The sequence below is a fragment of the Nelumbo nucifera genome, chromosome 2 (genome assembly GCF_055504915.1).
Source record: "Nelumbo nucifera cultivar China Antique chromosome 2, China Antique-T2T, whole genome shotgun sequence".
NCBI classification, from domain to species: Eukaryota; Viridiplantae; Streptophyta; class Magnoliopsida; order Proteales; family Nelumbonaceae; genus Nelumbo; species Nelumbo nucifera.
The window spans coordinates 3,392,540-3,513,942 of record NC_142650.1 but is presented as its reverse complement, the minus strand read 5'-3'; the positions used below and the strand labels follow the sequence as shown (position 1 = coordinate 3,513,942).

The 121,403-nt window shown below is 37.3% G+C and overlaps 3 protein-coding genes across 9 annotated transcripts; all 3 read right to left on the bottom strand.

The window, feature by feature from the left end:
• Positions 1-7,550: 7,550 nt before the first annotated feature.
• LOC104594586 (uncharacterized) lies at positions 7,551-69,767 on the bottom strand. Its single transcript, XM_010254939.2, has 18 exons — positions 69,365-69,767; positions 68,091-68,170; positions 65,856-65,906; positions 60,488-61,012; positions 60,072-60,329; positions 51,417-51,482; positions 38,551-38,730; positions 36,131-36,182; positions 35,274-35,555; positions 29,410-29,520; positions 16,312-16,503; positions 13,591-13,866; positions 11,915-12,541; positions 10,074-10,579; positions 9,609-9,669; positions 9,464-9,532; positions 8,098-8,738; positions 7,551-7,965 (listed from the first exon to the last, which is right to left on the bottom strand). The coding sequence occupies exons 1-17, from the start codon at positions 69,581-69,583 to the stop codon at positions 8,652-8,654; spliced, it is 3,642 nt and encodes a 1,213-aa protein (XP_010253241.1). The 5' UTR covers positions 69,584-69,767; the 3' UTR covers positions 7,551-7,965; positions 8,098-8,651.
• A 19,350-nt stretch (positions 69,768-89,117) lies between these two features.
• LOC104594585 (ACT domain-containing protein ACR9-like) lies at positions 89,118-95,091 on the bottom strand. 2 transcript variants are annotated; one of them, XM_010254937.3, is made up of 6 exons: positions 94,426-95,091; positions 93,424-93,639; positions 93,233-93,338; positions 90,612-90,963; positions 89,504-89,788; positions 89,118-89,412 (listed from the first exon to the last, which is right to left on the bottom strand). In XM_010254937.3, exons 1-6 carry the CDS (start codon positions 94,577-94,579, stop codon positions 89,266-89,268), a joined length of 1,260 nt encoding a protein of 419 aa, XP_010253239.1. In that variant the 5' UTR covers positions 94,580-95,091; the 3' UTR covers positions 89,118-89,265. The 2 variants fall into 2 exon arrangements, with proteins under 2 accessions (XP_010253239.1, XP_010253240.1); XM_010254938.3 differs by having other exon boundaries at positions 89,639-89,788; positions 94,426-95,090.
• A 7,388-nt stretch (positions 95,092-102,479) lies between these two features.
• Positions 102,480-110,050, bottom strand: LOC104594584 (UDP-glucuronic acid decarboxylase 6). 6 transcript variants are annotated; one of them, XM_010254933.2, is made up of 16 exons: positions 109,863-110,050; positions 109,624-109,782; positions 109,328-109,441; positions 108,980-109,055; positions 108,512-108,616; positions 106,886-106,972; positions 106,374-106,461; positions 105,974-106,065; positions 104,884-104,948; positions 104,710-104,798; positions 104,410-104,487; positions 104,197-104,290; positions 103,953-104,019; positions 103,763-103,826; positions 103,619-103,659; positions 102,480-102,963 (listed from the first exon to the last, which is right to left on the bottom strand). In XM_010254933.2, the coding sequence occupies exons 5-16, from the start codon at positions 108,593-108,595 to the stop codon at positions 102,778-102,780; spliced, it is 1,035 nt and encodes a 344-aa protein (XP_010253235.1). In that variant the 5' UTR covers positions 108,596-108,616; positions 108,980-109,055; positions 109,328-109,441; positions 109,624-109,782; positions 109,863-110,050; the 3' UTR covers positions 102,480-102,777. The 6 variants fall into 6 exon arrangements, with proteins under 6 accessions (XP_010253235.1, XP_088753137.1, XP_088753136.1 ...); XM_088897011.1 differs by lacking the exon at positions 109,863-110,050 and having other exon boundaries at positions 108,980-109,047; positions 109,134-109,441; positions 109,624-109,800; XM_088897010.1 differs by lacking the exon at positions 109,863-110,050 and having other exon boundaries at positions 108,980-109,047; positions 109,624-109,800.
• Positions 110,051-121,403: the final 11,353 nt, after the last annotated feature.

Sequence of the window (121,403 nt, the reverse complement as noted above, 5' to 3'; positions counted from 1 at the left end):
CTTTATTATTCAATGTTCAAAATTTTTCTTAATTTGAAGGAAAAGGGCTATTATAAAGAGAGGCTACTTGCGTCAAATTTTCATTTACAGTGGTGTAGTTGTAGTGGCTAGTCTTTTCTTATAATCCAATAAACTTAAATATATCATTAATTAATGTAATACGTGTAAATTTGACATTATAAAATCAAATTTAATTTTTATGATTTGTACCAGAATTAAAATAAATATTCAATTTATAATAATATAGATATGCTGCTCAGTGGTGAAAAAAACTTAGGTCCCGTTTGATTTATAGGAATAGGGGTTTGGAATCGGAATTGAAATGGGATATTCCAATTTCAACTGTTTGATTGGATAAAATCAGAATCTCATTCTCATTCCTCATGGAATAGCATTCTCCTATTTGAGGGAATGGCCGGTCATTCCCTCCCCTTCCCTTGGGAATGAAATCCCATTCCAGTCGAACCTAATTCCCATTCCAATAACTATCTAAATCAAATATGAAAATAGACCATTTAGATTCCAATTCCAAAATATTTCGATTCCGATTCTACTTTCCAATTTGATTTCGACCCAAAGCAAAAAGACCCTTAAAAGTCACAATTCACAAAGCATATGTGAGCGCAAGAAATAAAAAGAGCAAATTTAACAATCCTATAAACTGCCTTGGTACCCAGTTGTAGAGGGCCCGGAGGCCATAACATTGAGCAAAGGAAACTCCTGAAAAGAAGTCTAAATCCACCATCATGTTTCTGATGCGCCAAGGATTAGGAGGCATAGAGGCCGGAATCCCCCAAACAGAGCCAAGGAGAAACTCACAAAAGCCATTAACATCTTGGGCTAATATATATATATTATTTTCATTGCTTGATTGATAACTGTTGCGTGTGGACTTAATATGTTGACATCCTTTTGAATTCCCCAGATAGATATTCTATTGACAGTAGCGGAATCAACTATTATATGGATTTTCTTAGCCTTGCTTCCTTGCCCAATTGCCCATTCTATTCCTTTGTACAGCGCCCAAGCTTCAGCCCGAACCACCGAGCAATTCCGTAGCCACTACTTGCGCTAAACCTCCCGGAAACTGACCTCGATGATCTCTCAGCGTTACCCAATTGCCACACTGACTCCCATTGTCTGTGAGACTGTGACTGACCCAGTAGTCGTTAAAAGTTAAAACTTAAAAAAATTACATCTGTTAAATATAATCGGTTCATAGCATGCCAGACCCGGTAGTCGTAATTAATATTTGGACAGGTTTTGGGTCTGTTATTACAAGTTAGAACTGATTCTACACGTTTATCAGTTGAATACCGAGTCTATTCTGACCTGGAGTAGTGAAGTGATAGGATCCGAATATGATGTGAGGCCCTCAAAATCGGATGCCATTTCATATCATAGTTGGATCTAGCTTTCAATAGTCAGATTGTAGCTAGATGCTGCTGGATCTCGTCCAAATCCAACCTTATTACAACCAATGTTTTAAAAATAATCAACCTATAACTGCTTTTCCCCTCTTATTTACAAGTCAACAGTTCAATTGTTTGGGCCATGGATTTGAAAACTGGATTTGATCGTACAATTGAACCAGTTGACTTAGGAATTGGTCAGGCAATCGGTTCTGTTTTATCCTAAAACCGTTTATGGGGCCAAAAAAATGTTAATTTGGTCAGTAACCCATTGACATGGGACGGTTGGCTGTCAACCCGTCAACTTGCATAATGATTTTTGATCATTTTATTTTAATTATCTTTTATTTTTTAAATCAAAATGGGTCATCCGTTCAAACCAGATGGTTGGACTGTTTGACCCGGGAACCAGTTCCCAAAATGGTTCTGTGTCCAATCCGGTTTTTTAAAACCTTGGTTCGGGCTGAGTGGATCAAAATGGTTCTGTTAAATATATTAGATTGGATGGTTTGGTTATTGAGTTCTCTATAGGATCCTGTTGTTTTGAAGAGTATTAAACAGTCTGAGTGCTTTTAACAACATTAAAAAAATGAGAAAAATTTTAAATTAGTACCATATACTTTAGGGTTAGCTTATTTTAATACCCAAACTTCAAAACGTGGGGTACCTAAAGTCTCAAAAGTTATCAATTTAGTTCCTATCGTTAGTATTCTATCAGTTATTTATATCATTTGCTGACATTTGCAACTTCAAAAGAAGATACTATTCATAATCTTCTACTTTAAGATTGAACCAGAATGAATGGTTAAAAAAGCCAATTCATCCCATAACCAAAATGCCAAACTGAATCAAAATGTCATCACCATCCCATAACCAGAACTGGTTGAGCGTCTTCAGACAATATTTGGCGATTACAAACTGAACTAGATGCCATCACCATCCCATAACCAAAAATGGTTGGCCGTCTTCAGACACTGTTCGGCGATTCCAAACTGAACCAGATGTCATCATTCGATCTTTCTTTACCATTAACTATAATCCGAAGAAAGAATGTTTCAATCAGCTAGAATTATAGAGAGAGAAGGAACAGTTCAGAAATATAAAAAAGATCAACCAATCATAATTTCAATGAATGGCCTCATCTTGTTTCTTCTCAATACCGTTAAAAGATATGCAATGCGGTTGAGAGAAAAACAAGTATTTTCATGATAGGAAGGAAAACCACTAAAAGCTGCTAAAAAAACTTGTAACTCGATGAAAGTTGAGAATGAGTGAAGGTTCTAAAGCGAATGGATTATATTTGTTAGCACCACAAGCCCAATGCAATTTGGGAGGAATCTCTTTCCATCCTCATATAAATGATACATTTTGTTTCTATCCTCGTAAGATTTTTTTAGTTGGATGAGTTTTGTTTAAGTTGGTTTATGTAGAAGTGGTAGATAAAGAAAATTAGATGACACTTAAAGGGCATTTTTGTCATTTCACATGCCACTTTTTTGGACTAGACTGAGTTTTTGGGGAGTTCAGATACCACAGTGGTACATTTTGAAGTTCGGGTACTAAACTAAAACTACCCCTAAAGGAGTGGGAACGTTTGTAACTTTGTTTCTTCACTTTCATTCTATTTTTCATTTCCTCCATCAAATAGAATATCCTTGCTATTTCCAACCTTAGAAGAAAGCATTAACAATAAAAAATATACTTAGCAATTGGGTTGGGTCAAGACATTTTCAGGTTGGGTTGATAATGGCTAAATCCTGACCCTAAATATTCAGGTTCGGATTGCCCATGGGTCAATGGTTCAACTGCCAATCTTTGACCAATTCAATGGTTTTTAACAACAAAAATACAGGTTTAAACGTCCAAGTAAAATGGTTTGAATAGTTTAACCGTTTGGGTCAAACACCAATTTGGAAACATTTGAAAATAGGTGACCCATGGCCCAACCCCATCCGAATTCTTTTTGGGTCAGTAAGGTCGCATTCCGGTACAGACCACTAGATAGGAGCCCCTGGCCCACTTTTTTGGGTTGCAGGTTGGGTCAACTTTGTGCCAGGTCTACTTAAAAAATCTTTCTCAGGTCTGGGGATCTGGGTTGATACACCAAAGATATGGTGGTCCCTTGACTCCATTTTGGCTTATAATTTTTTTTCCAAAAAAGATATATTATATTCTTAAAAATATTTACATCCAAACCGTTGAGAGGCCGTTGAAACATCAACTGTGATCCTCTCTTACATACTTGCTGAGCTATATCATGAGCCAACATGTTTTGTTTTCTGTTTACATAATAGATATTACAGGTATCATAACACCTCCTAATAGAGTAGATACTATCCTTGTACATTTTTTCCAACCAGCTACAGTTTACAGAGTTGTCATTTATAATATCAATTACTGCCTTTGCATCACAGAATATATTAATATCCTTAATATTCCTGCTTGTGCTTCTTGTAATCCCCTAAGAATTGCCTTCCATTCAGAATCAGATGGTTGATTTGCTTGGATCCTAACTCATGCTGCTGCCAATATCTTGCAACCATTGTGAATTAATACATAAGCTGCTGAATGTGATTTCATGTTTTTTACAACATTCCAAACCTCCTCTTTTGATGATATGAGCTTGTGTTAGTGTGGGTAGAGGAACAGCCTGTATCTCAAGATTTGTGATGTCTTGTATCCTTGATTGAGTAAAATGAGATCTTTGGCCTCCAATAGCTTCAGCCATTTTTCTAAAAGCCATTTGCACTTCCTCTAGAGATAATAAATTTCCCTCCATATCTCTAATCCCCTCATAATAGTTTGATCTCCTATGAAAATTTGTCATTTGGTGGAAATACTTGGTGTTTGGTCACCTTCCTTCAACCAAATTTCTCTTGATTTGAGCCTCCATATTTGTTCCTTCCTTTTCAACCATTTGTCATATTCTTTTTGCATCTCAATGAACTCAGTAGCACTCATTGGATCAGGATTCTTCTCTTCATATTGAGCTATTTTCTCCTCCAACTCTTTAAGACTAGTTTTACAATTTTTCAATTTACATAACAATCTCCTGGCTGTTGAACCTCTAAAATTATTCCCCATTCTCTTGTAATTACAGATTCACATTCTTGTTCCTCCACCCGCATAGGCTGGAAATGGAATTGAGTGGCACCCCTAAGTTTCTTAAACTGAGTATCCAGAACCAGCAAAGCATGATCTGAAAGAGTGGAGTGTTTGTTTAAAACATTTGCTTCCGGATACAACTAAAACCATTTTGGTGATGCCAATACCCTATCCAATCTTTCCCTTACTCTACGGTTTCCTCGCTGATGACTTGACCGCGTATAATAAGGGCCCCGAGTTTGAACTTCTATAATACTGTTCAACCATTTGAGAAAGATGTTTGGAGGGTAACTGAGCTTGAGGTCTACGACAAAGAAGACCCCCTGCCTTTCCATGTGCCCCATGTGACATGAAGTTTTGGTATCTCAAACGCTTCGCAAGAGCTGCACTTCTATCTTCATCTAGTTTAGTTTCCGAGAGAAACAATATATCTGGATTCTGGGTTTTGTAAATTCATTTGAGAAAACGCACAGTGTCTGGGTTATTGCAGCCCTAGCATTCCAGGCTATGATCTTCATTTTGCAACAGAGAGCCAAAGGATTAACCACTCAGTTATATAGCACAAAGAAAAAGGTACCTGTGCAGGAGATTTTCAACATGCGTTGTCCCTATAGGAAGAATTTCTTCACTTAAAGCTGGATTTCTGGTTGCAGACTTTCAACGAACATTTTGTAGGCCCTTCTGGTGCTTCTATTTGGTATGAGAACATGGACCTCAAATTAACCCAGTTTCAGAGTACGGACTGGTTGCTTTGGAGTACAGGCTGCTTACCGTTTGACAACCTTACCCTTTTCATAATTGAAACTAGAGAAATGCAAACAAACTGAATGCTGGTGTACAAGTTGGTCGCCAGAGAAAAAAAACTCATTCAGGAAGCTGGTCACCGGAGAAAAAAACTCGTTCAGGCTGGTCGCCGGAAAAAAAAAACCCTCATTTGGTCGAAAGAATATCAGCATTATTATGTAGAGCCATCTGATTTTAAATGTTTAGTGAGACAGCGGATAAACAGGATTCATTTAGCCGCAACCCTAAGTTTGGACAAGGATTAGATGATGACGACAATGAGTTAGGTAGTATACGATAAATCTCTTAAACCTGAAATATCCTTTAAAGAAGTGCAAAATCAGATGGCCGAATCATCATAAATAAAACTTAGGGTGCAACTTTTGAGCGGATTAGGATTGGGGTTTTGTCCAAATTTCAATAGGCTCAATCCGAACCACAAGCCTGAGCAGTGTAAACTGTTAATTCAGGCCAATCCGAGTTGTACAATTAAAACTGAAAATGATATCCATTTATCCAAATTTGAATCGATCCAACTAATTAAAGGGTATTCAAATTTGAATTCTATCTAATTAAAGGATAATTCAAATTCAATATATTCATTTTATGATATACAATATCAGTCATTTTTAGTTTATTTTATTAATTAGCGTAAGAGTATATGTAAGTGTGCAAAATAATAAGTACTAACCATATATGAAATATGCTCTTTAGATATAATTGTTATTACCTGCATAGAAACCAAGGCAAATAACCCGTTATATAGCATATATATAATATTTTGGTCATTTTTAGTTTTATTTATCAATGCCATTCAACATCTAATTGCAATATGAATTCGTTTCAAATCCAAATACAAAGGAACTGATTTGATCTCATTCATTTGCAGCCCTAAATACCAAATCATCTGATTATACTGCTTTTTTTTTTTCATTGAAAATACTTTTATTTGGACCCATTCAGTAGCAGGCCCTTGATCTTTGAAATATGGAGGGATTGATAAGTTATGATGCCAAACTCAAATATCTTATACAATTTTAGATTAATTTTTAAATTTTCAGCAATTTATCTTTTTTAGGGAAAAGTATAGTAAAATTTCAGTTTATAGATCTATTATTTAAGTTATCATATAATACCCATATAATACACAATAAGGAAAGGTGTGTTTTCATTCTATAGCATATCCCCCCCCCCCCCCCTTCTCAAATTGTGTTTGAAAGGGCTCTAAATTCCTTTCTAGAAAACCAAGAAGCTATAAATTACTCTTTCAGAAATTGTTTAGACTTTAGACTTGGAAGCCAATCTTGTGGCAACCCCGGCACATGGAACAATAAAACTGAATTTTGATGCTTCCTGTTTGTGCCTTCGTGGTAGTATTTGCTCAATGGCCCTTGGCCGCTATCGTGAAAATCATTTTGGTAAAATTGTTAATGCTAAAGGTTACAACATTGGTAATACAACCATCAACGTTGCTGAAACGTGGGCTGCATGAGAAACTCACAACTTGGCGACGAACTTCAAGGACCACTCCATTATCATCAAGGGCGATTCAAAGCTTGTTATCTCTTACCTTCAAGTCTTCAACAAATGTTCAATCCGCCATGAAGACTGAGTAACGTCTGGATTGCCTGGAGTAGAAATAGCATTTTGAGAAAGGTGAGACGTACTGCAGATTAGCTTGCCCATGAAACTCAGAAAAGGTTCAGATTTTCTCTTGTGATTTGTGGAGACATGCTACCACCCATCTTGTGTAGCCCCTCTTGGTTTTATCAGGAAAAAAAATAAGGAATTCCTTTATTTTACCATTCAAAAATTCTTGTCTCCCACACACATGTTACATGCGACTAAATACTTTAAAATAGCATTTTCCAGTAAACCATTTGATTTATTTGAAGCCAAAGGAGCCAATATGCCTTTGTTTCTGGCCTTTCAAAATGTGGAAAAGAACCAAGGCTTTGACATCAGTATACAGGTTCCAATATACTAATGTGTGCCGAGTGCTGAGCTTATCCATTTGATAAAACATGGTGATAATCAATTATCAGCTTGATAAAACCATGATTGTAATTTTGTAACAAAGGCTCAGTTTGGAAGGAGTACAAATAACAATTTGTAGAGTACAAAACCTTCTATTTTATATGTATTTATACTGTACATATTTGTATTTGTACTCCTTCCAAACTGAGCCAAAATATCAGTGTCTGCTTCTATATTCTCAAAGATACCAAGAAAAACTAGAACTCAAACAAGTTTATTTGAAAAATCAAGCACTTGTAATTACCATTATCGTGATGCAAATTTCTCAACAGCTATTTTACAACGACCGCAATTTCATTAGAATAAAGAAAGAAGAAAGTTTGGTTATGAGAAGAGGAAACAGAAGAACTAAACACAAAAATCACACATTTACACCGTCGAAGGAAATACCAAACAAAGGACAAAAATAGAAGGGAAAAAAAAGAGTACACCTCGTTGATTCCCCTGGCAATGGACTCGGATACCCTTGTGGTGATCAACTGTTGGCACCCTCTTATCTAGTAAAAATACAAGATCTATACTCTCTTCTCCCTGCTTCCAAGGTGAGAGCTGCAAATCAACATGCTTCATGCTCAAGAGATTTTATTACCCGAGGATGCCTTCAAAAACTCTGCATTAACCTCGGTCTCTAGACACAATAAACAAAGAGGAATAAAGGCCAAGTCCACAGGTTTTGCAAGAAACATCTTCAAGTTTGTTCTTAAGTAGCCATTTGTATACATGATTAGAAGAGAAACAAGAGAGAGTTATAGAAGATTACCTGTAGAAAAAAAAGCTCAACGCCCCAACCACAGACCACATTTGGCCGCAGAATAAATATTAAACCAATCAATGAACAAGTTACTCCGAGGGGTTTCCTGTACATCTTGTGCTTTGGTAGTCACATTTCTACTGATAAGACTCTACCTTAAACCTTAAATTTTACTGCTCCCATGGATTCCATAGACATAAGCCCACATGATCAGTTATGCCCATGTACAATTTTTAAGGGACTTTTGATAGATATGACAAAATCTGGCTCACAATCCACAGGTATCAGAGGCTGATTACAGAATCGAAATGACAGTAAATACTGCCAAAAGAATTAGAACCAGCATCCCAAACTTCAAATATGAATCCTTGCATGATGCATCAGATTCCAAACCATTCTATAGAGCCACCCTTCTGCATGCCTTTTCCATTGGGATACTGAGGTCTGAAACATCATAGGCATCACATTTGCATGTCATGTCAAGTAACTTTGTAATGCAGGTATTTTTCTGTTTCTTTCCCAGTCAAACAGATCCTATTTCAACATAACCTGTTCCATCAGATTTATAATCCAGTTCCAAGGTCATTTGACAACTGAAGTATGCCACGCATCTGGAGGTACGGATTTTCCAGCAGCTTTTCATTGTTGCTCTGGATAGCATAAGCAAATTATGTTAGTTACATTTAATAGCGGCCTATTTACTGTATCTATTAAATCACATTAGTAAGCTGATACTACAAAACAATGATTAGCAGAACCAAATGTCCATTTCATGTACTAGTAGTCTGTTGATAACCTTAAATCACACAAGGTACACAAGATTGGAGAAAAGTATTCTTAGATTTGTTGGTCCTGGTTTCTTGTGTTTTCCCTGTGGTGATCCATATTGGATGTAGGGTTTCTCATTTACCTTTAATTATGACCACTAAAATCTTCTTGATTGTTAATGATAAAAAAGAAGGTATATCTAATTGGAGTTTTCTGAAGCAGTACCCATGCAAGGGTATAGAACAGGCTATCCACTCTTTTGTAGTAAGAAAAAGAAACATCAGGAAAATGGTCAACATGAAATGCCAGGCAGAAAGGTAATGATGAGTGAGGATTTTGACCAGGGAAACCAGTTTTGAAGCTTTTCTTTTCAACAGGTTTAAGGGTTCATGAAATGGTAGCTCCTGCTCTGGTTTATGCGCATGTAGTGACAAAAGGAACTTTTTTTTGACAAGTCAAAAGAAACTGGGTTTTGTTTGCTCAAAAAGCAAAATAAAACAGAAATTATGCAAATACTCCCACCACTAACTGGAGTAGAGATGACAAATTGAAACTTTATCTCCTAATAGCTTCTTGTTTCAATAAAAGTGAGTGAGCCAGATCCCACCTGCTGTGCTTTAAGAACAAGACTCTGAAGCATACGCTGGTAGTTTTCAGGTTCTTCTGTCATCATTCTCTGCAACATTACCATCATAAGTAAGTTCACAAAATGAAGACAACTAAATAAACAACTAGGGGTTAGAAGAGCATACCTTCAAAAGAAAGGCTGAAGAATAATATGCCACTCTTGAATCTGTGTCATCTAAAAGTTCCCTGCCAAACAAAAGAATGCTGATGTTGGAAATATCCTAAGAGAGAGGCAAATTTACTTATGGGAATCAAGGAAATCCTCTGGCAGTGGATGAAATGTCTTTGGGGTGGTAACCTGGAGCCAGTGGAAGATTTTGTCAATTACTGGAATCTCAGTGGGCTAAGTAGGGAAGGAAAGATTGTGGAGGATTGCACATTTTGCTGTTTTTTTTGGACTTCATGGACATACACTATAACAACAAATGATACAAAATAGGACCTTTTAAGGAAACCTTATGATGCTTTTTTTTTGACAAAAGTTTGCTTTTTGTAAAGTCTGTCAATTAAGACTGAAAGGTTGTGAGAAATCCCCAAGAGGTATTGCAAGAACTGCTCCAAAAAAAAAAAAAAAGGAAATCCAGGTCTACCTGAAGAACTGCTCCCCTCCAACTTCTTGAAAAGCAGCAGGATCTGCAGTGCATTTCCCAATCAGGAGTAAGAGAAGGGCTGCCCTGATGTCTGATGTGGCACCAGGCACATTTCCTCTTCCTTTGCTACCAACTGCAATACCAAGGGCAATATCATCTGTGGCTGCACCAGCAAGTTGAATCAGCGGCCAGTAGAACAATGCCGTAGGAACACGAGCTACTAGTTGCATAGGAACAATAGCCTGCCCTCGCAGAAGCAGTGCTGCCATAGATGCAGTATCATAACTTATAGGACAACTGTCATTGAGGCCGGTTCTGCTATGAACTTCTGGAAACTCCTCTCTCAAGCGATTCTTTTCAGGGTGAAGGACATGTGGATCTGTATCCCGCTTCCCATTTTCATCTGAATGTCCAAAATCTTTACTAAGTTGTGAGAGATCCCCGAGAGGTATTGCAGTTGCAGGGAGAAGTCTCAGGCATAATTGGGAAAATAGCATGTCACACATCTGTTTGAAGCAAATTACCAACAAAGATGGTCAGAAGCAGAAATAGAAACCAGTGTTGCATGGACTCTACTAAATGGATGAAATGTTTGTGTTGGACATACATCGGAATCTGACACTTCATGGATTCTTAAGGACACTTCTATGTAACATTTCCTATTTCCACCTAGTTTGTTTGACATAATAAACAGCTAATGTACAAGATGAGTGCCATTTTTCATCTAAAACGCCACTTGGTAAGAAGCAACATCTTAGACCCCTTTTGCAGGTATATAATGTTAAAATTCAAAAAAATATCAATAATATTTCATTTTTCATAGACATGTCTGTTAGTCCATGTTTTCTCATCTTGCAGAGTCACTCTTGGACATGTGTTGGCTCCAACTTCTGTGACCATGTCCATGCAACACCAGGAAATAGTAAACATGATAATAATGACAGGGAAAAGTTCATAACTCATGCAGCTTGAAGTAAAAGTTCTAGGGCAAATAAAAGGAAATAGGCTACAATCTACCAACAGCAAACACAAACTTACTATCTTCTTTGACAAAAAATTACTAATCAAATGACTTTCACCATCCAACTAATGGCTTCTCTTCTGAATCATTTTTCATAAATAAGAAAATATCATAGGACATTCTGCTCACTCTACTTTCTGATGTGAAAGATCTCCCAGATCCATTAGTACAACCTAGAACTTGAAGCATTGGAGAAATTGTGGTCTCATGAGATGATGCAATTATGTCCATCCATCTCTCTGAAAATTCAGTGACACATCTTGTGGAAGATTTATCCTGTCCTATTGTGAGGGTACACAAGAAAAGTTAACTCATCTATTATGGACAGGACAATGGCCTTAAAGTTCAGGGGCCCCCCACACATTGTCCTGTCTAGTTACCCCACTTCTTGCATGACAGTCAAGGTATTAGCTGAATGTGGAAAACAAATCAGTGGAGACTATCCTATATCAACAAATAGAACTGCCAATTCTATTCCTTTTATCCCACGAGGAAAATGTAACTATAACTTCTCAAAAATGTCATGTAATCACATTCTTGAGAAGGGGGAAAATCTGTAATTAAAAGCACAAAACAACACCTCTCTTTTTTTTTTTTTGGGGGGGGGTCCCCATAAAAAACTCTAGTCTAGTTTTCAAAAATGGGATGTGCCCAAACTACCACCCCTTTTCTTGATAACAGTAACAATATACATGAAATTATTTTCAGATTTTTTAATGGTCTTACTGTTTTCAAATGGTACATAATAATCAAAATAGAGAAAGGTCACCAAGCCAATAGCAAATTGGAATAATGCAGTCATCGGAAATTGGAAGGATACCTTCAGAATATTGATTCGATCTGTTTCATTCATTTGAGCTACCAAGGACAAACCACTGCTCATTATATCTATCACTGCGTTTGCTTTTTCCAGACGACTGTCACTCTGATCAAACCTCAGAATTTCACCACTGCCTGAATGTTGAAGCTCTTTCTCATCTAACAAAAGTTTGCACCGCATAAGAAGCTTTTCAAGGACAAAAAGGAAGCCCCATCTGATGAAGTTGTGCTTTGATTTCAGAAGTCTACACATAACCCACGTTGATAAAGGAACTTCAGAACCAACTGAAGAATCGTGACTACCGGCAAGCCCAATTTGTTGTTGCAAATTCTTGATATTTGACCATATGCTTGTATTCCTTTCCTCACTAATTTCTGCAAGAAGCAATTCGACTAACCAAATATATCCATTCTGTCGATAAGTAGATCTTTCCGAGTGAAGAAGAGAATGTAGCGTTGCCCATGAGAGTTTAATTTTCATGGTAACATCACTTTCTAAAACTCCATTGCCCATACTTTCCAAAGATTTGTAAGATTTTGTTATCCGCACCATATGTGAGAATTCTTCATCTAAACGGGAAAATGAACTTATAATAGTATCCAATTTGCTTGTAATCTTCTCCAAGAGCTACAAATACAAAATGCACTTCAGAGGCCAGAAAATTTTAAGAGAGACAAGTAAAAGAAAAAGAAAGAGAATTTCCTCAAAAGAATATCTAGCTAGTTTAAAGCATGGAACTGCATGCCTAATAAAAATTGACATCACGGATACTGCAACTAAACAACTTGATCAACAGATAATAGAACACAACTTTCAGATGACAAGATGAACACAACAAAAAACTTGTAAGAAGACCAATTAAAGTGGAGGGTTTCTGTAAACAAGGATCTAAGACAACTGTTCAATAAAACAATATTGAGCATGTCTCCCATCTCTTGGGAAACAAATCGGTATTTCCTTTGCCAATTTGGGTTTAAGTAGATAAAATAAACTTGTAAACTAAAGGGCCCTCCAGATGGCAAGACACATCAAGAAAAAAGCTAAAAGTAGATAATACTAGTGGAGAAAATCTCTCTCGCCCCCTCCCGAGCAGCTGGCCCAAAGTCACATGCAGACAGACAGTTCAAGTTCATAACCTCTTTGTTATTATCAAAATAAAACATGGTAAAAGGATAGGTGACAAAGTATGATAGGAACATATTTTAGGAAAGCAGCAAGTTTTATGCTTCCACAGATCTTGGCTACGGGATTTTTCTAGGCACCACCTAATCCACTAATGGTGAACTAAGGAGCTCTTCATCATGTGCCAATTTGCTCATCAGCTCTCTTGCTCCTGTAGCATGGCATTGCCAAATTGGGAAATCCAAGGCACATCAGGTCAGTGTGTGGGTGTGGATTGGTGAGGGGCTAGACTATTAATATTGCACATATCCTATGATTGGTGATGCCATACATTACAAGACTTTTGCATCCATAGAAAATGAATTAGAAACTGTAGATGTGCTGACTTGGATTGGCAAGGACTTTGTCCACAGCTCAGGTGAATAGTGAATTCCGTTGTAAATTTAAGGTCATGGTGGTTATTATTAGAACATCAATGTCATATTTCCCATGCCTTGAAACTCCCTATTGTTTATATTTCACCCAGAAAAAATTACATCTATGTGATACATTACCATATTTAGTCGTTCATTGTTCGGATATCTAGACAAAGCTGCAACAACTGATCTTCTCAATATCTCTCCAATTCCTTCTACCCCATGTTTAACAGCAATATAAAAGGCTTCAGGTGCATCTGCAAGAGTGAGCATTGTAGCAAGGGGTTGAATCTCATCAAAGGAGTACTCAGAAACTCCAGAAGATAAGCACGCCTCATTTATTTGGTATAGAACATAGTCAACCAGAACAAGAAATAGATTTCTCTTTTCTTCTCTTGAATTTGCCCGGGAATACTGCACAAGAAAGAAAAATAAATGGTATAATATAAACACTTGGTTCTAGATGAACCACAATAAAAATCACAACTTAAAAGTAGAACCAGACGAATGACAGTAGGAGTTTCAGGTCCAATTCCCACATTTTCCATCAGTACTTGCATGATAAAAGGCTTTAATAAATGAAACTCCAGAAAGAAAATTAGAATATCTCCAAGACTACATAAAGGAGAATTTTCTTTATGGTTCACCATTTTCTTTTTCATAACATGCATTGCTTGTATTAATGTACATAAGACAACAGGAGAGTGATGTAAGATACAAAACAGGACATATTCAAGTTCATACAAATATTATAAAACACGCAACATGCAACAATGATACTTATTTCCACATTTGGGTTCCAAAATCCAAGCATCATTTGCTTTGGAATATTTCTATTGGTAGGAAACAGTCAAAAATAATTTTCTGCTGGAAATTCATGCAAATAATGTACAAGGTTCAGAACTCCATAATCCATACACAGGAAGTTGCTTAAGTGCATTACTGCACTGTAAGTTGAAGTCTATGTATAATTATGAGATTAAAGCTATTTAGGAGTTTTTAGACCAAGCAAATTGAAGGTGTGAGATAACCTTATTTTCTCCCCAACTCCAAAACCTTTGAAAGGGCTTCAATCATCTGCTCTCCTCCAGAAAGGCAAAAACTACTTAGGATCTCCATGACTAGAATGAGAGGTATCCTTGTCTCAAGCCCCTCTCTGGCAAAGAGTCACCCACTGACTTTGCTGACCTGTGAATCTAGCTAATGAGGTATTTAGCCTAGATTTCTGTAATTTTGCCTCTCCAATGGCATTGAAAGGAGCCAAAGAGTAGAGAGCTCCTCATCATCCACCCTTATCATTACTTGGAGTTCTCTTCAACTTCCAGGTTTGCAAATTCCTTAGTAATTGCGAGGTTTAGTCTATGAAGCTGAAACCCTAGTTCAATCAATTCATTAATCTTTACTTGTAATAAATAAACATAATTTCACATGAACCTAATAGTGACATGGATCAGGGTGTTTGACTCAAAACAATATGCAAAACATGGATCAGGAAGATTTTTCAGGCTTGGACCTAGCAGGAAGGTAAAGAAGACAGGAGGACTGAAGACCTAGCAAGAGGAGCAAAGATATTCTGATTCAATCCACTGGGGAAGCTGGCATTTAGGCTTAGAATGGTGTCCAGGTGTCTAGGCTGGGGAGGGTCCAAAGCTGTACTTGGGAGGGCTTAAAAAGTTTTTGTGTGATCACTGGAGTTTTTTCCTTTTGATTTGGGATGCTATGGGTAATTGCTTTGGGGGGTTTATTTTTCAATGCTGAAGTTGGGGGCCTTTATTTGCTCTGCTGGGAATGTAAGGGATTTTGTAATTGGGTCCTCATTGTACTCTTTGATATTTGTAGGTGGCCTTGTTTATAATTTGTTCTTTTCTTTCTTCGATAAAAAGGTTAGGTCCATATCCAGTACACCCCCTCCCAAGAACACCCCCCCCCCCCCCGACCCCTATAGCTGAGATCAATATTGGGTAATGGCCTTTATTAGTAGCCATATGGCCTGACCACCTACAAGAAAAAAACAAACATTTTAACATCATTCCATTAGAAATAACCAAATTCTGATTACATTTCTTTTCATATAATGAGGTTTCCTAAACACTAGTGATTAGCTATCTTGAAGCAACTGAATAATATCCTAATCTGTACATAATCAAAAAATTTGGCCAGCTACCTAGCTTTACAAACATGTAAAGGCATTTCCCATGAAAATAATTCCAACATTATCCTATCATCTTATGTGTCCACTTAATAAGAGTTAAAAGCAAAACTTGAGACTAGAATAAAATAAAATCAAGACAAGTCCTAACTAAATCTAGTTGGAACTGGTATGTTTGCTGAATTGTACAACCAGCCCATGTAATAAATCTTTTCCAATTCTCTATGGCTCTTCAAAAAGTAAAATAAATTAGCCCTGCTGGGCCAAAGGCAGAAAAATATGGAGTAGGCTGTGGACCCTTACAAATGTCTCATGGAATTTTGTGGAGGTATGTGGAAACTGGAAAAGGGTTGGTAGCTTCTGCACCTCTGAGCCCCTAAAGAAAAGATTATCCTTATTTTGATTGTTAATTTATTTATTCAAGATGATGAACAAGAGGTTGTAGACACCCTAAAAAAGCCAGTAGCTCAACAAGAGTTGTCATTGAATAACTTATAGCATTTCAGCAGAGATAGTATGCAAGTATAAACATAAGTAAACTTTATTACCATAAACTTGTAATAAAATTTTTTGCTATATCCAAATCTCCTAATCTAACTACCAAATACAAATTTTAACTTTGAGTGAAACAAAGGTGACTCCTTGCAGATTTCCTGTGCAGTAGATGGGTTCAGATAATTCTGCATACAAACACAATAAATGGTACATACCTCAAGGCAAATAAACTCAATTCCTCCAAGTAGATCAACCTGTTCAACAAGAAATATAGGAGGATTTGAAATAGATTTTGCAGAGCCATCAGGAATTTGATAGAACATGTTTGTTAACATGCAAATAAGTTTGCAATGAACTACTTCTGCCCAAGAGTGCTCTCTGCTAATCTCCAAAAGCATCTTAACAACCTGCAAATAATGCAAAAAGAAAAAGGCATCAAACTTCAAAGGATAGATAATACAGAAAAGTGAGATAAGTAGAACAGGAAGATCTAGAAAGATAATAGGATCATAATCTGTTGAAAGGAGGATAGATGAAGATTAGAAGATCTATAGACAGAGCCTGGATCTTTTGTAACAACTCACAAAGTCACAAATAATAGACAAGCCATGCAAAAGCTGATACTTTGCACCAGATAGTACATTACATGGAGAAAAACTAAGCACTAAGTTGTACAATATTGGCAATGGCATTATTATATAGGACCTATCACACCTATTTGCCTATTACTTATGTTGATTCCGGTGTTATTAGTCTTGACCAGACCGGACCAGACAGTCTGACCATCAGACTCAGGAGGTGGTATGCAATCTGGTTTTTAAATTTTGGTTTTTAATCTTTTCCAAAAACATTCAACCTATTATCAACCCAAATTAGCCATTGAAAACAGTCTGGATTTTAGCAAGGTTGCATACTTGACCAATATGCCAAAAGCCTTAAGACTGTTGGAACACGTCAAGCCAAGCCTATTAACATTTAGGACCATAACATACCACCACGCTCCCATAGATGACATCTTGGAAGCTCTCACTCTAGCAGCTAGGTGAGATTTTAAAATTTCAGTTTACAGTTTCAGTCCAGTTTTCTGAATTTCAGAAATCAGACCAGATTATAACATTTAAATATATTACACGACTCTTTTTTAAGTAAATCTAATAAGATTTGAGACTCAATTAACAGTTCAATTTAGTGGCACTTGTTAACATTTCAATATAATATTTGAATTATATTTGTTATTTATGCAGGTATGAATGTTATTTGGGATTTCTAATTGGGTCAATCCCAATAGAATGCCCCAAGCCATATTAGAAACCAGATTAGACCATAATAAAACGGTCTGGTCTCTATGCTACAACAGTTTGGTCTGGTCTGAGAATTTCTCAGACTATAATTTTCTGGTTTGGTCTGAGATTTTCTCCAAACAAGACCAAACTAGACCATGAACACTCCTAGAGGCAGGTAGCCCTTTCCCTTTGCTGGCTTTCACTCTGCTCCAGGTAGCCCTTTCCATGACAGTTTCTTTTTGATGAATGAATTAGTAATTTTATTAAAGAGAAACAAAAGAGAGTACAATCATCCTTGGAGGAGGCACGAGATGGTACCTCCCCTTTACGGTGAGTACAGACGAAAAACAGGACAGAACTATAGATTAGCCCAAGAAACCCCTTGTTTTTCCAGAGAGTCTGCCAAAACATTTGCTGATCTGCTAATCCACTGGAAGTTGACTGACATATTCCTTGTGAACCATTTTACTTTTTTCAGGAGATCTCTGTAGCCCCAAAAAACACTGATCGGATTCAGCAGCCAACCCACTACCACCTTGAAGTCTTCAGCACCCCAAGTTGGTTAGCAATTTGTAGGCCTTGTACAACTGCAAGCATTTCATCCCTTGTTGAGTCTCCAACTCCCACTGGACCTGAGAATAAAGAGATAATGTTGCTGTCCTTGTCCCTCAAAACCCCTACAATGCGCGAGGGCCCTGGGTTGCCTTGGCTGCTACCATCAAAGTTCAGTTTTACAACCCCTTCTGGAGGAACTGTCCACCTTACTTGTGTCCTAATCCTCTTAGAGACTACAGATGCCACCATTACCCAACCCCTCGGAATATCACCACAGGAATAAACCACAAACAAATCAGAAGTCTTTAGCCAAAAGATGGTCCTTGTTAATATACTCTCCTTAACTTCCTTAGGGCCCCTTTCCTTTCCTTAGAATATCCTGGCATTCCATTCTTCCCAAATAGTCCATACCGCAGCTGCTCTTATACATTTCAACATCAGTTTTCCTCAATTCGTTGGCCACCAAAAAGTTGACAGATCAAAGAGCATTTTTACTTGCACCTGTGCCCAAATAAAGAAAAAGCCCAAGTCCAAATACTTGCAGCAAAGGAGCAAGATAGTAGCAAATGGTAACAATCCTCATTCTGCACTTTACACATTGTGCACCAGTTTGGGGAAAAACACATATAAGGTCTCTCTTTTGCAGGTTATCCAAAGTATTAATCTTACCATTATAAATCTCCCAACCAAAGGCAGGGGGGGACTTCAAAAGGAAGCACAAGTAAAAGAGCCATTTGACACCAAGGTCCAAATTCTTTTATTTGGGTTGAGGGTGTCCAAGCAAGCAGAATCCAACAATAATAAAAGCTCAGAGACACAAGCAGATCCCTCATCACTTAGGCCTCTACAAAACCTAAGATCCCAGGCAGGGGGGTGAAAAAACCTTGAAACAAGCTCCTTCTTAAAGAGGGAGATAGAATAAAGGGAGGGAAAAAGATTTTTTAAAGGTTGATTAGCCACCCAAACATCTTCCCAAAAAATAACATACTTGAGCAAGCATCATACCTTACAAACTTGAAGAATTTAGGGAGAATGCTAGAAATTGCCTTCCAAGGAATAGTGAGTCGAGCCCGTTGAGATACTCCAACATCCCATCCAGTTTCAAAACAGCCATGGATACTAGCCACCACTTCATGCCAAAGCCTCTCTCTTTTCACAGGCCACCTCCAGAGACACTTGCCTAAAAGAGCTTCATTTTTGTTAACTATGTTCCCTAGTCCTAATCCCCCTTCTTCCTTACAACGGCTAACTACCTCCCATCTGGTCAAGTGATCCTTTTTCTCTTCTCCTGGCTCCCATAAGAAGTCCCTCATCAGATTTTCTAACCTCTTGTATACCCTAGAGGGTATCCTCAAAACGGATAGAAAGTAAATAGGGAGATTAGCGAGAGTAGCTTTGATTAAGGTGACTCTTTCCCTCCTAACGAGATGTAATTCTTTTTCTAAGCCAGTAACCTTGTTTCAAACTTTTCCACCATAGGGTCCTAGAAACGACTCTCCTTTGGGTTAGCACCTAGGAGAAGTCCTAACTCCTAAGTAGGTCAAGGGCCACTCAGAAATGGAACACTCTAAGCACGCAGCAATAAACTCCAGCTCCCTTTGAGTTGGAAGGACTCTCAAAGAATGATATTAGGTTCTTCAAATTCTGCACTCTCACCACTTCAAATCCTTCAAGAAAAAAAATTATAATGCCATCTACAAACTAAAAGTGAGTAACGGAGATTTGGTTTCTTCCTATTCTCCAACCTCTTATTGATCCAGCCCTATCCCCTTCTGATAACAGCCTATTAAACACATCGGCGGTCAGTGTGAATAAGAAAGGGGAAAGCGGATCTCCTTGTCTTAAGCCCCTATAGGCTAGGAAGAAATCATTTACTCCCCCATTGACTAAAACTGAATAATGGCAAGAAGAGAGGCATCTATTTATCCATTTGTGCCATTTGTCTCCAAAACCACACTTCCGAAGCACCTCTAATAAAAAGCTCCAATCTACCAAATCATAGGCCTTTTTAAGATCCAATTAGCATACAAAACCTTGAGTTCTCAATCTTCTCATCAGTCATCTCCTCAACACACGCATTTGCTATTAAGATCTGATCAATTATTTGTCTTCCATGAATGAACGCACCTTGAGCTTGACTAATGAGAGAGGGAAACACATTTTTGATCCTCAAGAACAAAGACCTTAGCCAAGATCTTGTAGATACTTGTGAGTAGATTGATTGGTCTAAAATCTTTAGGATGTATGGCCTCTTTCATCTTTGGAACCAATGCTATGAAAGTTGCATTGATTCCGCGACTAATGACAAAATTTTCTTCAAACTCTCTAAAGACCTCAAACAAATCATCTTTGATTTTCCAACAATCCTAAAAGAAAGCCATAAGTAAACACATCCGGCCCCGATGCTTTAGATCTATCCATAGTAAACACTAATTGCCGGATTTCCTCCTCAAAATTCCTTTCAACCAAACTTTGTCCTCTTCAGAGATGTTCAGCCACTCCAAACCAGCCAACTCCAATCTACTTCCTAGTGGCTTCCTTAGAATAGATTTGAAATGATTTACAAAGCAGTTCGCTATCTCCTCTCAAGGAGTCCAATTCCAATCCATCCACTTCAAGTTTGATCACCAAAATTTTCCTCCTCCCATTGACTAATTCATGGAAGAATTCAGTATTTCCATCACCTTCCTTAATCCATTTGTGTCTAGATTTTTGACACCAAGAAATTTCTTCACGCAAGAGGATCTCTTCTAACTCCTCTAGCCTCCATCTGAAGTCTCTTTCTTGTCCACTCATTGTTCTAAGGGATTCCTTCACATCTTAAATCGCTTCTAGCTCCTTCTTCAGCCCTTCCCATGGCAGTTTTCACTCTGCTAAAGTAGCCCTCTACATGATTCTAACTTGAGACATAGTGGTAGGCTCTGATACCATTTGTTACATGCTTAACCAATGCGTGAAAAGCCATAAGACTGTTGGAATGCATCTAGCCAAGCCCTTTAACACTTAGGACTGTAACATAGCCTCTGTAGATGTTACGTGCCCCAACCCTCCTGCATTTAAGCTTAAGTGGATACAATGACTGTAAATACTTGGTTTTAGCCCCACCCACTGCCATCAGAGCTCCTTGAGAAAGGTCACTTGAAGGGAACATCATCCTTGTCCAACACAATACAATCTGAAATTACCTACTTGGGTATTAACCTTGATGTAGCAATTATTTGAGTGGATTCACACAAGGATGCCATGACAAGACCATTCACTGAATGGGTATACGTATCATTGTATGCATTAAATTTATCACCTAAAATGATTTGGCCAAGGATGACATAGTGTTAAGGAGACAATTGAAAAAGGATTTGGGAGAGGTGTTATTGAGGGAAGAAATCAGTTGGAGACAAAGTCTAGACACAAGTGGATTAAGGAAGGCAATGGGTACACTAGATTTTTCCATGACTTGGCCAATGGGAGATGAAGAAAGAATTTTGTGACCAAGCTACAGATAGAAGAGGGGGTGACTACCAACCAGGATGACATAGCCAGAAAATTTGTGGACCACTTTAAATCGATCTATAGAAGACCTTTGAGTGAGAGAGCAGTCGTGGGAGGGCTGGAATGGCCAAGAATTAAGGATGAAATGGCAAGGTGGTTGGAAAGAAATTTCGAGGAAGAAGAGATTAAGCAAGTTGTCTTTCTAATGGATAGATCCAAGGCTCCAGGTCCAGATGGCTTTACAATGGATTTTTAACAAGATTGTTGGGAGGTGCTAAAAGAGGATTTAGTTGAAGTCTTTAAGGAATTTGCAGACAATCATGTAATAAGCCCTGGAATCAATGCCACTTTTTTGGCCTTGATCCCTAAGAAGATTGATGCCAACCACCCCAAAGATTATAGGCCTATTAGTCTGGTGACAAGCATCTATAAAATTCTGGCTCAAGTGCTTTCTTTGAGGATCAAAACAGTTCTCCCTTTTATCACTAGTGAAACTCAGGGGGCTTTCATTCAAGGGCGACAAATAACAGATCGGATCCTAATTACGAACGAGTGTGTGGAGGAAATGAAAAGGTCTAGGCAAAGAGGTTTTGTTTGTAAATTGGATCTTGAAAAGGCCTATGACTTGGTGGACTAGGAGTTTTTATTAGATGTGATGAGAAATTGTGGATTTGGGGACAAGTGGTGTAGCTGGATATTTGGGTGTATCAATACCTGTCACTACTCTATTCTGGTAAATGGTGTGGTGAGGGATTTTTTTCCAGCTTGCAGGGGTGTTAGGCAAGGGGATCCACTCTCACCCTTCCTTTTTACCTTAGTAGCTGATGTGATTAGTAGGATCATTACTAAGGCCGATAGAGAAGATGCCATTAGGGGTTGGAGAATAGGGAGACACCAAATCCCAGTCACCCACCTTTAGTTTGTAGATGACCTAATGATCTTTTGTGAAGGAGGTTTGAGCGAGAAGGTAGCAAGCCTAAAGGAACTAATCAAAGGATTTGAAAGGGTTTCTAATCTGAAAATAAATTTGGAGAAGAGTTGCATAGCGGGTATAAACTTGGAGGTTGGGGAGATTGAGGTTATTGCGGAGTGTCTTGAGTGTTCCATCTCTTCTTGGCCTATAACCTACTTGGGGCTTCAATTAGGAGCAAATCCTAGGGAGAGTAGATTTTGGACCCCAATGCTAGAAAAGTTTGAAAACAGATTAGCTTCGTGGAAGAAGAATTATATCTCTTTAGGAGGGAGAATCACCTTAATAAAAGCTACTTTGGCTTGGCTAACTTACCTACTTACTTTCTGTCTGTTTTTAGGATACCAGCTAGGGAAGCTAGGAAGCTGGAGAAGTTGATGAGAGACTTCCTATGGAAGCCGGGACAAGAAAAAAAGGACCATTTGGTTAAATGGGAAATTGTTTGTAGAAGTAAAGAAGAGGGGGGTTTGGGACTTGGGAGGGTGATTGAAAAAAATCAAGCTCTGTTAGAGAAATGGTTGTGGCGATGGCCATTGGAAAGTGAGAGGTTGTGGCATGAGGTGGTGGGAAGCATTCATGGGAGTTTAGAGAATGGATGGGATGCTGGTGTATCAAGGCAAGCTAACCTAGCAGCACCTTGGGAGGCCATTCACAACACCCTTCCTCAATTTCTCAATTTTATTAGGTATGAAGTTTGTTCTAGCAAGGTTGTTCGCTTTTGGGAGAATATCTAGGTAGGAAACACCCCTTTAAAGGACCTTTTCCCTTCGTTATTTTCTGTTTTCTTTGTATAAAAAAGAGGTGGTCTCAAAATTTGTCTCACCATTGGGAACACCCTTGGCTTCTAATTGGGATTTTGGGTTTCGTAGGGGACTAAGGGATGATGAAATTGAATCTCTCTCTGACTTGCTATGTTGCCTTAATCAGGTTTGCTTGGATCCCTCCAAGTCAGATAAAAGGGTGTGTGCTCCTAGACCCAAAGGAACCTTTACTTGTGCTTCTTATTTCAAGTCCATCTCTCAGCTTTCTGCTCAACAACGCTTTCCGTCAAAGGAAATTTGGTGTAGGCCAGTTCCCCCAAAGATTATGGCATTTTGTTGGGAAGTATTCTATGGGAAAGTAAACACTCTAGATAACCTACAAAAGAGAAGATCTTTCCTCTGTATTTCTCCCAATTGGTGTATCCTCTACAGAGCTCACGGGGAGGATTGTTACCATCTATTAATATCTTGTCCTTTTTATGAAGACCTTTGGGCTTGGCTACTTTCGTTGTTTGGGAATAGTTGGAGCCTACCAATAGAAGTTTGCATGATCTTTAACCATTCTACTTTCTCCTGGCCTACAAAAAGAGGGAGACTTATGTGGAGATGTGCTCGTGCTGCCCTGATTTGGACTCTTTGGGAAGAGAGGAATATTAGAATTTTTCAAGAAAAGGAAAGGAACAGTCAGGAATTGAAAGACTGTGTGTTGCATAGGGCAATACTTTGGCTGAAGACTTTGGAAATCTTTCATCAATTCTCTTTTAATGACCTATGGAGAAATTGGTCAGCAGTAGCGAGATGTTCACCCTTAAAGGACAAGTTAATTACAAGCTGGTCTCTTCCATTTGAAGGCTCATTGAAGTTGAACTTTGATGGAAGTAGCATGGGTAATCCAGGATTATCCGGAATATGGGGTGTTTTGAGAAATGAGAATGGAGAGACTGTGTTGCTCTACTCGGGTCCCTTAGGAGTTGGAGACTTTATCAGGGCAGAGCTATTAGCTGTTGTACAAGGGGTGCAATTTGCAAACCAGCTGGGGGTACAACATCTAATAATTGAAGGGGATTCCAAGGTGGTGGTGGGCTGGTTGAAAAATCCTGAAGATGCTATATGGTGCTACAAGAACGAAGTGAAGAAAATCAGTTGGTTGACAAGGAATATGTTGGTCTCTTTACAGTGGGTGGGGAGATCAGCAAATACTTTGTCCGATGTGTTAGCCAAGCAAGGGGTAAATAGGGAAGAATTGTTTTGGGCTCAGCTGTGATTCTTGTATTTCTTTCCTAGTTTACTTGTAAGATTCAAGGAGGGGCTGCAGCCCGTGCCTCTCCCTGGGATGTTGTATGAATTCACAACTCTAAATCAGTTCTTGAATTAATAAAATTTACTATTACTCATCAAAAAAAAAATTATCACCTAAAATGTTTCTATTGCTTCTTGTGTGAATAATGAGTAGGTTTTGCCGATTTCCTCTTCTAGCCTTTGTTGATGATTCTCCACACTCATTTTTATCTCCTTTGTCCCCCAACCCTCCTACATTTGAGCTTAAGTGGATATATTGATTGGATAGACCTAGTTTTGAGGTTGCAACTGGGCATTATTTCAACACTTGAAGGCATTTAGTACCTCAACTCCACAACCCAACAGATTGGCTCCTTGGTTAGCCCCATTCAACTCCTTGAGGCCAGTTCAATCCATTGCCTCCCCTGTACCTGCCAGACATTCCCTAGCACTTTCCCGAGTACAAAAGGCTTCTCTAGAAACTTCCTTGGAAGTATTCAAGTATTCCTGCTGGTTTGAACTTGAAACTTTTCTTCAAGAGACGGTTACCTTGCTGCCACACCATTTCCTGAAGTGGACAGATCCAACTATCCTTGTTAGATATTGCCCCTCCACATGATCAGCTGAGCTCTGATCGGGTTGATTAGCCATAGACTGGTGGTCACCAATATGGCTCTTGCATTGTTCTAGATTCTTCCCCCACCATCCTCTAGGCCAGACTCATAGCTTCATCAAAGATGTAACTTAATCCTATTTCCTTCCTATAAACCCTATTATCTTTTTTTTTTTTGAGTGAAGGTAAAGTATAGTTGTATTAATGTAAAGGTCCTTTGTACAATGAGAAGCTGTACAAAATAAGCCAGAATAACCTCAAACAAAAGGTCACCCTCAAAAAATTACAATCAGAAGTAACCTCTTTAAAGTCAGTAAGAATAGACAATCAATTTCTAACAAAACCTAAAGCCATATTGATGGCATCTGCTTGAGTAGAGGATTTGAGATAAAAAACCCTGCTATTCCTTTCTGTCCATACTGCCCACATAATTGCTAAGGGAAATAGAAGACCAGCAAATCTTTCCTTTTTTAGTCATCCCTTGGATCTTCCAAGCCTCCAGGCAAGCTTTTACTGAGGCAGGCATACACCAACTTAACCTCAGACTACTTAAGAAGTGGTTCCAGATTTTCGAGACAACATTGCAATGTAAAAACAGATGGTTGATTGATTCTGTATTCACACCGCAGAAGCTGCACCTCAGATCACTACAGTTAAAACCTTTCTTCACCAACATCTCTTTGGAGAAACACTCCTCTAAAGCTACCACCCATATAAAAACTTGACTTTTGAGGGTGCCACTGTCCCCCAAATAGCCCTATTATCCTTTTTCTAAGTTCACGATCATGACCTCATTGAGAATTCAGGTTGATCTCTACTTCTGCCAGAGTTGCCCTAAACTTATTCCAATTTGGTATACACAACAAACTGTCATCTCCAACACCTACAGGATTGGTGCCAAAGATTTGATGTTCTCAGACATGAGCAAGACACTTGGGAGAAATTGAATCTAGACAATTATACATAGAGGATCTCCTCTGAGATAATGCTTGCCTATACCAGTATGCCACCTCTCCATCATACCACAATTCTCACCAATTCATAGTTCTATTCAAAGGTCAAGTCACCAATTTTGAGGAATCTGCCATACAGATCATTGATGGTTGAGTGTTGTCTCCCCCCACAGATGCACAGGGAGACCAAAAAGCCTAATCCTAATGGTTTTCGAAAACACATGGTTCTCCATGACACATCTGATCCCTTGATGCCATGTCACAATCCATAGTTTGCAACCCTTCACCATAATCCCTTGATAAAATTCTCTCAAGACTACCCACCTCCTATTCCAACTGTAAATAGAACAAGATGAAACTGCTGGGTGGTATTTGAGCTTCCAAAGTGACCACAAACCCCCTAGCTTCTATAGCTTTTGCTTGATCTCCATGAAAGAAAAAGGATGATACCAGTTGAATTTTCCAATTAGACATTTTAAAAAATGATGCTTCCTCATTGAGTTACCCTCTAAGGCTGTTTCTATGTAGGTTGTTAGGTTCCTGCTCTTCACACTGAACTCCCCTCCTTTCAGCCATTGGTCCAAGCCACCAACCTCCTTATAATTCCAACCAAGTTTCTCTCTAGCATATAGCATCCACAATAAGGATGGACCCTTTGATTGGCTAGTCCAAGGAGCTTAAGACAAGGGGACCTTCGATCCCCATCTTATTTATTTGTGTGAATGAAGCCCTTTTCAGACTTGTAGAGAGAGCTCATCTGCAAGGGCTGATGGAAGTTTTCAAAGTAGACAGTGGGGAAGTAGAGATAGCTCTTCTGCAATTTGCAGATGATACTTTTTTTCTGCGATGGTACTTAGGAGCAATTTTGGAACGTTAAGGCTATATTGAGATGGTTCAAGGTGGTAACTGGTTTGCATATTATCATTCTTAAGAGTAAAATAATGGCTGTTGGAGAAGTTGCAAATCTGAGCAGGCCTGGGCAAATGATTGGGGATGCAGAGTTGGTAAACTCCCAACCAAATACTCAGGTATGCCACTGGGGGATAATTGTACATCCAAAACCATTTGGGAGTCTATCATTGAAAAAGTTGATAAAAAGTTGGCCTCTTGGAAGACCAAATACTTATCGAAGGGGGTGAAATCCCTCTAATCAAAAGTGTTTGTCTTCTCTTCCTGTTTACTACATGTTTTGTTCCCAATCCTGGCAAGAATGGCTGCTGTGTTAGAAAAGAAGATGCGAGATTTTTTGTGGAGGGGGTGGAAGGGGGAAGCAAAATGTCATTTGGTGAATTGAAAGACAATTTGCAAATCCAGAACAAAAGGGGGCCTAGGGATCAGACCATTAAAGGAAGTTAATACTGCCCTGTTAGAGAGGTAGATGTGGAGGTTTAATGAGCTACCGGAGAGTCTGTGGAGAAGATTAATTGTTTCCGAGTATGGATCCAGTAGCAGAGATCAGGAGACACAAGATGGAAGGTCCTTTATGGATGTTCAATATGGAAGGCAGTTCAAAGAATCAATCCTCAGTTTATGAAGGGTATCAAATATGAAGTGGGTAATGGACAAAGGGTTCTTTGTTTGGAAGGATCACTGGTGCAGTGATTGCCCCTAAAGGTCTTGTATCCTGATCTTTTTTGAGATTGTTGTGACTAAGAAAGCAATAGCAGCTGATTGTATGGAGAAGCAGAATGGGAGTTGTGTATGAAACGTTCAACTAAGGAGGAACCTAAATGACTGGGAGGTGACTTCCTTGATCAATTTGTTACAGATTTTGTATGACTCAAGGACGATTGGTGTTGAGGAAGACAAAAGAAAGTGGCTATTTGAGATATCAGGCAAATTGTGTGTTAAATCCTTTTTTTAACAGTTTGACAAGGGAGGGCATCTTTTTCTTCCCAAGTAATAGGATTTGGATAAGAAATGTACCATCCAAACTGGCTTTCTTAGTTTGGAGTTAAAATGTGTTTCACAGCTGATGTGATGGGATTCATAGGTGCTTGGTCTTTAAGATGGTTAAGCAAGGTACTTCAAAAAATTAATTAGCCTAAGTTAAAATCTGAACCATTGGCTTTATTGCCCATGATATTACAAATCCTTGACAATTAATAGAAGTCCGTAAATATTATCAAGTTTTTACCCTGTTCTTTTGGCTTGGACTACCATCATTTTTACTCAGACGTGGTTATTGAGATATTGACTTCATAAGACTAGAATAGATGATTGTTAAGCTGAATCAGAAGGTATTAAATTGTTTGTTAATGTATTATTATAAAGAAATGCATTTTACTTTAAGAAACTATCTTTTATAAAAGAAAGAAAACTGTTTTTATTGTCAATAGAAATGGTTGGTCCATATCACAAATAGTTTTTTTCTGATCATAAACACCTAATAAAGTGCACATGGCTTTGCCACATAACATCAAATTAATGAGAACTTATTCTTGATGGATATATAACTGAAAAATGTATTCATCAAAATGATATATATAACTGAGAAACTTTTCCTAATACACCAAATCAACCCAAATGGCTAAGTTTAGACTGTTTTGAAATGGCCTACAAAAGGTTACAAGTACTGACTTAAGGTCCATAACAACCTTGTTGAACCTGCACATGATCTCTTGCTAAAGAAATTGACACCTACTAGTAACACTAAAAAAAAATCAACTAAAAATTGAGAATTAGCAGTATTTACATTACTATCATAACCTGGACATAGACATTTTTTTATTTCCCTCAAACTAATAAGTGAACGTGGGATACGAAGCAGATGGCCTACTCATCATGGCCTCATACAGAGGGTAGCTCCGGTATAGACCCCAACAGAGCCTCTGGGACCCACATAAGAAATGCCTAAGTTCCTTAGAAACTGTCCAGATTGCAGGAAATTCACTAGAAAACACTTCTTTTTCTTCACCTGTATTATTATGATATAATAAAGTCCCAGCTAACTCCCATGTCACATCAGCAGAGTTTAATTATCTTCATTTTTATCAACAATGTTATTATTTCCTAATAAGAATACTAATAATTTATTACAATGTTATTAAGTTTGATAATTCTTCCAAGCCAATACCATATGGCCTACTAAGAAGTCAAACTCACTTCAGAAATATTAAATTCAATAAAACCAATCAAGGTTCCCAGAAGACAGTGTAAGTCATGGAAAATCACATGAATACCATCATTTGTTACATATCTTCCAATTGAACATAACTGGGCTGCAGTGTACATCAACGATAAAGGAAGAACTGTTAATTTCCATATATGGTGCTTATCCAGACAAACAATCCTCTAAGAGAAACTTATTAAATCAAAGTAGAAGATATAAATTATTAATATGGAATGAGGATATTTTCTATAGTTTAATAAGAACAAGTTACTAATAAACAAAAAATGGGTATCACTCACCCTTATATCAAGACCTTCCAATCTGTTCCTCCAAATTTTGCCTCTATCACATACAAAGTAAAGCAAACAACTAAGAGCAGATGCCCAGACAGTCTCTTCCTTTTCTTCTATCTGTTAAAGTTAAAAGGCAAACTTCTAAGATGGTAAAAGAGGACCAGAAAACAATGAATACTCTTCTTTTATTGACTTGGATAAAAAATCAAAAGAATTATTAGTATAAATACGAGCAAACAAAATGTAGTGATATATTTTCTATGAATAACTGAACTTCTATTGAAAGAATGAATCAATAGAGTATGCACAAAAACAGAGACCCTTCAATTTAGGCTGGCATAGCCACCTAGCCCCACCCTTTTGATTCCTTTGAAGAACACCTGATCTCTATTTATGCCCTGTCTTGCCAACACATCAGCCATGCTGTTGGCTGATCAGTGTACCCATACACATTCTATAATTCTGCTCCTCCCGAAGTCTTGTATTTCCTTCATCATGTTCCAGTTTTGCCAAAAGAGATCTGATTACTGCTATTTATCCAGCCTACAACTACTCTTGAGTCACCCTCCACTATCAGATTGTTGAGGTTTAAAGATCTTGCCACTTTTAGACTCTGTACTAAAGTTATCAGTTCTTCTGTTGTCGAATCATCATGGCCACTTATGTACTTCCAATGGTCTCCATTATGATCAGATGTTTTGTCTAAGCATTGCTGAATTAGATATCCAATACCATTCTCTAGTAAAATCTTCCGCTGAAAATTATTAAATAATTTGTGTTTTAACCCAAGGGACCACCTTAATGCTTGTTCTGTCAACAATGATACTTCTAGTTCTAGATATTTTCTTTTCCTAGGAAATCCTGCTATTTTATTTCTCCCAAATAGTCCATAATACAGCTACCTGTGTATCTCCATAATATTCTCCCTCTTCTCTTTGAACAAAATGTAGTGATATACCAACAACACTCGCAGGTTTTTTTTTGAAAAACATAAGATTTTATTAATTATGAACAGAATATGCACATGAATATTCATACAACCCTTGGAGCAGTCTGTAGGTACACACTGGTCATCAGCCATCCTATCACCACTTTGAGGTCACCTTCAATGATTAGTTTGTTCAGATTCATATCTCTTGTCTGTAGATTCCTTGGCTAATAGCAAAAAATTCTGACCTTGTGTAATCCTCAATTCCAATTGGACCTGAAATCATTGCTTTAATATGACCATCATCCCTGAAAACTCCTCCCACTCCAGAGTCCAGATTCCATGAGATAGTTATAAGACCAGCCAATATGGAATGAAGTGTGGAAGTAGAAGGATCTGAAAGAGCAAGGGAGCAAGAGAAGACCAAAGGAAACACAGTCTGAAGTGGTAAAAAGTGATTTAGGCCAAGTTTGGGAGTGCTTGTGTTAAAAATAAGTGCTTAAAAACAGGTGCTTATTCAAATAAGCACTTATTTGCATTTGGCACCCAGCTTTTTTAAGTACTTATTTTAAAAAATAAGCATTTATTTCATATAGAGCGTTTGGTGGTCAATTCTCCGATAAGTACTTAAATAAGCACTTGTGACTCTTTTGTCCTTCATTTTCTTTCAAAATTTCAAAATATACCACAAGTTTTTCAAACTTATGTGAGTGGTGGGCAGATAAGCTGTCGATCCATTATCAGAAACTGCCTGACCAAAACCAACCAAACGACCATTGGATTCCGTCACTGGAGTTGCTCTCTCCAACAGTTGTCTGATCACAAATCTCGATTTCTTGATACTGTCGGAGGATCCCCATAAGAAAACTCTGGTTCGCAGAATACAGAGACTACAATGGAGCTGTGAGAGAGAGCAATTCTGAGCTTGCTGATATCGAGTATCAACAGCTTCAACCCAGCCATCGGGGTTGAGGTTCGGGAATCTGTGGCACAAGATATTGCAGGAGCTGAATAACTCCCTAAGGTGAATGAGATTAATGTGAGATGGATTGGTGGAGATGAAAATGGGAGGTCAAACTCTCTCCCTCTTCTGGATTTCCCCTGTCGATGCACATATTTGCAGAGTTGAACCAGTGCAAACGCCGCATAAAGATATTCCCATGAAATTGAAGCAAAGTAGCAAATCCCACAGCCGAGAGGCCAGGAGAAGCAGGGAATTGAATTTTTTATTTGGATAATGTACAATAGGAGATTACAACTCCTGAGATTTCTGCCATTGTTGTAATATAGGAGATTATAACTCCTGAGGCAATAATCGGCCACCACCCACCTTGATGGAGAAGAGCAGTAATCAGCCAAGCTATCCTAGTTCTGCCACTGGTTGCAGAAGGCAAAGGAGAAGAAAGCCTCAATGTGTCAAACCCTATGTTTTTACCTTCAAAGGGCATAATTGGAAATTTCAAACATAAACGGGGACAGTTTTGGTAGAGAAAATTCGAATAAGTGCTTAATGGTGTGGTCCCAGCCCAAAATAAGTGCTTATTCGATAGAAATCATGGCTCTTTCGAATAAGCACTTATTTTTAAGCACTCCCAAACTTGGCCTTAAAGACATATAATTTGATAGAAATCATGGCTCATGATTGATCCATGTAGACCTGAATAGTTTGATACAAGGCTGAGTTGAACAGTGTTGAATTGAGTTGAAATAATGACACAGAGACTGAGACACGTGAAACAAGTTGATATTCATTCATAAAGAAAGAAATGAAACCTAGCAAGAATTGACCTTGGGATGTTACCCTTTAGCTTGTTCTAGTAAGGATACTAGAGCCATGCCTTGATAAAGTCTGTTTGGACCCTTCTGAACTAGATAAACAAATTTGGACACCCCGGCCAAAAGGGTCTTTTTTCTTGTGCTTATTTTTTCAAGTCCCTTGCTCAGTCCCCTTCAAACCAGTTCTTCCCCATTATGCCTATTCCGCCTAAGGTTATGGCCTTCTGCTGGGAAGTGTATTATGGGAAAATAAACACCTTGGATTTTCTACAAAAGAGAAGACCTTTCCTTTTATCTCACCTCACCTAATTGGTGTTTTCTTTGCAAGTCTCATGGTGAGGACTGTTACCATTTATTAATATCTTGTTCCTTTACTGCATAGTTATGAGAGTGGCTCTTTTTGTTGTTTAGGTGCAGGTGGCATAGGCCAGCAGAAGTAAGCTAACTCTTTGATCCTTCTATTCCCTTGGCATCAAAAAAGAGGAAGAATTATGTGGAGGTGTGCATAAGCAACGCTGATTTGGACAGTGTGGAAAGAAAGGAATGCCAAAATCTTCCAAGAGGAGAGAAACCTACAAGAGGTGAATAAGTACATACTAAATAGGGTGATTTTAGATAGGGTGATTTTGTGGCTAAAATCCCTGGATTTATTCCACCAATTCTCCTTTAATGATATTTGGAGGAATTGGTCAGCAGTGGCGAGCTGCACCTCTCTAAAGGTTAGAGTGTGTATGAGATAGGAACCCCCTCTTGAAGGTTTTTTGAAGCTGAAGTTTGATGGCAGAAGTCAAGGTAATCCAAGCCCCTTTGGGATGGGAGGGGTGCTGAGGAATGAGATCGGTAATGTGGTTCTCCTTTACTCGGGTCCTCTAGGAGTTGGGACCTCTGCTAGGGCAGAATTGCTAGATGTCATCCAGGGTGTACATCTTGCAGTTCATCTAGGTGTGGAACAATTGCTAATTGAAGGGGATTCCAAGGTGTCAGTGGATTGGCTACAGAACCCAGAGTCTATGGTCTGGTGCTTTAAGAATGAAATTAAGAAATTCAAATGGCTAACAAGGAGCTTGATTGTAAGAACACAATGGGTGGGGAGATCAACAAATGCTTTGGCTGATTATCTAGCAAAGCAAGGGGCAAACAAGGAACAATTGTTTTGGGCTCAATTGTAATTTGATTTTGTTTCCTGTTTTCTAACTTCTTTTATTGGGAGAGGGCACAGCTCGTGCCTCTTCATGGGAAGCTTGTATCTGAACTGGTCTTTCTCTTAATGAAATTTTAATTTAATTATCAAAAAAAAAAAACATACACAATTAAGAAAAAAATCATGCACAATTAAGATAATCAAAACAAAGTACCAATACCATTCCAATAATGTTGAATTACTTGAATAGTAAGTATAGAAAAGGGGTCATTGCTTGGTGTGATGGTAAAATCTTGTGTTGACTAGTGTGAAACATGGGTTCAAGTATGACAACCACTTATTGCAATAAATAAAGAACCCAGAAGGTTGGGACCAGCTAGAATGGGGCCCCTAATGTTTTAGGAAATCAACCTTTATTAGTCAAAAAAAAAAAAAAAACAGCCTGTAAGAAGTTTAAGTTAGCCAACTATGCCCACACAATTTAATGAGGCCTCTTCACCACACAATTTGGATTAACTTCCAAGCAAGGTTCAAAATATTGCAACATATCGGTTTTCAAGGTCACCAAATGCTCAATATAGAGAGTTAGGGAGTGTATATGGGTTTAAACATTAGAAACCCTCCTCACATGATTATTCCTGAAACTTCAAACTGAGAAACATATCAAAAGGCAGAGTATTGTACATTTGAAACACTCAATACTGAAAATTTCAGTATCAATCCTTACTTCATATCATTTACTTACCTAAACGAAGCAACTTAACCTTGTTCCAAGAATCTCATTTAAATGCATTGTTCAATGAGTGTAAAATCCGACCTTATCAAAAGAAAAAGAAAAAAAAAAAAGAAAGAAAGAAAGAAAGAACCTTCCCATTGTATAGGCTTACTACTAGAATATAGAGGGGGGACTTTTTAAACTCAAAAAGACCCACTATTCTCTCTCTTTCAACTTAGGATCACTACTTGCCATAAAAAAAAACAAAAAAAGGGAAAAAAACACTTAGGATCACCACTGGGAAGACCCATAGTTTGATCTAACATACAGAAACCTAACTACCCCTTTCTCTTTTCAATGATGCAATTAAGGCTTAAGTATGTTGTTGTCACTGAGACTTTCTTGAGGAAAAAAAAGGTGGGAAAACCCTTCTTTGGACTGACTAAAATACTCTCACCAATTTCCCTCCCCCTTAAAATTAAAACAAAAAGGAAGAAAGAGAAGAAATAATTAATCTAGCCACTTGTTTTGTCCCACTAAGAGAGATATGTGGAATGTTACCATTGCCTTAATGATTTAAGTTAGGAATTTATTACACATTTCATTTTTTGTTATACAGATAACAATATTATGATTTGCAAAAATTCTACAAATAGTGTTCTTTAACTTTATAACAATATTAGCATTATCCAGTCTCACTTTTTTATGGAAAAGCTTCTTAAATTTTGAATTATGCCTGAATAAAAAATGAAGAGAAAGAATATTAGAATAAGATAGCCAGACACTCTCGTAAAGAGCATAGACCTAGCACAAACTCTATCATTGAGTTATAATCCTTAGATTTTTGTATACAAGATTTTTAACAAACTCCTTTGGTTTTTATTAATCGGAATTTATCTGCTCAAGAAATCTAGTGATTGAGTCATAATAAGATTTTTGTTTTATGCCCAGAGAGAGAGAGAGGGAGATTAAACTCGTGTTTCTGGACCTATATGTATCCATTTCCAGTTTAAATTCACTTAAGATTTAGTATAAGCGTTTTAAAAACCAAATTAAAAAAAAAAAAAGTGAGATCTCTCTCCAGTTGAATGGACAACAACCTCTGGGTATTATCAAATGTACATGGTTTTCTTGATGGTAACAGAAACTCTTTGAGTAAAGCAGCTCAGCTTTCACTGAGAATACAAGAACACTGTTTAGCTGAACAAGTAGAAGAAGAATCTCATATGTGCATGTTTTTCATGATGATAACAGAAACTCTTTAAGTAAAGCAGCCCAGCTTTCACTGAGAATACAAGAACATTGTTTACCTGAACAAGTAGAAGAAGAATCTCATACAAAATCTTCAAAAGCCAAGACTCGAAACTATCAATGGCAGAGGAGTTTCCATTTTGCTTGGAAGAATCCATTCTCTTGACTTGTGTTGCAAATTTCTCTTCATTGTTCAAATACATTGCTTGAGAACACTCTTCATCAATTGTGGGAGGATCATCAGGAAGCATAGGCTCCAGTAAATGAGCATGAACTCCAAGGTTCAGAACTAAATCGAATGCACGGACCCTAGAGGTCAACCTTGGAGAACTAAGCATTTCCTGTGAAGCAATCACACAAAAATGAGAATATAATCACATCTGTCATCATAAGAAGCCAACTGCATTTCATAGCAGATAGCTTGCCAAGAAGCAGGATGGACAGGCCTGAAATGTATTTTGGGGTACAGCTACAGCAGTTGCAAGACAGTTTATTAGAGTAATAAGAAATATGAACCCCTTCACATAAAAAAATAAAAAAATAAAAAAAGAACGCAAGTAAAGGAGGAAAGGAACATGGCATGACTGACACACCATATCGGGTTATATTATATACAGAATTAAAGATGCATAATAAACTTACTGCTGCGCACCCCAGGGCATGGAGCCCCCTTAACCCACCATAGAAAGTGTGGTAAGGTCATTGGCAGATCTAGGCACCATCTGAATGGTTCATTGATTAATTATTGCTTAGGGGTATTTTATAATTCTTTCCTGAAGTGTTTTCTGGTATATATTGTATACTCTGTATTATTATGATCTTTTTAAATGAGTTTCTTTTTTTCATTTTTTAAGCCCATAAATCACTACCCATCAGAAAACCAAAAAAGAGAAGGAAACACAAATTGGTACAGCACCTGTAGCATAGAAAGAGTGAGAGGAGCAGCAGCCTGAGAATCCAATACATACCTACAAAAGAAACTCAGCTTAATAATTCCTTCAACAGTGAGAACACTATAAACCAATGAAACAATTCAACTTGGAAAGAACTGTTAGCCATTGCCTTATTAAACCTCAAATGGGGAAAATGCTATTAATAATGGGAAAGCATTTTACGAAAACAAAATTCTAGCCTATGTAACTTGGACTTGTCAAAAACCCTGAATGCTGCATCTAAACACACATCACAGCACAACTCAACTCTCTGGGGGACTCTTGTCTTTGCAAGTCCATGATATGTAGCAATAAGATATTGGATTCCTAAGCTAAACTTTCGAAATTACAACCAAAAGTTTTAATATGATCCTTTAATTTTATTAGTATTTCATTTATCAATCATCCAAGCCTTATCCTATCTATATGGCGTCAGCTACATGAATCCTGTTTCGCCATTCCATTCTGTTTAATGAACATGAAATATAGAAAGTGGCATGTAAGAATAAAGAAGCTAATGCAGTTTCTTGAACAAAAAAAGAAAACAAGGAAAAGGAAAAAAGGACAACACAATGATACATTAATTTCTTAAGACGCCCTCCCAAAATTAATTCTGTTAAGCTCATTGAAGCTCTTTAGCACTTACTGAATCTTTGAAAAGTGAACCAACATGAATATGGCTCCCGAGAACTGATATAAAGGCTTCATCAGAATTTCCAGTCAAATTCCTAGAAGCACATGAGGCTCCATAGGAATTACCATTCCACCCTCAACGGTTAAGAAGTTGTATATGATCCTAGATACATGGCAATGAAAAAAGAGATGGAACTTTCTGAATTCACATAAAACTATGACCCAACAACTATAGCCCCCTCACCAATAATTTATCCACATTAGGTACTTACTCAAGTGTCAAGCCATATGAAAGCCTCAACCTTAGAGAAGAATCACCCCAATCTGTAGTACTGTTTGCATCATTTATGCTTCTTCATTTCATTTGTTATCTTATCAATTAATGCATCATTTATATAAAATCAAGTATATTATAAACAATAAAGATTAAAGCATAGCCACAGTGACCCCTGAATCCAATATTCCCAGGTTCCTGAACCCAAAGTTGGTCCAAGCAATCTAGGGACTTTGGGTCTTGGGAGGGGTGGACTGGGATACAAACCTAACCTTTGGCATTTTTTACAAGTGTTTGCTCTAGATCCGAAGCAACAATCTGGTGCTTTTCAACACAGGATTGTGCCCTTGCACCAAGCAATGGTCCCGGTACTTCATGATTGATCCTATGTTCTAGATTTCATGATTGATCCAATAATGCATGTTGATTTTGTTAGCTTTTGCATGAATTCATAGACTTCCAACCAATACAATTGATTTAAACCATGTACTTCCAATCAATGCAATTGAAATAAGGATGATTTGTAATTCAATATGAAAGTAGCATACTGGTCATCCTTTTCTAATTGAGGGTAAAAATGTAAATAAACCAAGAGTAAAAAGGGCACTAACAAATTTGAAAATATAAGATGCAGAAGTGCAAATGAAGGATTTACAAAAACAAAAAACTTGGGGATTTATCCAGAGACAATTGAAGGGAATTGTGATTATTGCCAGGTTCATGTCACCATGAAGGCACGCTTCTTCCCAATAGCAAAGCCTTGTCCCGAATCATTGTTAATTTATAGAATCACGATTGTAACAAACCAAATTTTGATGGAAGTAGCCAAGGCAAACCCAGGCCCTTCTGAAATTGGAAGGGTCATAAGAGATAAGGAAGGGAATGTAGTGGCACACTACTCAGGACCAGTGGGAAGTGGGGACTCTTTAAGGACTGAACTGTATGCAGTTTTACAAGGTGTTCAGATTGCAAAAGAGATGAACTTGGAGAATTTGGTGGTTGAAGGGGACTCTAAGGTGGTAGCGGGCTAGCTGAAAGATCCAGAAACAGTGATATGGTGTTATAGGGATGAAATGAAGCTCACTTGGTTAACAAGAAATATGAATTTGGTTATACATTGGGTGGGGAGGGAAGCCAATGCATTGGCTTCTTTAGCAAAGCAGGGGATACTTAGGAATCAGGTTTACTTAGCTCAACTGTAATTTTTTTTTTTTTTGATAGATCTCAACTGTAATTTTTTTTCTGTACTTTCTTTTAGAGTGAGGCTGCACCTCGTGCCTCTCCCTGGGATGCTTGTAATGTTGCTTATCTATGTTGATTTCAATTAATATCAGAGAATTTTTACTTATCAAAAAACAATGATTTTACATGACCAAGCAATAACCAAGGGTTTCCTAAAGTTTGCATGCAAAAAACTAATAAAATATAAAAAGAGACGTACTGAAATCATATTCAAAAGGATATAAACTTTAACAGGAAAAAGTATGGAGAGCATACATGTCAATAACAAGTTTGATAAGGACACTGACTGCAACATCCATAGAGGGTTTTCCACTATTGTTACTTAAATTAGATGAAACTGTCATAAGGTTTGCATTTGGTGAAGATGTCTCCGAGCAAACCGCAGCTATAACCTCATATACTTCAGCAGCATTCAACCGCAAAGGCTGCTGTTCACTGATTGACAATAAACATTTGTTAGACATGAAGAAAAGAGAGGAGAGGCGGTAAAGTCCCAAACTTCATTAGTTGAAATACTCCTTCCAATATCTTGAAATGCATTAACAAATAACAACTAGTTCACCTTTAAAGAAAAAAATGAATAAGTGGTTTCATTATTTTATCTACTTATATAGCTTACAAATAGATTTTTTTAGTTTTAGAGAAAAGGTAAAGTATTGTATTCATTTCATTACTATAAAGCAAAAAAAGTATGTACAACTAGTGGATGTACGCTGGAAATATACAAACACTGCCTTGCAGCCCTGTATACAAAAAGGAATTATGGTTTCTCCCTTTGAACATTCTGTTAACCAACCAAGAGTGTAACTTTCCTATAATATTCTGAAAAAAAAAAAAAAAAACATAATCTTCAAATATGCTTTTGCTCTGGAACACCCTTGCATTCCTCTCCTGCCATAGTATCCAAAAGACAGCTGCAGAAATGATATTCCATGCAATTTTCCCCCTTTTACTCAGACCTTCCAACCTAAAACTTTTTTGGGAAATCCATCAAAGTGGCTGGTCAGCACCCTTTGATGGCAAACAAGCTGAATACTCTAACCCAAATGGAGTATGAAAAGGAACAATTAAGCAGCAGATGATCTACTGATTCCATGCAACCATCTCATAGGACAGAATCTGTGCTATCCACCATCCCACTTCTGTGCTAGCAGGGAAATCTTGACCATCTAACCATGCCAAATTGTGTAAAAAGAACTGACAGAGAATTGGCCTGATTTTTCCAATATTTTAAAGCACAGAGACATGATGCAAGGTGTTAGTGTTGAGTATGTAGGGGTAATTCTGTCTTTGTGCTTGTGTTTAGGTGCTGATGTGTAAGTTTAAGTTAGATTTAATGTCCCTAACTTAAGTAGGGCATATGTGACTTTTCCACATTATTTTAGTAATATAAAATACATCTGGCCAAATGGGAGAATGAACTTTTTCTCTCATTCGAACCAGAATCTTTTCTCCTTGTTTCTCTTCTGCTCTTCTCTCTCTCTTCCTTGACTGTTATCAGTCTAACAGGCAGACCGAACACTAACATGGTATCAGAGCAAAACTGAGCAAATCAAATCTGCCCAGAATTCTGTTATCTGCGCACCCAACCTAGGGTTTTCTCTTATTTTCTTCGCCATTAGCTAGAGATAAGGAACAGGGCTGAAAAGGAGTGATCACCCTCTTCCCTTGGAGGTTTCTATGCCTCCAATTGTGGTGTTTGTGGTCGGTAGCTGCAGTTTCTAAGAAGCCCTCCCCTAATCGATGAAGAGAAGAGGGCTGATTCGTGTAGTGCAGTGGGTGTCTTGTGTGGTCTGATTTTCGGTGATCAAGTAAGAGGTTTTATGCATTTTTTTTGGTGTGAATCAAATGAGAAGTCTATTTCAGACTGTATGGTGGGATTTCAGATTGTAGTGTGCTAGGGTTTGTGCACCCTTCAGTGTGATTCGAAGGGGGGGTGTTCCTCAAACAGAAGAAGGTGAAGCACATAAGGGATGAAAAACCTTCCACCGATTCTCCTGACTATGATGATTGGGAGCAGGCAGTAGCACAGATCATCACATGGTTATGGAATAGTATAGGACCCAAGATTAGTGTAAATTCCATGTTCCTTGATACTACAAAAGAAGTGTGGGACCATGCTAAAAAGCTGTATTCGGGTCAAGACAACACAACCAGAGTATATCAGTTGTACCAGGAATACTTTAATCTACAACAGGGTAATCAGATTCTTGAGGAGTACTATGCTAGTACGAGAAACATTCGTAATGAATTAAATGTTTATCACCCCCTCACTTCTGATGTCAAAATTCAGCAACAACAGAGAGAACAACTTGATGTGACTTGGTTTTTGGTGGGGCTGAAATCTGAATATGAACCAGTGCGGGCTCAGATACTAGGAGGGTCAGCTCTCCCTTCCTTAGAAGAGGTGTTTGCTCGACTCAGGAGGATTTCCATTGGATCTATCGAGAACTTTAATATTTCCGATAGATCAGCCCTAGCAGTATCCAAAGGCCATGGTGTTAGAGGTGGAGCTCGGGGAGCTTAGTCTGGCCGTAGTGGTAGTAGTGGACCGGCATATGGCCGGAGTGGTGGTAGTGGACCTATATATAACCGTGGTGGTGGTCGTACTAGAGGTCGAGATTCAGGGGGAGCCCGTGGCAGAGGTCGTAGTTAGGGTCCAAGGAGGTGTACACACTGTGGTATGGATGGACATACCGTCAATTGTTGCTATGACTTGCATGCTCCACCTTCAACTTGGGCCAATCATGCCGTGACCAGTGATAGTAGCTTCAGATAGGAGAGCCATTTAGCCGATCAGGTATCTCCTACATCCACAGATGTTGCTGGGAAGGAGATGATGAGTATTCCCCGTGATGAGTATGAGAGGTTAGTACAGACCACATCTCAGCAGAACACGGCCACTCTAGCACACTCAGGTATGGCTTGTCTGGCATCCACACCCCATCCCTGGATTATTGATTCTGAAGCCTCCGATAACATGACTGGAACTCCAAGTGTGTTTTCTTCCCTCTCTCACTGCCCAACATCACAATCTGTTACCCTTGCTAATGGTTCCACATCCTCCATTTGTGGTGTTGGTAATGTTGACTTGGGCCCTGTATCCCTGTCCTCAGTTTTGTATGTCCCTAAATTTCCTTTTAATCTTATGTCTGTTAGTAAGTTGACCAAGTCTCTTAATTGCTCCATTACCTTTTACCCCTCTTCGTGTGTTTTTTAGGATCTCAAGACGGGGATGAAGATTGGTGGAGGGCATGAAGCTGGTGGATTGTATTATCTTGATGGTGGTGGAAGTACGTCAACAGCTCACCAATCGTCCCTCTCTCCTCTCCAGTGGCACTGTCGATTTGGTCATCCTTCACTGAAAGTTTTGAAGTCTTTGGTTCCTTCATTGAGTCATCTTTCTGTTTTGGATTATGAGTCGTGTCAATTTAGGAAACATCATCGTGTTCCCTTAAGTCCTAGAGTTGATAATCGTGTATTGAGTCATTTTTCTTTAGTTCATTCAGATGTTTGGGGTCCTTATAAAGTGATGACATACAATGGATATAAATATTGTCATTTTTGTTGATGATTATTCAATGATGACGTGGCTCTATTTAATGAAAGAAAGAAGTGAATTGTTTACCATTTTCCAAAAGTTTTATGTTGAGATTCGCAACCAATTTGGTGTTCACATTAAAATTTTTCGTTCTGATAATGGTCGGGAATATCTCTCTTCATCATTTCAAGACTACCTAGACCAACATGGCATTATCCATCAGACTTCGTGTACCTACACCCCACAACAAAACAGGGTGACTGAGAGAAAGAATCGTCACCTCTTGGAAATAGCTCGGTCCCTCGTGCATCACATAAATGTTCCCAAATCCTTTTGGAGTGATGCAGTGCTTACTTTCTGCTTCTTTGTTAACCGGATGCCCACGTCTATCCTTGATGGTCATTCTCGACGTTCCTTTGTATGTGCTGATGTTACTTTCTTTGAGTCTACTCCATTCTTCTTGAGGTCCTTTGATGTTTCTTCCTCCTCATCACCTCCTCCCCTTCCTCTTCCAATTGTGGACTTTGTTCCCCTTGTTCCCGTAGTGACCAAGTCTTTGCCTCCGGTGCCACCACCTGTTGAACGACCATCGATCCATCACGTGTATACACATCGTCCACATGTACCGGCACCTCCACTAGCTTCATCATCGTCGACAGATCCGGCAGCTGTTACCACACCAGCCCCAACCCCAGTATCTGGCCTTGATCTTCCCAATGCCTTGTGGAAAGGTAAGTGCAGTTATACTCTTCATCCTATTTCTAATTATGTTTCACTAACACACCTTTCCACTTCCCATCGCCAGTTTGTCTCTTTGTTATCCTCTGTCGTTAAACCTAAGGATGTCTAGGATGCCCTTGCCTCTCCAGGATGGTGACGTGCGATGGAAGAAGAACTCTCAGCTCTGGCTCATAATCATACATGGGAACTCACCACTCTTCCTCCTGATAAGCAGGTTGTTGGTTGTAAGTGGGTTTATACGGTTAAGTACTTACCTGATGGTAGTGTAGCGTGGCTGGAAGCTAGATTGGTTGCCAAAGGGTATTCCCAAACCTATGGTATTGATTACACAGACTCTCTCCCCGGTTGCTAAGATTGGTTCAATCTGTGTTGTGATTTCTCTTGCTGCGATGTATGATTGGCCCCCTCTATCAGCTTGATATCAAGAATGCCTTCTTGCATGGTGATCTGCTCAAAGAGGTCTATATGAAGCAACCACCGGGGTTTGTTGCTCAGGGGGAGGATGATTAGGTGTGCCGGCTACTGAAGGCCATTTATGGGCTTAAACAGTCTCCTCGAGCATGGTTTGGTAGATTTAGTGAGGTAGTAAAGAAGTTTGGTATGAAACGGTGGCAAGTTGACCATTCCGTCTTCAGTCATGACTCTCAGGCAGGGAAGATCCTATTAGTGGTGTATGTAGATGATATTGTCATTACCGGGAATGATAAAATGGGCATTGACAGGTTGAAGATCTTTCTGTAGGAACATTTTCAGACAAAGGACCTTGAAAAATTGAAGTATTTCTTGGGGATAGAAGTAGCAAGGTCCAAGCATGGTATTAACTTGTGTCAGAGAAAATATGCTCTTGATTTGCTTGAAGAAACAGGTTTGTTAGGTGCTAAACCAGCTGAAACTCCTATGGAAACAAACACTAAGTTGAGCAGTGATATGGGTGAAGTGTTTGAAGACCCTGGCAGATACCGGCGGCTGGTAGGTAAACTGAACTACCTAACCATCACTCGGACAGACATTTCATTCGCAATTAGTGTGGTAAGTCAGTTCATGCAGAAACCTCTAGTTCCACATTGGGATGCGGTTATAAGGATTGCAAGGTATTTAAAGGGGGCTCCTGGTCGTGGTTTGATATACAGAAGTGGTGGAAAACTTGAAATAGAAGGATATACTGATGTTGATTGGGTCGGTTCTATATCTGATAGGAGATCTACCACAGGCTATTGCACTTTTCTTGGGGATAATCTGGTGACATGGAAAAGCAAGAAGCAGACAGTTGTGGCAAGAAGCAGTGCAGAGGCAGAATATAGAGCTATGGCACATACTACTACGTGTGAATTAGTGTGGCTAAGGAACCTTCTACAGGAGATGGGATACACTGTTGATACTCCAATGAAGCTCTACTGTGACAATCAGGCTGCAGTTCACATTTCCTCTAATCCTGTGTTTCATGAGAGAACCAAACACATAGAGGTTGACTGTCACTTTGTCAGAGAGAAGGTGCTAAGTGGAGTGATAGACACTGCATATGTCAACACAGGGAACCAATGGACAGATTTGTTTACTAAAGGGTTGAGTCGAGGGAGAGTGGACTACATATGTAACAGGCTGGGATTATATGATATATACTCTCTAGCTTGAGGGGGAGTGTTAGTGTCGAGTATGTAGAGGTAATTTTGTCTTTGTGCTTGTGTTTGGGTGTTGATGTGTAAGTTTATGTTAGATTTAATGTCCCTAACTTAAGTAGGGGCATATGTGACTTTTCCATATTATTTTAGTAATATAAAATGCATCTGGCCGAATGGGAGAATGAACTTTTTCTCTCATTCGAACCAGAATCTTTTCTCCTTGTTTCTCTTCTGCTCTTCTCCTTTCTCTCTTTCTCTCCTTCTCTCTTCTCTCTCTCTCTCTTCCTTGACTGTTATCAGTCTAACAGGCAGACCGAACACTAACACAAGGCATTCCACTACTTGGAGTCAGGACGCATAGTTTGGAGCACAAGGAGGCATAAGTGTTTTCTAGATGTTTTACATGTTCTTGTTATTGTCTTATGTGGTTGGTTCATATATAGTTTTTGGAGGGTTTTCATCCTCTAGATATATAATGGGAACATGATAAAACGGTTACCCACTTGTATAAAGCAAAATGGAGGTGTACACCTCAAGTGTCTGTACGCTTCTAGGCTGCGCCTCCAGGCGTTTTCTTAGCGTCTCATTTGGAGGCACGCCTCCAGCATTTCCCATGCCCACACCCCCTCTATCAGCTCTATTGTGATTAATTTGTAAGTCATACAACTTCTTCAGCAGTTCCAGCATGGGAGCTACTTCTCAATCATTTAGGTTCCTGTGGAATTGTGAAGACCAAACAGCATTACCATTCAGTATTTGCATGTAATCAACCACATATGCTTCCTTCTATAAATGACTCCACCAATCATCTGTTGTCACACCATACATCCCTCCAAAACTTCACTTTCAAGCCATTTCCCAAATCAAACCTCAGACATTTAGTGAACGCTATATGCCTTTGTCATTCCCTTCCACACTGAACATTGATATTTTATGCTTGAGGGTCCATCCCCCATTCCTGACTCCATACTCGGCTTGGATCACTTTCCTCCACAGATCTCCTTGTTGATTACCAAACTTCCAAAACCATTTGCCCAATTGGATAGTATTAACATCCTGTACTTTCCTCACTCTCAATCCTCCAAAATATAATTTTTGAATAAGTGGTAGCAGTATTTGTACTACTATGTCAAAACGGGAAAACCTCCAAATGAGTAACAAATTTTATATCGTTAATGAGGCAAAACCATCTATAGCCATATGCATGCATAGAGTGCTACACATGAAAATGAGAATTAAAAAATAATAATTATGGCCATGGAGAAGGCTTTAACTAGAACACTAAAGTTAAAGGGCAAACTTGTAAGTTGAAACCTTTGCAAGAGGGATGGATAGATCGACCCTAATATCAATTCATACAAGATCTTGACCCAGAAAAAGAACACTGTGATGGATAAATGGATGAGGAGATCGGGTGATCAAGGTTTTGTTTGTAAACTAGATTTTGAAAAGGCCTATGATCTAGTGAATTGGAGCTTTTTATTAGAAGTGCTAAGGAAGTGTTGTTTTGGAGATAGATGGTGTAAATGGATAAATGGATGCCTTACTTCCTGCCATTACTCTATGGTCAATGGGGTAGTAACTGATTTTTTCCCAACCTGTAGAGGTCTAAGACAAGGTGATGCTTTGTCTCCTTATTCGCACTGGTTGATGATGCTTTTAGTAGCCTTTTATCAAAAGCAGACAGGTTTGGGTCAATAAGAAGGTGGAGAATAGGTAGAGATAGAGTTCTAGTTACTCATCTTCAGTTTGCGGAGGACATTTTTTGTGAGGGTTGTGATTTGATGAAGGTGAGAAATCTGAAAAATCTAATAATTCTCTTTGAGAGGGCCTCAGATCTGAAAATCAATTTTGAGAAGAGTTGTGTGGTGGGGATAGACCTGGATAGAGGGGAGATGGAGTCTATCACAACCTGTTTAGATTGTACTTGTTCGGAGTAGCCTTTAATCTATCTAGGACTTCCTCTAGGTGCTAACCCAAAGGAAAGTAGGTTTTGGAACCCTATCGTGGAAAAGTTTGAAAAGAGGCAAGTTGCCTGGAAGAAAAACTATATTTCTTTGTAGGGAAAAGTAACTTTGATTAGAGCAACACTTGCCAACCTGCCAATCTATTGTTGAGAAAGTTTAAGCAAGGGTGTTTTTAGTCTTTGCCTCTTCTCTTTGTACTCTTTTTGTATTTGGGCGCCCAAGTAGGGCCCTTTTCGTAATTTCTTGTTTCAAAATATAAAGTGCCTTTTGAGGGTGTGAACAATAACAACACACCACTCAACCTTTCTTTCTTTCTTTCTCATACAAACCCTAGATTTACAACACAGTTTCCAACTTGGTATCAGAGCAGGTAAAGGCACTTGGGAATACCTTTCTTGTTGACTCTCTTTCATGAGATGAATTGTTGACATCAAACCGCCATCGGATGACGCCAGCAATCCGTACAAGTGTCGGCAGCAATACATGAATCATATATGGTTTGATTTGCCCTGATTTTAGAAGATTTTTGGTATGGCTCTTATCTTTGTTCAAAGCTTCTATGATTTTTAGTAGATTCTTCAAGCAGAAAATCGCAAAAAATCCAGATCTGATGTTGAGCCTTATACACTTTGTTAAATCAGCTTTTCTGCTGGAAAACCTAGACCATTCAGGTCGTTTTTTACCTTGGGAGCAACGGTAAGTGGTCCCATATTTTTCTAAGCCCTAGACAATTTTTAGGAGATTTTCTTCTCCCTCTATTTTGGCGCCAACTTAGTTTTTTGGCCTTTTTTTGTCTCTTAACCGTGTGGTGGCCTAGTTTCTTGGGTCCTTAGTTGTGGTTAAGTACTTGGGGCCCCTTTTGATTGATGCAAAAGTGTTTTGATAGATTATGAAATCATCTAAGGATGTACAGATGGTTTCCAGTGTGTTCTCAGGAAGTGCAGACATTTCCGGTGGTTTGATAACTACTGTTAAACTTGATGAACCAACTTTTAGAGTGGTCCCAATCTGCTAAACTTACCATCACTAGGAAAGGTAAACTGGGATTCATCACAGGAAAGGAGGTGAAGCCAAATCTGGAAGATCCGAGATATGCAAAGTGGGAACAGGATAACTCCCTTGTAATGTCATGGTTGATTTACTCAATGCAACCTCATATTGCCCAAAACTACATGTTTCTTTCAACAGCCAAAGATATTTGGGATAGAGTTGTTGCCACTTATTCGCAAGTTAATAATACTGCTAGAGTGTATCAGCTTCGGAGGGAGGCTTGCAGTATGCATCAGGGAGAGAGATCTGTGGCTATGTATTTCTCTTCTCTACAGTCTATCTGGGAAGAAATGGATCACCTGAAGACTCTTGTATGAAAGGACCCTAAAGATGGCGAGCAACACCAAAAGTATATACAAGAGAATAGAGTCTTTGATTTCTTGGTTGGCTTGAACCCAAAGTTTGATTTTACTAGGCAACATATTCTTAGTGTCGGCATTGTCACTCTTGCTTCTGCATACTCCCTTGTACAAGGGGAAGAGAGTAGAAGGACAGCCATGATGCAACCTCCTATGACTGATAACTTTGCCTTTATGACATCTTGATCCAAGCAAAATACTAGTCAGCACCCTATTATTGAGAATGTTGAAGATGTTGTCAGTGATTATTGCAAGAAGCCAAGACATACTAAGGAAAGGGTCGGAAACTCAATCCTCACTTAAAACTAAAAAAATACAAAACCGGGAGGAAGGGAAATGCTCACTTGGCTATAGTTGGTAATGATGCTCAACCTTCTAATGCAATGGACAAACTCAAGAACATACTGTTGCAGTTGGAAAAGGGTAGTACATCCTCCTCATCTAGTTCTGGACTTAGTAATCCATCCATATGCCAAGACAGGTATTGCACTTGCTTGTTCCACATCTTTTAGTCCTTGGATTGTAGACTCCGGGGCCAGTGCCCATATGACTAGTGTGCCTTCACATTTTACCTCTTATAAGTTAACCCCAGGGAAGAGCAAGATTACTATTGTTGATGGATCTCAGACCCCTATTTCGGGTCAGGGTGAAGTCAAACTCACTCATAACCTTTCTCTTGAATCGATTCTTCATGTGCCCCAGTTACATAAAAGTTTGTTGTCTGTTAGTTCTCTTACAAAATCTCATAATTCCTTAGTGGCCTTTTTTCCTACCCATTGTGTTTTTCAGGACCTAAGCACGAGAAGATGATTGGAAGTGGGAATGAAGATGATGGAGTCTAGCACTTTGATGGACCTTCAGAGCATGGATTATCGAGCCAGACTGAGTCTTGTTCAAATGAGAAAATGAGTTTTTGAAAGTATGGCAATGTCGTCTTGGTCATATGTCTTTCAATTCTGTAGAACTTTTGTTTCCAAACTTATTTGACTCAGTGTCAAAGTTGAACTTTGAATGTGAAGTTTGCCATCTATCAAAACAATGTAAAACCACATATTTTGTGAGTAGTAAAAGAAGTAGTGTTGCTTTTCATTTGATTCATACTGATGTTCCACAACCATCTAAAGATTGATGCTTGCACAGATGCAGATTGTGCATTAGTCGGAGGCAATGAAAGTTACACCACTAGTTTCCCACTTCTAATTTTTGTCAATCTTTAGGATACCTAACAGGGAAGCTAAGAGGTTAGAAAATTATTGAGGGATTTCTTGTGGGAGCTTGAGCAAAAGAAAAATGATCATTTGATAAGATGGGAAGTGGTGACCTAAAGTAAAAAAGAAGGGGGTTTAGGGTTAGGGAATTTAATGAGTAAGAATGAAGCTCTTCTAGGCAAATGGCTTTGGAGGTGGCCTTTGGAAAGAGATAGACTATGGCATGAGGTGGTGGCTAGGATCCATGGCTGTTTTGAAACCAGTTGGGATGTTGGGGTATCCCGAAGAGCTTTGCTCACAACACCTTGGAAGGCAATTTTTGGCACTCTCCCTAAATTCCTTGGGTTTGTAAGGTATGATGTATGCTCTGGAAATTCAATTCTTTTTTGGGAAGATGTTGGGTGGGTACTCAACCCCTAAAAGACCGCTTCCCCTCTCTCTATACTATATCCCTCTTTAAAAAGAAACTTGTCTCAAGGTTCCTTTCCCCTCAGTTCTCCCGTTAACTTTAAATTGGGACTTTGGGTTTCGTAGAGGTTTAAGAGATGATGAATTTGCTTGTGTCTCTGAGCTTTTGCTTCTTCTAGACTCTATTTGTTTAGACCCCCTCCCCCCTCAACCTGATAAAAGAATTTGGACTCTAACTCCAAGTGACTCCTTCACTTGTGCCTCTTTCTTCAAATCCCTTTGTTCTACACCTTCCTCTTGGGTTTTCCCTATTAAAGAAATATGGTCAAGGCCTATAAATCCTAAAATAGTTGTTTTCTGTTGGGCAGCCTATTATGGTAAGATCAATACTTTGGATAACTTGCAAAAGAAGAGACATTATTTGTGTTTGCCCCCAAAATGGCGTATTTTGTCTAAAGTGAAGAGTAAGGATTGTAACCACTTGCTGATATCTTGTTCTTTTGCTACTAATATTTGGAATTGGGTTTTAATGTTATTTGGGCGCAGGTGGAACTTGCCCTCTGAAGTAAATATGCTTTTTGAACCACCTACCTTTAAGCGACTGACAAAAAGAGGGAAAATGATGTGAAAGTGTATCAGAGCAGCTATTTTGTGTACAATTTGGGAGGAAAGGAATGCTAGAATTTTCCAAGAAAATGAAAGAATCCTTGCTGAAGTAAAGGAGTGCATAATGATAAGGACATTTTTTGGCTAAAAACTAAAGGCCTTTTTGTGAATTATTCTTTTGACGATTTTCAGAGAAATTGGGCAGAAATGGCATCTAACTTTGACAAGAGCAATCAAGGTTATCTAAGGCCTTCAAGTATAGGAGGGATTTTGAAAGATAAAGATAACAACATCCTAACCTTATTTTCAGGACTAGTACGAATTGGTGACTCTACAAGGGCTGAGATAATGGCAGTGGTGCAAGGAATACTTGAAGTGGAAATTTTGATAGTTGAGGGGGACTCCGGACTCTAAGGTGGTAGTGGGCTGGTTGTCGAATCCAGAAAGTCTTATGGGGCTACAGGGATCTTCTTAATAAAGCTAATTGGCTTACAAGGAATATGTCAGTTAGATTTCAGTGGTTTAACAGATTGGCAAATGCTATGGCTGATTCTTTGGCTAAACAAGGGGTATCAAGGGGTGAATTGTTTTGGGCTACCTTGTAATCGTAATTCTATTTAGAGTGTGCTTATATTCTTAGTTCTAAGGGGAGGTAACATCTCATGCCTCCTTTTAGGCTAATTGTACACTTTTAATCTTCTATAAAACTATCACTCATTTATCAAAAAAAATATATATATATATATCAATACCCAGTCTTTTTTAAACAAATTTGCTTGGATATTAATGACATGCTTTAAAATGTCCACATATTTCCTAATATTTCCATAACATATTTCCATCTCCATGGATACCAACACAAATTTCTGGAATCAACATATTCCCCAATGAAAACCACCAGTAATATGTGGACCACACAAGATTGTGTTATAAAATAATTGGCAATAATATTATTGATATGTGGAGTAGCAGTATTATTGCCCACCTACATAATTACTACTTTGGGCCAGCTTAAAATTCCTTTCAAGTACAAAGTTAAATCTTAGTTTTTGTTTGTAGATATGTGGAGTACTTGTAGTGCAGCATATTATTTTGTCTATTAACCATCGTTCCTTAGCTTTGTCTGATGATTTGAACATGATAATAATTTAAAAGGGTGTACTTATGCTTCTTTTATCATTTCCTCAAATGTAATTGATATCCAATCTGAAATGATCATTCAGGTAGACATCAAGATCAGCAAATAACACTGCTGATGAACCAACAAGATAAGTGGTAACTAGGGAAAATCTGTTTGGGGCACCAGGCCAGGGGGTTATTGTAACAGGGTATGGTCGTATGGTGTACCATGAGATGTCAGCCTATGAAATTTTTACTTGTTTTCTCACTTTAAACTTTTGAAGTTCAGGGGTCCACTTCAACACATAAATGAAAACATACTTACTGTTTGACTGTTACTAATCAAAAGAAGAAGTTTGTTTGCCAGTGCGATACAGCACCATTGACAATAAAAAATAACAGAATGGACATAACTAGAAGAATTTACATAGATGTACCTAATTCATAAAATAGTCACCGTGCACGATGAGAAAATGCTAGCCATGGATGATGTTGTGCAATACCTGTAGTGGCGGTATTGGAAAAGTGGCCGAGCACGTGGACGGAATGTAGCAACTGGTGAATCATCCCTGAAAATTGGTAAAGGTATGTGTTTCAAGAGGAAGCATATAAAACACTAAATACAGCATTACTAGTTAAGCCATACAAGTTTTCCTCTTCAAATTATACTACATTATATTCTCATAACTCATAGAGTTGCATGCATGTTCATCAACACTACAAATAAATATGTGCTTACATTTATACTACTTTAAAAAGAATGAATGGTCTCAAGAAAATTTCTGGAATTTTTTGAGGACAAATTTACCCCCCAATATTTAAATTTATTGATAAAAAATGAGGGCAAATAGGGTACTCAGTAATTGATATTAAATGAGTTGAAAAAAGGTAATTTTAAGATATTCAAGCATTCAATTCCCTCTCATTAAATCCAACATTTAAATTATTAACTTGCATTCATGTTCGTTAAATCATGTAGAGAACACTGATGTGGACCCCACTGCTGTGGTCCCCACTGTGTTCGTATGGCAGCATAGCATACGTTTTGTTAATTATGTCAGTGTTAGTAGGTAGTTATTTCAGTTTGTTGTTACAGCTTGTTATTTCAACTTTATTATTAGTTTATTTGCCATGTAAGCAATAAGGGCAATTCAGCCCTTTTACAATTAGTCAGCATATATAAATATTAAGAGTGGGTCGGCAGATCATTAAGATCAACCCTCTCTTCTCTAAATCCCTTCGTGTGCTTCTACTTTTCTCCCTCTCTTCTTCTTTTCTTCTGAAATCTTTTCTTTTTCTTTTCGAATTCAAGATGGATTGTAGTCTTGATCGACTACTTGGTATCAGAGCAAGGATTAGGGTCTCTCATGTGAGTCTGATCCAGCCAACCACATGAGAGTTGCCTAGGGCTGGAAGCTTAAGAGGATCCCTTTTCGGCTGATTCTTGGAGATTATCAGAGACTGTAGCAGCTGTCCAAAGAGTGGATTGTGTTCTTGACAATCAAGAAGAATCAGAGGAAGATAAAGAATCGGCGATAAGTTTCTTTATCAAGACTGAAGGTGGCGATCAGAATTTCTGTTCAAAACCTAAAACTGGTTGCAGAGAAGGAGGTCTTATGTTAGTCCAATTAGATTGACTACATGAGAACTTCCTAGGTTTAGAAGTTTTTCAACAAAGAAGGAGGATCGGCTGATTCTTGGAGGCTACTGGTAGTGTGCGGCTGCTACTAAGAAGATTGTAGAAGGCTGGGAGAGTTCCAGTAGTCAAGAAGAATTAGAAAAGGCTTCGGATCCCCAAGATTAGGGTTCTGCATCAGACAGAAGGTGGCGGCTAGAGATTTTCTTTCATAAAGTAAGTTTTTTTTTGCTTGAGAATAACCTTGAAAGAAACATCTTGGTCTATTCTGAGAGGTGCGGCTAGAAAACCTTTTTTTCTTTCTAGGGTTTTGAGAGAAAACCCTAAAAATTCAGAACTGTTGTTGGTTTCAGATCAGATTTTGAACTGGTTTCATACAGAATTCTGTTTTCCTTATTGTTTGGAAGACCTAGGCCGGCTGTTATCAGTTGTTTAGGTGTTGTTTTCTATTACAGTAGCTTCAAAAGTTTTTTATTGTTAACTCTTGACCAAGAATGAAGTTCAAAAATTAGGGGGAAGGTGTTTTTGGGACTAGCAATTCTGGTAACATGTCTGAGAATGCCTTTCAGATTACAACTATGAACTTTGATGGATCCAACTACTTAGAATGGGCCCAATCGGCCATGATGGCCATTGGGGGGTAGAGGAAAACTCAGCTACTTGTTGGGAGATGTGAAAGAACCAACTAAGGAGGACCAAATGTATACCAAATGGGTTCAGGAGAACTATTTGGTTATGACATGGTTGTGCAACTCTATGCAGCCACATATCAGCCAGAACTATTTGTGGGCAAAAACAACCAAGGAAATCTGGGATGTCATGAAAGAGACTTACTTCCAACCCCTTAATGCTGCTAGGGCCTATGAATTGAAGTGTGAGGTTAATAACCTTAAGCAATGAGAGAAACCGGTCTCAGTTTACTTCTCTACTTTGAAATCTTTGTGGCATGAAATTGACCACCTAGAAACACTTGAGTGGGAAAATCAGAAGGATGCACAGACTCATAAAAAGCAAGTTGAAACTAATAGGGTTTTTGAATTCCTAGCTGGTCTGAATCCTGACTATGATATTGTGAGACAGCAAATACTAACAAGGGACAGTGTGACCTTATCTCAAGCCTACTCCTTAATGCATAGTGAAGAGACTAGGAGAAAAGTTATGATGCAGCATCAGCCCTTCCCACCAGCCTTGGCAGCAGTTAAACTTAAGTCTGGGGGTGATACGGAGAGGGATATAAAGAAGGAAGACAAGCGGGATCTAGTGTGTGAACATTGCAAGAAACCTAACCATACTAAAGACACATGTTGGAAGCTGCACCCTCATCTAGTCCCAGCAAAACTAAGGAACAAAAGGGGTAATGCCCATATGGTTGTTAATACCAATTTTGCATCCTCATCGGGCACAAAAGGCACGCCTCCAGACACCTTAGTTGTTGTTCGGGCTGCCCTAACTCAGTTGGAAAAGGAAGTTGGGAATTCAGCTCAATCATCTCAGTCATCATCAGCTCCATCCACATCAGCCTTTGCTCATTCAGGTACTCGAGCCTCAGCTTACCATGCTTCAGCTCCAGGTAACACTGAACATTGTTGGGTAATAGACTCAGGTGCATCTGACCATATGACTAGCTTGCCATCACTGTTCACTACCTATCACTTATCTTCTGGTAGAGATAAAGTGTCCATTGTTGATGGTGCCCTTGTTCCCATTTTTGGCAAGGGAGACATCAAGTTGTCTAATACCATTTCCTTATCTTCAGTTCTGCATGTTCTAAAGCTTGATACTAACTTGCTTTCAGTCAGTAGTATTACAAAACATCAAAATTGTTCAATAACTTTTTTCCCTGACCGATGTATTTTTCAAGACTTTGAGACAAGGAAAGGTGATTGGAACTGGCCGTGAGACGAATGGGATCTATCTGCTTGGAGAGAGTTTTCATTGGGAAGATCATGAAGATAGGAAGTCTTTTGTTTCTCAGTCTGTTAGTCAGGTTATGCTTTGGCATAATCGGTTAGGTCATTTATCCTTTCGGTCTTTGAAGAGTTTGTTTCCAAATTTATTTGAGTCTGTTCAGATGTCAAATTTGAAATGTGAGAGTTGTGAGCTTGCAAAGCATTGTAGAACATCTTATTCCTTGAGTAATAAAAGTAGTAATTCTTTTAATGTTGTGCACACCGATGTTTGGGGCCCGTATCACATCCCTTCTATGGGGGGATACAGATATTTCTTGTTGTTTGTTGATGACTATACCCATTTTTCTTGGGTTTACCTTATACGTTCTCGAGATGAGGTTCCTGCTCTGACCCAGATCTTTTACTGATCCCCTTAAAACCTTTGGTTGCACTTGCTTTGTTCAAATTCTTGGACCTCATCGTTCCAAATTTGATCCTAAGGCCTCCAAATGCATTTTCCTCGGTTATGCACAAACTCAAAAGGGTTATTGCTACTATGAACCTACTTCTGGGAGGAGATTTGTCTCGATGGATGTTACTTTCTTTGAGGAGGTACCCTATTACCCTAGGGTTTCTCCTCAGGGGGAGAGTAGTGAGAGTGGGGTTAACTCATCAGAAGTTCCTTTACCTGTTCCATTGAGTGATGAGGGAATGTAATGGGGAGGGTTGTCAGAGGTGTCAGGATTTGAGAGCCTATCACAAGCGATGGAGGCAGGTTGATTTCGGTCATCAGCAATCCAGACCAACCCCAATTCCTTCTGCGGATCCAGAACCAGGTACCACAGTCCCTTTCAGATCCAGGTCCCCCTGAGATACCTTCCACTGTTGCTACTTTACCTCCTTTGGATGACCTTGACCTCCCCATTGCAGTCTATAAAGGCCAACGGTGTTGCACCACATCCACAGCTCACTACATTTCCCAGTTTCTGTCCTATGATCGCCTGTCCCCCTCTTACAGGTCCTTTCTCACATCCATTGTTGATATTCCTATTCCCAGAATAGTGCAGGAAACCTTGTCAGTTCCTAAGTGAAAAGATGCAATGAAGGTTGAAATGGATGCCCTTCTAAGGAATAATACTTGAGAGCTAGTTGACCAGCCTAAAGGAAAGAAACCGGTTGGATGTAGATGGATATTTACTGTGAAACATAATGCTGATGGTTTCATTGAAAGGTATAAGGCCCGGTTAGTTGCAAAGGGATTTACTCAGACTTATGGTATAGACTACTTGGAGACTTTTGCTCCAGTAGCAAAGATGACTACTATTCGAGTTATGCTATCCCTTGCAGCCAGTTATTCTTGGCCCTTGTTCCAGATGGATGTTAAAAATGTCTTCCTCAATGGAGACTTACAGGAAGAAGTCTACATGCAGTTACCTCCTGGATTTTATGATGCAGAGACGGGTAAGAAGGTTTGCCAGTTGAATAAAGCCTTGTATGGACTAAAGCAGTCTCCCAGAGCTTGGTTTGATAGATTCAGACAAGCCCTTGAAAAATTCGGCTATGTACAGGCCCAGTCAGATCATACATTGTTCATTAACAGAGTGAACTCTTCCTTGACTTTGCTTGTTGTATATGTGGATGATATTGTAGTGACAGGGAATGATAACAGTGAGATTGAGTCTCTTAAACAGCTCCATCAAGAGTTTGAAGTGAAAGATATGGGAGAGCTACGATACTTCTTAGGTATTGAGGTTGCTAGATCTAAACATGGGATTTTTATTTCTCAAAGAAAGTGTGTTCTAGATCTATTAGCAGAAACTGGAAAGTTGGGTGTTAAGCCTGCAAATACACCTATTGAATAGAATCACAAGATCAGTGCAGAGGGTGGAGAGCCTTTTGAAGACAAAGCTATGTTCCAACGGTTGGTTGGAAAACTCCTCTATCTTTGTTTGACACGGCCGGACATCAGTTATGCAGTCAACGTTGTCAGTCAATATATGCACTCTCTTAAAACTACTCACCTCCTTGCAGTTGAGAGAATATTAGCATACTTGAAGAAATGTCCAGGTAGAGGTATATTATTCAAGAATAATGATCATATGAAGATAGAGGTCTATACAGATGTTGATTGGGCTGAGAGTGTTGATGACAGAAGGTCTACCTCTGGATATTGTGCCATTGTAGGAGGTAACCTTGTCTCCTGGAGGAGTAAGAAACAAAGTGTTGTTTCTCGTTCTAGTGTTGAAGCTGAATATAGATCCATGGCTAATGGTGTGGCTAAAATCCTATGGCTGAAGTCATTATTTGAGGAGTTGGGTATTGCTTATGAGAAGCCCTTAATGTTGTATTGTGACAATCAGGCTTATATTAATATAGCTCATAATCCGGTACAGCATGACAAAACTAAGCATATCGAAGTCGACCGACATTTTGTCAGAGAAAGGGTTTCGTCTCAAGAAGTGTGTCTCCCGTATATCACCTCCAGCATGCAGCTCGCAGATCTTCTCACCAAGGTTGTTCCAAGGAAGAAATTAAAAGCAGACCTATGCAAGTTGGGAATGACAAATATCTATTCCCAACTTGAGGGGGAGTGTAGAGAACATTGATGTGGACCCCACTGTGTTCGTATGGCAGCATAGCATATGTTTTGTTAATTATGTCAGTGTTAGTTGGTAGTTATTGGTAGTTATTTCAGTTTGTTGTTACAGCTTGTTATTAGTTTATTTGCCATGTAAGCAATAAGGGCAATTCAGCCCTTTTACAATTAGTCAACATATATAAATATTAAGAGTGGGTCAACAGATCATTAAGATCAACCCTCTCTTTTCTAAAACCCTTCGTGTGCTTCTACTTTTCTCCCTCTCTTCTTCTTTTCTTCTAAAATCTTTTCTTTTTCTTTTCGAATTCAAGACGGATTGTAGTCTTCATCGACTACTAATCATATATTTGTCATTTTTGTTTCTTCTCATCATTAAGTTCAATTAATTAAATCCATACTTAATAAATTAATAATTCCAATAACACAAAAGCTTATACTTTTAAAAATCTACCTAGAAAAAATAGTGTTTTCATCTAGGTGGTGGTAAGAAATTTAACCATTTTGGGTCAAATGGGTCAATCCATGTTGCCACGATTAAAAAATAAAATTAAAAAAAATTGTGAACATTTTTAACATACATGTTAAACGATAATAAGTATGATAAATAAGAAATGTTTTCATTAATGATGGAAATGGAATGTAAATTTTCAAACCAAAGAAATAAAAATGATTTCCTATTCTCTCTCATTAAATCCTATATTTAAGATATATTTTTCTCATCATTAAATTCTTGTAATTAAATCCACAATATTAATTTTAATAGTATAAAAATAAATATTTTGAAAAATAATTTGAAAACAAAAACATTTTCTTCCCTTCCGGTGGTGGGCAAGAAATTCAGCCATTTGGGGTTAAATGAATTAATAAATAATGCCATAATTAAATAATAAAAAATTAAAATAAGTATGAAATGTAAGGAGTATTTTTATTAATGATGAAAATGGAATGCCAAATTTAAAATCTACCAAGAAATGAAATGATGTCATAGTCAAATAATAAAATTTTTAAAAATAGAAAATACAAAGAATCACAAAAATTTAAAAAAAAAAACAGGGAAATTCTGGGTGCATATCTAATGCTATATATTTATAAAAAATAAAATATTGGGTACATCTCTAATATTATGCATTCATTATATTGAACAAAAATAAGTATTATACATAAGAAATAATTTTATCAATGATGGAAATGTAATACAAAATATAATGTCTACCTAGAAATCAAACTATTTTTCTTTTTAGGTGGTGGTTAGTGGTTTGGGTCAAATGATATCATAGACAAACAAAAATTAAGTGTAATAAGCAAAAATTATTTATATAATTTACATGAAATATATAGTTTAAAGGGAAAATTATAGTCAAAGCCAGTTGTACATTTAAAATTAGGTTGTAGGATGACACTAAAACCAACAAAACTCTAACAACCGGCTCTACATTTCAAATTATAAAAACCCCCACCATGTCATCGAAGGTTTATGTGGTTATTGCCAACATGGGACTCTTAATCCATGTTGGACATAGCACAAAGCCTATACCAAAAATAGGTTTTCAATTTCTCTCCCGCTCCCTTTGTTTCTCAATCTCCCTCCCTTCTCTCTAACTCTCACAGTCATGTCTCAATCTACCGCTCCCTTTGTCTCTCCCACTCTCTCAACTTTGGTTTGTAGCCAAATCAAAACCTCTGTTTCTCCCCCCCCCCCCTCTCTCTCTCTCTCTCAATCTCTCTCATTATTCTCCCTCAGTCTTTCTCTCGCTCCCTCTCTCATTCTTTTCTTTTTATTTTTCTTACAAACTTATATAATATTAATCAGATCGTATAAAAGAACTAAAGGGACCAACCATTTGTACAATCAAGTTATAAATTTCTATCAAGTTGGTGTAAATTTCATAGCCAAGAGTTTCTTGTGAATTTTTATCAAATTGGTGTAATGATACCAATTTGATAAAAATTGGTATTAATAGTCCTTTTTTTTATTTTTCTTACACACTTATACCGCTTGTACAATCAAGCTATTTTCTATCTTAAATTGGTGGGTCAATTATCCAACTTTTCAAAGAAACCCATGATGTCATAATTGAATAATAAATATTTAAAAAAAGATAGAGCACCAAAAATGAAAATGTACAGAATTTTGTCAAAAACATTTGAGAGCATTGCCGATGTTATATATTCATCATATTAAATAAAAATAATTGTTAAAATAAAAGCCATATTTATTTATGATAGAAATGGAATGCAAAATTTAATAATAATAATAATAATAACTGTTATTTGCTACAAGCATTTAAGTTTATTTTTAATCATATTGTTACTTTTGTTAATTTTCAATTTCTATCTTAACTATGATATATCTAAAATTCAATTAATTAATATGAAGAAAATTTTTTCACATGCAACGCATGTGCTTAATTACTAGTACATACAAAAGTGCATACACATAAAATCTATTAAAGCAAGGTCATTTTGCAAAGAACTCCTGAAATCTTCCATGGAGAAATATGATCAGGCCTAAAAGAACCCTACATGTTCCCCTTTCTACTGTTTTTATTTTCCTTATTGCCTTTATGGGTTCTCTAGCCTAAACCAATGCCACATCCAAAATAAGACAATACTAGATTTTTTTATTTACAAAAAAATACGGCTAGCATTACTTGGGAAGGCTCTAATAAATAGTAGGTGGGATGTAGGTTTGAATAGACTGACCAATCCAGATCAAATAAGAAGTATGGATTGCCCACACCATTATGTCACAATGTGTGGCTGTGTATAAAAACCTGACTAATTAGGCCACCTTTTCTCCAATCTACCCCCCCCCCCCGGAAAAAAAAAAAAAAAAAAAAAAAAAAAAACACACACACACACAAACACCTGAGAGCACACCCCAACCCCGCATATGTGCATGCTCATTCACATATTTACAAATTTACATAGTCTAATCATCAGGCAGACCTTACATATGCATAATAATAACACAACCAGAAACTATAGGGCAGAAGTAAATGCAACCCAATAAAAAGGAACAGGAAGAACATGCCAAATTTGATGAGGGCCTGGTTTCGAGCGTTTAGATGCAGTTACTGCTCTCAAGTGAGAGGAAGCAGAATCAAAATTAGTTGCAGTCGTAACAGTTGAAGGTTGCAAAAGTTGATCAAGATAAGGTGTATCTTCAGTTGCAGAATGTTTCCAAGGGTGGCCCTTCATCTTAGCCTCCATGTCTCCAACAAGCAGAGCTGCAGCACCCACTTCTAGGAAACTATGCGCACTGATGTCTTGGGGTCTTGCTGCATCATCACTGTATCACAAGGGAATCTGAATTAGTTTTTTCAGCAGTAAAAGAAGTGAAAATAGCATTTCTAAGTATCTGATAAAAACACCATTTCAAGGTCAATTAAACTTCAAATTTAAGAACCATCGTAAACAAAATCAAATGACATATTTCAAATTAGTTACCTTTCTGTCATGACCACTGATAATTGTTGTTCCACAGGCCACCGCCATTTAAGGACATCAATAGCAATATAATCAATATCTTCCCTCCCATCACCACTTTCAACATTTGATAAATTTGAGATATATAGATTGGAAGCCTCTTTCCTCTCAGGAGATTCCCTGCTACCAACCGTCACTGGACTTAATTGAGAATTAAATGATCTACTCAACAAAGATGACAATGTTGGAAGGGACTGTTTTGATACAGTGGATCCCCCAGCAAAAGTTGCTGGCTGGAATGACCTTTTTGGGATATGACGAGCCACAAGAGAGCGAATATAATTCAATGACTTCACCAGAGAACCAGATGCAAAACTAGATGCTGGCACAGGAGAAAAGGTATTTCCAGTAGTTGATGCCCCAGAATGTTGGGCTAGAGATTTTGACCATGGCGATACTTGTCTGTTTGTGCTAGAATCACATTCAGAGATTGAATTTATGCAAAACAGATCAATTTGTTGTAGAGTTTGCTCACTAGGTACATATCTGCAGCAAAGGGGAGATGAGCAATAATAGACATAAGATTCAAAAGAAAAGAAAGAAAGAAAGAGGGAGGAAGCCAATGCTTATCATCCATTTATTATTGGCCACTTATTAATTATTATCCATTTTTTGGATTGGTTCCTCATGCCAAGATGGGAAAGAAAGAACCTTGGCCCAAACTCAATAATAAATGTGTCCATGCATCCATAGCAGTAATGAACCATTAACCTGTGGCTATTATCAGTCCACAACAGGGATCTAGTTCAAACAGCAACGTGTAAAAGGAATATACCATCAAAATCCACATTTCACAGCTTAAATGAGTTATTTCTAGATCATTCGTCCTTTCACTTTCTGTACGTCCAAAAGAACAAACCACCCATTCAGAATATCTGACATTCTGACCATTAAACTGATAGCCAAACTTTCAGAGCACAAAAGCCAGAAAGGACTTTATTTTTTTTAAGTAAATGTCATTAAAAAACAAAAGGAGTAGTACAATCTGATAGTTGACAAGTCATCACCCAAATACAATACATCTGAAAATCAGAAACAGTTTTCCACTTTACAGATTTGAATACCCAGAACGTCCCTGAACTTACTCCCAGGCCCTCCTTATCTAGTTGCCTAAACTCTGGGAGAACCAATACCCAGTCTGCCACAGATCTGCTAACAGCAGCTATCATCCTATACATACTGCAAGCTCTGTCCTCAAAAGTTCTTCTTTTCCTCTCCTTCCATATGTTCCAGACTATAGAAAAAAAGGATGCAGCTCCATATCAGCTTCACCTTCTTGCTTCCTCCCAGTTTAGGCCATGGAGAAAAGATTTCTGCAGCTAAAACTGGGTGGAAACCAGGGACCCCAAACGTGGTAGTAAATGATCTCCACATGGAACTAGCAAACTTGCAGGTGATAAATAGGTGCCTGACATTTTCCTCCTGCTCTTCACATAGACAGCACCTGTTAGCCAAATGGAATCCTCTTGATTTCGGGTGATCCACTGTCAAGACGCTATCCATTGCCACCAACCATGCCAAAGCTTCAACTCTCAGGGGCACCGGGTTTCCCCAAATACCTTTGATTTGACTTGAGTCTGTGTTGGGCCTACTGAAGGCCATATAGCATGATTTGACAGAAATTTTCCCATTCTTACATTCTTTCCACCAAAGTTCATCCCTCTGCTTCCCTGAGATTTTCCCTCTTTCCAATTCTCCTAGTGGAGAGATACATTCCTCCACTTCTCTATCCAGCAGAGGCCTCCTAAATTTCAGGCTCCATACCACAGAGAGGATCTAGTGTAAGAACATACACTTGATAGCATCTTTTTTGTATTATAAATTTTAGCCCGTTAACTAATTTATATCATGCTAACCATTTTGTCCAATGCACGAAAAAAGGTTTTGCCATCTGAAATTTTGAAAAGCTCCAAAACACCATAAATATGGTTGTATGAATATGCTTTGCAAGTGGCAGTGAGCATTTGGTTGAAATCTGTCCCCCATAAATAAGATGATAAGGCCATTACTGAATGTTGGTCCTAAGTCCAAACCATCTGGGATCTTAGGAGGGGTAGACTGGATACGGACCAAACCTTTGGAATTCTTTTGCATAAAGTAGCTGCTCTCAGTTTTTTTAAGATAAGATAAAAATCTATAAAAGAAAAAAAAAAAAAAAACTACAACAAAGGTGACCAGAAGTCACCCAAGAGAATAAAGACAACAAACAACCTCCAACAAACTGAACACCTTAATACATATTTCACCTACTACTACAAACTACCTATTCACCAAAACATAAAAGTTAAGACAACCACCCAGGCCCCATCAAACTTTACAACAACAACAGCCACACTCTAACAAACTACAAGAAACCAAACTCTAAAGAAACAAGCCTCCACCAACAAACAAACGTCAACTCCATTATCTAACTTTTTTAACTGCTTGAGCAGGAGCCTCACTGCTTCGCTTGGAACATTTCTTAGGTTTTCACCTTTTCGATAGGATCCACACCAAAAAAGCCACCTTCCAGCCTTGCAAAAATTTTAGAAACCTGCACCATTTGAATATTTTTCTGCCTCCCAAAGCACCTGACTGTGTTGGGAGTTTTCTTGAGATCTTTAACCTTCTTAGGATTTGCATTGATCCTCTCCAGTGGCTGCTCTCAGACTCAAACCCACAATCTCAAACTTGTCATCCTGAGAGATTACCATTACACAAGCAATAGCTTCTCTCCATTAAGAGAGGATAATGCTCCAAAATATAGGGTTTATTTAGGCTCCGGTTGAACTCCCAGTTACAAGATCCCATAGTTTTCAAGGTCCAAGGCGAGGCTAGGCGATAGGGGGGTGCCTTGTCACCTAGTTGCCCAGGCCCCCGCCTAGGTGTTGCCTAGGCAATGGATTTTTTTAAGTAAAAAACATATATCCTAGGGCAGTTTCCTAGGTTCTATAGCCATATTTCCTTAATAATTATCCATAATTTTCATAAGAAAAGTATAAATTTCATGTTAGAAGTATAGAAAATTAACATATTCATAAGAAGAAAAAGAAGAAAGAAAAGAAAATTCAAAAAATATAGGGGCTGAACCCCTATTTTTGTTATAGGAAAAGAAAAAAAAAAGGTGGAAGAAGAAAATGTGTTGATTAGACATAATTTTAAGTTCTTCCTTGTTGGTTCAGGTTTTGAAGTCTTTGAGGGTTCAATATAGCAGTTAGCAATGTATGTGTTGATTAAACCCTAACAAATAAGAAAATAATAAAAAGAAATTAGTATGTAAACACATAAAATGAATATTTTGGTTTAATAATGTCTATTTTATAATTATAATCTCAAGAAATTAAGAATATAAAAGTATTTTAAATTGGCTTCAAAAAAAAAATAAAAAAACAAAAGTATTTTAGAACATGATATACAAAACTGCTTGGCAATTAGGCAAGGCAAGCCTCCAAGAGAACCTTGTCGCCTAGGTGTTGCCCTGACAACTATGCAAGATCCTTTTATTATCTAGTTCACTTTACTAGACAAGTCATTTAGCATACCTGTGCCTTAAACAAGCACATGCAGACATAAAACATACAGCACACATGCAGTAAAATGAGGATGAGGAGTGAATATGATCTCTAAGGAAGGCCAACTACCTGTGACCATGGTTTTAGAAGAGGTCTGCAGGTTTCTTCTCCTATGGAGTATCCATCATCTTCAAGATAAAACAAAATTGTTATTAAAATAAAAGAAAAAAGAAAATACAGCAAAGGTGATAAGGAATCACCCAAGAGAAGAAGAAACTGAAAATAAAAGCCTTCAGCCAACATCACACCCCTCCAAACACCACATACAACCCATTAAACAGAAATCTCAAACAAATATTCCTAACACCACCAAAGCCAACCCAGCAACTATTCAAACAAGAAAACAACCACCACCCACCTGAACCCAACTCTAAAGCATCCCCTAACCAACAACAAAAACCTAAACAACACGCTCGCACCAACCCCACACATCAGACCAGACAAGCTTCACAAGGATTGCTTCACAACTTCAGCAACTTGAGTGAGCTCCTCTTTACTTCTTTTAATCACTCTCTTCTTTCTTCACAGCTCAGACAATTACCTACCCCACCTCCAGCCACACTTATTTTTCCAGTCAGAGCCATCTGGTCAGATTAAACTCCTCCAAAGATTAGAGCTTTTTGTTTGGAAGTAATGCATACAAAAGTCAACACTTGTGAAATGTGTGAATGAAGAACAAAAAGATGGCTATTATTTCCCCATATGTTCTGTCTAAGTCAAGCGATGAAACAACCAATAACCTTTCTCCTTGTGCTCATATTTTCTTGATTGATAACAATTCAAAAAAAAAATTATTAATCAGTGGGAAAATGATGTACAACAATTGTGCCAAGCACCCCAAGTGTCAGCTAGCCCTTGCTAACCCCCACTGCAATCTCCCTGTGTTCATATTTCAGGGACTTGGAGGCATATGTTTACCCTTTCAAATGCACATTGGCAACCTACATTGGATATCCCATCTCTATTTACAGCAGCCTTCTTTTCCCTAGAAAAAAAAGGGAAAGGCATATGAGACAAATGAGGGTTGCATTTTATGGACCACATGGAAGAAATAAATAGCATTACTTTATCTATTGATGACATGATCAAAAGATGGATTCATGTTGCTAGTTCATCTGCTTACTTGGGATTGTCAGCAATTGGAGCATTGAAGGATATAGCAAGCAAGATTCTTCTAGCTCTTTTTTTTATACAAGTAAGATTCTTCTAGTTTTTTCAGACCCTACATGCTTGAGGGACTTCCCAGTCTTCCCTCAAGCCAAAATTACTTGCAGATATTGGCTTCCAGCATGTGAATATTGAGGTGACTAACAATTGGATGGTTCAAGAACAGAAGTAAGAGCCTTGGATTTTGTTCAGACGGACATGGAATTGAGAAGTTCCACTCCCTGGATAGTTGCTGTACTTATTTTAATATAATGTACTCCTGGTTGAGCAGCGGCCACCATAAAAAATAAAAAATATATATATATATATTGCATTCTACCATGTGTCTTTATATTATTATTTTACTATTAACAAAAAACGAAGCTCTCTGATCTTGCTAGTGATAAAAGAGGAGAAAGGTCAAATAATATGAAAAATTTACCCATTTTGCAGTTACTAGGTATGAAAATAACTGTAATCATAATGTTATTCATGTACCAGTCTCCCATTTTCAGTCAATAAACCGCATATTGGTTCATTTTATAGACATATGTATACAAGTGTTTATACATACATACATATCTATGTCCTGACAACAGAAAAACAAACTAATTGTTGCTAGCAGTTCTTACCTTAGAAGATAACGCTTCAGAAGTGCCACACACTTTGCAACTACTGCTGGGCTGGTGCAAAGAACGGTCCATATCAGAGAAAAGGAAAACCAATAGTACTGTAACTAATCAGGGGAAAAAGTCAAAGAATATATTATGTGCCAAAGCATTGAAATATGTTGGGAAAGTTTTCAAGGGAATATAACGGAATGGATTCTTGTGGATAGGTTGCAGAAGATGTGGCAAAATCAAACATGCAAACAAAAATGACAAAATGTTCAAATTTATGATCTCCACCATAATTTTTTCAAATAGTAACTTGGTAGAAAATTTTGTTTATGTTAGAAATATAATATGTACAGATAAATCTAACCAAGAAACAGAAAGAGACTAAGCCTGACCCTCGTACCCAAAAACACTAGCCCCTTTTTGATTGATAAGAATACTAGCCCTTTATTGTTTGGTAAGAATACTAGCCCCTTATTGATAGATAAGAATAATAGCCCTTGACACCTAGCCCTTAGTCCTACATAACCCATCCCTATTCACCCCTTACTAAGAGCATCCACAACCAAGTTAGCCAGCCTTAGAACCCTACTTGACTAAGCTGTTCCATCTAGATGCCAAAAGTTCCACCTCTGATGATAGCATCAAAGACCAGGATGTTTCACTGCCCTCCTGCATCCATCTGATTACTGCTTCAGAGTCCCCCCCTCCCCCATTTATTAATGTTGTATTTTAGGCAAACTTTCTTAAAAGTTCTTTAGCCAACCTTCTGATCTATTTTCTGTCTCCTCCATCTCCGTGCCAGTAGCAAAAGCTTTGGAAAAGGATTGAGTAATTCATAGAGGACAGATCCAGAGAAAAACAGCATTGTTTGGTGGATTGGAACAAAGCTTGTACTTCTAAAGAGGATAATTCATGAGTTGGCATATTTCGTGCTTCAAAAAAATCTATGTATTTTTATGCTATGGCTGTAACAATTAGATCAAAACAGCCAAAACTTAACTGAAATTTGAGCAAAAATTATGAAATCTGACCGAAACTTCAACCAGGTAAGCTTCAACTCAGTTGGCATGCAAGTAGAAGTGTTCCAGTGGAATTAATTCAGCTTTCTGGAAGTTTAAAACAATAATCAACCGCATAACCAACCTTTTATCAGAGCTTTGCTCCAATAATAAAAGCTGCCCATATCCCAGTGCACGAGGCTCCCACCAATGCAGGGTCTAGGAAGGGTCAAACGTGTATAACCTTAACCCCTGTAGATGCACAGAGAGGCTGCCCATGGCAAAGAACATATTTTTGATACATAGAAAGATGAGTATAGGGTGCTAGTCAGGTTATTTAGTGAACAAGTCCAAATGCCCCAGCAAATTTCTATATGGCAAGTTAGTCTTGTCTCAAAGGAAATCCAATCTTCCACTCTCAATCCTTTATTTATGGAGCAAAAACCTTGCCATGTGTTCAAAATAAGCCCCGCTTTATCAGCAAGTTTCCTTTTCAAACACCAACTCCAAACTAAACAGGACACATACAGCTATACCCTCATCATCCCCCACTACCCTAGTGCATCTCCGCGTGAAATTCCCTCTTTTCTTACAAGGATAAAAGAAGGAACAATTGAATAGGTCATTCATGCCTCTTGGAGGATTCCACCTGCAAGCAAATAAAGAAAAGAACTCAAAATTGCTAAAAACGGGAGATTAGCAGTGGGCCCCAATTGAGATGATCAAAGATTTTGTACACAAACTCCTGGTGTCAAGAGTCATTGATACCAACTTCAAGACCTGTTATCTTCAAATACAAGGGCTAAAATCTCATTTTTAGTTCGCTTGAAGAGAATATTCAAAATGGTGGTGGGTAAGTAGACTGGTTTACACAGTCAACAGGTAAGATGCATACAGGTTTCGAGAATCATTTTTCTCGGTGCAAATTATGATATCAAAGGCATTGCTCTTATCAACTTGGAACCTGATATCTTCAAATATAAGAACAACCCCTCCCACCCCCCTTCAATTTCCTGGAATGGAATATATATAAACTTCTTATGTTTTATGGTCCCCAACTATCACAGATAAAGCCTATATAAACAAAGAGGCAACGATGAAAAGAAATATCATTAAGGAGATGTAAAAGTAACATTGGATGAGGGAAAAAGAGCCAAGTCAACTTCAACTCACATACTATAAACATATATATTACCAGTATCAGCAACTGCCAAATATATTTCACTTCTAAAAGATCTATTTCATATACCTGCGATCCCTCTCAGCAAGTGCATGGTCCAATATCACACTATAAGCCAGGTCAGTTGTTGAAGGGGCTGCTAGATAATCCTGCCACCAAAAACTAGCCTGTTCTTAATATGAAAACAAAGACAATGTACTTATTTTCAATAACAAAATAAGGTATGTCAAGTTAAGAGCTGCTATAATCCCTGCTGAAAGGTTAAAAGTCTAAAGCTTGGGTTTTATAACCCAATGTCCCAAATGAAGTTTCTAAGAGATATGGTCCGCTATACTAGAAAACACACTAACTTATTCCCTTAAAAATTCTTCAGTGGTTTATGATCATGATGATGCAAAGGCAACTGCTGGAGCCATACAATGCAAGTAAATCTCTATTGGAATCGGCAGAATAATACATGCAGGTTGGATGAGGCCAGTGATTTTTCTAACCAAGCTATCCAAATCATTCAAGAACAATGTTGCTATGCCAAAATAATAGCATTAACGACATGCAACTACACATGTAACACACACACAATTCTGATTCCCAAAAAAAGAAATTGTCAACATTCTATAACACAGCAATGGTGGTGTTGACTCCAATACTCCAACCAAAATTGGCAAACCAGAGCATCTTAAGCAAGCATTTATCATTCAAGAAAGTATCGCCAACCTAGAAACCCATCTACATGTTATCAGCAATTACAACACAGGCTCGCTGTAAAATGCATGCATAGAGAGCTTTACTTCCTCCTTTAGATGCAAAGAAAAACGCTTGTCATAATGAAGATGCAAACAAAACAGGCAGATTCAAAAACTCGTTTATCTCACGTATTTCCAGTGACGCAATTTTTGGTTGTTCAGGCTCATTTCCAATACCTCTAGTAAGGCAAATCCCACAGAAAAATTATAAAAGAAGCAGCTTAAAGGCTCGACCTTGTTATTTCTTTCCAAATAAGTATCTTAAAGATTCGACTTTCAGAACAAAATTCCGCATTGACTAGGCTCAAAAATCGAACAATTGACCAAAAAAAAACAGAGAATAATCCCAATTTGAGCAATATGACCCGAAATGAACCCATCGAATTGCAAGAAGAGCCCTCCTGATCAATGCACAAATAATCCGAGCTACTAAGCTAAAATTAAATCCACGTCAAAAATAAAATATATCACAATACACGCAATATTTCAAAAACAGCAAATACCATCCAACTCGAATTTCAAGGGTAGCAAACCCAGGGTACAAAAAAAATATATAAACAACACGAAAATCCATGAAAAAAAAGGAGTGAAATTGCGAACCCGAAGCGTTCTTGAAGCCTCTGACGCGACTGTAGAAAGGTTTCCATGGTGAGAAGAAGACGAAGACGACAAACAATCAGCGACGGCACGTCTAAGCGGCTCAGGTGGTTTCTTTAAAGACAAAGATCTCAACCTCTGAGAAGCCCCACCGAATTGCAATCTCGCACTTCCCGGGCTTCGGGAAGGGCTGAAGTTAGTCGACATCCCCTCTCTGGGCATCCGTACTTGTCTCTCCCTCTAAAACCTAGGAAATGATAAATCTCAAAAGCTCTCTCTATATCTCTATTTTTCTACGTTCGAACAATCGAAACGGACTGTTTTTGTTTTTGTAGATGAAGATGAGAAAGTGAAGAGAGAGAGTGTGTGTGTGTGAAAGAGAGATTTTAGTGCGTATGGTTGAGATGTAGAATTCTTAGTTTTCGGTGTATTAGTTGATTTTATATATTTATTATATTATATATTATATGCGTTTTTTTAATGGGATTCTAGCTGGCATTGCTGCGAATTCGTCATTTTAAATCACATGGGTAATTTCGTCATTAACTTTTTCTGTTGAATTTCTTCGTTAAAGTATGATTATAAGTTTATAACACTAATCCAGGAGTTGCCTGGCTGAGATTTTATTTGGAAAGACAAAATTATCCCCATTTCGAATGCACTACACTCTACGGGCTTAGTTTAAAAGGAGCACAAATACAAATATTAGACTGTAAATATATACAAAATAATAAAAATATATATATGTAAAACATTATTTTGTATGCATTTACACTATATATTTATATTTATACTCTTCTTTCAAACTGAGCCACAGTAACAAAGGATATTGGAGCGATGTTGTGAGTTACAACTTACAACTTACTGAATATGTATTGCTTTATGTTTTAGCTTCAACCTTAAACGGATAGGAATTAGGGGTGCAACTCGGGTTGGTCTGATTTAACACTTTACACTGTTTTTGGCATGGGCTTGGTTTAGGTCCCTTCAAAATTTGATAAAATCCTAACCCTAATCTGCTACTCGAATTGCACCTCTAATAGGGATGCAAATGAACCGTGATCCCCTCCCCTTGGATTTACATATCGGATTTGGATCACCCCTATCTGATCCGATCACACATACATGTACATGGAAAAAATTTGCTTGTATTTTTGTTTTTTATTTATATAAAATGTTATGTTTTTTCTTTTAACAATTTGTTAAATTTTACAAAAATTAAATTGGACCAGGTCATATCAGACATAAGATTTATATTATAAGGTTGGATTCAAATTTATCCTTATTCAAATCCGATCTTATCTGATAGTGTGCGATTTGGATGCTCTTAGTTGGATGGTAGTTCGGACGTCGGTCCGCTTTGCTAGTTGGTCAAACTGCAAGGGAAAAAATAAAAATAAAAAAATGACACTCAGAGGACCTGGTGTGGGTGCTCTGATGCTTAAGTTAGTACTCTGTGTGCGAGCTGTAAGCTTGTATGCTATAAGGCTAGCAAACAAATAATCGTGTGTACCTTGTGACGTTGAGATAAGTGCCCTTATATAGGTAAGTTGTCGTAAGTCTTATGAAACACCTCCAAGATCCCTGGCTCGTGTTACTAGGAATATGTTCCACACCAGGAGGTGGACTTAGTGTTAGCTGATAAGTCTTATCGAGTCCATCCAATCCGGTTGGGGTAAAGATAAAGCTTGTAGACATGCAGTGTAATCACCGAGAGCTCGAAGACAATTGGCTAGCTTCTAGAAGTTGGCTATGTATCACCTTAGCAAGTCGGGCCATCACGAGCTGCTCAAACCCCAGTCTTGGCCGATGTGCCCAAGGTACCCAAGCTGACCTAACTCACTGAGGTGGCAGGGAATGCTGAGTCATCATCCAATCAGCAGGTCACCTCCACATGTCCAGGTGTTGAAAGATTGGGCCAAATTACCCCTCATCATTATCCATTTGCATCTTTATTAAGGAGCCTACAACCTCCTTCAAGCAAGCTTAAAGGCCTACAACCTCCTTCAAGCAACCTCATTCAAGATAGTCCACAACACCATGTCTCTCATTGCTCCAAACTCTCCTTCCTAATTTACTGTTTGTTTTAATTTTTTTTTTAATTACACATAATTACCCATTGAACCAATAAAGAAATAACATAGGCTTAACTACTTCTAACAACAATAATGAATGGGGGATTTGCTTTTCTAATTTTTAGACAAGTGGCACTACTTCCCCCACTTTCTCCTAAATTGTCTCCAATTCCTATCTATCTCCTAAATTATCTCTCACTCCTATTTATCTCTTAAGTTAGCTCTAATTTAGTAGATATATTCTCTCATAAAATATCTCTAATTCCTATTTATCCTTTCCTCTCCCACACTTTTTATCTAAATCTATTTAAAGAAAATTTCAATTAAAAAATTTTAGAATTATTTAAATACTATAATGAAATTATATACTAACTTTAAAATATTTTTTCAAAACACAAAAAATAATTATAATAGATTTTATAATATTTATATTATTAATAATTCTATATTTTTACAAAATTCATCATGAAATTATGTAGTAACAATATAAATTATAACTTTACGATTTATTCAATTTAAATGTTACTCAAGAAATAAAAAATTAACATTGAAAAACAAAACATTATTTAAATATTTCAACAACTAAATATCTTAAATAACAAAACATTAAAAACAGCTAAATAATTACATAACAAAATATTTAATATTATGTAATAACTTTTAAAATAATTAAAATAATAAAAAAAATTAAATATTTTACATATTATTTAAATATTTAAATAATGAAATATTTAACATGACTAAATTTTAAATAGTTAAAAACAATGAAATTATGTAATAAACTTAAAAATGTTCTTAAAAGTAGACAAATAATTATAATAAATTTAATAATTTAATATTTTACAAAATTAATAACGAATTATTTAATAATAGTACTAACTATAGTTTTATGGATTATTAAATTAAATAATTAATTAATATCTTAAAATTTTAAATGAAAATATTATTTAAACAATTAAATAATATTGTAAATAATTAATTTCATCCATATCAAATAATAATTATATAATAATAAATTTAAAAATTTTAATATTTATTAGTAATAATTTTACAATAATAGTGTATATTGATTATATATTTATATATACTAAAATTAATATTTATTGTATTTTTAGTAATTATTTATTGTATTTTTTAATAAATATGTTTTCAACAATTATTTAAAAATATATTTTTGTTTTGTTACTTAATAGAAAATTGTCAATAATTATTGACATTAAACAACTATTGTTTAACTTTTGAAATTTAATTTATTGTATTTTTTATAAATTTATTTTTAGTAATTATGTATTTCTTATAATTTATTGGTTAATATTTATTAGACACTAAACTACTAGTTGAGATCATACTATTTATTGACTAATTTAATATATTTTTAGTATTCATTGTATTTTTGTGATTATTGTATTATTATTAGATATCTATTGTATTTCTTTTATAAATTTATTTTCAATAATTGTGTATTTTTGCTATAAATTTTTAATAATTGTTGGAGATTAAACTATTGTTGTTTATTAGAGAGATTAGACTATTAATTTAGTTGAAATTAGGAGTGTTCAAGGATTGGTTCATTTTGGTTGCAGGTTGTTTTGCCAACCAAATCGACATGATCAGGTTAGGAATTTGTCACTCGAAACCAACTAAACATTAGTGAAAACCTGCCAACTTAGGTTGTATCGGTTTAGGCCTATTTTTGGTTTAGTTTGTTTTTTCAAAAGGTTTAAACTTAAAAATTAAATTTATGATATAAAAATATTTTATACTAAGAAATATAGGAATTTTCCCACTTTTATATATTAAAAAGTTATATTTGACTTTTGGGTTTGGTCAGTAAACCCATATTTGGTCAATTTACAGATGGCCAAACCTAGACCCGGAAATTGGGTTGGATGGGCCGGATTCGGGTTGGGTCGATATATTGTATGTTGATCTCGGGTTGGTTGACTTTCTGGTTAGGTCAAGGTATTGTAGGTTGGTTTCAGGTCTGGTTTACTTTTGGGTTTGGTTAGCAAATGATATACCTTAGCCCTAAATGTTCGGGTTAGGGTTGATGCACGGGTCATCCCTAAATATATATATATATATATAATAAAGAAAAAAATACATGAAAAGTGTCAAAATTAAAAGAATTAACCCAAAAATTCCAAATATATAATAAAAAACTTGAACACTCAATAGTTCAAAGAGTAAATGATAAAGAATAAAGACTAAATAGTAAATACGAAAGAGAGAAACCTTCTAAGGATACATAAATAGTCCCAATTAGACCTAACAATTGTGTAAGCGGGTTGAGCCATGACTCAACCCAGGTTTTTCCGGGTTGGGTTGGGTCATTCTCAGGTTCATTTAGCTAAACATGAGACCTTGACCCTATTCTATTATTATTATTATTATTATTTTTTTTTTTTGGGGGGGGGGGGGGGGTTGGGTCAACTTTTTGCCATGTGTAGCCAAATCAAAACTAACCTAACTCGGTCGGGTTGGAAAATTGTTGAACCAAAACCGATTAGAATACAAACTGACAAACTTTGGTCAAGTTCAATCATATCGGTTATTAAAAAGTTAAAATATAAAAAACAAGTATATACTCTTATGTATTTCTATTGTTTACTTTTGCTTAGCAAACTGTGCATGGCGTCCACTAGTATATATATAGACGGTCCACGTCAGCATGCCTCTGCTTGCTCCATTAACCCCACATTGCATTATCCTTGACCCTCTCTCCTCTCCCCTTGCCACCACTCCCATGATGCCATTTCATCATTTCCAACCCAACTATCTAAAAATATTTCTAGAATCTCTCTCATAAGATATCTCCTCTAAACGATTAGGAACTTATCATATTACCCCACTCCCCAATCAATTCCTAAAATCTCTCCCCTAATCTATATCCACTCTCTCTCATTTAAATTATTCATATAAATTCATAAATAGTTAAATACAATTAATATTTAATCAAACCCATATGAAATGAGTATTAAACAATGTTATTACCAAAAGTTAATATATACGGCTACTAAACTATCAAAAAATTAAATATTTTTTTAGTACAGTTAGTAAATTACCAAAAATTAATAAATATTGTTATTTATTAACTCACCATGACTTTTTAAAGTATTTTGGGTAATTACTATTATATTCATGTTAATTAACAACATTTTAGAGAAATTGTAAACTCATTAACTAATTTCTATAAATTTGAGATTTATATTTAACAATTATTAAAAAGTATAAAATTTTAGTTATTGTTATTATTATAGTTAATAACTAAATGCAGATTGGGGAATGAAACATTATAATGTTTGAAAATGAAATTATTAATTAATTTATATTGAAAAATAAATGACATATTAGTGTAATTTTGTTAGTAAACTGCATAATAAAAATAAATATTTAATAAAAAATTAAAATAATTTTCAATAAATCTGCATAATTACACAAATGTAATAAATTTTTAAAAAACTTTCATAAAATAACATTTTGGAAATTAAAAGATATAAAGTTTTTGAAAATTTATTTAAAATGTATTAAATAATGATTGAAAAGTAATGGAATATTTTGGAAAATTTAGGAAAATTTAATACATTTGATAGATTTTGGAATTATGTAATTTTCATTGTAAATTATTAAATATAAATGAGTATGGGAAAGGGAAAACTGTAATTTGAACCAATAAATACATAAATTAGTAAGATAAGTTAGTATAATGTTGGAAAAAGGAAATTATTGATTGGATTATGTTAGAAAACATGAGATAAATTAGTGTAATTCTGTAAGCACTAAACCATTTAAAAGAGAAAATAAAGTATTTAATAACAATTTAAAAATAAATTTTCAAAATTACACAAATGTAATAAATTCTCCAAAATTTTCATAAAATTACATTTAAAAAAAATAAAGACAATTTAATGTACTTTTAGAAATTTACCATGTGGTTGATATTTGGTATATCCTTTTAATCATTTTTGTCATTAAATTGAATATTGGGTTGACGGGGAGTGGGTGCCTTGCCTTGAACCCGCCCAACACCATGGACAGGGCAGGAAAATTCGAGGATTCCCCATCATTGATGAAGAGTGGGTGCATTCCCTTTAACCTGTTTGACATTGGGGGACAGGGTGAGTATGGGGTAGAGTGTTTTGACTACGGGGTAGGGATAGGGATTGGGTGCCCCGTCCTGTTGCTATTTCTATATAATTGTTAATTATTAGTGAATTTAATAAAAATGTTAGCTTTTATAATTATTTAAAGTTAATCAATTTTTTTATTAAAAAACAACAAAAATAATAATACTTATTAAACTTACTACAAATGATTAATAAAATTAATTCTATTAAAATATATTTGTTCATATTAAATTAACAATAATGATTTTCTATAAATCAAAATTAAATGAAAATACAATTATTAAAATTTTAAATATTAACAATAACTTTAAATACTTTTAATTAATTAATATCAAATTTTGATTATTAATTTTTTAATTAATTAATAGTAAATAATATTAGTCAATCTTTCAAAATTTCCCGTACATTGCACGGGTCCCGCTGGTTCAATATATGAGGCAATAAAATTTTCAGTTTATCGACTTCAGCTGCTCCAAGTCAACCCCTTAATTATCAACATTTTGTTTCAAATCCCTTTTTATATGAACCACAAAACTTGTTTAAGCAAATTGCATTAAATTATTGCTAGCAAGTAAAACCATGCAATGCATCTACGTGTTGTTAAATAAAAATTTGATAAGAGACCCTAGAAAAAGATCTGTGTGAATGCCAACCAATAACGAAGTATTTGTTGTATTTCTTTCCAAAAACTTATATTGCATTCAAATAATCGGAGGGAGAATAAATCAAATTTCTTCTGTCATGCAAGCTGAATTATATGCTATTCTGCGGGCATTATCAGAAATCTCTCAATGGGAAATCAATGAAGTCTGTATATACTCGGATGCTCAGCAAGTTGTTAAAGCACTCTATCAAAAGACTATGCTACCCTGGTCATTGGCTTTTGTCGAGGATCAGTTTTCTAGTTTCAGACCATAGACGTGTTTTTTGATTATGTAAATAGAAAATATAACAGCTCAGATCAGCCCACAAGGTATCCCAACAAGCGAAAATCCACTGTCAATCATCTTTTATTTTAAATGACTATCAGGATGGGATACCTAAAGGGGAAGACCTTGTTTCCTTTTCTTTTTATTATAACCTTTCAAAAAAAAAAGATCATTGACTGCTCCAGATAAACATTTCATAAAGAAAACAATTTTGAATTGGCTCCAGTACATATTATCCCCTGATTAATAAACTACCATTCGTAACAAGAAACAAGTGCTCAGATTGGGAAGACTACAAATTATATATACAGTACAAATATATACAAAACGTAAGATTTTGTATTCTACATATTTGTATTTATGACTCAATTTGGAAGAAGTACAAATATAAATATGCACAGTACAAATGCATATACGTATTTGTATTTGTACTCCATCCAAACTGAGCCAATCATCCAACTAACAATCCTCCAACCACACTGAAGAAACATTCACTCATACTTTCTCCTAGGTTCAATTTGTTACGTACCGAGCAACCTTATGGGCCGCTTTGTTACCAATCTTAGAAATATGAGAAAAAAGAAACCGACTATGAGAGTCAAACTTAGAACACCAACATCTAATATTGTCCACCACTAAAAAAAATGAACACAGCTCATTTTGTATGGGTTTCTGTTTATTTATTTATTTATTAAAACAAAATCACGATAATTTATACATACTCATTAAATTTAAAAAATTTAATAATTAAGGGATTACTTTGAACTCTTAAGCTAAAAACACCCATGAAAACAGTTCGGATCAGGTAGACATAATGTTGTAAGCACGTTTAATGAGCACTTGATTTTTTTTTTTCGTCTGTCAGCCCACTTTTGTCAGTTGTCAAAATATTAAAACCCACTTTTAAAAAAGATTAAAACCCACGTCAAGACCTCGGCCAAAATAAGACCGAGGTTTATGATTGACCCACTCATTTAAGTTCAACAAAATCAAAGGAAAAAGATGAGAGAAAACACACAGTTCAGCTCAGGCCAAAAAATATATCTTCCATTAATCGATTGAAGTCATTTACATAGCAAAAGGCTCGGCATACCAAACCATATACATTCACATGTCAAAAGACTTACAATTATTACTATATAACTCATAGGACTACATTTACATATAATGAGCATTTGAAGCCAACAATGCGTGATATTGAGCTGTGTCAACTGTCCTCTCTCAGTGAAGAATTCAAATATGTGACAGTGAGACAAGATGAGAGATGGATCGGGGACAGAAGCAGCAGTGCTGGACGAATACTTCAACCCTCAGTCGGGTGCTCCTCGGCCTGCTCAGGCACCTCGGCAGTAGCCCCCTCCTCGCCAGGTGTAGGAGCATTAAACGGGTCAAGACTCCTGGCAGCCTCGACAACATCAAGAAGCCGGTGCACCATCCTCTTCCAACAAAGGTTGAAGCCCTCATCCCAAGAGCGAAAAGTCCAATTGTACGTCCAGGACGAACCGATGGGCCTCCGAAGCCTTGTACTTGGCCACCGTGTCTTCCTTTGCCCAGGCAGCCTTCTCCTCAACCTCGCCGAGCTTTTCCTCAGAGCATCCCGCACCTCCTTCAGCTCAATAACGTGGCTCTTCAATTTGCGGACAGTGCCAATCCTCTCACTAATGCCGCGCCTTAGTTCCGAGAGCTTGGCCTTAAGATCGGTGACTCGTTACCTCAACTGCTCGGCCTCCGCCTCCAGTGCCTCATAAAGGCGCTGCAGTGTCCGAAGCGGTTAACTAAACCGACCACCGAGCAAGCGCTTTGCACGGAAAACCGAAGATCAGTATGACAAGAAAAACCAACAGAAGCAACTAATCGAGGAAATAAGATTTACCACTGCGATTTGCCGAAGAGTTGCGTTCTCCAAGGAACCGCTCGTTGAGCCAGCAACCTCTTGACTGATGGTGGGCATCATCAGAACCAGAACAAGCTAATTGGGTACGCCCTCCGTTGGTGGTGCCGCCCTTCGGCATGTTTTCCCTCGACGGCGAGGAGTGATTGACCCAAGCACCCTCCTTCGGGTTGACCACCACCACTTCTTCCTTAGTCTGCCTCGACCTTTTTGATTGTTGAGGCGTACACTCCGCAGGCCTTTGCTGCGGCTCAACAACTCGGGGCTGTGTGCCCTGGGCCCTTCCAAACCGCGCCCTCTCTACTGTGGCCCTCATACGACGAGCTACCTCCTCGCTGCTAGCCATCTCAGCACTTGCGCAAGGCAAACAACAAGTCAGTCACCAAGTAAAAAAGCTCGAAAATAAAAAGAAGGCCCGAAAAGAACGGTATGACACATAGACCAACCTCACTCATCATCCCATTGCGAATCAACATCGAGAAGGATGTGCGCTTCATCACGTCGATCTTCTCTATCAATCAAATCAATGCCTTTGGAGCTCGACAGGTAACAAACAGCCTCCAGGACAAGGCATGAAGAAGAACCTCCCCTTTCAGCGCTTCAACGAAGACAGGGCACCGACAAGCACCTTGTTATGCTATTGATCCAAAAAGTAATAATACCCTTGTTGATGATGCTTTAGTTGTAGGAAATAGATGAACATCGACGGGGTAATCTCTACGCCGTGGACCAAACAGTAACACAGAAGACTCACTACGTACCTAAAGGATTTCGACATCAATTGGACAGGTAGGACCCAAAATCACCTGAACACCTCAATGATTCCCTCGCTCAAAGGAAACCTCAACCCAGCCATCAAACTATGCTCGTATACACAAAGCTCGCCTAGCAAAGCCAAGGTAGCTCTCTCACCAACGCTCGAACACCTCAGTTCATACTCTTCCAGTATACAATACAGGGCCTTGATTCGGGCCAAGTCCCTGGGTGTCAGACAACACGGAGTAGTTCCAAATCAACTAACGGCCCGCGGAGGGATTTCAGCTCCCTTAGTTAACAACTTGATTTCAGTCACCTAGATTGTGACTCCCTCCAGCTCAATGGCCTCAACCCCGAATTTGTCGGACTCGCGGACAGCGAGTGTGGTAGCCTCGACAAGAGACCCCGGCTTGGACTCACTTCTCGTCAAGCTCTACAAGGACTCCCTTCGTAAGTGACAAAGTGAAAGTGCTCTTCACCCCCTTTATAGGGCTCCCAGCAATCTAGATCAAGGCAAATCAACGACGTAGATCAGACACTGCCCTCTGACAGCTCGGGAAGACAAAATGACACCACCACCCTTCATACGTGTGTGGCATTGGGAAACGAAACGACACAACTACTGACCCGTCTCGAAAATGGTACGGGGGCCGAACCGGCCGACTCACTCAAATTGGTTGCACCCTAGGTCATTCAACTCAGAAAAACACACTTAAAGAGTTCCTTAGCAAAAGACTTCAGAGCTCTTCCACGCCACATTATGGCCGATCACTACACTCCTTGACTTCGGAACTGGAGGAGTGGTGTTTGGGTTATGGTTGAGCTGGCCCCGGGTGCCACGTGTCACCCCGCGACGGTCTTATCTCTTTGGCCACGTCGGTGCCACATAAGATGGATAAGCACGACCAATAAAGGAGAACCTTGTATGGATAAGGAGTAAAACTCCACCGGAGATTAGGACTTATCCCGAAGACCTCGGCAGACAACCTCATCCCGACAACCCCGAATGCATCATCCGAATAGGACACGAATCCTCGGCTATAAGTAAGTAATGCTTGCTCAAGGTAAGGGACTTTTGACTCTTCAGACTCCATACTGTTGCTTTGCCTCTACTCGTACCGGCACATTTCTCTCAACTACTCGGCCCGACCACCCATTTTCCTTGACTGGCTTGAGCGTCGGAGTGCCTACCTGGGGAACAACTCCTCGGGCCTCCGATCACTTTCTTGTTTTAGACCTTGCTGCGTGACTTCATCCTCCTACCTTGGATTTGCCAGTTGGTAGGATTATCTAACTGCAATCTTGGTTTGAGACACCTTGGATCGGACATCAATTAAATTTAAAAAATTCAATAATCATGGGATTACTTTGAACTCTTAAGCAAAAAACACCCCAATGAAAACAATTTAAATCAAGTAGGCACAATGTTAAGCACAATGAGCACTTGAAATTTTTTTGACGCCTGTGCAGCCCACCTTTGAAAAAGATCAAAACCCACTTTCGACAGTTGTCAAATATTTATCAAGTGCTAATTTAATGTGCTTACTTATGTTGTGCCTACTATATCCAATCCCTAATGAAAAAGTGGAAAAGAGGAATTTACGACTCAACAAGGCCTTGGTTTTTTTTTTCCATCACAATCTTGATAGTCGATGATGAATACGGTTTATTTCCTGAAATAAATAAATAAATAAAAGCAATGACTAAGTGAGTGTTTTACAACTGAACTGTTTTTCTTGTCATTGGTTCAAAAAATAAATCAAAATCATCTTGAAAACAATTTTTTTTTTAAATAAAAACACAAAAAGCATATTCTTGGTTGTGTGTGTAATTTTTGTTTTCAAGATTGAAACTAAAACCAAACACATGCTATTGAATATTGTTTGAAAACATGTTTTCGTTTAATTATTCAACATAGTGTTCCATAAATCATATAAATTCTATACTAGAAAATTTATTTTTGTGTTAAAAACCAATATTTTGTTGATTCAAAAAACATGTATTGTTTTTTTGAGACAAAACCAATTTGTTTAATAGAATTCAATAACGTGTTTTTATTTTTTATTGATGTGACGATTCCAAAAACAAGAAACAAATTAAAACAAAAACATTCATGATGTAGAACACCCCTAAGATATTTTAATGCAGTGATTGTGTACCAAGTCACCAACACTTTGCGTAGGAGACTTGAGATTGGTTGAAGGTATTTTACTTGTAATATTTTAGGTTGGTCGATATAAATTTTAGGAGAACATATTTTTTCTACCACAAATGCTTTGAGTTTTCAATATAACATTCGGTACTATTGATGTTTCTTCAAGAAAAGCCAAATTTAGTAGGTGTTTGGCACTAGAGCATAGGGGTGCAACTTGGGTGGTCCCAACCCAAGCCCAAATCGGCCCAACCTAACATTTTGCACGACTTGGGGTTGGATTTTCGATCCTTGGGCCAGGTTCAAGCCCAAGAAATTGGCCCAACTATACATATTCATACATACATATGTATATATATGTAATTTTGCACACATATTTACATATATATGCATACATATTTGCGTGTGTATACACACACATTTGTATACATATTTACATATATACACATAAATATATGTATAATTTTAGAGTGGGTCCATTGACCAACCCGAGCCTGAGCCCGAGCCCAACCAAAGTGCATCAAATTACAGTGTGGGATGGGCTCGGGTTGGCAAGATCAGGTTTGACCTTAGGCTCGGTCTGGGCTTGGGCCTTAAGCCCAAATTTTAGGGTCAAGCCTGGGTTGACCATAAACCTAGCCCAACCGGTCCGACTTGCACCCCTACTAGAGCATTTTACAAGCGCTCCGTTTTTGCTGATGTGTCATTCATGCCACATCAACAATTAAATGAAATCGGTAATAAAATAGCATTTGGCAATATGTTTCTCAAAAAATATTATTTTTTTCAATTATTAGCTTGGGATTTGAGAAATGAGGGGTTTCTTGAATCGTTAAATTGACAATTCTTGAATCACCTTGATGATCTTGAAGCACTAAGATGACGTGACACATTGAAATATGAAAAAGTAGACTTCTTTTCCGATATTATAAGTATATTATAATAGTAAACCAAATCACTTTAAAATACCAATTATCTCTTTTATATTACAAAAAAAGGGTGAAACAAAACAGTGTAAATCTATGGCGCCATACACCCACTTAGTGTTTCTGTTATAAATGTCAACACCAAATTCAACGCCTATACTTTTAGTGTAAATGGTTATTTGATGTGATGCGACAAGACCATTTCTCAGAAATTTGTATTGACCAACTTAAAACATTGTAAGTAGAAGCGGCAATGATACCAAACACAACCTTAAGTTTTGAGGAATTGTCGCCTTAAGGCAATCCATTAGAATGGTCAGTATATATATTTGATGTCTAACTAGGAATAGAGAGAACATATTTGGTAATCTTATGAACAACAACATTTCTACTTTTCTAGTTCTAGGAATCTAGAACACTGAGGCCCCGTTTGGTGTGCCTTTTCGCGCGGTCTTTCGGCTGTTTATAAGTCAGGTAGACCACGCCATGGTTTTTTTTTTTGTTTGGTTCGTAACAGATCTAGTTGCCAAAAGTCGATGCACCAAAAAGACGCGAGAAGTCCATTTTGGGCAGATTTCGGGAAGTTGGAATGGAGTTTTTTCGTATCTTTCTTTCTTTATTCTTATGCGAAAAGGCATAGGAAGACGCACGGTAGCCAAACTAGCTTCGTGCTGCTCAGATCTTCATGCAAAAACTCAATGCGTCTTTTAACTGTCAAAGCTACCAGGAGATCTTCCCAAAAAGACTTGCCAAACAGCCCCTAAGTAAATAAGGAATCTTCATAAACAATCCGCAATAATGGGGATGATGCGTAAGGGAGGTAGAGTTTCTTTCTCTTCAACAGACATGTGATAATTGTAAGAGAATCCCCTAGCATGGTTTTCAAATCGCCATTGACCCGGACGGTCGAACTATTTGGCCTGAGAATCGTCTAGGCAACTGATTCCATTTTACCCCAAACCCAATCCTTGGCCAAAAACCATTGAATCAGTCAACAACCCGTTGACTTGGGTGGTCGAACCGTCGACCCATTGACCTGCTCAATGATTTTGGCCGTTTTTTATTTTTAATTTTTGTTGTCAGAATGGGCCGTCTGTTCAAATCGGATAATTGAACCGTCAACCCAAAAACCAGTGGCCATAACGGTTCTATTTTCGAGCCATTTTTTAAAACCATGTCCCCTAGTTCCATAGCTGAGGCACCAACAATTTAGAGCTAGACAAAGACCTTGAAGAACAGTTGGTGCTTCCACATCCGCAGTCGAGCAATGATAAGCTTTCTTAGCTTTCCCATAGCAGAAGCCGCCTAGATAATGATCTCTGATGATGATGCTCACCCCTCCCATGTGGTAATTTTTTTTGTAAGGCTTAAAGCATATTTCATTCATTCAAGAAATTGATACAAGTATAGAGAATTGCCAACAAGGCCAATCAGAACCCATATACAATTTCTCAAGAAGAACAAAATATATAAACAGATGAAGGAGAACATAATGAACTTTTGCAATCAAACAAAGGTGAATTTAAAATCACCAACAGAAATAGATAAGCACAACTCCAATCCACCACAAATGGCAAGAGAAATGATAGGAGAGGTTCCCAAAAGAAATTGCAAAGAACTGATAATAGTATGGTTGAGGTAGATTTGCAAAAGACGGAATAGCCCCAAACATTACAACCGCTACTAGAGACTATAATTGCCTTCTATAACTGCATCCATTGGAGAACTACGAATGAAACTGGCCATGAATTGCATCTACCAGAGAACCGCGAACGAAATTAACCATGGACGGAAAAACATAAAGCAACATCCACCGGTACCGAATGCCCAATACAGGATCCAAGAGAAAGTAACCCCTTGTCAAAATGCCTACAGAAAGAAGAAAAAAAAAAGCACAAAAAGAGGCAAATAGTGGAGAAAACCAAATGGGAAAGGTAAGGGAAATAGATGGGAGGAAGAATAGTGGGAAGAATGGAGAGAACCAAATGGAAGGAGGAGCAAAGAATGAAAGCAAGGGGGGAAGGAAGAAAAGAAACAACAGAAGGAGAAAAAAAGAAAAAAAAACAACAAGAAAAGAAAAGAAACCATAATGGAATGGGGGACTCCCCAAAGGGAGCCACCCCAATAGAGAGATTGATAAAACCTCAGAGAAACTTGAGAGAGAAGCTCTCTCCAAACAAAGAGAGAGAGAGAGAGAGAGAGGGAATGGTTTCGCAACTTGTAGAGGGGGAACGATTTCGTGACTTGCAAAGAAGGAACGGTTTTTTGTTCTCTTATTCTCCCGTGTGGTAATTGAGTGCTACATCTATCCACAAGTTGTATTTATAATTAATATATAATTATAAACTATAAAACTTGACTAAATATCCAACTGCAATCCTGAGCTCAGTTGGTAACTTGGTACTATCGGTAGAATGGTGATATAACAACCAACAATCGTGGGTTCTCATTGATCATAGTTTTGTATTGCCAGACAACTTTTTTATTGGGTAGAAAATTTGTAAGTTTCATTCCAACCAGAAGAACAAAAGATAAAAACTAGAATATGAGAGAATAACACCAAATAAGAAACACCCTGAAAGAAAAACAACCACTGTACCAAAAAACATCAAAACTTATAAACTCCAACACACAGAAAAAACACATGGTTTTTGAACCACCATTGACCCGGATGGTTGGACTGCTTGACTTGGGAGCTGTTTAGGCAACTGGTTCCATTTTACCCCAAATCCGATCTCTAGCTAAAAACCGTTGAATCGATCAATGATCCGTTGACCTAGATGGGCAAACTGTTGACCCGTTCAACAGTTTGGCCATTTTTTATTTTATTTTATTTTGGTCAAAATGGATCATCAATTTGAATCGTTGACCCAAAAACCGGTGGCTAGAATAGTTCCGATTCTGGGTCATTTTTTAAAACATTGGAAAAAATAATTGGTACCATAGATAAAATTCTGATATTGATCTAAAAACGGGTGATGAGGAGATGGGATTTTCTGCCAACATAACACATTCAACCCTCTACTAGCATGATCTCACACGTCACACCTTATATCTCATGGGGTTGGAATGTGTCGGTGACGAGTCCATTCGGAATGGTCAAACTGCTGACTGTCGCACAAATGGGTGATTAAAACAGTTTCAATTCGGGATGATTTTCAAAACATTTATGTCGACCTCCCAATATTTTAATTGTCAACAGTGAAGTTATATCCTTGAGCCAATTCACCCTTTCTTTTCTCACAAAATAATACATACAAAATATAAGGTTTTGCACTTTAAATATTTGCATTTGTACTCCTTTCAAAATGAGCCTAAAATGCAACCAACACAGAAGAACTTGCAATGCAATTTGAACCTTTCTTTCATATTTTGCAAGTCTGCCAACATAGTCAGCATATGTTATGTTCATTATGCTGTGAACGGGATGCGTCCCCAATCACATCTGAACACCTGTTCACTCATGCATATTTGACTTTCTCCTATTCAAGCACAACTAATAAATACCCTTAGGTTATGTTTGGTTTGAAGGAAAAGGTAGGGAAAGGAAGGGAAAGACAGGAAAACCAATACAAGGTTTGTAAAGGTTTCTCTACCTTGCCTTTCCTTTCCCTACATTTTCCTTTAAACCAAACATAGCCTTAGTCTTATTTAATTAGCATTTTATTTTAGATCTCCTTGAACTATGGGGTCAGTAATTATTACCCCTTATTTTTCATTTGTGACAAAGATCCCTTTGAAGTCTTCTCAGTTGCTCAAATAGAACATTGTAGATTTCTGGCTTGATTTAATATCCATATGAATTAGTAGAGTTTTTTTTTTTTTTCAATAGATAGAAATTGAACGCTTTGCTTGGTTTTTCTTAGTTTATTGGAGAAAGGAGTGGATAATTTCTATATTTTAAGATGAAGAGATATATTCATTTGAAGTTCAAGTGGATTGTTTATGCTAGATTTTTGAATTATGATGAAGTTAAATAAACTTGTTGTTCTATGTTGGTGAAATAATTATTGTTATTTTAGTTGGTTTCGTTTGGAGAAAATGAATGCATTTTTTGGTCAATTAGAGTTTAAGAGAAATTGAATAAGAAAAAGAAAATAAAGAAAATTCAAGTGGATATTTTAGTAATTTATTGCATTATATCAATTAACGGCTAAGGGCATAGTTGTCACAAAGTAAAAATTCAGGGATAATTGTCACTGTCCCCATAGTACAAAGGGTCATTGTAATTTATCCTTTCTAATAATCTAATATGCTAATTTATGCCCCTATTCTTGTCTCTTTCCTTCTTCTCTCCTTCTCTCTAACCCTAATTGGACATAAAATAAGACATTAAACAAAGTGAGCCCATCTCTCTCTCTCTCTCTCTCTTTCTCTCTCTCTCTCTCACACACACACCACAAGTGACAAATTCGATTAGTGACTTTGCTCAAGTATCATGGTTCAACATATGTGGGCCATATTACCTAGAAGTCCCTTGTCTTGCGGAGAGGCTTTAATCTCTTTAATGAGGCGTTTGATACAATGGCATTGTGTTGTCATCTATTTGAGAATAAGGATTAAAATATCGATACGATATGCCCCGATCAATATCGGACTGCATTAATATGAGATATGCTAGGAATGTAGGTGAATCTTGTCATTTGTGCCTACTAGTCCAACAAGGTTCAAAGTATCGACACGTATTGGCCGATACGTATCATTCCGAGACCCCTCCGATATGCCCCTACAATGGGCGTATCGAGGATCTGACCGATTTAGGGGGTGGAGGAGCCCTAAACTGGCCCCCCTGAATCGACTGCAAAAAAAAAGCACAAAATGCTATATCAATTCACCTGGGCGTATCTATATTTTGAACCTTGCGGTCCGATACGCCACCGTATCGGTGCGTATTGCATAGTATCGGTTCGATACACACCATAAAGCCATTTGTTATTTTATGTTAATAAGTGTAATAAGATAAGTTTTATTAAACTTAATGTTTATATACAAACAAAAAACAATATACATTTATTTTCAAAAACTTCAACTATAAATTAAAAAGAACAATATTCAAAATTAATATTTTATAAATCAATGGAATACATTTATACAAATAAAACATTCATAATAGAATAATTATTTTAATACTTAAATTTTATAAATTTGCATATGGCATATACCTTAAGTTTTTATAAATTATTAATTAATATTTTAATTTGCATTAAATAACAATGTATTTATTATTTACAAAAAAAAGTATTGTTGACAAAGTATTTGAAAATATAATATAAATTGAATCTATCAAATCCATTAATCTACATTTTATATAAAAAATAATTTTTAACTTCAAAGTTTTATTAAAATTAAACATTAATAATGGAAAAAATATTTTAGTAATTAAAATTTATGAAATTTAATATGATATGCATTTTCAAAATTTTATAGATTTGATATATTTTAAACTAAGATTATATATTTTTATAAATTATTAATTGATATTTTATAATAACATATTTATTGTTTACAAAAATATTATTATTATTTATCAAACATTTAAGAATTAATTTTTTAGTTTAATTTTTTATTAATATTAAAAAATAAAAATCGTAAAACAAAAAAGTGATATAATAATTCAAATATAATAATTGCATATACTTTATGCCTTACACTTTAATAGATAATAAAATAATATTGACTTTTTGCATATATTAATTTATAAAAATCTATATAATATTTGCCTTAAACTCTTGATTAATACATTATTAATAAAATTGTATAATATCTACATGTATATATATATATATATATATACATATATATCATTTAAATATACAATTCCTATGTTTTTATATATTACTTATAGTTATTTTAACATTAAACTTAATGCCATTAATATAATTATAAAATTTTCCTACATTTTCTTATCTATATTTTTTCATTCGCTTTCATATTCAAATTGTCCAATATAATATCCAATACTTTAATCCTTATTCGAAAGGAAAGAAGCAAAACTCGATGATTACTTTGTCTTAATTTTCTATTTTTAAATGTTTCCTCTGGTCACCAAGAGCACTACTCTCGGGCGTACAGTTTCTTGTTGAGGCAATAGAAGAGGTCTTATTTAAGTAATTCGTATTTTTCAGTTCCAATGTAGAATAATTGGATCATTTCTTCAACGTTCCTAATACGTGGCTTGTAAGAAGACTATTTTTCTGCTTGGGCCAGAATAGCTTAAATCGACTCCAAGGAATAACTAACAAGGTCATTATTTGTTGCTCGAAAGGACAATGTTCTCCAGTTTTGGATCGAAATTGAGACCCCGTTTGGACATATACAAAATAGAAAGTTTTACGTTAGTATTAAAAAATGAAACCATAAATTAAATGGGATTAACATGTGCTCACACAGGAGCAAGCCAAGCACATTGAAAGGATAGGTGTCCATATCTGATTGGGGACACAGACCTATCCACAGCATAGTTGACACAGCAGATCCGGACTCCAGTCACCATGGGCACGAGGCAGAAACATGGGGTAGGTGGCAATTTACGAAAGCCCCATATGAATACAGACCCCAAGACACGCTCTATGCTCAGTTTGGGAAGGATGCAAAATACAAAATGTACAGAGCAATTACAAGGTTTATAAATATTGTATACAAGGTTTTGCATTGCACATATTTGTATTTGTACTCTTCCCAAACTTGAGCCTGAGAAAAAAATGACAACACAACCCATCCTCCGGGCTTCAAAAGGGATGGACATGGATGTTAAGTTGCCCCTTGAGAGAATTCTGTGAAGGTGGTAAGGTGCTGCCAATGCTATACAAGAATAAAATGACTCAAAGGGGCAGTTCTGGCTTGACTGGGTACCAAGGAGAATAAAAAATATACGAGAACAGTTCAACTGTAAAAAGATGATTTGAGAATGCACACGATATGCCTTTAGATGTTATAAGAGATAAAAGCAGGATACACATGGATTTTAGATCTTCATAGAGAGATACCCTGAAGGAGACATCAAATGTGCTGGTGGCTCTCACGATCTAGATACCAGAACTAAATCAGCTTACCAGCCCATCAAAGTTCTTCTCACTCTGTCTACAATCTGAGTTCTGGTTTGATTGTTTGCCAATGGATACTCGTGGCTTTCTTCCAAAAGAAATCTGTATACTTCCCATTGGCGATCAGATGTATAATACCTTCCAATTTCAGCCTACAACACAGAAAAGAGAGTTTCTATAATCCCCAGACGTGAAAAAACAAGCTAAAAAGCATTATGACAACTTCCTAGTATCATGTTTTACCGAGAAGATGCAGATCCCTAGCATCTTTAGAGCAAGAGTAACATCATAGAAAACTCGTGGCCTTCCCTTTCCAGACAATTCTACAGGATTAGCAACCAAGAGTTCAGTGTCTGGTCCCCGGTTAGCAATACTCACCCGCAATGGGTGAAGCATCTCCACCTTTAAACGGGAACACAATGCACTTTGCTTTTCAGGATCCACCATCTTTTTGCCATCCATTTGCTGAACAAAAAGGTCTACATCCCGGTAACCTTTGGTACTCGATGTGTATCGACCATAAGCTATCTAGATGACAAGCAACAAAAGAATTCATATCTAAGAATAGCCAAAGTACCAATTTTACTAAACAGAGCCAAAAACCAATTGTAGCATATATTAAGATACATAGGTGCATGATTATGTACTATGAACTACTGCGGGAGGTACCATGAGGAGCTAGTCCCACTGGCAAATTGCAGTTGCCAGTTGGACAGCAAAATCAGATAAGACCTAAATCAAACTGAATACATTATCCTAGCCATTTAACCTACCTTATATTAAGAAAGTTGGACAAAATACATAACTCATAAGATTAACAGTCAAAAAGAAAGCCCAGAAATTTCCAAAGAGAAATCATCTGAGTGGTTCAGTTGGAGAGCTCCTAGATAGGACCCATGTTGATTTTATCCAACATCAGCATGTGTAACATGAGAATTGCTGTGAGGTTGCTCTAAGATCTGCTTAATATTGGTATATTTTTAGAAACTTAAAGTTCATATAATATACACAACTTCATGGTTACTGCCATAAATAGACAACTAGGATCCATGCTACTCGATGACAGGCACATCAATGATGTTCAGAGGAGAAAGAAAGAGAATGAATGGTCTGGTTGTGTCAAATCAAACCAACAGTGTCCCCAACCATCTGCAGCATCTGACATCTAAACTAACCTCAGCAATGCTCAAGATACAAGATTTTCCCCCAGTTTGGTGTAAAAGTGGGGGACCACCTAGGCTAATGTTCTAATATGTTTGGTTTATGAAGCACCCGTGTCCTAGCTTTGCTCATCCTACACATTAAACCTTAAACGAATTAGATGAATGGGAGTAGAATACACTACAAGTACCTGAATATTGCAATCCTTCATTGTTCTCATAATGTCATATAAAAGACCCTTTTGATCAACACAATGCATTTGAATCAAGGTATGAGCTGGGCTCAAGGAGTTGTCTATTGTAACACAAGCCTTTTTGAGTTTAGTCAAATCTGCACTAAGAGCTTGAGAGCGAGTTTCCTTGTCTGAGAACTCACAATTAAACAATTCCTCAGCAGCTTCTGATGAAATAGAAGAGACACCTTGCTGCATTTCATATTCAGGTCCTGCCAGCTGGAGCTCACAGCTGACACAGGACTCTCCAAGAATGGCATTGAGCCGTTCACATGTGTCATCCTGTCGCCTTTTTGTGTGTAATAGCTCCCTGAAATGATACAATCACAGAGAGTAAATTACCAACTAGAGTCCATATATATTGGTTCTGATGTGCACTCCTGAATCTTAAAAAATATCTTTTCTGTCCTATTTAAGAAAGATGACCAAAATACTTTTCAACAAGGAAATTAATAGTTCGGAATGACTAAGTGTCATTGAAAACCCTTATCTATGTCATACTTTCCTAAAATCTCTTCCCAATCCTTTCCTATTAATTCTCCCCAAACCCCTCCCTATGGGGTTATCCACTAGGAGAAGAAGAAAGAAAGAAAGAACAATTGATATAAGAAAAAAGTCCTACTAGTGTGTCCATAATAGGTAAACAAGGAAAATTAAGGACTATTACACTCTTGACCGAAGTTAAATTTGAACTTTTATTTAATAGTTCTCATCTAGTACTTCAATTACAATGACTATTTATAATCTCAAAAGAAGGGCTTAGATCTCCTTTTGCACTCCAATTTGGACAAGGAAACTGACCCAAAACAACTTTTACTTGTGCTAACACCAAGGTAAACCCATTACGCACACCTAATAAGAATTTCAACTCCTAAAACAATTCTAGATACCCATCACTAATCCTACTAAAACCAAATAAACAAAAAAACAGTTCCAATAGAAATCAAGAAATAGAAATACCCAAATCCCATCAGACTAAACTATCATTATTCAATAAAAGTCATAATTCTCGCATAACATGTTGGATTTACAAATTCTTGCTCTTGTTGGATATGTAATCAATGACCTCAATAACCTATCTAAGGATACCAAGATCATGCAAAATGGACAAGTTTTAGCCTCTGAAAAAATAGGCAGAAAAGAAAGTGACATGATTGCATCTTCAACTGTTCAAAATTCCAAAACCTCTGTTCTTTTTTGATTGAAAGGATTCCACTTTTTTTTTTCTTTTCTTCTCCTTTTTTTTTTGTTTTGTTTTGTAAATGCTATACTGATACACCTGAACTGTTTGTGGGCTCCTAGCCCCTCTTCATATAAATACAATACCTTTATCACTTATCAAAAATAAAAATAAAAAACTCACTAACAAGACTCTCTTAACTAATTTTACTTGTCAAAAAAAAAAAAAAAGAAAAGTAAGAAATTGTCATTGGTTCAAATTGACAAATAACTTTTAGAAGTTCAATTTGATCAAAATCTTGATCATCCAAAAAACATGAAATTGTCACTGGTTCAAGGATCTGTAAAAACTTGATTTATTCTTCCATTCACGTTTGACCTTCCCCCTCCCTTTCCTTGTCTAAATCAAAAAGTTGGAATTTGAAGAGGAAAAAGAAAACAAGAGAACTTGGCTCGCTCTACCAAATAAGGTGTGAAAAATAATAAAAGAGTTTGTGTGTGTGCACACGTATATCCAACTTAATGATTTCTCATTGTTTGCCACCCCAGAATATTCAATTAGATGTTTCTTTTTCTATTGGATCATTCCATGAAGAGATTCCATGTCAATTTCTCATCTTTTCCACCCAACATACTTTGCCATTACTTTTCTTTTTTATGTCAATATATTCTGTCAATGCTTTCTTTTGGATCAGTTGACGATGAGAGTCTAAAGCAATGAAAAGAACATCATACAATCAGAAAACTCCAAACTGACCTCTCAGTTTATATTTCCTAGTGCAGGATGGCCCTCTACGTCCTCTCAATCAGCGCATGAAGACTTGAATGGGCAAAAAACCAAAACTCTAGTGTGGACAAGCCGCTAATTGGAGAAGAAGATATAAAATCTAGTACACTAAGCAAGAATAATAGGTGATTCCCTGATCAATGTAACCCTTTAATAAGTAATAAATAGTAAGTGTGAGCACTATCAGAGCTCGTGATTGCTGGACAAGGCAGTTACCAGCTTAGTTGTTCTATTCTATCCAACAGTTTCCAACACCTTATCATTGACCAAATCAAACACCTAGGCCATCCGGCCATCCTTTTACAGCCTTTTTTATTCACATGAAAAAGCTCCTCATGATGCCATAATTAGTCTTCACTGCAAATGGCTGAAAATTATCAACCACTTTTATTAGGTGGAAATCCAAGACATGGTAGACCAGTTAAAATAGAAGCAAAAAGTTGAGACTGATACAAAGCTTGACCAAAGCCATGAATAACCAAGTCAAGATTAATAATATAAAAACCTGAGAAATTATAAGGCAACACCATGCCACGAAAACAAGGAAAAAAGAAATTATTATACCAAGAAAAAATATATCAAATAAGAAAAGATTACATACGGGATAACTCACATTCCATCCGTGATAAAGAAGAGGTCCATGACTCTGCCATCTGGGGTTGTCATAACTTTTACCCTTTGAATGGTAAGCTCAAGCTCGCACAGGACCTGAGTGACATCTATAGAGAGGCTCATGACTGATTAGCGCTAAAGACGGATAACAATTGAGAGAGAGCATGTGAAGATAAAGACATTTGTAGTTACCATGTAGCAATCCTTTTCGATCAAGGCAACAGAACTTCAAAAGGTAAACCGGGGAAGGAGAAGAGCAACTGGGTTGATTGAAGTAAAATGAAACCGAACATGACGGGCATACAGATAGAAGACGGTTTTTCAAACTTGCCCATCTAACAGTAAGTGATACAGGATGAGGCTCCACCCATAATAATATGTAGCACCATTTTCCATCGGTTGAAACATCTATACACATATGTTGTCAGCAAAGAAAATAACCCATCAGAAGAAACCTAAACTCCTGTATAAAGAGATCTATTCTGAAACCTAGATTGATCAAAACTTGAGTACAACAAGCGCTACAATTCTTTCCTTTCCTTTTCTTCTTTTATAGGGGAAAGGATGGAAACAGGACAAAAGAGTTAGTCTTAGAAACAAGCAACTCCCATAAAAATCAGAAAACTGAATTTAGCAATAAATGAATATTAAAAAAGAAAAAAAAAGTCGTATATCAAGGACTTCAATATCCAAACCCAACAAAATTGCCGACCAAGGAAAAACAATACGACGAGAACCTAATAAGATGAAACTCGTTGACAGGAGGGAAAAGAAGAAGTTAAATCAAACTAGACACATACACGCCTCTGTTACTAGAGTTTGTGATATATAAAGAGCGGTCAAGCTTTGAAGAAAACAAAAATCGTGAAGAACCGCAGAAACCCACTCGGTACCTACATTATTGGTAAAGAATCCAAACTTCAACGTTAGAAAAGAAAATAGAAACAAGAAGATTGAAGCAAAAAAAAGGGCAGAAATTCGAAACTCAAAAAGAAAAAAAGGAACGATTCCACAAATATCAGAAAGCAACAATAGGGGAAAAACAACAAAGCACTGAGATAATCCGCAAAAGACCGCCAAAATTTGTAAATAGATAGAAACCCTAGAGTAAAAGAAAAAAAAAACGGGAACAACTAAAGAGCTAAAACTGCACGGTAGATGCAGCAATCGAGCAGGAGATGGAAACCAACTGACCTCCTCTAGTAATGCAAAGCCCAAACTCGAGGATGATTCTGCAGAGGTCACATCCGAGTCCGGCCTTGTCAGGACAATTCACGGTGATAACGCATGGTTCACCAGGCTTCTTCCCTTTCTGAATTAACACCACGTCATCATTCGGCACACCCATTCTTGTAGACGACGAGAACACGGCGGCAATTCTGACCCAAGTTGCCGGAATGTCAGAAGCGAAGTAAAATTTGGATTGTGGCGACTCTTTTAGGGGAAGAGTTGGTTGGTCCTTCTCCCATCTCCTTACTACATTCTCTGAATTTGGCGGAGAGAGAGAGAGAGAGAGAGAGAGAGAGAGAGAGAGGGAGAGAGGGGGAGGGAGGCAACGAAACTAAAGGTGGTCTAAGCCTTATGTGGTTGTCGGCGTAGTATGCGGGCAATCCTCGTTAGATGTACACATCAGCAGGAACCAATTGGGATCATAATCTTGCCACGTTTCGAACCAATAAAGGTTGGATGGAACTTTTTTTTCCCGGTCGGACCATCACTACCGGAACCGGAATGCTGAATGCTGAATGCTGATGCAGGTGTGCTGCTGTTCCTGTTCGGGCTTTGACTGGCACTGAAGAACAGAAAGATGAGACAGAAGTATTGAACTATTGATCCTCAATCAAATGCTTTAATAACTGTGCTGTGAGTCTGTGACTGTGACCATATTCATATACCCCTTCCTTATCAGACGAAACGAAGTCATGAACTGGTAAAAATAAAATTTCTCGATTGGGAGGATGCTTAGCCATTCTCATTGATTGCCATCTGGACTATATAAATATTATAATTGAGGGAATGGAGACACGTATTACGTGGAATATGAGTGATGCGTCCAACCACTGGGTCCCACGTGCGATACTTGAAATTAACAAAACAAACACGAAATTGTGTGTAACACTAAAACTGTAGTAATAGTGGAGCGCCATATCTTATCTTTGTGTTGTGGTTGTGGAGCCAGCCAATCACAGAGTTTTTTTCTCTAGCCACACAAACCCATGATACCGTACAAGCTAGCCCCACGTGGCTTTTCATTTGACACACGATGATATCGATATGGTGCCAATGCCATAGTGGTGGTCTCAGCCTCTCAGGCTCTCAGCTGGTGTGGTGGAGTAAATGTCTGGAACGCACGAATGAATAAAAGAGTAGAGCCAAATTGCCGTGCGGGCCAAGCCATAAGCCAACCCGTGATCTATCGAGAAACTATTTACTAAAGCCCGGCCACGGCCAGTGGATGGCTAGCCGTCGTGGATAAGGATGGAATACTGGTTGATGAAAGCGAGGCGGCTTACACGTTGAAATTGATATTTGCTTCTTGCTATCGACAAACCCACTCACTAGTCTGTTCTGCCTGATATGGTGCCCAATCAAAAAGACCAGAGGCGATCGGAATAGACTAGGCAACGAACCCTCGTTCTCGTTGACACTTGACAGACAAATATGTCGCTGTGGAGTTCGGACTGCTCCTCACAGTGCGCGCCTCATACCATCCTCACAGTGCATCGCAGCCCAGCCCGTGCGTTCTTCCCATGATAATGGTTCATGGGTCAGATTAATAGTGTAATCTTAATGGCCAGAGGACGAGGATAACTGTTGCTACGATGCGCATGGTGAGACGTAAACCTCAGGCTGTACCAGACTACCAGGAGACAAGAAGGGTTCCAGTTTTACGATTTATAGTCAACAAATTTAGAACTGGGGTTCCTACCAAGGTGTGGGAGCTTAATGTTAAGGAAAAACTAAGGGATAAGAGTGGGGGCTGAGGTTTATTATAGTTTTATTCATGGTTTTCGAACTGTTATTAATTTGGGTGGTTGGACCGTTCAGGCTGGGAGTCGTTCAAGCAATTGGTTTTATTTTATCCCAAATTTGGTTCCTAGCCAAAAACTGTTGAACCAGTTAACGATCTGTTGATTCGGGTGGTCAAACATTTGATCCGTTGACTGGTTCAATGCAAGGTTTGAAGTATTGACATGTATTGGCCGATACGTATTGTACCAGTGGCTGTAGGGATGTATCGGGTCAGCCACTGATTCAAAGGGTAACCAGGCTTTAAACCGGTTCCTCTAAACCAATTTAAAAAAAATAAAAATAAAACATAAGAAAAAGCTCCAACACAGGCCGATACGTCAACCCATATCAATATTTAGAATCTTAATTCAACGATTTTTGGTCGTTTTTTTTTTAATTTTTTGTCAAAATGTCGAAATATCAATCCAAAAACTGATGATTAGAATGGTTCTATTTCCGAATCATTGGAAAACCTTTTTCCCACACCCTAGCATTTGCAAATTGCCATGCCGTCTTCGAATTCTCCAGGCTGATGAGGAGAGAATCTTCTAAGCAAAATGTGCCAATTCAACCACCCGAAGTTGGACTTTAGTACGCCAATAATTAATTAGCACAATCAGTAATCGACAAAAAGCTAAACTAAAAAAAGTTATAGCAATTTTCTTGATACTCCAAGGAATGCATGTTGCCTGATAAAACTTTAACCAATCACCATGCCCTTAACGTCAGGGGATCGATTCTCAGGTCTCTGCTACAAGGGAGTCAGATATCTTACCAACTAAGCACCACCAGTAGGTAATTAATAAAAAAATTAGATTAATTGTATTGAATGTTGAAATAAAATAAGGTAAATGTCTAGTGAGATCAGAGATGGTCTTTTATTTTATTTATTCACATGGGATCAATGGTGAGAATAGGGATGGTCTTTTAATTGTTTAACAATCATGGGGGATCAATATAACAGGTGTTTGGGATGGATGCCGTTTATTCAAAAGATAGTATCATATTAGAAATCCTTTTTATGAACAAATACATGCTGTTTTGTTAGTCATTTTTTTTTCAAAAACGTTTTCTCATACTATACTTTGAAAATCGAATAATTGGGAAATGTGTGGTCTGATCAGTTTTTTTTTCTATTATTGATAGCGATAGGGGTGTCAACGGTATTCGAAAATCCAATTTTGAATTCGATATTTGACATAATTAAATCAAACTTAGATAATTCAAATATATAATGGGTTGAATTCAGATATCCTATTCATACCGAATAGTTAATCGGATTTGAATTCGGATATGATCTGATTTGACTCGATAAATGTCCGAATTCAACTGATTATTTATTCTTATATATAATATATAAAATATTTTATATAATTTATATATAATAATTAAGTTATATAAATAATTTATATATTTATATACTTTATATTAGGGGTGGCAACGAGCCAAGATTTTCACGAGCTGCTCGAGCTTAACTTGTGAAAAGCTCGGCTCGGCTCGGTTTCAATCGAGCTCAAGCCCAGTTCAGTGACTCAATTATTAAACGAGCTGAGCTCGAGCCTACTAGAGCTCGGCTCGTGAGGCTCGCAAGTCAACTTGAATATATATATATATATATAATAAAAATATTATAATTATTAATTATTGTAATTCTTAATTTTTTAAATATAATAAAAAATTGTATATAATTTTTATTTTTATAAAATATTTTTTCTCAAAATCGAGCTCGAGCTTATGCATTTTTGACTCGAGCCAAGCTTGAGCTCAAGGTTCTGGCTCGAACTGAGCTCGAGCCGAGATCGAGCCTGGTACTATTAGGCTCGGCTCGAATACACCCCTACTTTATATCAATAAAATATTTATTTTATATATTTATTAATTATCTAAAATAATTAATTAATCAAATTCGAATCGAATTAGATATTCAAATATTTAATTGGATTTGAATTCGGATATTAATTTTCAATATCTGTTGGATATAGAATCAAATTCGGATATTGGATTTTCTAATCAGATTCGAATTCGGATATTGCTTGATCTGATTCGAATTCGATCCATTTACACCCCTACTAGCAATAGTGTGTTGACAGTACGAGTAGGAAACCTGAGAAAACGTTTTCTAAAAAAACGATATGCTTATGCAACACCATTTTTCTGAGAAAAGCCTCTTAGGAAACAATATGGATCTCAAACACCACCATAATTACCCGTTTGAAGAATGGTGATATCCTTGCTTTAAATCTTTGGCATTAATTTGATATTCAAAATGGTGTTTCTCCGGGTGGAAATTAGAAAAAAAAGGGGGATTATTCTATATCGAAGATGGGTTTTGCGTTTCCATATCGAACATTTTATGTCCCTACAGTTTATAATGTGTTTTGTGGATTTTTGGCTTTTTATGGGGCCCATTCCTTGAATGTTTGGAGAGTTAGAGAGAATTATGTGGATTTCGGGCAGGTTGGGCATGTTCACAAGAGGCAATCTTGGGCCTCTCCTGCATTCACGTTTATTATGTTTTATGTGAGTTTTGCCATGGTACCTATTTTCTCTATACCCTTTTGTGGGTTATGCGAAGTTGATCCGGACCCAAATGGTAGGGAGACACTTTCTGACTTCATTTTTGTTGGAGGCTTTTGGTCAACCTTTTTGGCATTTTTTGAATTTATGCTATTTGCAGAGGTTTCTCAAATCGCTTTTCTCCGGGTTACCTGCTTTTGTATCAGCAAATTTAGCATACTTTCATGATTGTAATTTTTGTTGCTGTTAAATTTTTTACTTTATAACTTGAGCATTTTTTAACGAATTTATCTTTAGGCATACAAGAAAAGAGATCAAATCAGCTCCCCACAAGATTGATCCACACAACATCCCACAACACATCCCCACTGCATATTGAGAATATCTCTTGATGATAATACCAGAAATGATGATGTCATCATCAAGAGATGTTATGAATATATAGCGGGGATGTGCTGTAGAATGTTGTGGGGGACTGATTTAAACTCAAAAAAAAGGAGAATTTTCAGGATTGAAGATTTCAGTGTTGCATTGCAAGCACCCTCCAAACATGGACAATTGCTAAATGCCCCGACGAGCGACGAACAAGAAGTCCAAGTACAAAAGAAAATTCCACATTGGCGTCTGCTAATTGCTAAATTAATGCGCAACAGATAAATATAAAGCATGTTGGAGTCTTTTGTAAGTTGTAATAGTAGTACTGGCTCGGCATGACTCCGGATGGCTTTGCAGCATTGCTTGGTAGCGGACGATTACACTTCGTGTAGTCTTCGAGAGCTAGAAGGTGCAGACGAGGCTCGTCTGAACTTACTGGATTCACTTAAACTCAGGCACGAGTTGCGCGAGAGCATACAAAAAAAAAGTAAAGAGAAGTGGGAGTACGTTCTCAAAAAAGTCTTCCCTATCAAGGCCCTATCAAGTAAAGGCCCAGTGTATGGAAAGTTCACTCCTAACTGAGAAGGACAGGCAATGGAGGGAGGGACCCTTGGGTACTGTACTTGTTAACAAGGGAGTGCTAGTCTGTTCACAAGAACCCTGCCCATGTCTACCCACAATATATCACATCCCGTGAATTGAGATTATGCAAAGGATGAGATATTCTCCATATATGATTGCGATAAAAATGAATAGGATTCTCGTGGACAGGAGATCCGGGCTTGACATGGTCCCCATTCCCCACGCCCCAACCTAACCAATTATAGAAAAACATGCCCATTAATTATTGAAGACATGCTCAGGTGCACTTTCCCTGTCACTATTCTAAATCAAGGGGACGTTCTATTATTGTTTTTTTCGTTTTCGGCTGTTTTTAAAAATATCACATTAGTATAATAACAAAAAAATGTTGTTGAATTGTAATTTTATTTTGAAAAGCAAAATCAAGTTGGTTTTGTTAAAAGAAATATGTTTCTAAAATCATCAAATGAGTTTTTAAAGTAACCACAATTTCTCTAGTACAGAAATTATATTGTTTATAGAATTTGATATTAAATAACTAGATGTAAACGTATTGTTTAAGCTGAAAATTCAAGAACATGGTTTTTTATTTCAGTATTGGAAACCAAGAATATGTTTTATAATTTGTTTTGGAACCAGTTGATTTTGTTTTGCTTTTGAAATTTACAAGAGGAACAACAGTTCTTGGATATGGATAGCATTCTTAAAATCTACACTATATTCTAAAATGCAATTGACCACCGTCAGACTCATTGTTTTCCAACTTTAGAATTTTGTGTTTTTTTTTTTTGAATTTTTAAAATAAGGAATCAAATATGGGGCTATTTTAGTTCACCCACAACCACTTAGGGAACTGAATGTAATAAGGGCATCTTGTTAAAACCAGCCCATGCATCTCAGAGGTCTCCTCTAGTATTAATACTGATATAAGAACCTTCTTGTTATTTCAACAAACATTTCTAATTGTATAATGTATCACCCTCAGCTACTCTTGAAAAAGATTCTTGTGAATGCTGTGCCTACTAGCTAAATCCAGACTCAAAGTGGATAGGAAAGAAAACAAGAGGTCCGGATTTCTTGATGATCATCACATTTTGAACAACCAATGTTCATTTTGGTTCCAACCATTTGAACGATATACTGTGACGTGGGATTACTTTTTGTGGAGGAAAAAATCATGTGTATATATTGTAAAATCAGCCTACAGAACATTTACTAGACTTTTCCCTTCAGCTCGGTTTCAGGTATCAATTGGAATCAGATATGGAAAACAAAAGTCCCATATACATTTCAGATTTTTCGGTGGAAGACCTATTAGGCAGGGGTTCTCATAAAGGATAAAATAAAGAATTTAACTAGGGATGAGTGTTGCTTACTTTGCAATTAGATCATATAATCTCAAAACAACATTTTCTTTCAATACCCTTTTGCTAGGGCAGTATGTTTCACATGCAAACTGGAATTAATCCAGACAGCATAACAAACCAAGGCCATGTTTAGGAGTGTTTAAGTTAAAAATAAGTGCTTATTCTAATAGACACTTATTTGCATTTGGCACGTTTGGTAGTCTTTTTCTCCAATAAGTACTTAAATAAGCATTTGTGACTATTTTGTCTTTCATTTTCTTTTAAATTTTCAAAATATGCCCTTATGAAAGTACTTTTATTAAATAGGCATATAGCTGCTATAAGAATTATGTTCATGAATTCTAACAATTCAATCTTTTATGCAGCTGAGTCCAATATAAGGCATGCCAGAATGGGTTGCAGAGTGGTGGGCAGCTTCTGAGAACTTTGGAGTCAGCAAAGGATAAAAGCAGAAGGGATAGTCTTACAAAATCCTATATATTAATGCTTTGAATTTAATAGAAATGGTTGGATAAATACTTAGACAAAGATATATTGTGATGTGGGACATTTCCCATCTTATTTTTTTCTTTACGGAAATGGGTTATATTTTTTCAATCATTTTGCTTTGTTTTTCTCAAAACCTAATACATGGCAAAGAAGAAACAACCAGGTGGTACAGCTAAATTATCTGGACTCTTGTAAGTTAATCATTCTCTATCCTTTTCTAGAAATAGTATCATATCATATCATGATGCATTGATACCTATAGAGACAGCTACATACATGTGTACATTCCCTGTTCCGATGGAGTGATGGGCATCCTTCGAGTTTTCTTCTTAAAGGGAATGAAACAAGGTGGTGGTGTCCCCACTCCCCATCACCCATGTCAAAGACTTAATTATGACTACCTTCATCTTCATGATTTATGAATGGTGGTGTATAAATAAAATCAGTTCTCAAAAAACTTAATTCACGTGGCTTTAGTTGCCAAGTAAGTACAGGGACGCCACCCCCCAACCACCTATCTCTTCCCATTTCTTGAATTCGTAATTGCGTTTTCAACGAAAATCCTTTGGGCAGCATCAACCATTAACATCTTGAATCTTGCAAGGGGCCCATCTTGAGACGTTCAGTGGACTGTGGACAGTGGGCAAAGCCTGTCGTATAATAAATAGAGTAATTTGCTGAAAACCTCCCTTAAAAGTTTGACTGAACTTTTTATACAATTCAGAGGAGATTTTAATAATTTATCCTAATAAATATAATATAATATAATATGCTCATATATATGAAGATATTATATATTAAAAGTATAGGTATGAATTATAATCGGGTCTTATTGGATTAAACCCAATGCTAAGTATATCATTCTTTAAGTTCATGAGTCGTGATGAGAATAACAATGACAACGCGTCAGATAACTATTGCAGCTTCATATACCCGAAATTTATATCAGCACCCGAGAATCGTCGCAAGGGTTAAATCTATGATGAATACCGAAAGTGCTTTGACCAATCACACCGCCCAACTGTGAATTTTACACTTTTGTGATGCAAAAAAATGACTTGTCTGAAAAACTAAAAAATCTTAATATCTTATTGTACTAAGGAAAAAGTTTAGAAAATCGGATCCCATGCATCTCTGACGATTCAATTGAAATCTATTTGACTGCAAAATCCACCAGCTGCCCACAAATTTGTGTCGTAATTCCTCACTTCTTTTTCTGCACTCCAAGCCTCTGGCGGAAATCCTCTTCCATGAAGGGCAAGCCATCGCGCAATTTGACCTTTGGTTCCCATCCTAATAACTCCGTTGCCTTAGTGATGTCTGGCTTCCTCTGGCGTGGATCATCTGGTGTGTTCTCCACCATTATTATCTTCACGTTAGGATTGATTAGCTGCAAGCCACATGTAGTACTTCATGTTAAACTACCAGATGAAGTTTGGCATAGGGCAGATCCTATAGTTGTGACCCAACAGGTATTGGCTCTTGAACCAATGCATGCAACAAAGTGTAGCAGGTCAAGGAACATTACTAGTTAGGCCAAACATTGAAAGAGTGGAGAAAAAACTCCATAGGTGGAAGGCTAAAGAGATTTCTTGTAGGAAGGCTTGAGGGGATCAAAAAAGTATCATCTAGTTCAGAAGGCGGAGGAAGCATTTGCGTGGCAGGTGACTAGATTATGCTGAAAGTTTCTCTAAGTGGCCATCATTTAGGGGGAGCAAGAAAGCAAAGATGGTGTGGAGTTGCTTACCGTTTGCTGTTTGTTGGACCATTTGAAGGAAACAGAAAGGTGTTTGAAGATAAACAATGGGAATATATAAAAAGATTTCAGATTTATTGTTGACTGATACTAAAAGACAGTGGGTCACATTTTCTGTTTTTAGTGGTATTGTGAGGGATATTACAGCTTATATTACTTGAAAATAGTGATGCTTTTCACTTATGTAAGTTGTTTTGAATATGCTCACAAGCATCAACATATCAACTAGCATAATAAGAAACATAAAATGTCATTTCTGCATAAAAAAATAAGTATATATAATACAAACCTCCTTCACTGTCTCGGCAAGTTCCAGCATTGTAAATTCACCTATAGTGCACAAGCAACCATGTTATTCATGCCAAAGAAATAACTTCCCAAACCATGAATACTAATATATATGAGTATGCTTAATAGCAGTTTGTTAAATAACCTGGATTTCCAATGTTGATTGGCCCAGTGTTCTCTCCTTCCATGAGTCGAATAAGGCCATCCACCTTCAATATATGAATAGATTAAATAAAATAAAATTGAGGGATAAAGGACTAGTATGAGCACCCATTTTTAATGGTGAATCTCATGCTACAGAAATCCTGCAAGGGAAATAACTAACTATTTCATACCATATCAGAGACATAACAGAAACTCCTAGTTTGTGTTCCAGGTGCTTGAACTGTCAAGGGCTCATCTCTGCATGAATGTGAAGCAAAAAGATGAACAACAAAAAATAAGAGAAATATGAATCGCATAATATATCTAGTAATCCATAGAGAACAATAATCATTTCAGTTATAACTCTCAATATACTGTTCTCTGGTCCTAGGACAAAACATGATGGAAAAAACCATGAGATCCAATTGAGTCTACCTAAGAGCTTGAGCTATGAAATTGCTGACAACACGCCCATCATCAATATTCATTCGAGGTCCATAGGTATTGAAGATCCTAGCAATACGTATTTCTGTTACAAGAATCACCAACAATGGAAAATGAGCCAGTGCCTCATGAACTTTGTAGAGAAAAACAAAAGTACATTCTAAGAAGTCATATCCCCAGTGGAGAATCCAACTCAACATTTACCTATTCCATGTTGCCTGTGATAATCAAACATTAAAGTCTCAGCCACACGCTTTCCCTCATCATAGCAACTTCTGACTCCTGAGATACGTATTAGAATAATATTTGACAATGAGAAATATCTTTTTCTGTCCGAGTTGCATACCTACAAGTATTCTTTTCCTCTAGGGCTATACAGATTTCATTGTTATATTATCTAACACAATAATTAAAAAAATAATAACCTTGGAAGAATTATCACAATTACATCTATGTACTTTAGCAATTAAGGTATTACTTTATAGAAATAAGAGGTGAATATACCAATTGGGTTAACATTGCCCCAGTATGACTCAGTCTGAGGATGCACAAGGGGATCTCCATACACCTCCGACGTTGAGGTCAGCAAAATCCTGTTGGAAGATTGTAATACCAAGAGTAAAAACATGCATCACTACAATAGCACAAATCAAAGTGAATGACAAGTAGTAACATCACCTTGCTCCAACTCGTTTAGCAAGTCCCAACATGTTCAGTGTCCCAATTACATTTGTTTTTATTGTCTGTTGAAGAATGATATAAACACCAATTAAAACAAATTTTGAAGTCTAATCTTTAGAAGTAGAGCCACAAAATTACCAAGAGCTTCAAAATGACAATAATTTTTTCAGAAATTGTGAAATATAAAGTAAGAATAATAGTCTCCAATTTATTTATATACCATATTCTACACTGGAATGAAAGTTAAACAAGTTGGGCATGGATAGGTGAGATCCACTTCTATCCAAAATAGTATATTTGCTGCCATTTTCAGGGCCACTCAAACTGTAGATGCCTCTTCCTATTTGTGGCATGGAAGGAAAAAGACTAGGATAATGCCAACCAAAACCTATGTTTCCTGGATGCTTGAAATATCTGTCATGATGTGGAATTCTTGTACAAGTACCTGAGTATCAAAGGCCGCAATACCTATGCAGTTTTAGGCACCTACTACCAAGGATACCAATTGTCCAATGCCAAAGATGAATTCAGTCACCTAGTGACTTGCATAAAGGAACTCATACAATGATAATGTTACAATTGGTAATATTGACATGCATATCTTATCTGGAGCTCAATAAACAACTGACTTCTTTGTATACCAAAAATGCTTTACCCAATGACTTCTTTGTCATGGATATGTGATTATGCACACTGTTATTTTAATTTATTGAATACATTATTGCTTGTACTTCTAGGCATCACTCAGACTACCATCAGTCACTGTTCTCATTATCATTTCTGTGAGATATCAAAGAGAGATCTCGTTCTCATTTCAATTTTATTTGATGGGAGGGCTTTTGGGTCTTTATCTATGCACTCCTGGTATACCCTTTTTATTGTTTCTTAGTTTCTTCTTTTACTCTTTTTTTTATATACTTGTTTCTATTGGTAAAAAAGCAACCATGCAAACTGAACCAGGGGCCAATGATTAGAAAAGGAACTCTTCTCTGACTGAAGCAAGGAACAAGAATGAATAAAGATGTGTGGTTTGCTGCACGCCTCACTGAAATATTTCATATCTGTAAGAAAAAAATGAAATACACACCTTTACAGGATTGTATTTGTAAAAAATTGGGGAAGCTGGGCAAGCCAGATGGTATATCTGATCAACTTCAATCAATAATGGCTCTGTGACATCTGCATAACAAGCAAGTAAAAAATATTTAAGTTATCTATCAAACTGTAACATCATCTCCCTAAATCCTTGAAATAGAAGCAATATATAAGATATAAAACAGGGAAGTACCCCACATATACAGAGGGCAGGCAGGGGTTCCATTTTATCTTTTTGGAAGTAGAAGTTATAAGATCCAGACCATTCTGTGCACATTTGTCAAGGCATCACCTATGCATCCTTAGGTCACCTTGCATGGATGCCTCAACATGAATCCATGCATCCTTATGAGATGGACTTAAAACTAGATCAAAGTAAAGAAGAGAAGTACCATGACGAATAAGCTCAAATCTTGGATGACCAATCCACTTCCTCAGGTTGTCCTTTGACCCAGTGAAGTAGTTATCAGCAACTATCACCTGTGCAACAAAGACAAGAGCAGACATATACTCAATTTTAACTCTACTCAACTCAGCCTTAAATATTCCTAGTTATCAGCCACTATCACCTGGTATTGCGCAAAAAAATTCAGGAGTCATGTTCATATTGGATTGGCTAAAGGCTTTTTTTTAATGCCAGCTGCTAACTTGAAATAAACCTCCTTTATCTGGGCTTAGGGCTGGAAATGTAAGACAGGAGCAGAGATGTATAACTATCTAAATGAAAGGGCAATATTTTTAACTATCACTGATTTAGAATCAACACTCAAATAGTTGCACACTACTTATTAAGTCAGGTGTTCTTTATGGAACAAGGGCAACAACCTTGCTCCAGAAATTAGACACAGTGGTTATGGAGCAACATCATGGGCCTGCCAGTAGGGAAGAGAGAAAATATGTATACCTCATTTTTTTCATTTTCCATTAATTTGTCCACCAGGTGAGAACCAATGAATCCAGCTCCTCCAGTAACCAAGATTCTCATATTGGACTGCATTCACATAGTTAGCTGTTTAATATCAACAACAATAACAAAAGCAATGAAAAGAATAAAATAATTGCACATGGAAGATACCTATCTCCAATGAAGAACAAAAAAGGGCAATTATAATGTGCTAAAAATTTTAAAAATGAAGCTTGAGCCTTAAGGTATATCCACAAACATCAGAAGCTTCCAAACAATTATACTCATGGTTTAACATGTACACACATTTCCTAATATTTCTACAACATATTTCCATTTCCATGGATACTGACAAGAACTTCTATTAGAACTTAATATTCCTTAGTGAAAACTACCAACATTATATTGAGCACAATAGATGATATTATAATATAAGTTGGTAGCAATATTGTAGAAATGTCGAGTAGCAGTATTGTTGCTTGTCTAATGAACATGATTAGCACTTTGAGTCATCTTGAAATTCTTTTCAAACATGAAGTTAAATATAAGTTTTTGTTTGTGCAATAGATTATTTAGTTGATCTGTTAGAATAATTTGCACTTACTATGAGTTTAAATTTTGCTTGAACTCACTCTATCATGTGGTTTTGACTCTTAAAGTTTATAGGATACCATTGAAACATATTATTTTGTTCACAAACCTTAGTATGTTTCCATCATGTCTATAATTCTGAAAAATATCTCCATCTGATATTTCAGACTTTTCTGACATATTTGACCAATATTTTCACCAACACCAACATTCTAAACCTTGATTATACTGGAGACTCATTTAACCAGGGAATCTTATACATAGAAATCATAGCATGAAAATAAGTTCCACATGTTCCCCTCTCCAGTCTGTTCATGGGGCATGATATGTGGTAAAACAAAGCCCTTTTCTGGATCTTTCTTTTACTAAACTTTTGAAACTTACAATGGACGATGTTATATTATCATGATAAAAGTTCCAATACATGGGTGGCACCTGAATTGCAATAGGGAAATTAACATTTGACAAATTCAAAGGTCCCCTATCTGATGACTGTCACTGTCAGCATTGGCCACATCATAGTCAGATCAAGTCAGGTTCTTTCTGTTTTTCTTTTCTTTTTTTTTTAAGGGGTTTCATATGGTAATATGGAGATTCTTATGTTTGCAAACTATATTATATGTTTGGCAGAATCGTAGAACATGACATGGAAACTTTCTATTGGCTCCGAAAGGCATTTTAGATGCCAAAAAGCATGTCATGAGGTTAGTCCCAACTAATTCATAAAGATGTTGAATAACTAGGAATATTTAATTCCATTAGTTCAACAATCTAGTAGTCACAACCTCATGGTTCTATATAAGGCTGTGGAAGTTAAAATAATAGTTTATTAAAAAAACTGCTTCAGATTTCTCCTCATCAACTGGTAACTAAGATATGGTAAGAAAGTGAAACCAGTTTTTAATGCTGCACGCATGGAAAAGTAACAGGTAATATACAGAGAAAATGCCACAAATATAAGAAAAGATATAAACCAATTAAATGGAGGGATTTCCACCTGGAATGAGCCCTCAGAAATCTCCAAATGCAATTTACCTGAAAGAATTTGGAATTTCTCAATGGAGATGGGTTTGGAGGGGGCTTTGTCACAGTATGCTCTCCATTGGAAGAATTAGCCATTGCCTAGCAGATATTTGTTACCTGTTAAAGTTTCCCAACATAACCATTAAACTGCAAAGTATAATTATGTCATCTTTAGGAAGGAAATATAGTTAACCGAAAGCAATACACAAAGAGTATCTACATAAAATAAGACTGCAAGATCTAGCTAGCAAACCTTGTCCGGGTGGAACGGGTAGAGACTAAGACTCATATTTACAAATCAAAACGGATCAACCTTCTATCCATGAGACCAACTAAACTAAACAATAAATATTTCAAATCAAACCCAATACTCGAATACGTTTCCCGCGACCAGATTCAAAAACATAAAAATTTCAACTTCTCTCTTTCGTGATAATAACAAGAAATCAAGTTCACAATCTTAAGATCAGAACGACGAACCTGATTGATGACTTCAGAAGAATAAAGAAGGAGGAGAAACCACTAGTTTCCTCTTCTCTTCCCGATCACTGAAACCCTAAGAAAACACTCGGTATCAAGAGTTATATATAAGGAGATGGAAACCATGGAAAAATTAGATCACTTTACTACCAACCGGCGCCAACTAGAAAATAAAAAAACGAGATGATGAATCCTTCAAATTCAAGTAAAGTAAAATAATTGAAAACGCCTCGAAATCCAAAAGGAAGTCTCCACCAAACGATTTCAGATCTGAATCTAGCTTGTACTGCACAACTTAACCCAAACCGTGTAAGTTAAGAAAAAGAAAATCAAGATGCTGTTTCTTACCTTCGAGTGAGATATGAAAAATCAATCCACAACAACTGCAGAGACAGTATAATAAACCTCAGAAGACGCACGGCTTCCTCTGTTCTCCGTCTCCTGGTCTTTCTGGACATCTATCTATGTTCAGAAAAAAAAAAAAAAAGATTTATGCCACGTAGACCGTGGGTCCAAGCATCTCTCTTAAAAAATTCGGAGAAGTACGCGTACACTCAATACAGAAATCTGTTTCTAAAATTTCTAAAATTCTAGAAATCTCTACAAAAACCAATTTCTAAAATTTCTATACCAAAGTACCATACCGAGTGCCACTGCCAACTCCATCTTATTAATCACCCGAAAATCTCTCCCAAAATTCAGCTAAAGTTTAAACGTTCTTTCTGTTTCCAATTCAACGAATACGAAACGTAGCGTGGAGAAGGATAATCTTAACTTAACCTTTGTCTTCTCAAAAGTCAAAACTGCGTCCAAAACACATCAATTCCAAAATCCAAACTACCGTTAATTGAGGATGAGTCTGTTGCTGCTGCATTTTCATTACCTTTGTTAACAAAGCAGGAGCTCGTTTTCGTTTCCTAGTATGACTCTCTTTCTCTCTCTCGCGAGCTATCTGACTATCTCGTCCACGTAATTCGTGAAAAATCTATTCTCCAAAAGGAACGCCATGCAGATAATGGGTTCCACCAAGGGAATCCGATCCGATTCGGTTTGCTTTTTCACCTCTGGTCGTTGTCAGTTTGTCACAAACTCATAGAGTGGCCCTATATATTGATTCAATAAAAAATAGGATTTTTATAGTTAATCTACCCCAGAAATCTGAGCCCCACAGTATAAGTGGGAAGAATCCTGAGATACCAAATCAACGTAGATTAGGAAGGGATGTAATTTTAGATTTATGAGGTGGATTGAAGTTTATTTATCCCTAAAAAATATCTCTACCAAAAAATTAAATACCTACTTCACTCTATCTTATAAATCTGTTCCTAGTCTACTAATAGCCCCCTATATGTATACTTTTTAGGCATTAATTCACAATTCATCTCACCTGTACAATGGGGTTAAGATTTTTGAGGTAGACTAAACAATAAAAACCCCTACTTTTTACCGGTGTTTAGAAAATCGGATCAGATTGACCAGTTGAATCAGTTGAACTGTGACTCAAGGCTTTGACTAGTTCGGTCATACTCCAATAACCAGACTTGCTTAAAACCCACCGAGAACTAATTAGCCGGCTAGTTCAATCGAAACTGGTCATGGTTTCATAAAATTGCCAGACTATTTATTATATATATTATATTATTATGCACATCTTTTAAAGAAAATGTAAGTTAGAAGGCTTGAACCCTAGTCGTTTGTTTTAAAAATTAAGAAGCTTATCATATCCACCATATTTAAGTACATTAAAAGGTGTAAAATATATTATATGTAGTATTTATATGATCCATAGTATATATATGTATATGCCACATCATCACAATTCGCCCCTGGTTGAACCTTTGACCCGTGAACCTCTCCCTTCTCCGATTCTCTAAACATTGCCTTTTACACCAAATGAAAATAAAATATATGTACTTTTTACATCAATAATTAAGGTCTTGTTTGTCGTGTCTTTTTGCATGGTATGCCGGCTATTTATAAGCCTGACAGACCATGATTCGGTCTTTTTCCGTTTGATTTGTGATAGATCTAGCCGATGTGCCAAAAAGATGCGAGAAACCCAAATCGTATGATTTTCGGGAAGCTCCAAATGGAGTTTTTATGTTTTTTTTTATTTGTTTTTGTGTGAAAAGACGTGCAAAAACACGCCTTAATCAAAATGGCTCCAGGCTGCTCAGATAGTCAGATCTTAATGCAAAAGCTCAATGTCTTTTAACTATCCGAACTATTAGAAAATATTCCCTAAAAAGCTTGCCAAATGGCCCCTAAATATGTAGCCCCCACAAGTAAAGCCTACAAAGTAGAAAGTGAAAGCTCTGAAAACCATGTATAAATGAGACTTGAAAACTCAATGGTGGAGAGTATCAGGAAAATGCATCAATCCATATTCAATAACAGGTTGGAGAGGGTAGATATTGAAATTAATTGCTAGAGACTGCTTTGGTAAGGTAAATTAAACAAAACTGGTCTCAGCAAGCAATAGCTATTTCAGTTGCAAAAGCATGAGCAACCAAGACGATCGAGTTCAGTTCATCATCGAAGGAGATTACTCGCTCACCATATGATCTCCAGCAACAACGAAGCACCTTGAACATCTAATAAGTGACAGCATCATCGATCAGAGATATTCAGATATTATTGGCCGACAGAGCAGTAAGCGCATCACGTTCAAGCATGGTTCAAGCATGGTGGCAGTGGCAGACCTCTGCACATCCTTTTGTACCCTGGCGGTGGGCTAAGCTGTTTTATTTAAGGAAAAGTACCGTAGATTCAATGCAAATTTTTGAATTTCATCACAGATCTATAAACATTCAAAATGTCAAATGCCCTCATTCTATGCATTAATCCCCACCCGTGAATTGGAGGGATAGTAGAATATACACCCAGACCAGCCGTCCCAACATTAGTCAAGTAAATCCGTAAGCCATTTGCACCTCTTCCTTGCTGCTCTCTTCCATCCTTTTCTCAGCTTGGAAGGAGTACAAATATAAATAATAGAGTATAAAATGTTGTATTTTGTATTATTTTGTATATTTGTAATATCATATTTATATTTGTACTCTTTTCAAAATTGAGCCTTTATTGTAATTTGGATTTGCTTCCTGCAGCGTGCTCCTCGTACTCATCACATAAGACAGAAACCGTGCATCGGGAATATTCCATACTTATATATGTTATCATTCATGAAGAGATGCTTATATGTTACAGAAGCTGTTTTTTTTTTTCGTGTAAATCCTCAAGCTGGTTTGTTTTCCAATAAAGCTAATTTTCTTAGCAGTCCAGATCAAATTGGCACAGCATTACAGTTTAATGAGCACTTAGAAATCTTTTTGACACCTATCTTTTAAAATAAGCATTATAAGCACCGGATCATTTGGCCCGGATTAACCGGAGACAAGATTGTACAAACACGGCTGGGCTATCTATCATGAGTAAACACGTCGGTGTTAAGAAAAGATGGAGCCCAAATGGGCCCAGTGTATACAATCTTGTCTCCATCTCATCTGAACACGCATTGTGTTGAACAGTGATTTGGCGTTCAGTGCAGGGCTCACTTCAAAACACCAGAATCCGCATCCTAAAAGCCCTCCCAAACGGCATTGGACTAAAACCTGAAATCACGTACGGTCTCCGCATCATGCATGTATTTTGGATTGAAGCCCATTTTAAATTCAATTTAAGGGGAGCCCACATCAATACATCTAAGGGCTGTGATTCAAAGCCTACACCCATCGGCGTGGAAGCCCTTCCCAAACAATTTCACTTTTGAGAATGTAATAGTGCAGTTAAAACTGGCGATCATGACCTTAAATGCATTGTTGTGACTCCACCAAGATGTTACTTCATTTAATACAAGTAGGGTCATAGCAATATATCAAACGCATTGATTTCATTGTTTAGCCCTAACATTATCATAGCATTGCAAGGAAGTCCCACAGGAATGTAAGCTATAAGAGTTTTTGGTTCTCTTTTATTATCTACTCGACTATGATATAGAAAAGATGTGATATCTGAAAATTTTTTAACCAATCAACTGGTATCATAAACGTGATAGCCAATCATGTGTTATTTATCAAAACTCTTTCGATACCATATCTTTCCCACATCATAGATTTTCCTTTTTTTTTCTTTTTTTTTTTCAGTTTCAGCGAGTGATTTGGGAAAATTTCCACTTAAATGACAAAGAAAGCAACGTGGGTTGTTTTTCATCTTCTAAATGCATTTTTTTGGACTTTTGGTGGTTATGTAGGAAGAATGGGATTTGCCTAAGTCGCTCGACGCTCGTGTCGATTTGTTTGCCACGTCGTCCGTGACAAAGAAACGTATAACATATTAATCGAACAATAGAAACGGGATGTTTACGCAAAGTAGCTTTCAACGTGATGTGTCATCTTTCCCCTCCAGTCGTAGGTTAGTATACTCCAGACTGCAGACCAATCCCAATGTTCCGATGAACTAAATCAAGTGAGTCAGGGCTGGATTTGGACAGATGCATTGTGCACTCCTCGTTGCATATATTTGAAGCAACTTCAAACTTCAAAGTATGGGTAGCTATTAGGCAAAGACTACTGAAAGGTAATATGAAGTTGAAATTATTATAAAGTAATATGAAAATATATAAGGATCTGACTAAGATAACGGGAAAACTTAATCAAGCAGTATAAAAAAAATCATGTTTCTTACCAAAATTCACAGGGGGTTTAGGGTTTTGATTGTTCAATGCTGTTCTGGTATCATATCTTTCCAACATAGATTTTTCACATAAGAAACACATGTTTTTAATGGTTGAACCATTGGAATATGCTTGATGCAGCAGCAGTAGAAAAGTAACGATAAATACATTAATATTAAAAAATACTAATTTTAATGATGAATTAATTATTTTATTCCTTTTTAATTTTTAATTCATATAATATATAATACTTACAAGGGAAAATTTCAAAGAAAAAAAAGAGACTTGTAAAGCTAAAATTTAAAAGCAACCAAATTCTTGTGGCATGGTTTAGTGGTACCCTTTCTTGTCACATAAGAGACATTAACAATAACATAAGGTCATCCTTTTATAACCTCACAGGGTTTTTATACATATTTCAATATGGCAATTGGGCAATTTTTAATTAATAGGTTAGTTAAGGCTTTAAATTGGTCATCAACAGGCCAAGTTATAGGAATTCATACTGAAATTAAAACTTAAGGCAGAAAATTTTAATATTTTAAAACTTAAAAATTAAGTAAATGCATCAAACATGTATTGGCCATAGGGCTCTAATTGGATCAGGATCAGTTTTAGTAAAATCCAAATCTGACTCGATTATTGAAAAATTGCATCCGAATCGGATCAAATTTGAAGACCTTGGATTCAAATTTGAATCCTAATGGACTTGGATTTAATAGTCCAACTCTACTTTAATTTTTAAGATACAAAAAAAAATACTTTTAAACTTTTGTATATAATAAATTAATATGAATATAACATACTACATTCATTATGTATATAAATTCATATATAATAGAATATATAAGATAAATATTTTATAAACCCAAGAGACCTTAATCTTGGGATTTGCCTCAGAGAAATTGGTCTCTTAGGCCCCATTCGTTTACCATTCTTTAGTGGGGGTAAGTTGGCCAACCGGGCAATAGACCACGATCCTCGCATTTGTATGCCACTATATTGTGGATAAGCCAACTTGTGTGCCGATAACACTCTCTCTTTACCCAAGTAACTTGTATCACACAAGTCAGCAAACTTGGAATGTGTTTGTGCTGTTCAGCTGAACTGAGAAAAGAGGAAGGAAGAAGAGAAGAAGATGAACAGTGTCGAACTGAGAAGACCAATCGTCTAACCCAGTTGACCAAGTTTAAAACATTACAAAACATAAAATTATAAGGATGGAAATGCCCCTACATATGAGGAGACATACAACTAACACTTTACTTGGGGGAAAAGACCAAAATACCCCTTTTTAGTTGATTCTAACACTCCCCCTCAAGCTGGAGAGTATATATCATATAATCCCAGCTTGTTACATATATAGCTCACTCTTCCCGAACTCAACCCTTTTGTGAACAGATCTTCCCATTAATCACTTGTTCTCACATGCTCAGTACTTATCTCACCATTGATGACCTTTTCCCTTACAAAGTGGCAATCTACCTCTGTGTTTAGTTCTCTTATAAAAAACTGGGTTGGATGAAATGTGAATTGCAGCTTGTTTGTCATAGTATAGCTTCATGGGTTTGCTTATTGAAAACCCGATTTCCTGCAATAGATTTCAACCATACTAGCTCACATGTTGTATGTGCCAAGGCCCTGTATTCAGCTTCTGCACTGCTCCTTGTTACAACAACTTGCTTCTTGCTCTTCCAAGTCACTAGATTTTCTCCTAGAAAGGTGCAATAACCTGTAGTGGATCTCCTGTCTGATACAGAGCCAGCCCAGTCTACGTCGGTGTATCCAACTACTTCAAGGTCACCTCCTGGCTTGTATAGTAACCCACGACTTGGGCCCCCCTTCAAATACTATACAATTCTAAGAACTGCATCCCAGTGAGGCACCCGAGGATTCTGCATGAACTGGCTTACCACACTAACGACAAAAGAGATGTTAGGCCTAGTGATAGTTAGATAGTTCAGTTTTCCCACTAGCCTTCTATACCTTTCAGGATTATCAAACAATTCACCTGTGTCACTTCCCAATTTCACATTCGGTTCCATGGGAGTTTCAGCTGGTTTAGCACCTAGCAACCCCGTTTCTTCCAACAGGTCAAGAACATATTTCCGCTGATAGAGGTTGATGCCTTCCTTTGATCTAGCAATTTCTATACCCAGAAAATACTTCAACTTCCCAAGATCTTTTGTCCAAAAGTGATTTTGTAGGAATGTCTTCAATCTATCAATCCCAATTCTATCACTGCCAATTATGACTATGTCATCCACATACACTACCAGCAAGATCTTCCCGGCTACAGAGTCATAGCTAAATACTGAATGGTCAACTTGACATTGTCTCATCCCAAACTCCTTCACCACTTCACTGAATTTGCCAAACCAAGCACGGGGAAACTGTTTAAGCCCATAGATCGCCTTCTTGAGCTTACACACCTTACCATCCTCCCCCTGAGCAACAAACCCTAGTGGTTGCTCCATGTACACTTCCTCTAGAAGATCACCATGGAGAAAGGCATTTTTAATATCAAGCTGAAAGAGAGGCCAATCATGTAGTGCAGCTAAGGAAATCAACACGCGTACGGAGCCAATCTTTGCAACTGGAGAAAAGGTTTCAACATAGTTTACACTATAAAATTGAGAGTACCCTTTTGCAACTAAATGGGCTTTCAACTGTTCCACTCTCCCATCTGGTAGATATTTAACAGTATACACCCACTTACAACCAACATGTTTACTTGGGGGTAGATTGGTGAGTTCCCATGTATGATTGTGATGAAGAGCAGAGAGTTCTTCTTCCATAGCTTTTCGCCAGCCTAGTGAGGTAAGAGCCTCCTGAACATCCTTAGGTATGGATATAAAGGATAACAAGGTAATAAACTCACGATGGAAAGCATAAAGGTGAGATATAGAAACATAATTGGATATAGGATGTAGTGTGCAACTATGTTTACCTTTCCGCACTGTAATAGGTAGGTCAAGGTCAGAAGGCAATTTAGTTGCGGAAGGAGCTGGATCAGTCGTTGGAGTAGAAGGTGGTGGAGGTGCTAGCCTCTGTCGATGAGTATACACTTGATGAATTGGTGGTCTTTCAGTATGCTCCTGCATTGGGGAAGGTGTAGACTCAGGCATAGTGGGAACCACTGGAATGGAATTATCAACCGGAAGAGGAAGAGGAACCTCAATAGGAGGAGAAGGGATATTAGAAGGAGAGAAGTATGGCACTGATTCAGAAAAAAGTAACATCAAAACACACAAAGGATTTTCGAGTAACAGGGTTGTAGCATTTATACCCTTTCTGGGCCCTAGAGTAGCCAAAGAAGATACATTTAATGGAACGAGCATCCAACTTGTCTAGTCCAGGACCAACATTCTGAACAAAGCACACACACCCGAAGATCCTGGGAGTAAGAGGATATGGAGACAGAGTGGGAAATAAGAAAGAGAACGGAGAATGACCATTCAATATAAATGAGGGCATGCAATTAATGAGAAAACAAGCAGTCAGGACTGCATCACTCCAGAAACGTTTAGGAACATTCATATGATGAAGGAGAGACCAAGCTGTTTCAAGTAGATGCCGGTTCTTCCTCTCAGCCACCCCATTTTGCTGAGGGGTGTGAGCACAAGATGTTTGATGAATAATACCATGTTGTTCCAAGTATTGCTGGAAGAAAGAAAGAAAATACTCTCTGCCATTGTCAAATCGAAGAATTTTAAGTGAAACACCAAATTGTATACGCAGTTCAGCATGAAATTTTTGGAAAATGGAAAATAATTCACTTCTTTCTTTCATCAAATACAGCCATGTCATTCTTGAACAGTCATCAACAAAGATAACAAAACATTTGTAACCATTATAATACTCAATTCTGATTGGACCCCACACATCTGAATGAACTAAATCAAAAGGACTCAACATATGACTATCAAGTCTAGGACTAAAGGAAACCCGATGGTGTTTCCCATACTGACACGACTTACACTGTAAATATGACAGACGATTCAATGACGGAACAAGAAGCTTGAGAGCTTTAAGAGATGAATGGTCGAGTCTACAATGCCACTGAAGAGGAGTCAAAGAGGTTTGAAGTGCAACCGTAGATCCACCACCGTCAAGATAATACAATTCGCCAGCTTCATGCCCTCCACCAATCTTCTTCCCCGTCGTTAGATCTTGAAAAACACAAGAGGAAGGGCAAAATGTGATGGAACAATTGAGGGATTTGGTTAGTTTACTAACAGACATAAGATTGAAAGGAAACTTGAGAACATATAAAACAAAAGTTAAAGAAAGAGACACTGTGTTAACAGTACCAACACCATAGATGGGGGAAGTAGATCCATTAGCAAGGTTCACACTATTCGATGTAGAAGTTGGAGAAAGGGAGGAAAACACACCTGGAGTCCTGGTCATGTGATCAAAGGCTCCAGAGTTAATTATCTAGGGTGAAGGTTTGGATGCTAGGCAAGCTATACCTGAATGAGCAAGAGTGGCAGTATTCTGATGTGAGGTGGCCTAAAGAAATCTCTCATACTCCTCTCTTGGAATACTCATCATCTCCTTCCCAGAAGTAGTTGTGACTGTAGAGGATGCTGGATCAACTGGTTGAATATCACTGACTTCACTACACCAACAATTGCATGATTAGCCCATGTGGATGGTGGGCCATGCAAATCATAGCAGAAGTTAACTATCCTTCTCTCCCACAATGTGTGCATTTTCTAGTAGTGCTCCCCCTTCCTCTGCCACGGCCTCCCCCTAAATCCCAACCTCCACCACCACGACCACCCATAGGGATACAACGATCTCCCTTAACTGTACGACCACCTCCTCTGTGTCCATAAGAACCACCTTGAGTGCCAACAAGTGCTGATCTATCGGAAGGTATGTTACACTCTGTGGGGGTAAGAGATATCCTACGGAGACGGGCAAACACCTCTTCTAGAGTAGGGAGAGCAGATCCTCCCAATCTCTGTGCTCTGACCGGTTCATATTCTGCTTTTAGTCCCACCAAGAACTGAGTAACATCTAGTTGTTCCCTTTGTTGCTGTTGAATCTTAACGTCTGGTGTTAAGGGATGGTAGACATTAAGTTCATTCCGAAGATTCTTCACACTGGCGTAATATTCTTCAAGAGTCTGGTTTCCCTGCTGCAAACTGAAGTATTCCTAATAAAGTTGATAAACCCTTGTGGTGTTGTCTTGTCCAGAGTAGAGTTTCTTGGCATGTTCCCATACATCCTTTGTTGTATCTAAGAACATGAAATTAACACTGATTCTAGGCTCCATACTGTTCCACAACCACGTCATAATTTGATCATCCTCTTGATCCCAATCACTAAAACCCGGGGATTCAACACTAGGCTTCTCCTCCCATACATGTTTCACTTTTTTCTTAGCCTTCAGAAACACCTCCACTGACTTGGCCCACGGAACATAGTTTTCACCATTAAGTTTGATGGAGGTCATCTGGACATTTAAAAAATTAGAGGAAATCATGACACTCGATTTCTGGTCACCACTCGCATCTCCCATCGAAGCCATTTCAGTCTACAAAGTCAGTTCAGACCGTCACACAAAAAAAAACAGTTCCAACCACTGCACTATAGTTCGTTAGCTACCACACTAGCACACTTGAAATCACCAAGTATTGGCCTTGGCATACATTCGGCCACTTCAACCACCACTATACTGCTAACATGCAGATTTAAAACCACAAAGAATCCCTCTTGAAACTGCTCATTAGAGGGTTCAGATTACCACGACTGCACCTACTTGACCACCACAGCTGTCACACCCATGGTGACAGCAGTCTACATAAAAAAAATCTTTTTTTCTTATCACTCGACTGTTGTTCTCTTTCCCCTGTCACCAGAAGTCAAACCTCTGAAACCCTAGAGGTTGCCGCAGGAATTTGGGTCGTGTTGCAGTCTTCTACCCCAAATTTCTCGCACCAGAGAAAAAACGAAAGAAAAGAAGAACTGAGAAATATTAGTTGGGGAAGCTGTAATCACTGCTGTCAATGGCACTCTGATACCATGTTTGTGTTGTTCAGCCAAACTGAGAAAAGAGGAAGGAAGAAGAGAAGAAGAAGAAGATGAACAGTGTCAAACTAAGAAGACCAATCGTCTAACCTAGTCGACCAAGTTTAAAACATTACAAAACATAAAATTACAAGGACGAAAGTGCCCCTACATATGAGGAGACATACAACTAGCACTTTACTTGGGGGAAAAGACCAAAATACCCCCTTTTAGTTGATTCTAACAAAATGGATTTAGGTCGGAAGAGACGGGTGAACAAGGACGGGGATGAAGAGGGTTTGGCGTTGGAGAAGAAGGGCAGAGATTCAGGTAAGTTCCAAATTGTTCACGTTTCAAAATTTTTTTCAAGACCAAAGGATGGTTTGATTGGCGCTGGTCCTACAAACAAGTTTAAGAAAGTTTACAGGAAAGATGGCCTAGGATCAGAGGCTTAAAGAAGAAGCTTGATGAGAAAGGGGGCATCGAGACTCAACCCTTAGAGGGGGAGGAACTGTTTGGTGCTTGTAGGATGGAGTGATGACTAAGTCAGAGGCGTTTGAAGAGAACTCCATTCCTAGAATTTTAGAGAACTCCATTCCTGAGAATTTTAGATCAAATTTCTAGTTCACCAGCAAAAGCCTCATACATAGTATAAACAGGTAAAGGGAAGCAGGATTCCCTTGCTTAATTCCCTGAAAAGAGAATGACCTTCAAAATTGTTAATGGTAATATATCGGCAGCAGGATATAGAAGTCATTACTTATCTTTATACTTTTTAAGAAGGGGCAAAGTTGTAAATACACATGGCTTGTAAGTTGTAACCCTATTCTTATCTTCCTCTCTTATTTCTTTCTTTTCCTCTTTTTCTCTTCTATTGTGGTTTCCGGGTTGTTTATTGCTTTTCTTTGAATCTAAGGTCTGTTTTAGGCAGATTCCATAGTATTAGAACCAGGATATAACATGTGCATTCTCTTGCACCACCCAATCATTATAACAATCAGACCCACTTTCCATCTTCTTCTTCTTCTTCTTCTTCTCTCTTTCTCTCTTCAATTAAATAAAACAGCAATTGCATCCAATTTTTTTTTTCTATTTTACTTTCCATCTTGATTTTTTATCATATATAGTTAATAACCTTCTTTAGTTGCTAATTGATATGAAATTGCTCTATTAAATACTTATCATAGTAGTATTATTTTGAAATATAATGAAATTAATATCATTTAAAAGATTTTTTTTAGATTTGATGATTTGTACATTCTTAGAGGATATTTAATGCTTTTAATAAAGAGAATTGATATTATTTCAATAAATATGCATGCTGAATGGTATATAAAACTAGGGAACTAGCCAAAAGTAAGTATTTATGTTATAAAATTCTCCTAGGTGCCCACCTAGGCAACTAGGCGACTAGTTACCCCCAATGTTGCCTAGACTCCTTGACAACTATGTCTTACCCACGAAATATAATTGGTAACATTGAATTTAACTGAAGCCATCTGTATAGCCAGAAGTTTTTTTTTTTTGGTTTGCTGTATAACCAGAAGTTACTAGTAGTTAAGCCAGTTAAAACTCCTATAGACCCTAATGTGAAGATAACTGACAGTGAGGGGGAGCCATTGGAAGTTCCCAGGAGATACAAGAGACTAGTAGGTAAACCGATTTATCTCACCATTACCAAGCCAGATATACACTTTAATGTGGGGTGTTAAGCCAATTCATGTGAAATCT

Excerpts from the sequence above, each read along its gene's own strand:
- LOC104594586 (XM_010254939.2), bottom strand. The coding sequence starts at position 69,583 with ATGCCCAGAGAGGGGATGTCGACTAACTTCAGCCCTTCCCGAAGCCCG. Across the intron at positions 65,907-68,090 it reads CTTGCTGAGAGGGATCGCAG|CCCAGCAGTAGTTGCAAAGT; the intron begins GTATATGAAATA and ends TCTTTGCACCAG. Across the intron at positions 51,483-60,071 it reads CCAGGCCCTCATCAAATTTG|GGATGATTCACCAGTTGCTA; the intron begins GCATGTTCTTCC and ends ACCAATTTTCAG.
- LOC104594585 (XM_010254937.3), bottom strand. The coding sequence starts at position 94,579 with ATGGGTGTGCCGAATGATGACGTGGTGTTAATTCAGAAAGGGAAGAAG. Across the intron at positions 93,640-94,425 it reads GCTTTGCATTACTAGAGGAG|ATGTTTCAACCGATGGAAAA; the intron begins GTCAGTTGGTTT and ends ATATGTGTATAG. Across the intron at positions 93,339-93,423 it reads TCGAAAAGGATTGCTACATG|ATGTCACTCAGGTCCTGTGC; the intron begins GTAACTACAAAT and ends GCCTCTCTATAG.
- LOC104594584 (XM_010254933.2), bottom strand. The coding sequence starts at position 108,595 with ATGGCTAATTCTTCCAATGGAGAGCATACTGTGACAAAGCCCCCTCCA. Across the intron at positions 104,020-104,196 it reads TTCATAGCTCAAGCTCTTAG|AGATGAGCCCTTGACAGTTC; the intron begins GTAGACTCAATT and ends ACATTCATGCAG. Across the intron at positions 103,827-103,952 it reads TCTGTTATGTCTCTGATATG|GTGGATGGCCTTATTCGACT; the intron begins GTATGAAATAGT and ends CATATATTGAAG.